The 121,896-nt window shown below is 42.2% G+C and overlaps 4 protein-coding genes and 2 pseudogenes across 8 annotated transcripts; 4 read left to right on the top strand and 2 right to left on the bottom strand.

The window, feature by feature from the left end:
- Positions 1 to 455: 455 nt before the first annotated feature.
- NPM2 (nucleophosmin/nucleoplasmin 2) lies at positions 456 to 12,168 on the bottom strand. The gene is made up of 8 exons (XM_012739239.3): positions 12,028 to 12,168; positions 11,777 to 11,862; positions 11,540 to 11,665; positions 3,723 to 3,816; positions 2,745 to 2,920; positions 2,483 to 2,517; positions 1,370 to 1,403; positions 456 to 1,255 (listed from the first exon to the last, which is right to left on the bottom strand). Exons 1-8 carry the CDS (start codon positions 12,083 to 12,085, stop codon positions 1,211 to 1,213), a joined length of 654 nt encoding a protein of 217 aa, XP_012594693.1. The 5' UTR covers positions 12,086 to 12,168; the 3' UTR covers positions 456 to 1,210.
- Positions 12,169 to 23,980: 11,812 nt separating this feature from the next.
- On the bottom strand, positions 23,981 to 107,754 carry XPO7 (exportin 7). 4 transcript variants are annotated; one of them, XM_075997361.1, is made up of 28 exons: positions 107,631 to 107,754; positions 62,713 to 62,859; positions 59,884 to 59,977; positions 59,174 to 59,340; positions 57,505 to 57,597; positions 55,037 to 55,141; positions 52,926 to 53,091; positions 52,062 to 52,135; positions 50,167 to 50,286; positions 48,426 to 48,572; positions 47,233 to 47,405; positions 44,837 to 45,030; positions 44,265 to 44,370; positions 41,743 to 41,878; positions 41,161 to 41,234; positions 39,938 to 40,018; positions 38,950 to 39,013; positions 38,477 to 38,585; positions 37,408 to 37,514; positions 35,151 to 35,239; positions 34,295 to 34,402; positions 31,356 to 31,438; positions 30,897 to 31,111; positions 30,549 to 30,687; positions 28,555 to 28,715; positions 27,215 to 27,313; positions 26,533 to 26,660; positions 23,981 to 25,559 (listed from the first exon to the last, which is right to left on the bottom strand). In XM_075997361.1, the coding sequence occupies exons 1-28, from the start codon at positions 107,646 to 107,648 to the stop codon at positions 25,466 to 25,468; spliced, it is 3,291 nt and encodes a 1,096-aa protein (XP_075853476.1). In that variant the 5' UTR covers positions 107,649 to 107,754; the 3' UTR covers positions 23,981 to 25,465. The 4 variants fall into 4 exon arrangements, with proteins under 4 accessions (XP_075853476.1, XP_012594684.1, XP_012594682.1 ...); XM_012739230.2 differs by having other exon boundaries at positions 57,532 to 57,597; XM_012739228.3 differs by lacking the exon at positions 107,631 to 107,754 and adding an exon at positions 63,409 to 64,610.
- LOC142864143 (myosin regulatory light polypeptide 9) lies at positions 70,945 to 71,872 on the top strand. Its single transcript, XM_075997362.1, has one exon. It carries the CDS (start codon positions 71,031 to 71,033, stop codon positions 71,547 to 71,549), a length of 519 nt encoding a protein of 172 aa, XP_075853477.1. The 5' UTR covers positions 70,945 to 71,030; the 3' UTR covers positions 71,550 to 71,872.
- LOC109729831 (large ribosomal subunit protein eL29-like) lies at positions 90,001 to 90,583 on the top strand (annotated as a pseudogene).
- On the top strand, positions 92,782 to 93,187 carry LOC109729832 (cytochrome c oxidase subunit NDUFA4 pseudogene; annotated as a pseudogene).
- A 5,458-nt stretch (positions 107,755 to 113,212) lies between the features above and the next one.
- DOK2 (docking protein 2) lies at positions 113,213 to 117,353 on the top strand. Of its 2 annotated transcripts, none has more exons than XM_075997159.1 (5): positions 113,213 to 113,370; positions 114,390 to 114,677; positions 114,875 to 114,962; positions 115,631 to 115,815; positions 116,281 to 117,353. In XM_075997159.1, exons 1-5 carry the CDS (start codon positions 113,368 to 113,370, stop codon positions 116,878 to 116,880), a joined length of 1,164 nt encoding a protein of 387 aa, XP_075853274.1. In that variant the 5' UTR covers positions 113,213 to 113,367; the 3' UTR covers positions 116,881 to 117,353. The 2 variants fall into 2 exon arrangements, with proteins under 2 accessions (XP_075853274.1, XP_012594685.2); XM_012739231.2 differs by having other exon boundaries at positions 113,213 to 113,441.
- Positions 117,354 to 121,896: the final 4,543 nt, after the last annotated feature.

The following is a 121,896-nucleotide window of genomic DNA, read 5'->3' as shown; positions in this document are numbered from 1 at the left end:
TCCCCCAGGAATTAGCCCGTTCTACTTCCTTCAAAGCACTTGATCACTTGGTCACTGAAGTCATGGCATTGGCTTCCGTGTTTCCACTAGACTGTAAGCGACTTGAGGGTGAGGAATTGGCAAAAATGCCACCCTGCCCTCTTCTGCCTCTGTCCCTGGCCTCGAGAAGCTACGGCTGAACAGGAAGCCAGAGCCAGGCCGACCTTCCCGTGCGTGTGCTCCGAGACCTCTGACCTCCTGGGATCCACGCCTGGGGGTGCCAGGCAGGGGCAAGGAAAGGCCCAGCACAGGCCCTGCATGTAGGATCCCAAGTGGGGGGCCATCTGTGTGTCTGCCTGCTTCAGGGACTGAGCCAAGGTCACCCACGGTGAACAGGGCTGCAAAGCCACCTGCTGGGGAGGGCAGGAGGCCAGAGCCACGCAGCGGGTCCTGCAGCCCCTTTCCCAGTCCTCGACTGGACCCACCCGACAGGTGACTGAGCCCTGTCTAGGGGGGCACGAGGGGCAGCACCTCTGCACACTCACCTTGTCTACCCCTCTGCGAAGGGCCCCCTTGAGGGTGCAGGACTCCGGACCCCGCCTGCCACAGACCTTTACACGCGTGAGGTCCGTGTGAGCAAGAGCCGGCCCCCACCAGAAGCAAGCTGGGCATGTGGGTGCCCCCAAGTTCCCAACAGACACGCCTCATGCTGGCCCCCTAGGCGAGGCCCTCCCTCGTGGCCCGGGCAGCGGAAGCCCTGAAGTTCTGGACCTGTGTGCCCGGCCCAGATGGAGTGTGGGTGGCAGGAAGACCCATGCCACGACACACAGCTCAGCACAGGGCCCGGATGCTTGGTCCCTCCCTCAAAGCTAGGGGCTGGGGTGCCAGGGGCAGGAGGAGGACACAGCAGCCTCAGGTGTCAGGGCTGGGGACACCTCGGGATCTGTGCCCAGGTGTGCTGGCTCATGGCCGCCCTCTGCTGGGCACTCGGGCTGGTGCAGCCGGCGGGGGGGCCAACCCAGGGACAAGGAGCAGCAAGCGTCCTGACAAAGCAAACTTTATTGTGGCCCTGAGGTTGGGCTCTTCTCCCCAAGGCCTCTTGTGCAACAGGGGAGTTGGGGTGAGAGGCTCTGCTGTCACCCCCACAACACCCCTGTCACATTCAGGCTCAGAAGGGAGGGGGGTGGGCGGAGGGACAGCTTTGCACCATGGTCTCACAGGCCCGGGCTCTTCATTTCTTAGACCCTGGCTTCTTGGGTTTGAGCGTGGGTTTGGCCTGCGGAGAGAAGGCAGGACTCCCCTGTCCCACTCTCTGCCCCTGCCTGGGCAGCCTCCCCGGACAAAGCTGCCCGCCTCCCCCAGGGGGGCCAGTCCTGGGATCCCCACTCACCTTCCTCATCGGGCTCTTGTCTCTGGCGCTGGGTCTGGAACAGGGTGGGGGCAGGGAGGGCCAGCTCAGCCGATGCCCACGAGTGACCCTCCCCGTGTCCACGCTGCGGAGCGGCCCCTGCCTGGTCCCCTGGCCACCTGACCCAGCTTTTCAAACAAGCTGGTTTTTCCCTTCTTAGGCTTCCGTCTTTTATTTCTCACCAATGTGTCTTTCATTATAAACGTAACATTAACCATATTGCACAAAATATAGCAAACGGATGAGAAAATAAATTACTTAGTATTCTTGACCTCCCCCCAGTGCGAGCATTTTGGTGTGCTTCCTTTCACGCTTGCTTTTTTTTGAACAAACTCCTTTTAAAAGTGTGAAATAAAACGATTAGCTATCCTGTCCTTTGAACCCTGTCAACACTTCCAGGTTGCTGTACCCTTCGCCAGAAATCTGTAACATCCCGCTGAGAAGACCTGGCGTGGTGACGCAACTGTTACATCAGTAGCTGTCTAGAATGCTGCCACTTTGTCGCTGTGACTTGAATAATGCCAAGATAAGTTTCTCAGTGCATATATGGTTCCCCTCATATTTTGGGCAGGGTTCTTTGGAAGGGGTTGCCCTAAGTGGAATGAGGTCACTGCTTTTCAAAAACCGCTGCCCACCACCGCCGCCCATCACTGCCGTGTCTGTGTGTCATGCACACGCACACACCAATAGCGCCATGTTCTTTTTTCTTTTCTTTTCTTTTTGAGACAGAGTCTCACTCTGTTGCCTGAGCTAGAGTGCCGTGGCATCAGCCTAGCTCACAGCAACCTCAAACTCCTGGGCTCAAGCGATCCTCCTGCCTCAGCCTCCCGAGTAGCTGGGACTACAGGCATGCACCACCATGCCCGGCTAATTTTTTTAATATATATTTTTAGTTGGCCAATTAATTTATTTCTATTTTTAGTGGAGACGGGGGTCTCACTTTTGCACAGGCTGGTTTCGAACTCCTGACCTTAAGCGATCCACCCGCCTTGGCCTCCCAGGATCACAGGCGTGAGCCACTGCGCCTGGTCCACACCACGTTCTTTCTAGCACTACATACCCCAGCTTAGGGATTGTGGCTAATTTGATAGTTACCTTGCTGCCTCTTCTTCCTTTTCCAGCTTTTTCTTCTAGGAACCAAAACCAAGCATATTAGGAGAGTTAGGGCAAGGCCAGGCCCAGAAGAAACTCCCGAGATTCACGAGGTCCTCAAGGCCGAGCGTGGGGCAGGCCGTGGTAGCTGTGGCGTGGCACGCCCTGCCGCTGCGCTTGGGAGGCTTGGGTACCCGGTGCCCCTCCCTCAGGTGCCGCTGCAGTGTTCCCACCTTGTCTCAAACAGCCACCTTCCTCTCCCCACCTTGGCAACGCTCATCTGCTTCTGGCTCGATGATGGCCTTTTGGCATGTTTGACAGGGGTGTCCTCCTCCACCGATATGTCTATGTCTTCATCCTCATCCTCTTCTTCCTCCTCCTCTTCCTCCTCCGCTTCTTCTTCCTCCGATTCTTCCTCGTCCCAGGTGAGGTCTGAAGTTTCTGTGACGGCGTGGGAAAGGGGACAGGGATGGAGCTTCTGAGCTCCAGGGTGGACGCCTGTCTCCCACCCCGCAATCTGCTCTGCTCCAAGGTGGCCCTGGAGGAATCCTCGTGTGGGGGGTGAAAGTGGTCGCCTACCTGCCCGTGGAAAGGGCCACACCCTTTGTGGAAGCCAGGGTGGGGTAGGGGGCCTGGGAACGCAGAGGGCAGGGGACTGTGCTGTCTGGGTCAGAGGAGGATCAGAGGCTGCAGGTGGGCAGAGTGGGGGAGGGGAAGGAGGCCCCCAAGACAGGCCGCTGAGGATTCAGACCTTATCCTAAGGGAAGTGGGACCTGCCAGGGGTTTTTAAACAGGATGAAAGAGGCACAACTGTACAGAGAAGGATCTAGAAGGGGTCAACATTAAGTCAAGCAGCTACGGTCCCTGTCACTACCATAGCTACGTACCACGGAGCAGTGATATCTTCCGCGCTCCCTACCGTAGGTATTAGATCAAGTGCTTTCCTCGAATGTCCCATTGGTTCCTCACGACTACTCTTTGAGTTGAACCCAAGCATAGTCCCACTCTTGCGGACAGGTGAGGGGCTGACACCCACAGGGGACATGGCACGGTGGCACAGAAGACTTGGGACCAAGACCCTTGCCCGTAGCCTTCCAAGCCAAGGTTACTGGCAATCACGTTTCCTTTGGGGACTTTCTCCAAGAATTCAAAGTCCGTCAAATGTTCGAGTACCTAGAATGTCCCTAGCCCTATGCTAGACACTTCACTCTCAGACCTCTCCTGTGTCTAAGCTTGGACTTACCATAACACTCCTGGCCGCTTAGGAACACGGGTCCTGAGCCAGCCCGGAGCTGAAAAGTGACTGGAGGAGAAAGCTCGAATCTCATCATGGTGACCTGCACGGGGAGGGAGATGGGGGCAGGAGAAAAGAAGACAGGGTGACTCAGGCCTGGCACCTGGCGGGACTGGCCTTGGGCAGAAATACTCAGAGTTTATCCCCCCGCCTGCAAACACACACCCTCAAGGGCTGTTCTCGGCCCCGTGCCCTTCTGCTGTGGTGGGATCTGTCCAAGGAGAGTGTGATCCTGACAACCTCATTCTCACCCAGATCACAGACGAGCTTCCAAGCTCAGGGGCAGCTGTTGGATGGAGAAGTCTGATTGCTATGGGCGGAACTGTGTCCCCCCAAACCCAAGTTCATGTGTTGAAGCCTCGACCCCCAATGTGATGGTGTTTGGAGGCGGGGCCTTTGGAGGCGACTAGGTCATGGGGGTGGCGTCCTCATGGTGGGAATTAGTGCCCTTATAAGAAGAGATGCTAGAGAGGCCCCCCCGACAGAGTGAGCACGGAGTGACTGTCTGCAAGCCAGGAAGAGAGCCCTCACCAGGAACTGACCATGCTGGCACCCTGACCTTGGACTTCCAGCTTCCAGAACTGTGAGGGAACAAACGTCTGTTGTTGAAGCCCCCCCAGCCTGTGGTATTTTGTTATAGCAACCCAAGCTGCCTGGGACACTGATCAGATAAGCAGAGGCAAAGTTGTATGCACAGAGCCCCATTTGTCTTATGAGTAATGTATGGATATACACGTGAATAAAGGCTGAAACATATTAAAGTGCTGACCCTAATTGTCAGCAGACAGTAAGGCATTTATTGTCTTTACGCTTTTCCAAACTTTCCAAATTTTCTAGAATAATGACAACAGCTTATATGTTTTGAGCTTCTACCACATGCCAGGCGTCATGTTAAGCATTTTACCTACTTTCTCTCCTTTAAATGCTCACGAGAAGCCCACGACAGAAGTACTGTTACAGAGGAGGAAACTGAGGCTCAGGGAGATTAACCTAGAGCTTCTTGTTCAGAGAGGAGGTGGAGTAGTGAAAGCTGAAACACCTGCAGCCGGAAACACCTAGAAATGCTGGACAGAACATAATTCAGTGTGTTTCACTGCATGGCTGAACAGCAGGATGGAAAGAAGAATTCTCATGCATTGGAGATGGGGAGAGGCACGTGGAGGAGCCGGCGCAGGGCACCTGGAGGGAGACGGGCCTGAGAACCGCCAGGGCCTTGGGCTCCTGTGAACAGGAGGCTCATGTGGACAGGAGGCAGGCCCTGGGCTCAAGAGGAGGATGGTGGTAAGGACCACTGCATGGAGGAGGCTTGGACCCTCAAGGGGCTGCACCCAGGGTGAATTGAGGATGGAGACTATAAACCCAAAACCACCCTCCCAAAAGACCCCCCCCCAAAACAAAACCCCAGGCCACCACTGAAGGAAGATAACAAGGAAGCGTAAATGGGAACAAAAGAAGTCTCTTGTGATACCCTGAAAACCCACAGCCATACCTCTCACCTATATGAGGTCTGAATTTACTCGGTGGGAACTGCCAAGCCAAGAAATTTCTATAAATTCCCAGGCTCATCCTATCCCTGGGGCAAATGGCTGAAGCAACCATGGAACTACTCTGATGGGACACTCCACAAACCCAGGCCAGACAGAATTCTTTCAGGACAAAACAGAACAAACTTGAAAACCTAAAGATGAGCTCACCGTATAAAATTACAAAACACATGTGGAACAATCCCGCTGGAGTCAGCAGAAAGAAACCAAAGGGCTGCAGACCAGCACAGCCAAGGGTTTAAGAGAACAACAACAGAAAAAACTATGAAATAAGTGTGATTCAAAGCAAAGAAATGCAAAACTAGGAATCAGAATCATAAGAATGACGGCCGGGCGCGGTGGCTCACGCCTGTAATACTAGCACTCTGGGAGGCTAAGGCTGGCGGATTGCTCGAGGTCAGGAGTTCAAAATCAGCCTGAGCAAGAGCGAGACCCCGTCTCTACAATAAATAGAAAGAAATTAATTGGTCAACTAATATATATATATATAGAAAAAAAAATTAGCTGGGCATGGTGGCGCATGCCTGTAGTCCCAGCTACTCAGGAGGCTGAGGCAGCAGGATTGCTTGAGCCCAGAAGTTTGAGGTTGCTGTGGGCTAGGCTGACGCCACGGCACTCACTCTAGCCTGGGCAACAAAGCGAGACTCTGTCTCAAAAAAAAAAAAAAAAAAAAAAGATAAGAATGAGACATTATGAAAAAGAAAAGCAAAATGTAGCTTTCTAGACATGAAAGATAGAAGCATTGAAATAAACTAACAAATAGTTTCAAAAGTAGAATAAACCAGCAGAGGCAATAATTAGTAAGATAAAATGATTCTGTGAAGAAATTACCCCGTAGGAGGCACAGAGAGATGGATTTTAAAAATTATGAAAGAGAGGCTAAGACGAGGACAGAACGATTAGGTCCAACATACACCTAATCAGAGAAGGGTCCAGAGGAAATGGAAGAGACTCAATATTGAAAGCAATAACCACCAAAAATTATCCAGAAGTGATCAAAGACATGGATTCTCATATTCAAGAAAACGAAGTCCCAGACAGGTAAAAATAAATCTACACCTGAACATACCATGGTAAAACTGTAGAAAACAAAAAGAGATTTTCTTAAAATAAACCATAGAGGAAAGACAGATTTCCCAAAAAAGGAATTATCAGACAGACTGAGGATTTCAATAGCAGTATTAGAAACCAGAGGAATTAGAAGAACCACTTGAGTTTTGAAGGAAACTCTCTACCTAGAATTATATACACCGCCAAACCATCATTAAGGAATGAGGGCAAAATGATGATATTTCCAGGAAAGGCCCAAATAAGTTTACTATTCCTAGACCTATTAAAGTATATTTCAAAAGGATGAAAACTAAATCAAGAAGGAAGAAATGCATAGAAGAAGCAATAGTGAGCAAACAAATTGGTAGACAAAGTAAACCAATTTAAGCATTAATTATAAAATAAAATAAGTACCAGTAATGTGTAGTGTTGGAGGTTTAAATAACATGTAAATTAAGAGGACAAGTAGACTAGCTCCTTAGATTGTTTGGGAGGAAATAAAACACTAATTTTAAACTTTGAATTATGCATGGCTGTTAAAAAATTAAGGATAACCAATAAAAATTAGAATTAGATTTTATAACTTTCAAACCAGTAGGAGAGAGGAAAAGAAACTTTAATCAATCTAAAAATATAGAAAAAGGAGAAAAAACAAACAAAAAAGCAAAGAAAGTAGAAGCACAAAGTACATGCCCCAAAGAAAATCCAATTTTTAATTTCTTTAAAATAAAGATTGTTAAAGCAAAAATAATAACAATGCAGTGTAGCATACATAGAAGTAAAAGTTATTACAACAATAGCACCAAAGATGGGAAGTGGGAAATGGAATTAGGCTATATAGTAAGATTCTTCTATCATACATGAAGTGTTATAATATTATTGGAAGGTGGACTGTTATAAATTAAAGATGTAAATTAAATTATGTTGTAAACCCTAGAACAATGACTAAAAAATAACAAAAAGATGAGCTATAGCTAAGAAGCCAATGGCAGAGATCAAAATTTAATCTTAAAAACAATTTAGTTAATTGAAAAGAAGGCCAGAAGAAAATTTAAAAAAAAATAGGGCAAATAGGAAAACAAATAGCAAGATGATAGACTTAAACTCAACCATGTTGATCATTAGATTAAATGTTAATGCTCTAAATACTCCAATTAAAAGACAGAGATTATCAGATTGGATAAAAAAGTAAGACTATCTATATGCTATCTAAAAGAAACCCATTTATATATAAAGATATAAAGAATAAAAGTAAAAGAATAGGGTTGGACACAGTGGCTCATGCTCATAATCCCAGTAACTCAGGAGGATGAGGCAGGAGGATCATTTCAGCCCAGGAATTTGAGAACAACCTAGGCAATATAATGAGACCGTGTCTCTAAAAGAAAAAAAAAAGAGAGACAGAAAATTAGCCAGGCCTGGAGGCACACATCTGTAGTCCCAGCTATTTGGGAGGCTGAGGTGGGAGGATTGCTTGTTGCGTGGAGTTTGAGGCTGCAGTAAGCTATGATTGTGCTACTGCACTCTAGCAGGGGTGACAGAGTGAAACCTTGTTTCTAAAAAAATCTTAAAATTTTAAGAAAAAGAATATCAAAAATATACCACACAGACACTAATCAAAAGAGACAGACTGACTATTAATCAGACAAAATAGACTTCAGAATATTTACCAGGGATGAAGAGGAACACTTCATAATGATAAAGGGATTAATTAATCAAGAGGCTCTAACAATCCTAGAGGCATATGCACCTAATAAGAGAGCTTCAAAATACATGAAGCAAAAGCTGACAATTGAAAGGAGCAATAGTCAAAGTCACAATTATTGTTGGAGATCGCAACATTCCTCTCTCAGTAATTAATAGATCCAGTAGGCAGAAGATGAGTGAAGATATGGAAGACTTGAACAAAACTGCTAACCAACTTGATATAACCGGCATTTATAGAACACTATTCCCAACAACAGGAGAACACACATTCTTTAAGTGCAATAAATGAAATAGTCACCAAGATAGAACATGTTCTGGGCCATGAAAAAACATCACAATACATTAAAAAAAACCCTTTTTTTTTGAGACAGGGTCTTGCTCTGTTGCCTAGGCTAGGGTGCAGTGGTACCATCATAGCTCACTGCAACCTCAAACTCCTGGCCCCAAGAGATCCTCCCACCTCAGCCTCCCAAAGGGCTGAGATTATAGGCATGAACCACTGTGCTCAGCACACAACACATTTTAGACTGAAATCCTATCAATTAAGTTCTCAGACCAAAATGGAATTAAACTAGAAATCAATTAATTTTAGAAAATCTCCAATGATGTGGAAGTTAAACACACGTACTTCTAAATCCTCCAGGGACTGAAGAAGGAAATGAGAAAATAATTTGAACTGAATGAAAATGAAAACAAAAACAGCACTTATCAAAATTTGTGAATTTCCTGGGTGGGGCAGGAACAGGAGATGCTGCTTGTGGTCAGTGAAGACATTTTTGATGATATGATGTTGGAACCAAGGTCAGACTGAACGGAACGGGAGGGCTAGCCATGGCAACATACAGGGGGAGAGTGTTCCCGGCATGGGGAGCAGTAAATGCAAAGACCACAAGGTGGGGGTACGTTTGAAGTTTAAGGTGCAGTCAGGGAGCCAATGTGGTGTGAGCAGGTGAGCAGGGTTAGGGAGGGGAGGTTGAGGTCATCAAAGTCGCTGAGGGGCCAGCACACAAGGGCTTTGAGGCAGCCAGTGAGGTGGGAAGCCACCACCTAAATGTTCCAGCTGAGAAGTAACATGATCTAACTTGTGTTTAAAAGGATCTTTCTGGAAGCTGTGTGCAGAACAGACCAGAGGCGGAGCAACTTTCTATAAAGGGCCAGAAGGTAATATTTTGGGTTTGCAAACCATATGGTGGTCTCCATCAAGGCTACTCAATGCTACTGTAGTCCAGGGAAGCAGTCACGGACAAGATATAAATGGATGAGTGTGGCTGTGTTCCAATAAAACTTTACTGACAAAAACAGGCAGCAGGCTAGACTTAGCCCTGTAGTATGCCTTCCCTGGAATAGACTATAGAGGACCCAGGGTGAAAGTAGCTGGGAGGCCCTGCAAGAAAATCGAGCAAAAGGCGACAGTGAACTGGACCAGGGTGTAGCAGGGGAGGTGGTGAGACCGTATGTTGTCAAGGCAGACCTGGTGGATCAGATATGGCTGTGAGAGCCATTCACTGGAAGAGGATCATGTGTGTGTGTGTGTGTGGGGGGGGGATTAGAGATAATAATCAAGTACTTGCATTAGACATATTGAGTTTAGGGCATCTATTAGATACCTGCTAAATACATTGAGTCAGATATAGGACCTAGAGCTCAAGAGGGAGGCTGGATTATCGGGAATAAGTTTGAATCTTCATTTATAGAGATAGCCTTTAAGACCATGAAAATCAGCCAGGCATGGTGGCTCACGCCTGTAATCCTAGCACTCTGGGAGGCTGAGGCAGGAGGACCATTTGAGCTCAGGAGTTCGAGACCAGCCTAAGCAAGAGCGAGACCCTGTCTCTACTAAAAAAAAAAAAAAAATAGAAAGAAATTAGTGGGACAACTAAAAATATATATAAAAAATTAGCCGGGTATGGTGGCGCATGCCTGTAGTCTCAGCTACTCTGGAGGCTGAGGCAGGAGGATCCCTTGAGCTTAAAAGTTTGAGGTTGCTGTGAGCTAGGCTGATGCCACGGCACTTGCCCAGGCAAAAGAGCAAGACTCAGTCTCAAAAAACAAACAAACAAAAAACCATGAAAATGGATGAAGTCTCCTAAGAAGCGTGTGGATAAAAAAGAAAATAGGTCTGAGGACAGTTTTATAGGTGGGTCTCCCAAACCTTCCAAGACAGCTAATCCTGCTCTTACACTCACCATTCCAGGAACAGACAGAGGGAAGACGCCATCTTCAGTTCCTGAGGCTAGCATGCCTCGACACCCAAATAAGATCCTTTATAGGGCAACCTCACTTCCAAGTATATAAGTTAAAAAAAAAAAAAGATCCTGAGACAACTTAACATGAAAGAAAAATAAAACTAGAAAAGACAAAACTTTCAATGTATTAGCAAAGCAAACCTAGAATTTATAATATGAAGTAGTTTTTTATCCCAGTAGTTTTTTATCCCAGCAGTTTAAAGATTATTCTATTAATATAATTTACCACATTAATGAATTAAAGAACAAACCCTGAATCATATGAACAGAAAAGCATTGATAAAATTTCACCCCCATTCATGATTAAAAAGAAAAAAAAAAGTTAAAGCACAGTAGGACTAGATGAAGACTTCCTTAACCTAACAAAGGGTATTTACCAAGCACTTCACACTTAATGGAGAACACATTAGAAACATTTCTTAGAAAAAAAAATCAGGAAGAAAATAAAGATGCCAACCACTATCACGTTTATCTCATGTTATATACTACAGATCTAGCGGGTGCAGGAGCGCAGATTTAAAAAATAAAAATAAAAATAGACACAAAAACTGACATTATTCACAATGATCATTTACATAGAAAACTCCAGATAAATGATTAGAAACAAGAGAATGTCTAGATGCACAACCAATATATAGATTAGTGCTGCTGTCTCTAGCAGTGAATAGTTTTTTTTTTTTTTTTTTTGAGATAGGATCTCACTCTGTTGCCCGGGGTAGAGTGCTATGGTGTCAGCCTAGCTCACAGCAACCTCAAACTCCTGGGCTCAAGCAATCCTCCTACCTCAGCCTCCCGAGTAGCTGGGACTACAGGCATGCGCCACCATGCCCGGCTAAGTTTTTCTATATATTTTAGTTGGCCAATTAATTTCTTTCTATTTTTAGTAGAGACGGGGGTCTCACTCTTGCTCAGGCTGGTCTCGAACTCCTGACCTTGAGCGATCCTTCCACCTGGGCCTCCCACAGTGCTAGGATTACAGGTGTGAGCCACCGCGGCCCCGCCTTTGTTAATAGTTTTAAAGTGTAATTATTCTTTGTAGAGAGGTTACTCAGCTTGCCCTGGGTCAGGCAGCTCCGGGAAGGGGCAGCAGTCACAGACGGCGTCGCACCCCAGCAGGGCCGTGCTGCTGGGAGGGGGGTGAGCGCACCCTGGTTTGTGTCCCACCCCCGCAGGCCCGACAGGGAGGCGCGCGCAGCACACGCCCGCGGGAGAGGCTCACCATGGGCAGGACGGAGGCCTGCAGCGAGGCGATGGTGACCGGCTGCGCCTTCTTGTCCTCCAGGTTGGAGAGCGGCAGGATCTCCACGCGGTTCAGCTCCTCCTTGGCTTTCTCCCCCAGGCAAATCTGCCAGGGGTCAAAACAGACAGAGGCACCTCATCACCTTGAAGGCAGGCGGGGGACCTGTTGTCCCCTGCCACCGGCTCCATCCTTCTCCCTCCTCCAGGGCGCACCCACCGCGTGAAGCCGCAGCTTGCAGTCGGGCTTGCCCTCCATCTGGGGCTTGAAGGTCCAAGTCCGCTTCTCCTGACTGAGCTCACAGCCTGCCGAGGGAGAGGAGAGGGGGAGGGAGCGGCGGCCGGGGCCCAGAGAGGCTGTCCGTACCGCCTCGCAGCCCTCCCCGCAGGGAGCGGCTCTCCCGCGCCCCCAGCTGCGGGATGAGGGGCCGCGCCGGGCTGCGCTGGGAAGGAGCCTGGGTCCCCACTCACCCCAGAGCACGGTCGTCACTGTCTTTTCGGCCGTGCTGCTGGTGCTGCTGAGATTCATGGCTCGGGCCGAGAAGCCGGTGACCGTGCAGCTGCAAGAAGGGCCCCTGCGGTGAGGCGAGGCCCTGGCCCCCTCCCCGGCCCAGCGCCCCAAGCCACGCCCGAGGACGGCGGGCACCGCAGGTGGCGAGGCCTCGCTGCGGCCCCGAGATCGCCTGCCACCCTCAAGGGCACGTGGTCGGCTCCTAGAGGCCAAGCACCAGCCGGCCCACCGGCCGGGAGAGCCCAGGGCTGTGCCCCTCCACGGGGGCGCGGAGAAAGGCGCTGTCCGTGCGGCCCAGCCTCACCGTCCCTGCTCCGCGCGGCCGGGTCACACCCTGGGCGCCCCTGGAGCGCAGCGCAGCCTCTTCCCCAGGGCAGAGGGCAGCTGCCTGCCGGGTGTTAAGAGGCCGGGGAAGGGGAAGGGGAAGGGGAGGTGTGCAATGGGCCTGGAAGCAGCCCCCTCTCCCCATCCCAGCTCCCATTCCTTCCTCTCGCCGGGAAGCGGAATCACCTGGCAGGCTTGAAGCGCGCATTACTGGGCCCCACGCCACTGTTTCCCCTTAAGTAGGTCTGGGTGGGGCCGAGAAAATTTGCATTTCTAACAAGGGCCCAGGTGAGGGCGGTGCAGCTGGTCCAGCACCCCACCAGAGAGCCCCTGGCGCGGCCCATAGGCTTCACGGCGCCCTCTCCGGTCCCCGCACCCAGCCCAGAGACTCCCCTTCGGGCTTGGAGCGCCCCTCCGGGCTCACTGCCCTCCTTGCGTCCCCCCTTCCCTCTTCCCTCAAGCGTGGACCTTCCCCGAGGCCCAGCCGGCCGGTGCTCTAGAGCCGGCTGCGTCTCCAGAGCGGGAGAGCCCTGTGTCCGGAGTGGCGAGTTTGCCCCCGGAGAGGAGCGGTGGACGCGCCACCGTGCGCGGCCCGCGACTTCACGAGGGCTCGCCTGGTAAGAGCAGCGGCGCCGGGCCACACACGGAGCACCTGAAAGTTTATTTGGGAGGGGCAGTGAAGAGGAGGGGCTTTCAGCTGACCCATCCTCGAGGTCTCTCTGTCTGGGAGTCACTCGTAACTGGGGAGCTCTCTCATGGCGTTTTTCCTTCCCAGTTTTAATTTGCTTTTAAACTTTGAAGGCATGTCGCGACTGTACCCCCTTGGTAATGACTTTATGACTTCAAAGGCAAGGATTGGTCTCTCCAGATGAGCTCCTAAGGGAAGGAGAGTAGCCTTCAGTTCAGAGGACAAGTGAGCAAGACTCTGCAGTCTTAAGTGTGTATTAAGCACCTGCTGTGTACCTGGTCCTAGATTGTGAGCTTAGTCTCTGTCCCTGAGAGACCAGGTAAAGCCAGGTGAGGCAGCAACATGGAGGGGCTTGGTCAGGGATGGAGGGCATGCATCTGACTGTGGGGAGGGGCCAGGATCTGGGGTGGCTTTAGAGCATCTCCATGATTTGAGCCAGTGGCAATGGTGATGTGGGACACAGTGTGGGTATGCACGGTGGAACAGCATGCAGTGGCTCAGAAGCGGATGCTCAGAGTGTGGGGATGGGACTGGGGGCTTCCCGATTTCACCTTGCCTCTCTACCAGGCTTCCTTCTTCCCTTTCTCTGTGATGATGGTGTTGATGATGAGAGGTCTCTCCTTGATGGCAGGGGTCCTGTTATTAGTGCTGTATTACAGATGAGGACACTGAGGCACAGAGGGGGAAGTGGTCTGCTCAAGGTCATAGAGGTAGCAGCTAATACTGCAGGGGAGCCTGCCATATCCCAGGCCCCATGGCCCGTGTCCTTAACTGCTGGCCCTGTGCTGCCTGCAGAGGTGCAGGCCTGGAGTGGAACCTGACCGCAGTCTGATCCAGCGCCCTGGCAGATGCTGAGAACCCTTGGGAAGCACCTCTCAACACCCACTTGCACACCCCTGGCACAGGGGCTCATTGCCACAGAGAGAGCAGAATCTTTTATCTTGGAAGCTGCAGTTGGCCTCCCAGTGAATTGGTCCAGGAGAGACTTGGGGGCATGACAGGGCCCCCAAGGCTCCCTGTCCTCAGCTAGGAAGTTCTGGTCTCCTTGGTTGTCCTTGAGCTCCTTGTTCCCAGCAGGGGGGTCTGCTAGAGGTGAAAGCCATATAGCCAAGTATGAGGCAAAAGTGAGCAAATGGTGGGCACAATGCATGCTACGCACAGACGTTCAGGTATTCACTCAACAGGCATCGATTCAGGCCTTGCAAGATGGCCAACCCTGGTCTGGGCTTGAGCTTCCAGCAGTGAATACAACACAGGCCCCTCAAGGGGCATCAGCTTCACAGGAGAGCAGTGCTCAAAGAAAACTGGCCTTCAGTGGCCTCACCTTGCTGTCCCATCAATAATCGCACTGATGTGAGGCTGCAGGTGGGGGTCACAGTGAAAGATGGATAAATGGAGGCAGAGGAGGGAGATCCACTGAGGTCAGGACCAAGAGCCAGGACGCTGGAGCTAGATGGTTTGGGTTCAAGTCTGGACTCTGCTTTGTGATTTCAAGTGTGCGAATTCACATCGCACTGCCTCAGTTTCTACATCTGCTAAATGGAGCAATAATACTGATATCTACCTCATTTCTTAAAGTTTTTTTTAGTGACATGTAATATACATATTTATGGGGTACACGTGATATTTTGATACATGCATACAATGTGCAATAATCAAATTAGGGTAGTTAGGATATCTAGCACCTGAAACATTCATCATTTCTTTGTGTTGGGAATACTCAATATTCAAGCAAACACTAATCTAGGTGTTGTCAAGGTATTTTGCAGATGTAATGATTAACATCTACAATTTGTTGATTTTTTTTTTTTTTTTTTATTTTTGAGACAGAGTCTCACTTTGTTGCCCAGGCTAGAGTGAGTGCCGTGGCGTCAGCCTGGCTCACAGCAACCTCAATCTCCGGGGCTCAGCGATCCTACTGCCTCAGCCTCCCGAGTAGCTGGGACTACAGGCATGCACCACCATGCCCGGCTAATTTTTTTTTTGTATATATATATTTTTTAGTTGGTCAATTAATTTATTTCTATTTTTGGTAGAGACGGGGTCTCGCTCAGGCTGGTTTCGAACTCCTGACCTTGAGCAATCCGCCCGCCTCGGCCTCCCAAAGTGCTAGGATTACAGGCGTGAGCCACCACGCCCGGCCTAATTTGTTGATTTTATGTAAAGGGAATTACCCTCAATAATGTGGGTGGGCCTGATCCAATCAGTTGAAAGGCTTTACGATCAGAATGGAGGTTTTCCTGAAGTTTTGCCTATGGACTGCAGCTTCAGCTCCTGCTCAAGAGCTTCCAGCCTGGATTTCAGACTTGCCTAGTCCGTCCTTATAATCACTAATCACATAAGCCAATTCCTTGCAATAAACTCCTGACTGATACACCTGTTGATGGACATTTGGATACTTCCTAATTTAAAAGGATTATGAATAAAAATGCTATGAACATTTGAGAGCAAGCCTTTGGGCATATGTTTTAATTTTTCTTGGGTAAATATCTAGGAGTGGAATTGCTGGATATATGGTAAACCTATGTTAAACTTTATATGAAACTGCAAAACTACTTTCCAAATTGCTATACCATTTTGCATTTGTACCTGTAATGTATAAGAATTCTAACTGTAAAAAAAAAAGAATTCTTTTTTTTTTTTTTTATTTTAACCAAACAAATCCACATGGAAAAAAAAAAAAGAATTCTAATTGCTCTACACCTTTATCAACACTTGACATTGTTAGTCTTTTTAATTTCAGCCATTCTAGTGGATGTATAGTAGCATTTCATTGTCGTTTTTATTTGTATTTTCTTGATGACAAGTGATGTTGAGTATCTTTTCAAGTGATTATTGGTCAATTGTATATCTTCTTTTGCAAAATGCCTGTTCAAGTATTTTGCCCATTTTAAAATTGGGCTATTCTTATTTTGGGCTATTACTGAGTTATATATATTCTTTATATATACTGGATACCTGTTTTGTGTCAAATATATGTATTCCAGAGATTTTTCACTCTTAACTACAGCTGGCTGGTTCATTTTTTTCCTTTTCCTTTTTTTGGTTTTGATTCATTTTTAAGTGTTGTCTTCTGAAGAGCAGAAAATTTAAATTTTGATGAAGCCCAATATTTTTTTTTTCTTGTATGGATGGCTCATACTTTTGATATGTTAAGATATCTTGGCTTAACATAAAGTTCATGAAAGTTTTTTTCTAAGTTCCTGTCTAGAATTTGTACTTTTACCTTTAGGTATGTTATACATTTTGAGTTAATTTTTGTGTATAGCATTAGGTAAGGATCAGAGATCCTCCTCCCTACCCCTACAATTGCATATGCAGTTCCTCTAGCACCACTTTTAGAAAAGACTATCTTTTCCCTATTGAATTACCTTGGCATCTTTGTTGAAAATCAATAACCATATATGTTGTCCTATTTCTAGGCATTTTTTTCCCCACTTATCTGTATGTCAGTCCTAGTGCCAGTACCACATATCTTGATTACTATAGCTTTATAGTAAATCTGAAATCAGGTAGCATGAGTCCTCCAACTCTATTTCAAAAATGCTTTGGCTATTCCAGATTCTTTTTTTTTTTTTTTTTGAGACAGAGTCTCGCTTTGTTGCCCAGGATAGACATGAGTGCCGTGGCGTCAGCCTAGCTCACAGCAACCTCAAACTCCTGGGATCAAGCAATCCTTCTGCCTCAGCCTCCCAAGTAGCTGGGACTACAGGCATACACCACCATGCCCAGCTAATTTTTTCTATATATATTAGTTAGCCAATTGATTTCTTTCTATTTATAGTAGAGACAGGGTCTCACTCTTGCTCAGGCTGGTTTGGAACTCCTGACCTCAAGCAATCCGCCTGCCTTGGCCTTCCAGAGTGCTAAGATAACAGGCGTGAGCCACCATGCCTGGCCATATTCCAGATTCTTTACATTTTCATATAAATGTGAGTCTCAGCTTGTCAGTTCCAAAAAAACCCACTTTGGGATTTTGTTGAATACAGAGATCAATTTGGGATAAGTGACATCACAGTTGTGAGTCATCCAATCCATGAACATGTTACAAACTATTTAGATCTTCTTTAATTTTCCTCAGCAATCTTTTATAGATTTTAGTGTACAGATATGGCACATCTCTTGCTAAACCTATTCCTATGTATTTCATCTTTTTGGATGCTACAATAAATTGTGTATATATATAAATGTTTTTTTTTTGAGACAGAGTCTCAATTTGTTGCCCAGGCTAGAGTGAGTGCCGTGGCGTCAGCCTAACTCACAGCAACCTCAAACTCCTAGGCTCAACTGATCCTACTGCCTCAGCCTCCCGAGTTGCTGGGACTACAGGCATGTGCTACCATGCCTGGCTAATTTTTTCTATATATTTTTAGTTGGCCAATTACTTTCTATTTTACTAGAGACAGGGTCTCGCTCTTGCTCAGGCTGGTTTCGAACTCCTGACCTTAAGCAATCTGCCCGCCTCTGCCTCCCAGAGTGCTAGGATTATAGGCATGAGTCACCGTGCCCGGCCAATAAATGGTATATATTTTAAAATTCCACCTCATAATTGTATACTGTTAGCACATAAAAATACAATTTTTTTGTATATTGACCTTGGATTCTGTGATTTTGCTAAATTCACTTATTAGTTACAATAGCTTTTTTGTATCTCAAATCATGACACCTGTGAATAAAGATAGATTTACTTCTTCCTTTCTGATCTGTGTGCCTTTTCTTTCTTTCTTGTGCCTTGTTGCCCTGGTTGGGACCTCTGGTACAATGTTGAATAGAAGTGTTGAGTGGGCATCCTTGCCTTGTTCTTGAGGGAAACCATAAGTCTTTCACCTTTAAGTATGCTGTTAGTGGTAGGCTTTTTGTAGATGTCCTTTATTAGATTAAGAATGTCTATGTTCCTAGTTTGCTGATTTTTAAAATCATGAATGGATATTTAATTTCATCATGTTTTTTATTTATAAATATATTGAGATCCATTAGTTATCCTTTACTTTGTTTACATGGTTGTATTTATTGATTTTTGAATGTTAAACCAACCTTGCATTCCTAGGGTCAGTCCCACTTGGTCATGTATTATTCTTTTTATATATTTTTGGATTTGACTTGCCTATATTTTGTTTAGGATTTTTGCATGTATGTTCATGAAAGATACTAGTCTAAAAGGGTTTCTTCTGTTTTTTTGTTTTTGTTTTTTTCCAGAGAAATGGATTCGCTTTTTTGTCCAGGCTGGAATAGTGGCTCCATCATAGCTCACTGCAGCCTCAAACTCCTGGGCTCAAGCAATCCTCCTACCTCAGCCTTCACAGTAGCTGGAACTACAGGCATATGCCACCACACCTGGCTATTATTTCTTCTTTTTATGTAGAGATGAGGTCTCAGCATGTTGCCCAGGCTGGTCTTGAACTCCTAACCTTAAGTGATCCTCCTGCTTGAGCCTCTGAAAGTGCTGGGATTAAAGGCATGAGCCACCACAGCTGGCCCGGTTTTTTAAATTTTATTTTTTAAAAATGTCTTTGGTTTTGGTATTTGGGAAATGCTTGTTTCATAAAATGAGTTGGGAAGTGTCCCCTTTCTATTATTTTCTGAGTTTTTGTATTATTTATTTTGTAGCAATAAGTTTTTGACATCTCCCAGGTGCTCTGCCTACAAGAGCAGGGATATTTCTTTGGGTGAGAGTTCCATTCAGGCTCACCCAGCACCCTCCTCCACGTAGGCCCCTGCGGCCCCATGCTTCCTCTTCCTCACTTGGCTGCTGCCCTGTTCTGAACCTGGGAATCCTACTGGAGTCCTCTTCACTCTCCAAATCCAACTTGTCACAAAGACCTGTTGCTCCCACCTGTCTTAGTCACTCTCAACTCTCCCTTCGGCCCTCTTCTTGGGTCATGTCCGCATTACCCACTAGCTGGTGGGTTAAACAAAGACTGATGACCAGGCTGCTCTGCCAAATGGCCTTTGGGAAAAGGTAGAGCCTTTGGGAAAAGGTAGAGCCTTTGGGAAAAGGTAGAGCCTTTGGATCCAATCCCAAGGTCCTGTGCCCCACTCTCATCCAGACACATTAGGGCCGCGATCTCCCTCCAGCCACACTATTTCTGCCACTGCTGTAGGAGTACAAGATGCTTCCTGCCTCGGTGTTTCTGCGCTGCGCGGTGTCCTTCCCTGCCTCCTTCCACTGGCCGTTCCTGCCAGCGCTGCGCCCGGCGCTCCCCTGCGCTCTCCCGGGGCGCACACCGTGCTGCGCGGGGACCATCCTGTCTGTCCGCCCGCGACGCCGAGGTCTTCGGAGCAGGGGCCGAGCCCCCAGCGTGCCTCTGGGATCACCGCTGCGGCTGCTGACCGTGAGGCCGCTGTGCGCGTGAACGCGAACCTTCACCAGCACAAGGCTCGGTGGGCTCCGAGGGCGGCAGAAGCCCCGATCCGGCCTTCCTAGGACGCCCTTCACCCAACCAACAGGCAGACCCTCACCCCTCCGACCGAGCCCCCCTAGGCCGCCCGCGCGGGGCCGAGTCCTGACTGCGCCTGCGCGGGGCGAAGGGCGAGCCCAGCGAGCGGGCCTCTGTGCGCAGACGCGACGGGCTGCGGCACCTCCTTCTGACGGAAGGGGCGCTCGGAACCACTTCCGGGGCCGCAGCGTGCTAGCAGCAACTGGCCCAGGAAGTTAGAAGGGGTCAGGTGTGGCTCTGTTCCCCTTTCCTTCGCTGGGTCCAGGTGGGAAGATGTCGGCGGTTTTTGCTTTCCCTTTCCGTAGAGGCCTATGGCTACAGTGTGGTTTAGCTCGCCCGAACCAGGCAGCCTGTCCCTGCAGGGGCTTCACCCAAATTAGTTCCAAAAGCTCTCGCCAGCCTCCACCCACCATCTAAACGACACATCATTTTCAGTGGTCCCATCTTGTAAGGAGCACATTTTGGTTGCTGGGACAGGTAGGGGTTGGGTTAGGAACACCCCAAAAGAACAGGCAGGTGGGCCCTAAGTCTCTCAGGCACAGGGACAGTAAAGGGGAGACTTCTAGAGAGGGATTTTGGATCTTGAAAAGGGCAGGTGAGCAAAGGGCATCTAAGTATAGAGGGAGAAGAGAGGGTTCTGCAGACCGGACAAGGCAGACGGCAATTGCATCTGTCTAGTTGAAGAGTTCTGCTGCAGTGTTCGTAGCTTGTTTGATAAAGCTTGTAACCTGATCTGCTTTGTGACACATGCCTCGGACTGCAAGGTGTTAAAGGGTGGGTAGCTAGTTTTCTGAATATGATAATGGCCAGCTATACTTAAAAGTGGTTTCATTTCCACTATCTTAGTTGGTACTCTCAACCATTTTCCAGACAGGTTAATTCGGCCTTGAAAGGATGCTTTACCTTCTTTATACAGTATGTCTCTAGGAGCTGGGGAGAGAAAGCTTGGGTTCTGACCTCGAGATTGCTGCTCTTATGTTCTCCCAGCCTTTTATTAGCTGCAGGGAGGACCAATCAAGACTCTGTAAATTGCCCCCCTGAGCTTTACATAAGTCCAAATCTACTGTCCCTTAGTCAGTTTATATCCTGTGAGTTTGTCTTGCAGTCCATGAAGGCAGATGCCCTGACTTGCTTAATCTGATTCCATAGCAGGGGTTAGGAGATTCCTCACTTGCCAGTTTTCATTCCTTTGCAACCTAAGAATGGGATGATTAGGGTCATACGGGTATGTTTAAGTGCGTAATGACTTGTCTTCATGGCTATTATGAAGAATTAAAAATATAACTTGTGTATCCTTTTGTAAGCATTGTTTCATATGTTGTGAAGTCAGTTTGAACTATGGAAGGATCTTACACAGAAGAGTGGAAATGAATTTACCATGCAAGTGACTTTCTGCTTTTCTTTTGATCTCCCTTTTCTGTTGCTGACCATTAAAAAAATATTTGGGGATGGGTGCTGTGGCTCACACCTGTATTTCCAGAACTTTGGGAGGCTGAGACAGGAGAATGGCTTGAGGCCAGGAGTTCAAAACCAGCCTAGGCAACATAGTGAGACCTTCTCTCTTAAAAAAACCCCAAAAACCTAAGCATGGTGGTGCACACCTGTAGTCCCCAGCTACTCAAGAGGCTGAGGCAGGAGGATTGCCTAAGTCCCGGAGTTTGAGGCTGCAGTGAGCTGTGATTGCACCTCTGCACTCCAGCCTGGGTGACAAAGCCAGACCTTGTCTCTAAAAGAAAAAAAAAAAAAAGAAAAAAAAGCCATTTGGCCCATAATAAATGCTGAGTATTTGACAAATGAATAGACTGTACTCATTTGCCTGAGGGCAGTCAGGCTGTCCTGAGAACCATAAGGCTTTTCTGAGGAAGGGGAATGATTTTCCAAACTTCATTTCATCCTCCACCCTGATGTTCTCATATCCCCATTGTGTCAGGTGATCCTTTAGTTGACCCACCATTCCTAAAGCACAAAGTGACTGACCGACCAGTAAATTTAGGGTATCAAATGTCAATGTGATGGACCCTCAAGATAAGCTACAGAAGCAAGAATCTACTTAGACATTATTTAGCATCTAATTGTTGCTTAATTATGGCTGTTGAATACATTTTTATTCTTTCAAACTTACTCTAAAAAATGTTTAAAGAACCAGGACTTTTCAGTAGTTATAATCTTTCCTCTCCTTTTTTGTTAGCATTTGACACTTCAGTAGCATTTAATTTCAGCTTAGGTTTGTAGACATACCCCAAAATCTATGGTGAGGACAGTGTGGGCTGGGGCAAATATGAAGTAAGGAGGTTGTTTGGCTTTCTAGATTTAGTTCCTATTACCCCATGACCATGGATATTTTCTATTTTTTTTTTTTTTTTTTTTGCTGTTCCTGACTTGGAAAGACACCATGGGTATTTGGGGAAAGTATTCTGTTTCTGCAGTTAGTTGAAATTTCATAGTGTACTAAAACATTTTTCCACTTTGGGGGGGGGGGTCCTTAACCACTTCGGTACCAGTGTTGACTATAGTCGACAGCCACAGATGAATGCGCACAGCTGAGCTTCGACTATAGTCAGTTGCCACAGATGAACACGAGTGTCGACTGTAGCCAACAGCCATGATATGAAGGCGCACAGCCAAGCGTCGACTTCAGTCGACAGAAAGCTTTTGCTTTTATTTCTGCAGTTGCAGTGTGTACGTTCAGCTAATAAGTTACTATGAATCTGTGACCTTTTAACAAGTCCTTAGTAGGAGTTATTATAGTTATTTTCCTAACGCTGCCTGTAAAGTAAAACAAGCTTTCAGTGCTTTAAAGCTTTCCTCATCGCACAAGAGCAAAACGGATTCGTCGTCAATGCACAGCACACACTATCGTGCCAACTATGAGTGCTGGTTGTGGGCAAGGTTTCGCGGCCGGTGAGCGCGGTACTAAAGTGGTTAATAAAGACTATGTTTTGGAAAATGAAAAACTTATTTTTTAGTAGGTTGTCACTTGTCTAGGAAATGGACATTTCTGTGGAAAGTCATATTTCTTAAAACTTAAAATCACAACTCTGGGCAAGATCCCTTTTTCCTCTGATTTACACTTTAGTGGGAATACCTTCTTTTGGGCTAAGCCAACAAAACAAATACATATACATAAAATATAATAATCTGTAGTAAAGGATTTAGGTGTCTTTTCAATGTAAAGTACAGTTTGTCAGTTTGTGTCAGAAACAATATCTAAAGACACTTGATTCAATGAATGTAGTGCCTAGAAAGAGCTAGAAACTCCCAAATAAACTCAGGTTTTGACTGACTAAAACTGTTGAATCATATGAGATTGCTAATTGATCATTTCTGGGGGGAAAAGGCTTTCTTTTTTTTTGGTGGGGGTGCCCCTATTTTAATTAGTCAAGGAGAGAGTAGCACCACTGTTTAAAGTTGGACAGGGCTGTGGAAGATTTTAACCACAGCACCTTGTCCTGACAACTGTGCTCAGGGCTGCACCAATGAAACCACCATCTTTGGTGAGTCTGTACGTTGTTTCTGTGGAAGGGAAGGCTCTGTGGTTTTGCTGATCAATCAGCATCTCAATATATTAATAGGTGGGGGAGAGAGGAACTCTCTTCAAGTACCTGTGAGAAAATTATTTTTGTCTCATTTACTACAGACTTAGAATTGTGGAGCATGTGCCAGGAGTGTTCTGCATATCAATGAAACCTGGTAATTTTATGTTTTTATTAGCCTTACAGATGGAACTTGGCTTAGAGGAATCAATTCCATTTGTCTTCTAGCCATTAGAATACAATTTTTTTTGCTTTGAAAGTTAACTTATTAGGTCCAAGGTTATGCCAGTTCCCAGAAAGCTAAAACAGCAGACAAAGGGAGCAGTACGTCTAGAGAAGCCACACAAGAGTGGCCCTCTGGGCCAGGAATCACGGGACGTTTGTCTGCATTAAGGCACACATACCTACATACCTAGCTGTATCTTAACACTTTCCACATTCCTGGCAATGGAGTTCCCTCATACTTAGCTACTACGTAGTACCTAAGTTAGAAGTAGTCCCTGTTAACTAGTATTCTTCATTTTACAAATCTGGCCCGTGATGTCTGCACAGTATTCCAGGGGATAACATTTGCCTTTGAACTTGTCAAGGTCTGATGAATGAAGCCCAGCCCATGTCAGAACATTAACGAAACTGGGCTTTCTTCAATTACTAGTCTGCTGGTAGCCATGTTACTACCTGGAAGCTAGTAAAGAGGTAGAGTGGCCTCACTTTTATAGCTGTGGACAACTTATGCTATATGTATCTCAACCCAACCGATCATACTTTTAAAAGAAATTGAGTCAGACTGAGTCCAATGAGATAAACAATTTTATCAGGTTTAGGGGCCCCTGTCATCCACTGGCTCTTAAGAATGCACGTTTCACATATCTTCATGTGTTTAGAGAGACATGGCCCTGGACACACACTAGACTGGATTGCTGAAACCAGGTCAGTAGAAACCATTGAAGTTTATTGGCGGTCACAATGCTTACACTGTATGCAGCAAACACCCTTACAAGTCTATCCGCAACCTGATCACGCAAGAAAGGATTCACCACACAGTCGCCAGAGGAGAAGGAAAAAAAATTAACAGGCTTGTTTCTGGGGGCAGAGGAGAGAAATAAAAATAAAACCTAATTGATGAGTGTCCCGTGGGCAAGAGCTGAACTAGAGATGTGTATAACTAGCAGCAACAGTTGTGGAAAAAGTACAAGGCAAATAGCTTTCTCCATTAATTTTCCTCTGTAGGTTAATTTTTTTAATATTCAAAACATTTATTATGGTTTTCATTTTATAAAAATGTATATTTTTAAAGGGGTGGGAGAATGTTAAATACTTCATGCTAGGTAGACCTTGTTATTAAGAACCCTCCACTGTAGTAACTTCCTCCAGTTCATACATTCATGAGTGCAGGGTACATATATAAATATCCACACGCACACAGCCACACACACTGCCTCGAGGGCTGGGGAAGACTAAAAGTTATTGGCCACACGCAGCTGGGCCTCTGGTGGACTCATCCAGATTGCGCAACAGGAGAGCAACTGGCTCATTTCCTTCTCTTTGGTCTCTGCAGAGACCAAGAACCCTACAACACATAGTTAAATCCAACTTTTAAAAGCAAGAGGCATCTGTCTGAGGATGAGGGTGAGCAAAGTAGGAAAAGGATGGAGATAAGAACACCAAACACTTTTAGCTGGAGTTACTTGTCACTGCAAGAGGCCAGGGACCTAGGGCAGTGTCTACAGTTATGGGGGAGGGTGGTGCTCTGGCATGGCTTAGAGTTCCTAATAACAAGGGTTAATACAGTAACAGGAAGTGATCATTTTGGGGTGAGGAAAGGGCAATAAGAAAAAATATACATTTGGGATTTTAACTTTTTTTTGCCTCTATACTGTGTCACTAAATATATCTCTGCACTCTCACACATCCTTGTCCAGTAAAGCTTCAGGCCACAGAATACACGTTTTCCTCACTCGCATACACAACCCCTCACATCAGCATTGGTGCACTAGACTCTGTAAAAATTTTTCAGTCACACTTTTTGTTTTTAAACTTGAGTCAATATAAACCTTGTTCAAAATGTTATGAAAAAATGTACATGTTTATACAAGGCAGGTTGTGGCAGGACACTGGGGGTTCTTCCCCCTTGGGTGGCCCCAGGAGGAGGGGGCTGGAGTCTCAGACAGTTTGTGTCTCTATCTCCTCCCACCACCCTTCCCACCCAGTCCCCAGGAACCAGCAGCGCCCTGCCCTCTAGTGAGTGCACTCACACCCCTATTCCCTGGGGAAGTAGCTAGTTGACTGTTGCCATTTTCCCCACACCCATGGAGGAAGGAGCCAGGATCAGCCAGGCCCTCCCGCTTGCAATTGTTCATCCCCCTGGGCCAAACCAAAGGGACGCTGCTCTGTACAGGTAGAGTCCAAGGAGGTGTCAGCTCATCATGTCATTGCTATTCACGCCATAAGTGGAATTCTTCATCGAGTCGTTGACTTCTCGACGGAATGCTGACAGGTTCTGGGTGAACCTGCAGAGAGGATGCATGTGGGTTGGGGGAGGAGGGCAGAAGGGAAAGGTTTTTGCCTAAAATGTTTTTTAGCAGGGAAGTAGCTACTGGGAAGCAAAACATATGAAATGATGGGTTCTCTTTCTAAGGTCAGTTAATCTTAGTCTTGAGACTCTAAGGGAAACTTGGCTTAGTTCTGCTCCCCCTTTCTACCTGGCAACGTCAGGGCAGGCCTAGAGATCTGGTCAAACCTGGGGCCCTGTGGTCCATGTTGGGCTCACCGCAGCACAAAAGAAATCTTACTAATGGGTGGCAAAGTAACCCTCATGAAGCAAGGGCAGTAAGAGAATGACGCTGTCTCATTTCTCAATGCCAAGAGACCAGTAGTATAGAGCTGTGCTGTCCAGTATGGTAGCCACCAACCACAGATAGCACTGAACCACAGCCAGTGTGCACTGACTGTGGAAACAAACTAATAAAGTTTAAAATACAGTTCCCCAGTTGTACCTTAATCAACTTTAAATTAAGATGCCTTATTTTAAATTAAAAAACCCAGATATTCAATTCAGTTATTGGACAACTTATAAAGTATTTTGGAATAAGCTGGATATGGGAATCTGCTTTGTCAACTGTAAATTTATGAAATCTAAATACAGATCAAGTGTTTCTGATGAAAATTTAACACATGAATTGAGACACACTGTTAAATGTAAAATACATAGGATTTTGAAGACTTTGTACAGCAAAAAGAATGTTAGAATTCTCAATTTTTAAATATTGATTATACATTGACATATTTTGGCTACACTGGGTTAAATAAAATATATTGATAACATCAATTTTGCCTGTTTTTTTCAACTTTTTAAAAATGTGGCTTGCTTTTCTATTGGACAGTGCTGTTCTACGTGGCCTCTAAACATGGGTACACTCTTGTTTCAATGACTTGAAAAATAACAGTCACCCACAGTTTCTTGGCAGGGCCCTCTAGACTCACCTGTCTCTGTTTTTCGTAAGAAGATTTCGTTCAATACCTTCCATCAGGTTTTCGAAACACAGGTGCATAGCCTGCTGCTTCTCTGGTGGCTGGCTGTTCACGATACTATTCCTTAGGTCAGAAAAATACTGTGGGGCAAGGAGTGAAATAGAAGGTAAGAGAATGGGGGAAAGGCAGATTAGCCCTCTGTCACTGCAGCGTTGAAGAATATTCTTTTCCCAGAAGGAATGGAATATCTACTAAAATTGGATACTTAAAAAAAAAATTCTGGTCTTGCAGGACCAAGAATTTTTAATTTATAAGTACTTTATGGGACCCTTCTTTTATAGGAATCTCAAGACTTGGTTTATGGTGGAGCTAGAATTAGAACTTAGGTCTTAAATGCTCTAATACTCAGGTACATTCTTTCCTGTTAAATGATTTCTCTTACTACCAAGAGGAAATCACTTCCTCAACCTTTATCTTTTGTCTCCCTGAACTGCCACATGTGCTGACGTCCAACAGTCAAGTGATTATATGATGTTCAAAGTATGTATAGGACATGCTCAGTAAATGGCCCATTTTCCCTGTTCTGCCATCCTGGGGTGTTTTTATGTGCATTTCTCATGGTACCTGGAAAGTGACAGCCAAGTGTATGCCTACCATTTCTTCTGGCTTCGCATCAGGGAGCTGGCTCTCCTACCTTTTCATTAAGTAGTATCAAGCCAAGTAGAGGTCGGGACATAGACCACTGGTTCCTACAGTCTTCAAAGATGATGATGTTCAGCACCGTGGACAGCATCTGAAAATGGAAAATCTCAGTTGGTGACCTAGTATATGGCTACCTGAGACAAAACAAAATGACTCCTCCAAAGAGAGGAATATATTAGGTTGAAGGCCTTTTTCTGTGTAGGGTAAACCAGACAAATATTTTGTGCAGGTTCATTTTAGTCTTCTATTTCAAGGTAAGCTTAAGATATTTCCTTTCCTGTTCTTTAAATTGGTTTGATAATTTCGTTTACAAATGGACCTTCCCAGTTCACCCAGACTTATAGGCGATGGGATGAGGTCAGGCAAACAAAATTAAAGTAGGCAAAATACCATGAACTATCACTTCCAGGTATTGTCCCAGAGGAGTAGATGTGATGGGGTTACAAATTATTTCACTGCTTCTTATAGAAAACAATGTGGGCAAAGGTGAGATTGGCTAAAATCTCAGTAGTTCTGCAGATCCCACTTCTTTACCTATTTTTATCTAATAATTCCACTTGGATTTTTGCAAATTGCTTCAAGTCTTATTTTTGTTGCATACAAATAAAATAAGGGCAAGCATATGGTCTGATATCTCTGTGGTCAGTTAATTTTTTCTGTCCTGCATTCTTGTTCCCATTTTGCAAGTGAGAAGATAAGCCGTAAGAAGGCTGGCTATTGCTAACTCATGTTCCATTTACGGCAATGAGTGAGCAAAGTAATTTTCACAGGAGGATAGTGCTCATGATATAGGCCCAGGGAAGAGGGGTTGGTGTCACATTCAGAACAACAATTCAGATCCTGATTTTTTCAAATTTTCTATATCTAATGATTACTTAGCAAACTCAAAATCCAGTGCAATTTTTTAGAGACATGAGGTCTCTCTCTCTGTTGCCCAGGCTAGAATGCGAGAGCACAGTCAGCTCGCTACAGCCTTAATTCCTGGGCTCAAGTTATCCTCCCACCTCAGCCTCCTAAGTAGCTTAGTAGGTCCACACCACCACGCGTGGCTAATTAAAAAAATTTTTAGAAATGGGGTCTTGCTGTGTTGTTCAGGCTAGTCTCAAATTCCTCGCCTCAAGCAATCCTCCTGCTTTGCCCTCCCAAAGTGCTGGAATTACAGGTATGTACCACTGTGCCTGGCTCCCACTGCAAGTTTAAGACAAACTTGATCTCAGCAGCATGAACCTGATGTTAGTCATGTTCATTATCTTGTGTGGCCTCCCCTCTCTTGCAGAGGTTCCTCCACTGTGGGGCACCCCATCACTGCCTCCTAACCTTCCACTTCCTCACCTGCTGGATCATCTCTGGATGCTGCTGCATAATATGCAGAAAGCGGTCACTCTCCTGATTCAGGGGTGTCGCCCTCTTCTTGGTGCTCCGAGATAGCTGCTTGAAGAGGTATGTCACAATGTGGTCCAGGCAGGAGCAGCAGCCTGTGCATACCATGGTGTCTGTAAGAAAGAGTGGCAGGGGTGGGATCGAGCAGGCACACTGAGCTGCCGATGGTGACCTGGGCAACATGGATTATCCTTAGCTGAAATCCCATAGAAGTACCTGGTCAGACTGGGAACTGTGGCCATTTCAGCCAAGGCCACTACTCAGAATGCTTCCAGTTCATCTCTTACCACCATTATACAATGAGGCCCAATTTCTAAGTTTGAAAGTGAGTATGCGTAATAAATGCAAAATAAATACAAAAAATAATACTGAAATTACTGGCTCAATGTGTTGTGGATGGATGTCCTCTGCTTCATAAAAATGAACAAATAGTTTACATTCAGCAAGTACTTCTTTTGTGCCAGACATTATGCTAAGTACTTTATAGATATTATCTCTAATTTATCCTCTTAAGAACTCCAGGAAGGAGGCATTCTGTTTTACACATGAAGAAACCAGAGTTTGGAGAGATTATGTGACTTGCCTAAAGATCACACTGCTAGTAATTGAAGAGTTGTGATTAGATCCAAGAAGTGTGAGACGTGAGCCTATGCTCTGCACTATCTGACAGATGTCAATAAACCCAGCTTAATATTGCCTATAAACACCTACAGTTGTTAGAACGGGGTGTGCTGTGTTATTTATCTCCAAAGCATCTCCGAGGGAGCCACAAATTTGTCTATGTGCATTTCACAAAGGGAACACAGCCGCACTGCCTGCACTGTTTCCTCTGCAAACACCAAGTGAGACAACAGCATCAAGGGATGCATATTCTTAAAAGAGTAAACCATTCTCTGATTCCTATGAGATTGACAGCGTATGCAAAAGTCCCTCTATTTTCAAGAAGACATAAAATAGCCTCCCAAAGCAAGGTGTGATACTGTGACTGGACTGATGGAAGTAAATGTGTGTTAGTGAAGTGTGGCCCAATTCACCAGTAGGTGGATCCAAACTGACTTTTGGAGTCTATGTGTATTTGCATTATGTCATGATTATTCTGCAATTGACTGAATCTTCTCTTTATGTTTTGCTCGACCGAATATGAAAATGTGTTTTATTGTCTGTACACGCATACCTATTAAGACTGCTAGAAGGTAACCTAGAAATAGAAAGGCTGACAGGAACCATATGAACTAGAATGAAAAATCTTAAGGCACTAGCTGTGAAAAATCTTCCCACAGCCTCCACTGCCTCAGGGTAGAGTTGAAATACTCTACCGAGGGGTATAATGGCACTCATGATTGTCACATTGGCTCCTGCTTATCTTGAGAGCCCAAGTTCACTTCTCTCTAACTCTTTTGTGCTTGTGTGCCAGCCATCTGGACTTCCTGGTTCCTTCTTGCCCACAGGTGCTAGTCTTTGCTGCCCCTGCTGCTAGGAACCCTCCCCTGCTAACCTAGGTAACAACCATCCAGATTTTAGGGTTACACTTTGAGGCCAAGTCTTCCAGCCAGTCTTCCTAGACCCCACGTCCTCAGTACCAGAGTTCAGGTATTCTTTCTGAGGGCTGTTGTAGCACTTGGTACTTACCCTTGTGGTAGTGTGCAAGTGCTAACCATGGTAAACAGGCAGTAGTCTGTTCATGTCTGTTTCATCTACTAGATAAAAAAGCTCCTTAAGGACGGAGACTCTGTGTTGTCAATTACTGTATCCTTAGTGCCCTGCACAGTGCCTGCTACTTAGGAGGAACAGTAAGGACTTGCTGGATAAGAAAGTACTATGAATTACGTATTCTGTTGTTAGTGCCAACTCCCCAGGCAGTAATGCTTTTGGACACTGGAGCAAGATTCTTCCCTTCTGTTAAGTGGTAAAAACCAACTAACCAACCAACCCATCCCGGTGCTTACCAAGTGCAGTAAGTCCTTCAGAAATGGAAGAGAGAATATACATGATGACATGAGGTTCCAGGCTTGCAATAAAGTTCATGTGGTCCTGGGTCAGGACTTCCAGTAGTGAATAATAAGACTGGCTGAGTTTGGGGTAATCCTGTGGGAGAGGAGGAGGAAGAAAATCAGTTTAGGCTTTGTGCCCACTTCAGTGTGAAGGGAGAGGATCTCAAATTGAGAAAACAAAAGAGTTATAGCGGAAAGGAGCTAGGTTATAGTTTCTCAAGAGAAACATTCAATCATGGTCTCAGGTGAAAAAAACTGAATGTGCTAAGGGGCAAGGTGCTGTCAACAGAGCTCCAGGCTTACCAGGAGGTCACTGTGGGGAATAGAGAGAAGCAGCTTGATGAAGGTCTGTAGGGCGTTGTCCAGGGCATCATCCCCATAGAGACGGAAGACTCCGAAATTGACGTAACTCCCACTGAGGGCAGCCTTCAGCATGGAGAAGCAGATAGAGATGCCCTTGAGCTTCAGGGCATAGACCTGATCCTTTGGGACCTCTCCTAGTGTCAGGATACGATTGCCTGAGTAGACACAATATATGTTTATTCAACCACATTGGAATCAACTCAGCCTTCCTATTCCAAAGGCATACAAAAGCCCGTGGTGACAGCTGGCACACTGATACACACATGTGAGGAACACAGCATGCCCAGGAAATGGTGTCCTGGCTGTCGCCAGGGCTAGCCAGAGATCCCCCACACTGCTTACAGTGTGGTGACTGAGCTGAAACTCACATCCAGGTGCATGACCCTCTGAAGCACTTACCATACATTGTTATCATCTTGCTGGTTTCTCGGAAAAGTAAAATGCCATTGGGAGAAGAGACATCAAACTGGAGTCGCTGGGATCTGAGCAGAGAGCACAGGAGAAGAAAAAGTCAGAGGTGTTTTCCTGGAAGACTGGGGTACGTCAGGCTCTCATCTGAGTACCTTGGGTGACTTTGCAATAAGATATGCAGATTGCCTATCATAATGTGAGAATAACCAAGTCACAGATATTTAACCCATACGATGTAGCTTATATCTTGAAGACCAACATGCTAGATTCAAGTTCTGCTGCTCAAATTGAAAACATTTAAAAGAAGCAAAAAAATTGTGGCAGCAGATAAAATTACTTTTAAAACTCGCAATTTTATTTGATTAAAGTATAGTTTCTACCAGTCACTTCTTCATACTACCTCACTGCCCTTCAGGCATTAGTCTATACCTACCTTTATGGTTTCGGTGGCAACTACTGGAGGGGTACAAGCATTGTTGCCACTTTATAAAAAGAGAAGATACAAAGGGACTTGGAAGGCTATAACAGAAGCCAGGCGGAGAAGGAAAAGATCTGTAAGAATCCTAGCTTTGAGCTCCTGACTCTGTTCATTAGACAAGAACTCCTCTTCTTTTGTCTGTTCTTTTAATGAGCTTCAGTGGACTCAAGCTAGTCAGGCCTCAAACCCAGGCATCTATCTTGATTCATTCCTTCCTCCCACATTGAGCCATCAAGATCTAGCTCTAAAATATGCCCTGATATCTGCCCACTTCCTATATGGTCTCCATGTTCCCACCCGTCCCCCTGCAGTCCCACTCTTCACATGGCAGCCTTTAAATAATGTAAATAGATCATTTTAATCCCTTGCTTAAAACACTGCAGCAGCTTTCCACTGCAATGAGAACAAGTGCCCACTTCTCACTGCTGCCGTGCCAAGGTTCTAGATGACCTGTCTGCCCACCGGTCCGACTCCCCGGCTCAGGCATCCTCCAGCCACAAGTCCCAGCTAGTGTAGCCTATCTCAGGACTCTTGCAGTTGCTTTTCTGTTTAGAACACCCCAATCTTTGCAGGACTACCAGAATCTTTCTTGTCATTCAGATCTCAGCTTAAATATTACCTTCTTTCAGAGGACTTCCCTGACCCTCCTTCAATTCTCCTTCTATTGCCTCGTGGTTTTATAGCACTTAATCACCGTCTGAAAGTATCTTCTGTGCTTGTTTTTGCCATCTGTCTTTCCCACCATTTGTAACACTGAAGAGGGCAGAGATTCTGCCTGGCACAGTAGCTAGGGAAGTGCTTGGCAAAGAGGAGATGCTCTCAAATATCTATTTTATAAATGAATAACTCTTGAATATAAGCCCCATAGGCGGTAACAGACTCATTAAATATTATCTACTCCCTAAGGTAGTTTTAAAAATTACCAATTCTCTCAGGAGTGCCATGAGAGATAGATGCACATGCCTGAAATTCTAACAAAGCTAAGGTGCTGTATTTTTTTCACTGTTCCTAAATTATTGGGTAAATCTAAAATTTGGTGTTTTGGAAATCTTTCTCACTTTTTATAAAAAAGTAACCTTTATTGATCCTGTTGTAATTTGGATCTTGGATGTCAAATTTACTTTTTGTAAGAATAGACATCTTGAAACTTTTTTGTTGTTGTTGAGACAAAGTTTCACTGTATTGCCCAGGCTAGAGTGCCCTGGCATCAGCCTAGCTCACAGCAACCTCAAACTCCTGGGCTCAAGTGATCCTCCTACCTCAGGCTTCCAAGTAGCTAGGATTATAGGTGTGAGCCACTGTGCCTGGCCTTGAATTGAAACTTTTTTTTATTTTTTCATTTTATTATTATTTTTTGAGACAGAGTCTCACTGTGCTGCTCAGGGTAGAGTGCTGTGGCGTCAGCCTAGCTCATAGCAACCTCAAACTCCTGGGCTTGAGTGATCCTCCTGCCTAAGCCTCCCAAGTAGCTAGGATTATAGGTGTGAGCTACTGTGCCTGGCCTTGAATTGAAACTCTTTTTATTCTTTTATTTTATTATTATTATTATTTTTTGAGACAGAGTCTCGCTTTGTTGCCCAGGCTAGATTGAGTGCTGTGGTGTCAGCCTAGCTCACAGCAACCTCAAACTCCTGGGCTCAAGCGATCCTCCTGCCTCAGCCTCCTGAGTAGCTGGGACTACAGGCATGCGCCACCATGCCCGGCTAATTTTTTTTTCTATATATATATTAGCTGGCCAATTAATTTCTTTCTATTTATAGTAGAGATGGGGTCTCGCTCTTGCTCAGGCTGATTTCGAATTCCTGACCTCGAGCAATCTGCCCGCCTCAGCCTCCCAGAGTGCTAGGATTATAGGCGTGAGCCACTGCGCCCGGCACATTATTTTTTGAGACAGAGTCTCACTGTGTTGCATGGGATAGAGTGCTGTGGTGTCAGCCTAGCTCACAGCAACCTCAAACTCCTGGGCTCAAGCAATCCTTCTGACTCAGCCTTCAGAGTAACTGGGACTACAGGCATGTGCCACCATACCTGGCTAATTTTTTCTATATATTTTTAGTTGGCCAACTAATTTCTTTCTATTTTTAGTAGAGATGGGGTCTCACTCTTGCTCAGGCTGGTTTCGAACTCCTGACCTTGAGTGATCCCGCCCACCTCTGCCTCCCGGAGTGCTAGGATTATGGGCTATAGGTGTGAGCCACCATGCCTGGCCTTGAAATTCTTTTTAAAGTGATTTATTTTCTTCAGTCAGCTATGGCTTTGTGGCTGGGAATACCCTTCTTTCAAACAAACAAAAACACACCCACATAAACCTTTAGAAATTTTCAAATTTTGATAGCCATGAACCTTATTATTTCCCACAATCTGCCTAAAGGACTAGATGAAGCAAATCCTCAGGGCTTTGTCAGATAAAAGGGCAGCTGTGCCCTGTGAAGGTTTGCCTCCTGCTTACCTGTTGTGAACTAATTCAGCCATCAGCTTGAGCACAGGTGTGGTACAGGCTGGATCGTGGTACCAGAGCTCAATTGCCCGTTGGAGAATTGGCATGTAGGATGGATATCTGTAAATGGGAAGCTAAGGAAGGATTTCTGAATCCAGAAAAGTACAGAATTTGAAAGTTTCTCAACACTAAGCACAAAACTGTCAAATTACAGTTCTCAAATTTCCTGTCTCTTCCTTCCATCTTAGAGTCTTTCTAACCAAAAGATGCTAAAGTGACTATGTGTCCTCTAACCTGTAAAAGGTACCTAATAATACATTTTAATTTACATACACCTTTCTTCTGAAGAGCACAATGTATTTCATATTGTTATTATCCCTTTACCAAACTTCTATGATATGACAGGGACCAGCTATTTCCTTTACATATCTTTCAGAGAAATAGAGGCACTTGAATTTAAAATGATCTGGACAAGGTAATGAAGTCAGTAAAGTTAGACTTCCTAATTCCTAAAAACTGTCATTTTTTGGTAGATTGAAATGTCTCTCTTTTCTAAGTGTAGCAACATCAACAGTTCCACAGTGGTATATAGTTCCATAGGTATTAATATCTGGGACCCAAAAGAAGAACTGGGAAACTACCTCATTCACGTTCTAATCTCAGACAACAACATGCCATCAGACCACTGTGGAATGGGACGCGTCAGACTATAGGACACGTGGCAGGCCTTTGTGGGTAACTCTCCATCTTCTTTGACTCATCACGCCTTCCCTCCCTCTCCTCCACCTCCCCTTTACGATCTCACCACCAATCAATCACACCCCAGGTAAGGCTTGCTGTGGTGTGCTCCTAGCTTGAGTTAGGATACATCCATTCAAAGAGCATCATGAAGCTGGTCTTGGCATTGAAGGCGAAAGCTATCCCTCTCAGGTCTCTCACCAGGCCAACTAGAGTTCGCTGTAGAAGGCAAAAATATATTAAAACAGAAGAAAAGCCAAACCTATAACCATCTCATGGGGATTTTACACATCTGTAATCAAATTCTTCCTCCCATAGTTCAACAAATACTCCTTCCCAAATATCCTGAATCAATCTCTTCCATGTTAATTAAAAATGGAACCTTTTGACTTGGAAAATTAGCTTTGGAAGCTTGTTATACTAAGAAAATAGGATGATTCCTGGCCCATTATGGCAAAAATTGAGGCCGACAAGCTCTTAAGATATTAAAGTAATACATCTGAAAATGCTCTGAGCACATCTGGGGGGCAAAAAAAAAAAAGGATGGAAAAGCAAAAAAGCTCATACAAGAAGATGTAGAAAAGTCACATATATCCTAATAGTCTATATCCTCAAGGAACTCAAATGCAAACCCTGCCAAGAGGAAGACAAAGGGGAAATCTACATGGTACCTGTCCGTCCTCCTGTTTGGGCTGTCAGGAAATAAGACTGACCTGTTGAATGTTGGAGCTATAAAGTATTGTGCTCTCATTTTACAGAAAAAGAGACTATGTCTTAAAAGGTCAAATAACTTGCCCACACTCATGCTACGAGGTGGCAGAAGGGCCCAGATTAGGATTCATACATAGCACTAAGACTCTAAATGCAATACTCTCTTTCTCAATAGAACTTTTACTTGGGGCCCTGAGCATTAAGACTGCTTTTAAAATGTAGCCGGGGGATATGGCAAAGATGTAGGTGATGGTTGTAGTCCATTGACAAGATGGTTCCTTTGGTTAATTTTACTTGCCTTATATGGGACTAATATTACGGAAAAATGTTTGGTTGATATTCACTGATTATCAAACTGGCATATGTCAAAAGCATACAAATTCACCCTAAGTCCTTGATATTGGTTGATATTCTAGCCCAAGTTACTGATATGTTCCACACTAACCCCAGCTTTGAATAGTACCCATCTCAGACCCCAACACACAAATATAAAGGGAAGAGAGTGGCGAACAAAGTGGTGTTGCTCTCTCACTACCCTGCTGATTTGCAGAGGGAAAACTAAGAGGCTTTCTAAAGATGAAAAGAACACTGGAATGTCAGGTAAAGCCTGGCATTTTTTCTGGTGATACCCCTGGCTATCTGTTGGTTCTACCATTCAGCCTCAGTAACCTTAGCAACATGGCAAAAAGTCCTACCAATATTAACATTCTGATGTCTATGGATTTGGCACAGAGATCTATAGGTCGGGAAAGCAGGAGTGTATAAAGTAAAAAAGATGAGGAAAGCAACAATCAAGACACTCAGGAGAGCTGAAAATCAAGAACTAAAAGTAACTTAAAATTCCACATATATGGACATTCGAATAGCCTTCTAAATGACTCATGTCAAAGAAGAAATCTCAATGGAAATGAGACACTATAAAGAACTGAATGATAATGAAGATGGTACATATTAAAACTTGTAGATTCTGAAGATGTTTCACAACAATGTAAAAATACTTAACATTATTAAACTGTACATGTAAAAATGGTTAAGATGGTAAAATTTTACGTGTCTTTTAGCCACAATTAAAAAAAAAACCCACACTTGTAGGCAATACCTAGAGGGACTTTTATAGTTTTAAATAATCATATTAGGGAAGAAGAAGAGCTGAACAGTTAAGAAGTTAGAATAATGACTCCAAAGAAAATATATGAAAGCAAAGATAAGAGTAGAAAAGAATAAAATAGAAAACAAATTAAAAATAGCTAAAAACAAGGCCAAAAAATGTTTTCTTTTTCGCAAAGACTATAAAACTGATAAATCTCTGGCAGGGACTGATCTAGAAAGAGATTGAAAGCATTAATAAGCAGTATTAAAAATGAAAGGGGCCATAATTAAAGATATAACAGATTAAAAATGCAATAAGAAAACCATAAACAACTTTGTTAATTCATTTGAAAACTTAGACCAAAAAAAAAAAATCCTAAGAACTGCTTAAAAATATACTTTAATATAAAAATAAGAGTTTATGTGTTTCTTCAATTTCAAAATCCCTGGGATCCAAGAGAGTAAGTAGAAAGCTAAAGCAGCCAATAGTTTATGGGCTCAATATTGTCTGGTGTGCTAGCTGATCTCAGCTCTATCAGGGACTACCCTAAATCAACAGCTGATCAATCAGCGGGTAAAGGACTCACCTTTGCCTCTTGCTCATTGAAACTATTAGTGCTAAACATCTGGGCCACAGCCTCAAACGCTGCTGTGAGTGGTAGCATGAACTGCTCGTACTGATCTTCATCCTCTCCTGTAAGGAAAACAACCCAGGCTGTGACCCCAACACCAAGAATTCAAAGCTGTGTATACACAAGAGATAAGGGGGGATGAAAGATGAGCAGACCCAAAGGTAATTCAAAGGGTGGGGGGTCCCTTTATCATCCCAACAGGTTTTAGTAGCAATTTAAGAATAAAATGTGTATACAGAAAGAGAATTTTAAAACTAGAAAATGACAGAAACCATCTGGTCTGAGAATGTCCTAAGTTTTCTGATGTTGAGCTGCAGTATCAGTGATTCAAGATGCTCTGTTATTTACTTATTTTGCCTTAGTGAGAATTAGAGTCAGTCCAGAAAGGACCATGCATGGCTGGTGTCTGAGAACCACACGAGACTCAAAACTTGAAAGAAGTGCTTGTGGAGGGTTTAGTCACACTTTCCTTTTTTTAAAAGTAATCTTTGATGAACTTAGAAAGGTTTTTATAATGTCATTTTAGTATGATTAAATATAAGTAGCTCAAAATGAGAATGATACCATTGAGCTTTCATTATTAGTTGATCTAAAACTGCAAATATCAACACTATTGCTACGAAGCAGATTAAGCCCTTCTGATTCATATGTGCTAGAGAAATGGATAATAAAAAGTTTGTGTGGACTGTCTAAAGTGGGTTTGCACCTCAGTGTGGGGGAGAAGTTATCTGGCCAACAAGATGCATTTAGGAATCTCAATGACTAATTCCCTTATTTTACAGATAAGGAACATAAAGCCACTGCACACTGGAAGAAACTTCAGGGGCATGCTGTTATTCTCTTCCAGTTACAGGGACCATGACAGCATGATCTGTTCTCAGTGAAATCAGACTGTTATTTCAGATGATTTTGTTACTGTTGAAACAACAGAAAAGACTTCCTTCGCATCTAGTTTTCTGTCCTCAAATCAAAATTTAAAACAGTGCCAGACTACTTCATGAGCCTCTAGGATTTATTGCAGTACCTAAATCCACCATGAGGAGACGCCCAAGTGCTGTGTAGAACGTAGTCCGACACCGCATGTCTGTCAAGTTGGACTGATTGTTAATACCCAAAAATGAAAAGTGCTCGCTCTATTGAAAAAAAGAAAACAAGTTAAAAAGGTAAAAACATGGTTAGAGGGAGTAATTCGAGAATTACTGAGCCTTTTCAAGCTAATGGCTATATGGTCATTCCTAAGGATCTGAAGGGTGTTTTGTTTTGCTTACTGTTGTTGCCTGCTACTAATTTACTGCAGTGTGAATAGTAGTAGGTGACTTCACCATAACGCAGATCATCGGGAACAGCTCTGATGACAGTAAGTGTGTCATCAGCTGACTCCCATCTTTGCTGTAGCAGGACCCGGAACCCCAATTTAAACCTCTCCTTTATGTGTGGAGAAAGTGTATGTGTGAGTGATGGGAGACAGGGCCAGGAAGAGGGGCTAGCGTCACTCACCGTGTGATTGTTCAGCATGAACTGTACCGCACTAAGCTTCACCAACTTCCTTACGCTACTGTACGTAAAGACGAAGAAGGTCAAGGAAAGTGTGAAGCAAACCAAGGATCTTTAAGGCAGATGGAAACCATCCAGGATAAGGTACAGTTTACTAGAATATCTGAATTTTCTAAACCACCTGAGTATACCACTGCCAAATAGGAACAAATGTGTTCTCTTCCAAGCAATATTTAACTGATCAGTTAGAAAACTCCTATCTGTAAGAAAATAGATAAAACCCAGAAGTTTCCCCAAAGAATCATGAATATCCTAGAGTAGCTTTTCTCAGCAGGAGTCCCAAGGGAGAATTAAGCCTTAAAGCTCTGCCTACAGCATCTATTGGGTATAATGAATGAACTTCTTTACTAATTAGAATGGTACAAGGCTATGATGATCTTTGGGAGAACTGAGAAAAAAGTCACACCAATAATTTTATAGGGTTGACTCTTTCTGCGGACCCCTGGTTGTGAAAAGCTGTCCTAGAGCAATTCAAACTTTGTAGCAGACCTAGTGTTAAGTCAAGAGGAAGTATAACCACGACTTCTATTATAAAGCTTAGAATCAGGATGTTTCTACCAATCAGCTAGCTGATAGGACAGTCAACCCAAGAGGACAGTCAACCCAAGAGGGACTTTGTTATCACTAAGATACTACAACCATGACCACACAGAGTGTGTACCTAGGAGATGCATCTATTATGTATTGCTGGACCTTAGGAATAGCCAGGGATAAATGTGTAAATTATTAGGACAGCGTCTGATCTCATTTTTGAAGTCTGAAATTATTCCTGGATTCTTCCTGGGCATAGCCTTTGACTCCTAGGAAAATGGAAGATATCTGAGTACACACTAAAGCTAAATTAAAGTAGAAATAGCAGGAGGCTATGATTCCTAGACTGTGGCCTGCCATAGTTTCTGCTGTGCACAGAAGCCAGCTTAGAAAAGGATATCCAATGGAGAGATCATTGAGAAGCTGTAGTGTCTTGGAGGTGATTGGTTCACAACGGCCCCAGTACTTCAAGTTGGTGATACTGGAGGACAAAAACAAAAAAAAAAGCAAGAGACTCTTTTGATTTGCCTGGTTTTCTTGAGGGCGAGGAGAAGAAGAAAGTCATTCATCAAAAGTCACCACACATCTGCACCACTAATTCACAGACATCACGACCACAAAAAAGAAAAAAAAATGGGTAGGAAATCTCCGTACTTACATTTGGTTGACTAGAAAAATTATCCTTCAGATAATCTTCACTACTTGGTTCCAAAGCTACACTGGCCCATACCCAGGCCCTTGGAATTCTGGGGCACTCCAGGGCTGATTTCTGCAGCAAGGGTAAGAGATTTCTGCGGCAGTGATAACATGCAGACGTATGCAATTCTGCACCTGCACCATCCACTGTCAGCTGCAGAATTCTAGTAGCCCTTGCTTCTGGATTCTTGGCTGGAGAGTCCTTTAGACCCCCTTTGCTCTTTCCATCTTAATTAACCAGCTCATGGATATGAGTGTTTAGGGTTGGGATAGTTGGAAGAAGGCAAAATGTCCTTTTGCACACAGCCCTGGGTAATGTATTTGGCTCTTAAGAGTGTGCTTTGATAAATTAAGCTCCTAAAAAGAGGAAAATGTAACCTAAGGGGTATAACTTAAAAAAAAAAAAAGGGCCAATTAGGACTCCAACTTTGAAGACAGTTTAAATGGCACTAAGATGTTGGAGACGCAAGAGTCTCAAAGGGTGTGATGCTTCCTGGGAGGGATAAGCACCTTTTAAAGTGGGGCTCTCCTCCTGGGGGACAGAACTAGTGGAAATCAGCACCAAAAAGAGAATGACTGCTCCAGGCATCCCTGGCATGGCAGTCAAGTGTGAGAGGCTAAGCCCCAATTGCTGGGGAGGGAGGTCCATTTTGCTAATGCCAGAACAGGGTTTCACCTGTCATTACAGAGGCTAAAGAGAAGGTTCTGTAAGAATAAAATTAAATCCTTGCCTGTACAAGCCTGGAATGCTCTGGGGCCGGGCCATATCTCTAAGCACAGCTTGTCACACACTCAAATGCACAATTTTCTGACGCAAACGATCGATGCTGGAATACCAAGGCACTGGCAGCACAATGCCAAGATCACATTTTACAGTTGCAATAGGATTGCAAGGGACTCTTGCTGATGGCAAGCTGAAACACTTACATTTTTCCTATGAAGACGCTTAGGACCATGGTCTCATCATTCAAGCCCAGAACTTCTGAGAGTCGGCGGTACAGCTGGTATTAAGCAAGAGAAAGTAACCAGGAAATATGAATTAGAACAATCATATCCCTGTACTATTTTTATCCACAATCGGGGATAAGATGTGGGAAGAAAATGGACAACAATCCTGGGGAAGGCTTTACTGAAGGGATGAGCTAGTTTCTAAGTATTACTAAACATTGAATAGATGTTGAGCTATCCTACTGGTCCTCTTCAAGATTGAGATGATAAAATGACTGCCCAAACCTTCTGCTGTTCTGAATATTAATTCATGTACTAAGAATTGCCAATTTGGGGGAGAACAACATTTTGACTATTTGTTAAACAAATGGAGCACTAGAGAAATTGACCCAATTCTTTGACAAGTCTGCCAGAATTCTACAGATTAAGAGAAAACATTTGGACTATCCCAACACCTAAAATCTGGAGGCTATGTGAACTATCATCAACTATTTCCCTCAATCACAGCAACCCCACAAGTGAGAAGTGAGAGCTAAATGGAGCCATCTGAGAGTCTGTTACCTTAGAGGACTTCTGCACCTGGTCCCCAATGTAGATCTTACGGAATTGCTCAAAAAAGCTCAGCATGGCCAATTCTAGCTTCTCGTTACCGGCCTGCGCCAAGCGAGAATCTGTCAGGTTCATTAGCTGGAGCACCCTAGAGGAAGAGGAGCAATGATTCTCTCAACAGCAGGACATCTGGATTACTCTTAGACAATCCAAGGACCCCGAAATAGTTGCATATGCCTGTTCTCCTTACCCATCCGATCTGAAAGGCATGCTCTGCAGGTTCTAAACTCTGGTGAGGGAACAAAATTCTCCTTGCTCCACAACAGAAACCACAGCTGAGGACTGAATGGTTACATGTTTATCCACTGAGACTATAGACTGAACTCATAGTCAGAACTATGTCAGAACTATAGTCAGAACTCATAATCAGCTTTAAAAAATGCTGGCATGAGGGGTAATGGTCTTCCCTGAAACTTCTGGGAGACCTCGGGTACAGGAATTTTCTATATCCCAGTTTGTCTATTAATATATAAATGCGTGAGACTGGGCTAGATCAATAGTTGTCAATCTTTTTTCTCACAGAGCCATGAAAAGAATGGAGATGCGTAAAGGATGATGTTCACATGCAGGTGAGACTTCCAGAAACAAACAGCAGATACACTACCTGTGACTTCACCCCTGTTCCCTCTATCCTTCTCCCCAAAAGAAAGCATACTGGCATGCAAGTTAGTGAATGCTGAATAAGCATGATGTTGTGAGTCACTTGACATTTTGATAGTGTGAGAATAGGTAACAAACTATTTGTGATATATCATGAGTAAATGAGACTTGATCACTATATTATTACATTCAAGCTGACAACCAGTAAGCAAGACATTGCCCAAACTAAGTTTATATTATGACACATGCAGTGTCACACCAGGCTGCAGAATCAGAAAGGTATTAGATTTCACGCTTATTACAGTTTTGTTCAACTCTTCAAAAAATGCAAGTGGGACAATGCCATGGAAATTTCTGTCAGGATTAAGGCTCCCAAGGCAAATGGGCAAATGATGAACAAAATGGTGGCGGAAAGAGACAGATGGGGATTTTCGAAACAGGAGAATTACAGACTGAGGTGTTTGGAAACCAATAACGCCTAAGGCATCATGTTAAAACATATTTAATTCTAAGGAGAGCATTTCAAAGTTTAGAACCTTTTAAGGTAGTGGCTCTCAGTAAGGTTGCAAAACCATTTTTATAATAATACTAAAACATTTTTTGCCTTTGTCACCTGCATTCTCATATGAGGGTATGCAGGTTTCCCAGAGGCTACAAGATGTGATATCACAACAGAATGAATGCAGAAGCAAACATAAGAATCCAGCTAACTTCTATTATGCCAGACATTAAAGAGACTTATAAAACAGTAAAACAATGTCACTCATTAATTTTCTTGGAAAATAGTTATTTTTCATAAAAATGTATTATTTATGTTAACATGAAATGGGCTTGCTATTATTTTAAAATAAATATATATTATTAAAGAAATCAGGCCGGACGCAGCGGCTCACGCCTGTAATCCTAGCACTCTGGGAGGCCGAGGTGGTCAGGAGTTCGAAACCAGCCTGAGCAAGAGCAAGACCTGGTCTCTACTAAAAATAGAAAGAAATTAATTGGCCAACTAAAAATATATAGAAAAAATTAACCGGGCATGGTGGTGCATGCCTGTAGTCCCAACTACTTGGGAGGCTGAGGCAGGAGGATCGCTTGAGCCCAGGAGTTTGAGGTTGCTGTGAGCTAGGCTGACATCATGGCACTCTAGCTCGGGCAACAGAGTGAGACTGTCTCAAAAAAAAAAAAAAAAAAAAAAAAAAAAGAAATTAAACACTCTTTGAAGTCCTCAATACTTTTTAAGAGAGTAAAGTAGTATAGTAGTCCTAAGATCAAAAGGTTTGAGAACCTCTATTTCAGAGTACTAAAAAATCCTGCCTTTTTATTTCTGTTAGGTAAATTTTTAGAAATCACTAATTATGTTTCATTTCTCCCCCCTTCAACTTAGAAAGATAAATTTTCAATAAGCTTTGATGCTCACTTAAACGGTTTTAATAAAATGAGAATTCCACAGATAAATCCTGTAGGTGGACAAGTTTATGGCCAAGAGATTTGAAAGGCTACAGAAACTCTGTAAGTCCATCTTCGGCGATCTCTGAAGAACTACAGTTTCCTATTACACTTCTTTTGGTATGGTAAAAGCAGTCCACATTTCACTAACTTTGAGATGTTGTCCTTAAACAAAACTAACAGCTACTCTCCAATTTAGTTTTCCTAATTCTGTACCCATCATTTCCTTGCTGAATTATTGCCAAAATGTTTTTTTAGTAAGGATCATAGGCAGTTCTTACTGCACTTATAAAAGACTTGAAGGCTTCGTTTTCATGGGCAGTTTCCCAAGACTGTGTTCTGTAAACGGGGAGAAAAGCATTAAGAGGACCCAAACAGGGCGGGAGGGTGGTCAGAGAAGCAGAACGGAGAGCTACTGGGGGAGCACTTACCGACAGACAAGCTCACCATCCATAGCGTCCTGCTCATCAGTGCTTGCAAAAGAAACTCTGCCACCAATTACTGCTCCGATAATGTAAACCAGCCACGTCAGCCTTCCTGCAGCAGGAGAAAGACCCATCAGTGTCACCTCCAGTGATAATTTTGTGAACACATTCCTCACTATGAACTTCCTTAATCCTAGGAACACTATGGTAAAGCCATAAAGTCTAACTTTTTTTTTTTTTTTTATGGAGGATAGCTACCATTCTGCTCTGGTAAAAGTGATGCCAAGGGGGAAATTCATTAGATAATCAATGTTCCTATGTCAGACAAGGCCATTATTTTTTGATTGCAGTATTTCTTTAGAGTTAAAAACACATTTTGCAGATAGGATTTCAGTTCCTCTTCTCTAGTCCCCTGTGGCATTTATTCATTCATAAATATTCTTTTGTGTATGTAGAGGTAACTGATGATGAAAGAAGCCTTCTCTGGAGGGGACAAGCAGGAAAGGGGTAGCAATGTGAGAAGGAGTCTGACAACATCGCTTCCCAGGTCTAGAGTTCCCTGTCCGCTGCACACTCACCCTCCTGCACTGCAATGTCCATCGGGCTTGCACTGGCACTCTGGAGCAGCTCCTGGTAGGACTGGGCTGACTGGTCAAACAACTGCACAAGGAGCGCACACGTCTTCTCGTACTCACAACGCCCAATGGTAGACAGCTGGTCCAACTGCTGCTGGACCAGACCTGTATCCTCCAGCGGGTCTTCCAGGCCATCTCTGCTCCCAAGAGAAGAAGAAAAGCAGCTCTCTTAAAATATGCCTATTGATTTCAGTGTTGATGTAGCATAGCAACTCCATTTCTTCTTAATTTAGCTACCATTTCCAGTGGTAGAGGCCCATATCACGCCCCAACACTGCTTTTTCCCAAGGAAGAATATTAAGTCAGAAGGCAGATGTCTGTGCCCTCGAATCAGTTTGTGTCCTGAGGTATATTCTGCTTGGTGGCATCAAATCTTCCAATGTGAATGCCCTTCCCTTAACATCTGTCTGCCTTGAACCTCACAGTCCTATGCTTCTCATCTCTCTGAGCTCTTAGCTCTAAATCTTTCACGTTTTTGACTGTAGTAAACTTTGAGACTATAAGTACACAGTCCTCTGTGTGAGGCCAGATGTGTTTGGAATTCAGAAGTTTCCAGATTTGAGGAAGGCGATATGATGCTTCCACCATGTAATGTAAAACACTCGATGGGCTTTGTGGCATATCAAACTCAGTATTCCTGTAGCAAAATGTATGAATATTATGAAATATCATACCGAGTAGGATTAAAAAAAAAACAAACTCTATAAATGGTCTCATATCAATCAGCTCATGTCAAATTTTGCCACCAAGTGAATTTTGGTGCAAAACCAATGAGAAAATATAGTTTTCACATCCTGGATTTCAGAATTGCAGAGGAGATGTTGCAGATCTGTACCAGGTCTTGCCTTATCACTGGCTCCGAGATTGTAACGCCTTGTCCAATGATGACCTTTCCTTACTGGTACATCACAGTATGACAATGCCAACAGCAGGATTCTACCTCCACTACTACAACCAGCAGCTGACTGTGTGCTTACCACGTGCTACACACTGTGCCAGGTCATACTAATTTAATCCTTGTAAGAACCTTGTGAGATAGGCCTATTATTATATTTTACAAATAAGGAAAATGAGAAACCTTCTTAAGAGCAGGCAGCAATTAACTGGCTATCTGGGTTCAGAGCCCACACACTCAACCATTCCCCCAACAAACCCTCACTGAAGACAGGAACAGAAGTTCTGCAGCTGACAGAACAATACTTTCTAGTGAACTACACAAATACTCAGGTTTTGAAATAATTCAAGTCCTAAATAGTTAAGACTACAGTTCATGACAGTTAAATGCATTTAACTCAGAGCAAATTAAGAATGTGATTTTAGAAAGATCTCAGATCCTCAAAGTCCAAATAAATTCCCGAGAAACAAAAAGCCAATGAAAAACTATACAAGAAAGGCCCCTAAACAAAGATAACTTGATTTAATACAGGTCACTTTGAAAGGGCCTGACATTCTTTGGCTACAGGTTTCTGGTCCAGTTAATAGGGTAACAGAAACCATGTTAATGTAATGCAATCAATAATCATTTGCCTAGAATTCTTATGAGTTCTAGTAAGCTCTGAAATTAGAGTTGATAACTAGATTGTGTAATCTTAACCCACTTACTTCTTTGGGAGTTCACATTAAGTACCTATAACTTATACATTATAATTCTTATCTTCTACATCCTATAAATGTTTTTTTTTTGTTGTTGTTGTTGTTTTTTGTTTTTTTTTTGAGACAGAGTCTTATTCTGTTGCCCTGGCTAGAGTGACATGCCATCAGCCTAGCTCATAGCAACCTCAAACTCCTGGGCTCGGGTGATCCTTCTGCCTTAGTCTCCCGAGTAGCTGGGACTATAGGCATGTACCACCATGCCCGGCTAATTTTTTCTATATATTTTTAGTTGGCAAATTAATTTCTTTCTATTTTTAGTAGAGACCGGGTCTTGCTCTTGCTCAGGCTGGTTTCGTACTCCTGACCCTGAGCGATCCTCCCGCCTCGGCCTCCCAGAGTGCTAGGATTACAGGCATGAGCCACTGTGCCCAGCCTACATCCTATAAATGTTTCTCACATTTAAAGACTATCAGTGGCAAGGACAAACATTACACAGATGTACTTTGTATTCAAAGATACTGCTATGGATGGCAAAAGTGGACATGAATAGGAAGGTAAAGAGGTAAGACCATTCTGTCAGACTTTATGCTCTCATCATGCTACTCTGCTGACATGGAAAAAGAACCACTACTAGTGTTAGCTCCAATAAGACCCCTATCAAACCCCTACCTGGGTGTTTGATCTCTAGGAAGTCTGACAGCAGGCTGCTAGCAGGGAAATGAGGGATGCTGCCTGAGTTTCCTTACCTCAGTATGATGTGCACAGATTCCAACCGGGATGTGATGTAGGCTTTGGTGACCTCAGGAGTGTAAGTTTCCAGCATGTGGGGCTCTGTGGCTTTGACATATGGCACAGACGCTGCCAACCGCTGCCATAGGCTCAGAAGATAGTGCACACTATTTGGGGCAAATTCCCAGTGCTAAGGAAAACCAAAAGAGCAGAAGGCATATTTTTCATTTCTGTACACGAGTTCCATACCACTTGACACAAAGGATAAAGACTTCTTTTAAAAAAAAGAGAATAGATTTTTATGGGCTTTGTTCTGTGTATAACTAGTTTAATGTGTTTATCAGTATTTCAGAGATTAAGCATCTAACAAGAAGAGCTGTTCTACGCTGGTTGTGTAAACTTCACAAGGAGAGCCTTATGTAAATGATCCTCAAGCATTAGTATGCATGAGAGTCACCTGGAGAACCTGTTAGACACAGAGGCCAAGGCTCTACCCTGAACCTAGTGAACCAGAAATTACAGAGGTAAGACCCAAGCACCTATATTTTTTAATCAAGCTTCTAGATGATTCTGATGAAATCCACCGTCCTGTATTACATGACTAAAAAAAGAGAGGGCACTACCTCTTTTGTCTAGTTTCCTATTCCAACCTTGCCTTTGGGGGCTGATTAGGAGGGAATTCTCTCTGCCTTAAATCTAAATGTTATCCTTGTAATTATCACTTGTTCCTCGGACCACACTCCCTGCACTTTTGTTAGTGTAAATGATAGGCTGCAGGGTTATCCTATGCTTACAGTCACCTCTGCCAAGAGAGAAGGGAATATTCTTCTTTTTTTTTTTAGAGATAGCGTCTTGCTCTGTCACCTGGACTAGAGTGCAGTGGCATCATCATAACTATAACCTCAAACTCCTGGGCTCAATCCATTCTCCTGCCTCAGCCTCCCAAGTAGCTGGACTATAGATGCACACCACCACACCTGGCTAATTTTTCTATTTTTAGTAGAGACGGGGTTTTGCTCTTATTCAGCCTTGTCTCAAACTCCTGACCTCAAGATATCCTCCTACCTCGGGCTGCCAGAGTGCTAGGATTATAGGCATGAGCCACCACACCTATCCCTCAAAAAGGAATATTCTTATAAAGTTAAAACCAATGACCAAGAGAATAGATTGCAATGTTTAGGAAGAAAACCGTAAGCCATCAGAGACAAACCTGTAGGCTGGTCACTGTGAAGTTAGCTATCAATCGGATGACCTCAGGGTAGTTTTCCACCTTTACCAATTCTCCTAGTTGATAGTTACTCTTTAACCGGGCCAGTAGTCTGCAGAACTCATGGTAATTGTTTGGGTCTGATAAGCTCTGACAACAGCACAGGAGAAAAACAAAATGTAAAATGTGATTCACCATACTTCAAGAATGACATATATCTGGGATGGCATGGGGAATGAGAGGAATCTATTTTTTAATTTCTCAGCTACAGGTTATAATTCAGAATAATATACCTGTATAATGTTTAAAAAGTCACTTTTATAAGGAATAGTCACATTTATTATTTCTTCTGTTCATAATAATTAAGACGTTGAGATGGGATTATTAGCCTCAAGTGACAGAATTTGTAACAGAAGCCCAGAAGGAGCCCAGAAGGTTGTAAAGCTGACTATGGCTGAAATGGGCACAACGTAGAGCTGTGACTGGCCTGTTTGCTTCTCACAAAGGAAATCTAATGAAATTTTCATTTTCACAGCTGTCAAACTGATCATTAAGCACAACTAACCTACAGTGGCAAAGTTATATTAAACACAAATGTTTCATATATTTACATCATTAATATAATAATTTATCCATATATTATATTGATAGGTTTATACATTTTAGTATATACTTACATCAAATATTATTTACATATTATACTGGTATACTAATTTATGTTTCCTTATGTATGACTTCCTCTATTAGCATATAAGGGCACAGACTATTTTTTTCACCACTGTATACCCTGGCACACACTAGATGCTCAGTACAGTTTGTTGAATGAATAAATGAATTTTTTTTTTTTTTTTGAGACAGAGTCTCACTTTGTTGTCCAGGCTAGAGTGAGTGCCGTGGCGTCAGCCTAGCTCACAGCAACCTCAAACTCCTGGGCTCAAGCGATCCTCCTGCCTCAGCCTCCCGAGTAGCTGGGACTACAGGCATGCGCCACCATGCCCGGCTATTTTTTTTTTTATATATATATCAGTTGGCCAATTAATTTCTTTCTATTTATAGTAGAGACGGGGTCTCGCTCTTGCTCAGGCTGGTTTTGAACTCCTGACTTTGAGCAATCCGCCCGCCTCGGCCTCCCAAGAGCTAGGATTACAGGCGTGAGCCACAGCGCCCGGCCAATAAATGAATTTTTTAAAAAAGGGAAAGAACTGAGTAAATTCAAAGACAAACTGCTTTTATGATTTTTTCCCTAGTGTAGAGATGTGACACTTTGAAAAAAGGTATATGTTGGCTAAATCTTTGGGACTGAAAAAGAAAAAAAGGGCGATTGAGTTATAGAATGAATATTTGAGAGAGAAATATCTACCTTCCCACCTAAGAGTAGCCCTATACACTTAGGTTACTAATATACATTTAAAAAAGTAAACAAAAGTAAAAAACAAACTTTAGATTCTTCAGCTCTTAGGGGAAAATGACTAGCTCCATCCTAATTTATTTTCCTTTATCAAAGTGATCCCTGTTTCTCACAACTCTTGCATTTCTGAAGCTAGAGGATACAAGCTCCTCTTTTGGGCAAATATTCTCACAATTTGCCTACAAATACAGATTTACATATATCGTCTGAAGAATAGCAGAACAAATTGTTTTCTGGGTTCTCTGCAAAGTGTGGCCTCTAGATGGAATTTCTTCTGACTTATAATGGCTAGGTATATACTAATTGAGTATGTATATAAATTCTCAAAAAGCTTACCTGTGGATTTTCCAGTATTCGTTTAACACCATCGACAAGGTGGGAGAGAAACTTGGCCCTCTCTGCATTGTTGAACAGGGACCTTCTGACTGAGGCAATCTGCACCAGGCAGGATAATACCTGAAAGCAGGGCACAACCCAACACAACTGATTAAAAAGATGGCACAGCTATTTTCAAAAGAAAGAAAGAAAAGAAAGAAAAGGAAGAAAAGGAAGGAAGGAAGGGAAAAGAAAGAAATAAAGAAAGAAAAGGAAAGAAAAGGAAAGAAAAGGAAAGAAAAGGAAAGAAAAGGAAAGAAAGGAAGAAAGGAAGAAAGGAAGAAAGGAAGAAAGGAAGAAAGGAAGAAAGGAAGAAAGGAAGAAAGGAAGAAAGGAAGAAAGGAAGAAAGGAAGAAAGGAAGAAAGGAAGAAAGAAAGAAAGAAAGAAAGAAAGAAAGAAAGAAAGAAAGAAAGAAGCATTAGAGCCAAGCTGATCACAGCAACTAGTTAAACTCACAGTTCGGAAATTCCCTTAGGTATTACTCTTTGACCACTTCAATGGCTTCTTTGATTCTTCCTAAGGTATGTACTTAAGGGTTGAAAGTAACAAGTACTTTATACTTTAAATAAAGCTGGAGGTTTAGGGGTTTTTTGGTTTGTTTAATTAAGGCCTTTTGACTAATCAGGCTTTGCTATGTATTGCTATAATGGCATAACCATATTATATCTATGCCCTGAAAGAAACAGCTTTCACACTGAAAACATTTTCCCCTTTCCCCCACTGTGCTAGATATTTATATTCTCGGTTTGCTTCTCCAGATCTACTTTCTATCCTTCTCCACTCTGCTGTTCCCTGGAAGGCTGACCTCTGTCCAGGACAACAGCCAAGCTCCCTTGCCCTCTGGTTTACAGTTGGCTTCAAACAATGGAAAGTACCAGCAGATCAGAGGGCAGATCTCCCCAGTCTCCAGCTGGTTGTGGGGTGCCAGAGCTTTGCTCCTGATGGCTGTACCTCTTCTGCTCCTGATGGTTGTACCCCTTAGCCACAGCTTCGGGGTTTCCTTCACTTGCCCTCTGAGGCTCCCCATTGCCACCCTCAGAGGTGTGCATCACCACTCCTGTGGGAGTCCCTTAATTTTGCTGACACCTTTGCAAACAGTCCTTTCATTAATTACCCCTCTTAACTACATTACCTTTTCCTGTAGTAACCTTAATGATACACAAGACAATACTCAATTCATGTTTCTACTAAAGCAAAGGTCTACATTAATTTGGAAAAGTCCTACAATGGCCAGGAAAGTAATTTACTGTAGAAACTCTATGAAAACGCTCATTACTTTACTGTGTTTTCTTTATACATGTTGTATATAACAGTATTTTAGATCAACAATCTGGAATACTGGACCAATAGTATTTTAGAACCCGTATGAATTTTGAGATTCGAGGTTAATTATTGCTTGAAAGGAGAAATACACCATTCCTGAAGGCTTTCAAATGTTATTCAGGGTAAGTATGCAAATTAGCCTTCCTACTACAGCTTGCATTTATCACTAATGTATGCCTGAGGGATTTTCTCAGTCAGGACAATCTTAATGGTTCCACTAGACAGTATTAGGTGAATCCTCACACTGTAGCCTGTGGCGATTTGAGGCATGGTATAAAATCAGATATAAGATGAGACTAAAAGAGCTTGATCATTTGTAGGAATTGGCCATCAGACAGGAATAATTTAAAAATAATTAGACTTTATTGCTAGAACCTTTAGGCTACAAGCTTAATCTCAAAAGGCTAGATAACTAAACCTAGTATTTTTATGCTTTACTTCTATGATTTTAAAAAACAAATGAACATAAGCTCATTCACCATTTCTACTTTATAGAAATAGGTTTGCTTTAGAAACTGTGGTCCTGACTTACCAAAGGTGAAAATGAAGGAGGGATGGAATGATACAGATCAAAAAACAGCTGCAGAGTTGAAGAATCTAAGAATGCTGGGGGGGGGGGAGATAAAAGACACAACTTTATTATGTATGCATATTGCTATTGGCATACTTCTGGCACTATATATATATATATTAGAGAACATGTTCTTCTGCTTACTTATGTGACAGAATATTTATTTCCTTAGAAAGTAATAAGCTAATAGGGGCTTTTTGGTTTTCCTTTTTTTTAAAGTACTAGTTTTAGCTCCTCTAAAAAACAGATTCATTCTTTTGATTCTCAATCTAAGCACCTCTGTCCATAGCAAGAATTTAAAATTTTATCCTTTTGGAACACAAAAACAAACATAAGTACAAATTCTTTTGCTTCATTTTGTTTTTAAAGATAGATATTACCCTAAATAAACAGAATCAGAAGTCTCTAGGTGATAATACAAGAAGGTGAAATATATACTGCAGTCCTCAACCCAAGCTTTGGCCCATTACTGGTCCATGGCCTGTTAGCAGATGGGCAAAGCATCAGCACCTGAGCTCTGCACCAGGGCCCCCGCCTCCCTGCCATTCCCAGTCCTCAGAAAAATTATCTTCCATGAAACTAGTCCTTGGTGCCAAAAACATTGGGGCCCTCTTTGTTAATCAATAATGTAAAGAGTTCTCCCATGTTGGGGGATATAGAAGATTCCTCTAACAACCTTGCCCCCACATTATAAAGATAGACATTAAAATTCTAAATTGTCTCTCAGAAGAAACAAGGGATTGCCAGGGCTTCTTTAGATCATCCCTCCTATGGACATTGTAGAGTTGAGTGGCAGACTGTGTTAAGTGGTACATGTTCTGTTACCTGATCTCCAGCTGGTGGGAATCTGTACTGTACACAGGTCATCTGAGGACTCATCAGTAGAAGTGCCGATGAAATCAAAATTTAGGCAGTTGTGAGTGAGTTTGAGCAGTTGCATGAGCAAGCCATGCTGACTTTCATCATTCAAGTTTAGATTCTTTCCTGAAGCCTGTAAAAATTACCACATAATGAGCCCCAAACAATCACTCCTCTCTTCCTAGCCTGCTCCCAGACTCATGAAAATGCTGTTAAGTCAGAAAAGGAGGGCTCTACTTCAGCACAGTAAAACGCCCCCCATTAAAGATGCTACAGCGTCTAAGGTGACTTCAGCCACCTTACTGTTATTATAAAAATACTTAGCTCCTTATTTACCGTTAAAACATGCATACTATAAAAATATGAAGCTGGTATTTAAAGAGAGCCCCCTTTTAACACTTATTCTTCACATGTGGTAGACATCGTGGCCCCAGGGAATTCTGAAGCACTAAGGATGTGTGGTTATTTCACTGGCATGAGAGATCCGAGTTATTTCTAGACAGGGCTAGGATTAAACTCTGGAGGGAATTCTGAGGGAGTTTTACACCCTGCCCTACATTCCTTCCTCTTTTTAACAGCACCATGACCAAAAATCTTTCAAACCAGAATTAAAACAAAATCATCACTGAATTCTATTTATTCATCTGCAGTGACCCTGCAGACTATAGCTAAATACTGGTCCACAGCTACTGTGGCTTTTTAGATTCCAAGGGCAGACCAGCTGAGCCTCAGTGCTGGCTAAATATTTGTTCCTGATATCAGTATCAATTAAGAAGAGTCAATCCTCAGTTTTCTCAAAAGGTTTCCTTTCCAGGGGCACGAGAGCTTTTGGCAGGCCGGTTGCCTGATCTGAGGATTGTTTGGGAATTCTGAGGTAAACTAAGTAATTTTTTTTGAGACAGAGTCTCACTGTGTTGCCCAGGCTAGAGTGTCGTGGTGTCAGCCTAGCTCACAGCAACCTCAAACTTCTGGGCTCAAGCAATCCTCCTGCCTCAGCCTCTCAAATAGCCGGGACTACAGGCATGTGCCACCAAGCCCGACTAATTTTTTCTATATATATTAGATGGCCAATTAATTTCTTTCTATTTATAGTAGAGATGGGGCCTCACTCTTGCTCAGGCTGGTTTCGAACTCCTGCCCTCAAGCAATCCGCCTGCCTCGGCCTCCCAGAGTGCTAGGATTACAGACCTGAGCCACCACACCTGGCCTAAACTAAGTAATTAAGGAAAAATGGATGTCATTAACTGGGACAACAGAAAGAATCCAAACTTGGCTTCTAAAACTACAATTGGGAAGTATTGTAAAAAGAGGACAAAAACCCCAAAATGAGCAAAAAGCCAGAGGCTAATTCCATTTAGCTTTCAATAGGGAAATAGCACTCAAACTCGGATATAAATGTGTAGAGCTCTTAGGTTAACATTTCTTTCTTAGTTTAACTCTGTCAATAAATGAATTGAAACACCAACTTTCTATTTTAAAACAAGTAATTTCCTTATGTGATACTGTCTACCCCTTCGGGTTATTAAATCTAAATGGATGTTAAAAATTCAAAATCTACTTTTCCTTACAGATGTTGCTTGTTTATTTGCTGCTTTTAACTCAGCAGGGGACAGAGAAGCCTGTCTAGTTTTTGTATGCTAACAATGTAGTCTAGTCTAAACCTGCTTTCAGAGCACTAAGAATCCAAACACCATAAAACTAACATGCTTTCATTCTGTATAGAAAGATTTTATGTGATTAAAAAAAACCAACAAAACACCAAGCAACAAAATTTCAAACTCTGTAGTAAACTAGGTTCCTTTAAGATGGGAGCATGGGATAAATGCTCACTTATTGCTCTTTACCTAGGGGAATAGATCTGAAATAGGGAAATTTCAATCCTTCTCTAACTTCAGTGGTCAATCCGGTAAGTTTCTCCAATACCTCTGTGGAGTGTATTATGTGAGAGACAATGACGATAAAACAGATGTATAAATTCCCATGGGGTTAATTAGTTAGGAGCTGACATTTACCGAGTTCCTACCCATTACCATCCTTTTAAAAGAAACTGGAAAGCATGACCCAAACTACATTCTCACCTGTTTTAGTAAATTGCAGGAAAGTGTGAAGATATCAAATAATGATGAATCTCGAAAAGAAGAGGCTATTTTTCTGTGCTTGGTTAAAGGGTGAGTGGTGTCTGCCTGTGCAGAAAAAGAATAAACCAATACAAAGAATTAATTGTAAAAAACCAATTTTTCATCATGTAGCCTTCACATAAACTAGAAAGATTTCCAATAAAAGCAATATCAATACATTGCTTTCATAAATACATTTTAAACATTTACATTATTGTGAAGCCATATCTAGTAAAGGGCTGCAGAGGACAGTAGGCTGCTAACAGCTAGCTAGGATGTTACTTCTCTCTAGCTTATGGAGGAAAAGCAAGAGCAGGGATGAGTACCTTAACTGCAAATCCTTATTTTCCTCTGTACTCAGGGAGGTAAAACTTAACAAATTGTTGGCAGACATTGCTAATAATTGCTGTCATGTCATTTTGTGGCTTAGTTTCAAAAACAGAATAATAAGACTTGGATTTTGGTAATAATAATAAAAAAAAAACTTAAAAAACATCCCCTCAAAGCTGAAGTTACTGGAGAATTTCCCAAAACACTCATGAACCAACAGCCATGAACTTAAGATAAATGACAGTAACCTGCAATATTTTTCTCCTTCTCTAACCTATTTCAACATATAGTCTATACCAGGGAAGTGAAAACTTAATTTAAATGGTGGCATCAGTCCCTCACTCACCTCTCTGTTATTGTCTTTTCAGCCAAATATAAATGTTTTTGTGGCCAAGTACTAAATCTTTTATTTCTTTAGTATGCCCCATATTCCTAACATATAGTAGGCACTCAACATGTGGAATAAATGAATATCAACATTGCCAAGGGTATTTTTAGTTTAACCACTTATTGAAAGCTCTTATTGAAAGCTCAGCTCTCTCTTATGTATGTATCATCAGTTCATCCAGGAGGAGGCTCATTTTGTTTTTGCCACACCAAAGAATAGTGCAGCAAAATTTCTGATCTGATTTCTGTCTTCCTTGATTTTATTTCTAAATTCAAATAAGAATAGTGACAGAAATATACTTTTTGATTTGAATCTAACAATCAAAAAACAATGGAAAATTAAAGTGACTTAGAGGTTCAAAATATTCTGATTCTAGCTTCAGTGTCACCATGTTATCAGGTATGTCTTACATAATAAAGGTATTTCTAGATTATAAATTGTATATAATGTTATATTGAGCATAATAGAGACAATGCTAGCACATTAAGTATGTTACACATAATTTCATCATTTTCTAAGAAAGACAAGTAAAATCTTGAAAATGGTCTTTTTAAAAAAAATACCAACATTGATGTAGTTTGTGAGGACAAACTTGAAAGGGGATAACATTAAGCCTACAATCTCCGTGCTTAGTTAATGCATGCACTCTCGTATTGCAAAGGTAATAGTGGTTAAACAGTAAGTTAGTTAAAAACACAGGCTCTAGAATAAGATTGTCTGGGTTCGAATTCAGATGCTGTTGCTTACTAACTGGGAAACCACAGGCAAATTAATCTTTATGTGCCTCAGTTTCCTTATCCAGAAATAAGGTAACCACAGCATATACCTAATTGGACTGTTATAAGCAGCAGTGGCACACAGAAATCACTCGGAAGTGTAAACAATTATTACTGTGATAATTACTGATCACAATGGGGACTGCGTGTGACAGAGAACACAATGTGGACTCCAGATTTTAATAGGCTATAAGCTAATACATTCAAAATAGCACCCGTTCACAGTTAAAATTCCTCAGGGTTAATAAAAATGTCTGCATAATTATGAGCAATAGCCACAGTAATGCTAATGTAATTAATATGCTGACACAGGTGAGATGTTACAACTAATATTAATACTGGCCTGTCAATAAATATAAAATTTTAGTGGGATACAAAAGCAAATGACTGAAAAAATAATAGCCAGAAGAAAGCCACTGGTATTTCCTCTGTAGCATTCTGTGACATCAATGACTACAAAATTAATTGGTATTTAGCAGAATGGTTCATCCATTCTGAAAAGATTACAGCAAAATATTTAATAGTAGTACATGGGAACTGATTTTTAAATGATTGTAACACATATTAATGCACACAGGAGCACAAAGGGCACACAAATGATGATGGTTCCACTTTTATAATCCTTTTTTGGAGTTATTCTCTTTCATTAGCAGGGTAGTATTTCACTATGGTTTTGACTTAGGAACATCACTCTCATCTCTAAAATGAACATTAATATCAATAAGGAAAGCTGAGATGGGAGGAAAAAATATTCTGGAGACAGAAGGGGACCAGGACAAAAAGTGAAGTAGGTTGCACTTACAGAGGAAAACCCAATCGAACTATTTTGTTTCAAAAGGGCATTAATCACTTACCGCAAAAGCACACAACTGCCAAAAAAGATCATCCTACACACAGCAGAAAACACCAATACTAAGAAAAAATATTGCACTTACTTCAATGAGGAAGGCTGTAGCACTTACTTGATTAATTTCATTGGTTAGCTGAGATAAAATTGTGACACCAATGATGCAGTATTCAACACTATCCTGGAAAAAAAAAAGTAAGGTAGAAAGAATTGACATTTGCAATGCACTCATACGTTTGAATAACAGATTCCTGTGTCACTAATAAAACCATCTAGACAAGGCAGTAAGGAATTATAGCTTAAAACTGTTGCTCTGCCGGAAATAAAACCTAAGTGCCATTAAGGAAAACTGATAAATCTGACTTCATCAACATTTAAAACTTTTATATTTAAAAAATTCCCATAAGCATTATAGCATACACATTCTAAAAAGATAAACTTCAAAACACACTCATAAGGCAAATGACAAATGAGTAACACAATTTACAGAGACTATATACAATAGTAAGAAGGCAAAGAATCCAAGAAAAAATGCGTGTAAGATATAAATAGGAAGTTCATAGAAAAACAAATATAAGCAGTAAACACATGGACATTTGTCCAGTCTCACTCATAACCCAAACAATGAGTTACCAATTCTTTTTACTTGTTAAATTGGAAAAATAATAAAGTTTAGCTTCCAGGGCTGAGGTATAGGAAAGCAGGCACTCTTACAAAGTGCTGGTGGAAGTAATAAATTAGGTACAGCCATGCATTGCTTAATAATGGGGATATGTTCTGAGGAATGCATGGTTAGGCGATTTCATCGTTGTGTGAACATCACAGAGTGCACTTACACAAACCTAGATGGTACAGCCTACTACACATCTAGGCTATGTGGTATGGCCTTTTATTCCTAGGCTACAAACCTATACAGTACATTACCATATTCAATACTACAGGCAACTGTTTAACACAATGGTAAGTGTTTGTGTATCTAAACATTGAAAAGTGAGGTGTTGTACTATGATGGCTATATCACTAGGTGACAGGAATTTTTCAGCTCCATTATAATCCTGCAGGTCCACTGCCACATATGTAGTCTGTCATTGGCCAAAACATCATTGTGCAGCGTATGGCCATATAACATTTTTTATGGTAATTTGGAAAAAAAACCCCACACACATCCTTTTGATTGAATAATTCCAAGCATAGGAATTCACCCTACAAACACACTCAAAATATCACAAAAAAATTAGCCAGGTGTGGTGATGCATGCCTTTAGTCCCAACTACTCCAGAGGCTGAGGTAGGAGGACTGCTTGAACCCAGGAATTTGAGGTTACAGTGAACTATGATAGCACCAGTACACTCTACCTGGAATGACAGACTGCGACCCTGTGTCACAAACACACACACACACACACACACACACACACACACACACACACACACACACAGTACAGGGATATTCACTTAAATATTTATTTAACAGCCAAAATATAGAAACAAAGTAAACACCCATCTACAAAAGATTAATTAAATTATGGTGTTTTAGCTTGGAATAGTATGTAGGCATTCAGAAGAACGAGGCAGGGTTTGTTTGTGCTGACATGCAAATACTCCCAAGGCACATTAAGGATAAAAATGACGCAGAAGAGAATACATCAAATAATTCTATTTTGTATAATTTTCAAAAACCAGATAAGCATTTAAGTATATATGTATGTATGTATGTTGCTTCTCCCATGCCTATTACATCAGATATATATGTCATACCTGTAAAAACCTCGTGACATCTGTGATTGCATTTCTGAAGACATAGTCATCCTTCTGACAGTCAAACCAGCCCAGTTTTGTGATTCTGGCATATAACTGAATAAGTGCTTGTGTCACGAAAGTAGCCAGCTTTGGCCGAGTGGCAAGGTAGTTAAGCACATAGTTCCCTATAAAGCAAAAACAATCCACATAATAGAAAGCTCTGCCAGAGAGAGATATATATCTTTAAACATGCTAAATGGCCAAGAAATGGTAAATGTAGACTATTTTTACCCTAAGCTCTCTTAATTCCTGAAGTGGGACTTCAAATTTAAGATTATTAGTAGGCTTTCTAATTCAGAATTTTATACTGTCACACTGAAGAATTTGAAGTATAGCTGCCTTGAATTTACCCCTACATAGCTAAATAATGTGGTCTACCGAGAATTCAAAATCCTTACCAATGTTTTACTTAGTTACTAGTGGCAGTAAAGACTGTATGAAAGTAATCTGACAACAAAAGGGACCATTTAGGATTTATTTAGAAGTAATTGTATTGGGTCTTCTTCACTTTCATAAGCCCTAAATTCTGGAAAAAACCTGGATTCTAGAGATTCTGTATGATTAGCAATGTCAGCATACTATCAAACAAGCACACAAAGTTAACTATTACCAGCACACCATTAATTAAACTAATTTCTTCAAGACAGAACAGTAAATTCTCTACTTACGAATATCTATTCGTTGTTCCAATGGTAGGGGATTGTTTGTGCGTGATACAAGCTTGGTAAGGCATGTAGCTGCCAGTAACTGGGAGTAAGATGACTGTGAAAAGAGGGAGAAAAAGGACTTAAGATTATATTGGGTAAGTTAGTCACAGGGTTTTTTACTTGGAGATCTGTGCTCAGATTCAAGAAGAGGCATTCAGTTTTTCTATATCTGATCCTCTGGATTTTGGAAGGTCTGTAACTCTGAGGAAAAATGAGCCCCACATAGGATAATGCTTATTTAGCTGACTTCAGCCACGAGTAAGGGGCACTGAATCCAATGTGGGTATCTGCTTTACTCTGAGGGACGGACCCTGGAGGGCATCTTTTCAGATCCTTAGAACAAAAATCTCTTCTCTCATTTAATCCAAGAAATCTCCTTCTTTCAATATCTGTTAAAATGGTGTTTCAAAACGTTTCACCTCAAAATATTTCTATAGTATGGTATAAGAAAGAAAAAAAAGACAAGTATTAGAGGGAACCACCGCACTATGCTGTATAGTTAGCCCCCAAGTTAGATCTTCCCATCAGCACAGCTATCAATAAGCTATAGAGCTGAGGAATGAAGTGAACTTCATAACAATTATTTGTGAAAAAGAAAAAGTATGCCCTAAGCAATGGAATGGCATCATCGCATTCTCAAATGTCGCTTTTAATGAATTTTAACCTTATGGAGAATCAAAGCATTCCATTTGATCATAATATATAAGAAGGAACCATGTAAGAATTCCTCCATGTGGCTATACTGTATAATGTCATGTAACAAGAACAGACTAAGAACCATTAAAAATAATTTATTCAAGGGACAAGGATAATTTTCCATGAAAGCAAAAGTTCTTAACACAGTAGGCTATTCATTTATGTTAGTATTACATAATACTACCAGGTATAAAAATTTAAGATTTAGTAAAAAAATCTATAAAAGTGACTTTGACAAGTCAAAGTCTTTTTGTTCAACACACCTGAACATGGCTTAGACTGATTCCTTAGAGCAGATGTGTCAAACTATTAATATGCAAGAGAGGCTACTATAATTATAGTATGTAATATATAACTGTACCTACATACTACATAATGTGTAAGTAGTTTAATTTCAATAAATCTACCAAATCACTAAGAAGTCAATAGAGAGATTAAAAAGTAGGGATCCCCCATAATTAAGTGCTTTTAGTATTGCACCAATCCAATTTTCTTCCAGCCTGCTGACTGTCAATGAGGAGGAGCTGGAGCTCAGTGTCAGAGACTTTACTATGGGGTCCCAGCAGGAGTCAGCTGAATAGTTAGCTGTGCTTCTCCCATAGGACAAGTGTCAGTGGATTAATCCAAAGACCAAGTGATTTAAAAGAAATTAGCAAAAAATTAGACCACTACACAATCTCTGATCATGACCTTGTATCATTCAGGCAGCTGAAAAAAGAATTAGATCCCTCAGCTACCAAGGGGTAATTTCAGCCAACTATAATTTGTTCTATTTATTGCATAAACAATATTATAATAGTAATGAAAATTCAAAAATGAAGTCATCTAGCATTCTACCCTCTCAACAAATTAACTGCTTCATTTTTTCATATTTCATTGCAGTCCTAAGGATACTTTTTCTAAAGTAAAAAAAATTTTTTTTTTTGAGACAGAGTCTCACATAGCAACAACCTAGCTCATAGCAACCTCAAACTCCTGGGCTTAGGCGATCCTTCTGCTTCAGCCTCCTGAGTAGCTGGGACTACAGGCACATGTCACCATGCCCTGCTAATTTTTTCTATATATATTTTTAGTTTGCCAATTAATTTCTTTCTATTTTTAGTAGATGGGAGTCTTGCTCTTGCTCAGGCTGGTTTTGAACTCCTGACCTTGAGCAATCCTCCCGCCGTGGCATCCCAGAGTGCTAGGATTACAGGCATGAGCCACCACACCTGGGCTCAAAAGTAAATTTTTATTAACCAATTCTTTAGGGATACACTGTTGTTCAGGATATAATACTGTATTATAACTTCTTCATAATAATAATGACTAACATTTGTACTTTTTTTAGTGTCGTCCCTTTCATCTGTGAAACAAGATAAATACATGCCTGGAAAGTTGTTTGAACATTAGGAAAAATAGGAGGACGACTCTGATTATGGCACTGCTTTACTGAAACAAGGCTGGTACTTGTGCTAAGGTCTAGCTGGGATTCTGACTCTCTTGGTGCCCTTTCATGGTACCCTGAGGGGATCTTACTCTTCCTTAAACTTCCATCTCAGCAAAAATAGTAATTTTATCAAATTATGTCTCATTAGAAGCATTATTTTATCACTGTAATGCCATCATTAAGCTGGAGGTGGTTCTAATTTCATTTTAAATCCTACACCTTGTAATTTTTATTGTCAAGGTCATTTTTTCCTGGACTTGTAAGGCACTAAACAGCAGCTATGGCAGGGAGGAGGAACAACACCAAGAATGAGGATCTTGCACACTGATAAGGACTTTGGATACAAAAGGTCATTCATATACAGCCCTGTCTTCTTCTGAAAAGGACAGGAGGTGGCGCTTAAGTGTAAACACACAAAACAAGTTCCAGAAATTTGATTCAAGATGAGAAATGGAAGGACTATGTTCAAAGATTTTCCCTGATGAGGCTATATGGGCTTTCTTGCCTGCCTGGCAGGTATGGTGCTTTTCAAAAGTGAAATTAAGAAGTTAGGGACACCTACAAGAATCAGAGAACAGAACTAGCCCAATCCATCCCTAAAGTTAGAACAGAACACCATTTCCTAAGCCTCTAGTATCCTTTAGAATTTTTTAAATCTTACGTACACTTCCTCTTTCGAGGAGTAGCTGGCACTTGCTCAGGCAATCAGGGCTGTTGGTAAATTCAACCAAGGCTTTCTCTGCCTGGAGTCGAGTGGTTGTATCTGTTGTTTCATACAGCTGTTTGCACAGATTTTCTAGTTGGGCCAGGCTCTGAAAAAGATCAGTCAGGAAAGAAATCAGTCCAGCCTACTATATATGCAAGGAACTGTGCTCGAAATTACTGGACAAAGATAAATAATAATCAGTGAAGAGAGAATTGTTTCTCAACTCTGAGGGGAACCTGGGTAGTCTTTATCTAACAATAATCATTTGTAGCTCTCTTCATTTGATGCTTTAGAAGACAAAATGATAGATGATTAAAATATCTATATGCTTTTTCAGTCTTTTCCTTGGAGACAAATCACAAATAATGTATTTTTCCCCCTTGCAAATGGCCATCCTCCTAAGCTTTTCCAAAAAGGCTTTCAAATAAAAATTCAGAATTTACTTATTTCTGCCATCATTTTAAAAGTATTAAATACTACAGCAATTGCTACTAAATGTAGGCACTTAAACACATGATGTGCCACACATATCTTTATATAGTTTAAAATAGCTTCCTTTCAAGTAGTAGTTATTAGCTTACAATGATATATATGTATAAAGATGGTCACCTCTACGAGAAAATCTATGAGAAAGCTTCAGAATATACGTACGCACCTTCCTCCCTGGATCCCTCATGTCTAAAGTTCAGCACGCTCTTCAGTTGTACTTTAAACTCTTGCTTCGGTTTCAAATTTAAAGGGTCAAAATAAATTCAACCCTAGCATATGCTCACTCACAGATAAGACAAGGGAAACACCCCCAAGCAAATCCTTCTCTCCAAACCTTGAACCAGTTCCAGGGAGATAGGGAGGGGTATGAGTGTGTCCTTTGGTCAAAAAAGCCAAAGGGATGCAAAGCTACTTTTACTCAGTGTGGTATTTAAAGGAAGAGAGAAGGAACTAGTTAAGAATACACTTAACTATCACCTTTCACTGTCGGAATAGGAGAGTAAACATCTGTTAGGCTTTAAAGGAATGGTTTGGACTTTAAGAAGAAATTGGAGGCTATTTTCACCAGTAGCAAGCAAGATTTGGTTTAAACAGTTTGAGGGATCCTATGATTAGAAATGACAATTCTGACAAGAACAAAAATAATAATTAAACAAACCAACCTGTGTAAATTGCCTAAAATATATCATACAGCCAGTCTGCCTAAGGCTTTTCATTATTACTTTATTTCATTATGCTGTGACTTTATAAATCACAGCTTCCACACTAAGCAGGAAAGCCCTTTGGGTAGGATTCCTATTTTACTCAACCTGATTAATAAATCTCCAACATTAAACTAAAGGAAACAAGAAAAAAACAAATACTGACACTCTAAGATCCTAAGTCTCACTCCAGAGAGCCCCCAAAAGGACAAAAACAACCCTGCCCTCAAAACAAAACAGGCAACCCCCACTTCAAAACACCTTAGGGCTAGATCAGGCTTGTTTCACTTGTTTCTGACTTCTAGGGTCCCACTCACTGCCTCCTTCAATCCAAGCATAGAGAAAACTGTAGCTGCAAAGTCAGATCTCAAACAGTGAAGCTCTACAAGCAGTGCCTGATTGTTTCATACGGCTTATAAACACAAGAAATAGAAGATAAGGCCTATTACATATATTCCATGAAATACATGTAAAAGTCATTTTTATGCTTGGCAGTACTGTCTCAAGACCCTATTGACACTGAATCAGTTTAATTATAAACCCCACATTCCTAATCATGGGATTAAATCTCCTTCACAAGGTTTTGTTTGTGAAGTCTGGTTTTCCTCTCCTATAAAATGATTCACTTAAAAGAAAAGGAACAAATTATTTTTAAAAATAGGTAACACAGAAGACATCACCAGCAGGGCACTGTAACTAAAATAAAAAGCCAGCTATAAACTCTGGGACCAGGTATGAGGAAGCAGGAGCTGTCTCATAACCTCTGCAACCATCACACATTTTGAGCTTTCCAACTTTCTTAACAGACACCCCCTAAACAGTTCTGCTGCTTAAAGGATAATGACGCTCAACAAAGTCTGATCAATCAGTTCCCATAGCTCCCCCACTGCAACTCTTGTTTATGTTTATTACAACAAAGCTGTTCACATGACAATGGCTAAGCATCTGTCACAGGTAGTTCCTTACTGCTAACAACCTAAATGCAGGTTATGGTGGGCTTTTTTTTTATTGCTGTTGTTTTGTTTTGATTTGCTTTAATTTAGCAGACAAAACATACTGCAGGGTAAGTCTGGTAAATGAGTTCTCAGCTTAGGAAACAAGACTATTTAAAAAACAAAGAAGTAATCTGACCATTTACACAAACAATTTGAAGAACTACAACTCCATTTCTTTGTTGCCAGAAGAAGAAATGGGAAACAATTTTGTTTTCCCAAATAATTAGTGGAAACATCTAAAAAACACAGGGTCATTTTATTTGGGTTGCCCATATTACCCATGGAAGGAGAGACTTGAGTGAGACGTTTACATTTATGCCCTTTTGGGTGTTAGTGTTTCCAAAGCAAATCTAATGGTTAGGTTATTCAGAATCACCATTTTTTTGGGACCTAGCATGAAATAATTTATCCTACACAATTATTTGATTAGCTATTAAAACCAGTACTTCACACTTAGGGTGGCAAACAACATGTTACAGCATTCTCCTCATTTGCGTTATAAAACTGATGTTCAACGCTTTCCTATTCCCCAGTTCTTATTAAGGACATCTATTATGTGATGCCACTTTGGTCACAGACAAGCCTCCAGAGAAGAATGTCTATTTTCTGTTCCTGAGATTGCCAAATCTATAATCCACAGAGAAAACTTCCACCTGGTCTTGCTGGAACAGAGAAGCACATTTGGGGAAATAACTATAAAACTGGAAGGTGATCTTCAACTAGCTAAGTACTGTTTTAGAACAAGAAATTCAAGATGATTAACTCCCAAACCTAAAACCAGACTGATTTCAACAACCATAATCACTATGAAGGTATTAAAAGAATGTATCTACTTTAATATTTAGCAACATTATTTTATACAGTCTTTTCAACTTGGATAAAGAAAATGCAGCTTGGTTATTCTCATTTCAATATAAGGTACGATTTGTTGAGACTACAGACCTCAGAATATAATGATTTACCTGACAAGTTGCCTCTAGATTATAAGAAAATGAAGATTTTGTTTCTATATTAGATGTTATACTACTCCACAAAGTAGAATACATTGGAATTTGCTTTAATTTGTATAATATTACTTTTTAAATAGCCTAATGGTACATACTTTTTAAATTAGCCTTGCTGCTTTAAAAAAAAAAAATATATATATATATATATATACACACACACACACACACACACACACACTTGGAGATTTCCGATCAGAGACTAGCATACAGGCTTTTAGGAAGGACTCGATGACAATCCCTGTAACTTGGAGTGCTGAACTAGAAACAATAACAACCCTCGGAGGATCAGTCATATCTGCAGGTCTTAACCTGACTGCCACCCAACCATCTGAAATGAGCAGAAGCTACCATATTACAAAGTGTAGATGCAATCCTGAGAAGTTCTAATGAAGACAGAGTAGATTTAATAATTTTATAGCTGAATATTCATAATTAGGATGCCTTAATAAAAAATAAAAAAATCTGCTGGAAAATCAAGCCATGTTCAACTTCTTCATGAACCCCATTAATTCAGATTCCTTTGTTGGAAATATCATGTTAAGTAAATTAAAAGATGCATACTGAAACTTGCCAGAAAAATGAACCATTTTAAGGACCTAGAAAGTTAATACAATTGACATACCAATTACATTTTGTTTTTTAAAATCTATTCCATAAGGAATTTTTACTGTCGATAATGAGAATTGTATATAATAAAAAAAACTCTTAAAAATTCAGGAATAATTGTCATCAGGTTACAAAAGTAAGTGGCAAAACAGAATGCAGAGTATATTATTATCATGATTTGCGATATATGTTAGCAAATTTATAAGAGAAAATCTGGATGAATACTAACTAAACAATTATCCCTAACAGGAGAGTTTCAATTTCTATGTTATATATTTCTGTATCTTTTGAATTTTTGACCACAACCATAGATTACACTACTCTGTAAGCAGGAAAAAAATCTCAACCATACAGATAAATATTTTTTAAAAGGGCAATTTAAGCTACATTCTTTTTCTAAGTTAACTCTTGTAATAAGTTAACATTTTACTAATTAATAGCTGATTCTGTTACCAATCAGAACTCATAAAACCAAAAATGCAAAAAGCTATTCCAAAGACTAATTAAAAAAAAATGTCTGTGTTTATTACTAGTTCTATTTTGTTCTTTCTTACCAATATTGGTAGTTTAAATGGCTTGAAAAGAACCCTCAAGGTTTCCTCTTGTTTATAAAGTTAATCTGGAAGGCAATGTGAATGGGCCACAGTCATCTTGATTTTACACATGTATCAGATCAACTCTCAGAAGTTATTTACTGTGGTGGAGTCAATGGAGGAAACTAGCTAGTTCTTTCAACAAGAATGTTTATAAATGCAAACTATTTATTTTTAAAAGTTAGTTTAAGAAAAAAGTTTACAAAGCCAGTGCAAAATACTTATATGTACCTTACAAGAAAAATATCCAAATGGCCAATAAACAGATGAAAAGATGTGCAATATCAATAATCATTAGGAAATGTAAATTCAAACCATGCTAGAATGACTAAAAAGAAAAAGCCAAGATCAAGTGCTGATTAGGATGTGCAACAGCTGGAACTCATATGCTGCCAGTGGAGTCTGAAATGATTCAAATACGTTGGAAAACTGGTAGTATCTATTAAAGTTAAACATATGGCTACACTATGACCCAGACATTCTACTCCTAGGTATATACTTAATAAAGATGTGTACTAAGTTCACCTACTCCCACCCAAAAAAAGTACATGAAAATTTATGGCAGCACTAAATGTAGTAGTTCCCAAATGGAAAGCCAAGTGCCCATCAATAGTAATATGGAGAAATGTTTCATTTCTTAATCTGTGTGCTGGTTATCCAGGCATGTCTACTTTGTGAAAATTCATTGAGTTTGTGTTTCTATAATTTATAATTTGTATATTTTTATTTTTTGAGTATTTTTCTATATGAATGGATGTCACAGTTCTCTTCAAATTCTCCAGGTATTTATCTATTACTTTCTTTTTTATTCTTTGTTTTTTTTTTTTGACACAGAGTCTCACTCTGATGCCCAGGCTAGAGTGCCATGGCATCAGCCTAGCTCACAGCAACCTCAGACTCCTGGGCTCAAGTGATCCTTCTGCCTCAGCCTCCTGAGTCGCTAGGATTACAGGCATGCACCACCATGCCCGGCTAACTTTTCCTATATATTTTAGTTGGCCAATTAATTTCTTTCTATTTTTAGTAGAGACGGGGTCTCGCTCTTGTTCAGGCTGGTTTCGAACTCCTGACCTTGAGTGATTCTCCTGCCTTAGCCTCCAAGAGTGCTAGGATTACAGGCATGAGCCACCGTGCCCGGCCTTATCTATTACTTTCTGATACTAATGAAGAAGAAGTTCACCAATAACTTATAGCTGCACTTTAGATTTAGAATGCTTTAGTTTTACATCACTTCATGCTTTTAGCACCATGACTCTCATTAGCTTCTCAGGGAAAGCACTAAGGTTTTTTTCGGATGCATCTGGGGACAGTCTATTCCTGACAGTACTAAGAGAATGAGTAACACCGTTTGGATGCGGATGCTGTGTAATGTCTACAGCCATAAAACAAGATAAAATACATATTTTCAGCAAGTGATAATGCTACGTCAGAACCTTGCATGCCTGAGATAAGGGTGGCAAGTCTGCTAACACATGAGACTGCAAAATTCTACATTTCACTTCAAAATACTAATCAATTCTAACATGGAACAAACACTAATATGTGGCCAAAACATATGTAAACAAATTTTTTCATAAAGTAAACAGCCAGACTGTGTCTGGTCACTTAATGGTTTAGTGACTATTGAAGTATGACTAGTGACTATTGACTATTCACGTAACCTGTCACTAGAAACTGGTTTGGTTCCTTCCCATGGTCACTACTGGTACAGAGGAATGAAACCCATAGCGTAAGAGGAATCCTATAAAGCAGAAGTTTCAATGTGGCACCTGAAGCCGGTCCATGGACATTTTTGTTTTCTGTCTTACAGTGTGGTTTTAAAGTTTGGCAGTTGCCAATATTTCACAATAATATCTGGTTTTCCAGCTTCCTATGAAAAATTAGAGGCTCTGAAAATGCCAGACCTGCATTCTGAAGTGCTACTGGTCAGATGAAACCAAGGGAGTGCTTCCCAGGGTAGGCTATCTCCAGCTAACCCTGGCTACTCTGCAGACAGTGGTGTCTCCCCCTGCTCTCTGGCAACTTTGTCTCCTATTGTGGTTCACTCCAGGATGTCAAACTTAAAAAGTAATAAGCACAACTGGACAAGAGATCTTGGCATAACTGAGTACTAACTCTGCCAAATTGTTTAAAACAATCTTTTGAGTACAAGGGGCTACATCAAACTTAGAGAAAAGAGACAGATTGAGAATTAAACAATTTGGATACTGGTCTTAACAACTGTGTGATTTTGGGCAAGTTAATGTCCAGGAGGATCAGTTTTCTCATGTTTAAAGTAAGTGGACTTTATTATGTAATTTTTAATTCTATAAATCAGAATTAAAAGTAAACAAAGTTAAAATGATCATGAAAACAAGAGTCAGGACAATTTTTTCTTTAAAGTGAGAATTACACTTAAAAATAAATCACATAATACTCACATCCCTGTCACAAAGCATAGGACCTTTGCCCCCAAACAATTTCAGTGACTTGGCGGCAGGAACAAGGGTTCTTTTGGAGTTGAGGTCCAACAGAGTAATGTTTAAGATTTTAGGTGACAGACAAATCCCTATCTCCTCCATCTACTGTGGGAGTATGAATAAGTTACTCAAATCACCCAAAAGTTATTCCTTCTTTTAAATAGAAATAACACCTACTTCACAAGGTGGTAAAAGTCAATGAAGTAATATATGTAAACTGCTAATTACTGAGTTTACTGCTGGCTATTATGGATTACACTGGCCACTAAAGAAAGCTCTGGAGAACAGCAGCATTTATACATGCTTGCATATACACATACAAAATCTGCACCGTTTCTCCTAAAGGGATTATAAATGCTCTCCCGTGGAGGGCCTGGATATATAATTGATCCTCATTATTTGTATATTCTGTTTTGAGAGTTCACCTACTTACTAAAATATATTTTAATACCCAAATCAACATTCACTCATGCTGCTTTCATGGCCATTCATGGACACGCACAGAGTAGTGAAAACTTTAAGTAACCTGATTCACACATTCCCAGCTGTGGGTGAACACTGTGAAACTCTAACTTCTTGTTTCAGCTCTTACACTGTAAACAAGCGTAAGGTCCTTTTTGCGTTTTATCTAATGCCATGTTTTTTGGAGTTTTGCGCTTTTTGTTGGTGATTCCAGTGCTTACAATGGCACAGCACTGAAATGCTGTCAGTGCTCCTAATGGCAAGAAGGCTGTGAGGTGCCTTATGGAGAAATTGTCTTAGATAAGCATCATTCAGGCATGAGTTAGAGTGCATTTGACCATAAGGTTAATAAGTCAATGATACATATTAAATAAAGTGTCTTTAAACAGAAAGACAAATAAAACAAGGTTATGTATTGATTTTGATGAACATGTGACCAGAGGTTGGCAGGAACCTAACCCTGTATTTCCGCTAGGAGCAATGGGTTAGTATTTGCTAATTCATTGTACTTGGTGACTTTTTAGAACATAATTGCAAGGAATAATAAGGATCAGTTGTATTTCTGGTGACACTGGGTGGTAGAAACATAACTATATTTACTGCTGTCGTTTAAAGACATTTGTTCAAATGGAGGTATTTATTAATCTATATAACTTCCACATTAATGTCTATCGTTGTCTCAAATTCTTGCACAGTTGTCTCAAACATTTGCTTAAATTGCCATTTATATTAATTATGTATGTATTGGGATTTAATGAGCACTAATGTACACACTGGATGGAAATGGCAAGAGTGTGTCTGGTACGCAGTAGGAGCTTCATAAAAATGTCTTAACATTTGGATAAGTCTAAGTCTTAAAAAGCTTCTAGAGGGGGAGTAGAAGGGTGGTGAAAGCGGCAGCAAAGGGATCACAATACGATACATTGCTTGTATTCTTGTGGCTGTGCAGGGATTTAACCGCCGCCATGTCTAGTAAAAGGGCAAAGACCAAGACCACCAAGAAGCGCCCTCAGCGCGCAACATCCAATGTATTTGCCATGTTTGACCAGTCACAGATTCAGGAGTTCAAAGAGGCCTTCAACATGATTGATCAGAACAGAGATGGCTTCATTGACAAGGAAGATTTGCATGATATGCTTGCCTCACTAGGGAAAAATCCAACGGATGAGTACCTGGATACCATGATGAATGAGGCTCCAGGCCCCATCAATTTCACTATGTTCCTCACCATGTTTGGTGAGAAGTTAAATGGCACAGACCCAGAGGATGTCATCAGAAATGCTTTTGCTTGCTTTGATGAAGAAGCAACTGGCACCATTCAGGAAGATTACCTGAGAGAGCTGCTGACAACCATGGGAGATCGGTTTACAGATGAGGAAGTGGATGAGCTGTACAGAGAAGCCCCCATTGACAAAAAGGGGAATTTCAATTACATCGAGTTCACCCGCATCCTTAAACATGGAGCCAAAGACAAAGATGACTGAAAAGAACTTCAGATCCCAGCCAAACGTTCCTTGTTGCCACTTTGGGTATTTCTGAGATTTTCTCTTAGAGCCTATTGCATGCCCTTAGCTTTACAGCTTTTGCTTTTCCTGTTGTATTTATTCTCAGCCATTTTGGGCATATGTATCTTTATAATCAGACTGGAAATGGGACTTTTTATCATTTTCAGAATAGAAAATACGGTAATTTAACTTACCAGCTCCTATACCCCAAATAACTGCAGTCTACAGAGTCAATATATTTTTTCAGAGAAAGTTATTCACTCAATTTTTTCTGAACTATAATTAAACTTTACAATAAAATACTTGTTTAAACTTCAAAAAAAAAAAAAAAAAAAAAAGATTCTAGAGGAACTTTGGGTTAAAATGGCAGATTGACCACACACCTAATTTTATTCCCTCCCCAAACCTAACCAAAACAACACTAAAGGTCCAACCTGAGAAAGCTGATTAAAACAAAACAAAATACCCACATACAAAACTAAAGGGATTTAAAAACAAACCAAAAAAAACCCCCAAACCACATAATCCCACAAGGATCAGAGACAACAGCAACAAAAATTGGGAATCCAAAAAAAAAAAAAAAAATCAATGGTAACTGACTTAAATGACCTCAAAAAGCCAAATCTCTTGCCAGCAGTAAGAAAAGCTACAAATCAGCCTAATTTACATGCTCAGATGTCAAGGTGCAGCGGGGTGGCCCAAACAAGGAGAGGAAATTTTTGATAAGTCAGATTCCCAAATATCTTTCCTTACTTAGCCTCTGAATGACTGTCCATCTCTCTGGACTGGGTAGACAACAAGCCAATCAAAAGCACATTGGAGGATACGGGCACTAACTATATAACAAACAGGTCGATGAAGTGGCTACATGCACTGAAAGCTGCACTGGTTCCACCCAAAAATGTCAGCATACTCTTTAGGCAGGAGTTTGGAAGATTTTCCCCTGAGAACCTTATCAGTCTCAAAGGAAACAGCAGAAAATACACTGACTTTGGGGTTATCAAACCCATGGCACACCCAATTACTCTACAGTGATGCCTTAAGCAGGCTAGCCTCATCCACACTCAGAGCTGCCAATCAGCTCGGTATCTTCTTAATGTTGATCATAAGCAAATAATGAGGATTATCAGAAATCTGTAGAAAGCATTTAACATGGAAGATAGAGAGCAAAACAAGCATACAAAAAGCACTCTGGAACAAACAGAAACTATACAGGGAGAAGGAAACTTAGAAAGAAGAAAACTTGGAAAAAAAAGGTGGAAAAAAGTGAAAAAATACCATAATGCTCATCTAAGAGATAAGAAATATATATTGTTGGCCGGGCGCTGTGGCTCACGCCTGTAATCCTAGCACTCTGGGAGGCCGAGGCGGGCGGATTGCTCAAGGTCAGGAGTTCAAAACCAGCCTGAGCGAGACCCCTTCTCTACCATAAAAATAGAAAGAAATTAATTGGCCAACTAATATATATATATGAAATCAGCCGGGCATGGTGGCTTGTGCCTGTAGTCCCAGCTACTCGGGAGGCTGAGGCAGGAGGATAGCTTGAGCCCAGGAGTTTGAGGTTGCTGTGAGCTAGGCTGACGCCACGGCACTCACTCTAGCCTAGGCAAGAAAGCGAGACTCTGTCTCAAAAAAAAAAAAAAAAAAAAAAAAGAAATATATATTGCAACTGTAGAATAAACATGATGCTCTAAAAAAAAAAGAGACATTCAAAGAACATAAAAAGATCTTAGTGGAGGCTAATTGATGGGTACACATGGGCACAAAGAGATTATTAAAGATCACAGGAAATTAGAAGGGGGAGGTTGGGCGTGGTGTCTCACACCTGTAATCCTAACACTCTGGGAGGCCACGGCAGGAGGACTGCTTGAGGTTAGGAGTTCGAGACCAGCTGAGTAAGAGCGAGACCCCATCTCTACTAAAAAATAGAAAAAAAGTTAGCTGGGCAACTAAACATAGAAAGAATTAGCAGCACATGGTGGCCTGTAGTCCCAGCTACTGGGGAGGCTGAGGCAGGAGGATCACTTGAGCCTAGGAGTTTGAGGTTGCTGTGAGCTAGGCTGATGCCATGGCACTCTAGTTCCTGCAAGACTCTGTCTCAAAAAAATGAAAAGAAAAAAAGGGGAAGGGAGGGGTAAAAAACCTACCTATCAGGTATGATGAACACTATTCAGGCGATGAGCACACTAAAAGCACCGACTTAAGCATTATAAAAGATATCCATCTACCCAAAACATTTGTAATTCCTTAATATTTTGAAAAAAAGCAAAATATTAAAGATCATAACTTTGCTAAAAAAAAGAGATCTTACTTAGAATATAAAAATATAGCAGAGATAACCATCTATCAGAAGGATGGAAAATAAAGTTAAAATGTCACAGAAGCAGAGCAAAAGGACCAAGATGAAAAATATGAGAGCAAAGTTAAGAAAATCAGGGGCCCAGGTATAACATCCAATTAATAGGAGTTCCAGAAAGAGAGAAAAGAGAATGGTGAAGGAGAGGAAATTATCAACAAAATAATTCAAGAAAACATCCTAGAACTGAAGAATGTAAGTTGTCAAACAAAAAGGTCCACTGAATGCCCAGCATACTGAAGAAAGTCAACCCATGCCCAAGGCACATCACTATGAAATCTTGGAGACCCAAAGACAAAAAGAAGATTCTCTAAGCTGCTAGAGAAAGAGACGCACACATACAAAACAAAACAACAGCTAAAACATAAATGATCAGGAATCAGACAGTTCTGGACATCCAAAAGCAACACTGGAAACAAGAAACTGGCAGAAGAATTCCTGCAAAATTCTGAGGGGAAATGGTCTTCGACATAAAAGGCTATACTCAAAGAAGTAATCAAGTGCAAGGAGGGCAGAACAAAGCTATTTTGGGCAATGTAAGGTCACAAAATCCTTCCTCCCATGCTCCCCTTTTTAAGGAGTTACTAAAGAACATTCTTCACCCTAAAATAACAATCAAATGAATCCCATAAAAAGGTAAGCATGGAATGAAGGACATGGGAAATCCAACCCAGAAGAGGGATAGCAAGAAAAATCCCTGGGCCAGGCACAGTGGCACTTGCCTGTAATCCCAGCTACTCAAGAGGCTGAGGCGGGAGGAGTTCTGGGCTGTAGTATGCTATGGCAATCAGGTGTCCATACTAAGTCTGGCATCAGTATGGTGACCTCCAGGCAGTGGGGTACCACCAGGTTGCTGCCTAAGTAGGGTGAACTGGCCCAGGTCAGTGATGGAGCAGGTGAAAACGGTGATGATCAGTTGTGGACTTGTGTCTGTGAATAGCCACTGCACTCCAGTCTTGGGAACATAGCAAGACCTGGTCTCTTAAAAATAAAGAAAATTTTTAAAAGAAGAAAAAGAAAAGAAAAGAAAATCCCTAGGAGGACGGTGAAGGGAGATCCCAGGACAACTGTGAGCTGGCTATCGAGAACGACCAGGCCTTATTTAAGCAGAGTGGCTCAAGGGACAAATCACGTTCACGAGGTAGGTCATCACCAAGATCCTTGCCACCACTGCCCTCTTAACTTGTGGACAGGTCAAAGCTGAAGTTTGGTTTATAAAAAAAGCCCTGAACTAACAATTCACTCTCGTTTAACATTCCAAAGACAAAGGCAGTTGTGTAAACTTAAAGGCTGGCTATGAAATTGGTATTACATGGCATGGTTACTTACAGCATTTAAAAGCCACAATAAGCTGTAGTCATTAAAAAAAACTGTACCTTGTAATTTACAAATGGAGTTCTAATAAGGAAAAAACAAACCAACAAAAAAGAACATATATACACTTGGCTTTTGCCACCTTCGCTTCCTTCTTTATAAAAAAGAAGGTTGTTTGTCTCTCAAATGCCTTTTATAGAACTTGTTTCTGCCATGCTGATGGTATTAAAAGACCAAAACAATGTACACCACTGTGAAATGGTTGAGTAAGAAAGTAGATTATGTAGGCTAGGCAGATCACCTGATGAAAGGAGGCCAACACTCAGCTATTTGGGGACCCAAATTTGCAGTTTGAAACTATCACAAACGTAAATAAACTTTCCTGCTCTATTACCAGTTTCCTGAAAACTGCATTTTTATAAGTAGGTCTACACTGGGAGAATAATCTTATAATTGTTCAATACTCCTGTTAAGAGTGTTAACCAATGTCTCTAGCATTTTAAGTCGATGTGACAACTGTCTTGATAGATCAGATTTTTTTGCCTTACAGACTTAATAGGGATTTTTACCATATAGCAAGCATGATCAAATAAATGGCTTTTTTTTTTTTTTTTCCTGAGACAGAGTCTCACTCTGTTGCCCGGGCTAGAGTGCCATGGCATTAGCCTAGCTGACAGCAATCTCAAACTCCTGAGTTCAAGCAATCCTTCTGCCTCAGCCTTCTGAGTAGCTGGGATTACAGGCATGTGCCACCATGCCCGGCTAATTTTTCCTATATGCTTTTAGCTGTACAGCTAATTTCTCTTCTACTTTTAGTAGAGATGGGGTCTTGCTCTTGCTCAGGCTGGTCTTGAACTCCTGAGATCAAACGATCCGCCCACCTCGGCCTCCCAGAGTGCTAGGATTACAGGTCTGAGCCACTGCACCAGGTCCAAACAAATGACTTTTAAAGTCCAGAAACTGGTAGCCTTTTGGTTAGTTATTAAAGGAGACAAAATGTGAGAGTTATATAAACTTTTACTTCATTTGGTCCTGGTTTCCAATAGCTATTTGCTTTTGAGTTTTTTATTATGTAATCTGCACTGCAGAGAGATACTGTTGGGCCATGCACATTTATTATTTTAGATTTATGTTCTTAATATCAAATTTGGCACAACATTCAAATTTCAGACTATTGGGGATATTTTGTGCAGAATCCTATTAAAATAGTAAAAGCTCCATTTAAACATTGAATTACATATAATAGAGCAATGGAAGTGATCAAATACACAATCACACCAATTCTCTAAGGCTACAAATCACCAAGTTCACGATGACTAGATAAAATGGATTTTAGATTCAAGCAATTATACTTAGGTTTATTATTCAGCTAGCCAAATACATACCAACTGGCATGGAGAATAGGCAAGGACCTTCAGCAATCTTTGAGTTTCCTCCCTTCTTTCTACGTTACTAGTTCCAGGATTGATAGATTCTGCATTTACAAACAGAATCTAAATTGCTTAAGAGAGAGACTAGCTACGTACTGGGAGAAAATCTTCACAAAAGTCTGATTCCAAAATATAGAAAGAACTCTTAAAACAATAAGAAAACAACCTAATTAAAAAATAGGCAAAAGATCTGAACAAACACCTCACCAAAGATATAAAGATGGCAAATACGCATATGAAAAAATGGTTAATTTGCAGGAAATTGCAAATTAAAACAACAATGAGATACTTTTACACACCTATTAGAATGATAAAATCCAAAACATTGACAACACCAGATGCTGGCAAAGATGTGGAACAACAGGAACTGTTGGTGAGAATGAAAAATGGTAGTCACTTTACAAGACAGTTTGGCAGTTTCTTACAAAACTAACTACACTCTTACCATATGATCCAGCAATAGCACTCCCTGGTATTTACCCCAAAGACTTGAAAACTTATGTCTACACAAAAACCTATACACAAATGTTTACAGCAGCTTTATTCAAAATTGCCAAAACTTGGCCACAAAAAGACATGGAGGAACTTAAATGCACATTGCTAAGTGAAAGAAGCCAATCTGAAGCCTACATAATATATAGCTCCAACTACATTGATGATACTCTGGAAAAGGCAAAACCATAGAGACAGGAGAAAGAGCAGTGGTTTTGGGGGCAAAGGGTGGTTGGCAGAGGGAAGGATGGATAAGAGATGTTTATTCAGTGAAACTATTCTGTATGATACTGTAATAGGGGATAAATGTCATATACCTTTGTCAAAGCCCATAGAATGTACACCACCAAGAATGGACTTTACTTGTTAATAATGTACCAATATTGGATCACCAAACGTTAATACGCCACACCAATGCAAAAGTTATTAATAGGGAAATTGTGTGTGTTGGGGGCGTAGAGAATAAGGGGGTATGTGGGGACTCACTGTACTTTCTGCTCATTCTTCTATAAATCTAAAACTGTTTGGGAAAAAAAGTCTAGCAAAAACAAATATAATTTGCCAGTTTAAAAAGTCCTATTCTTTCTTACACAATTTTAATCTTCATAATATGTGGTTTACTAAACAATGTTCTATACTAAAACATGACATTTTCCATCTTAGGTTTCAGCCCCTATCCTTACCTTTAGGCCACTTGACAGGGCAATAGAATGGTTAAAATTCTCTAATTGAATAGATAAGCATTAGAACACTGTCATCCACAGTCAAATATTATGTAACTGAGAGTGGCTCTCTTCAGATTGAAATTAGAATCCATATTGTACATATTTGGTATAAAATATTCTTCTGCTAGAGGATCTATATAGGAAAGTTCTTCAATAGTTAGATTTATAAAGTCATTTCAAAGTAATGTTCACATTTAAAAACCTACTGTTATTTTTCTAAATTATCCCCTACCACCCACCCAAAAACATGTCTACATGGGAAAAGTCAGCAAAATATACCTTAGTTTGCCATATGAGTCTTCTGTTTTATATAGTATATCTGGTGTTCTGCCCTCTTTTCAATTTCTGAACACAACTCTGATGCATTTCAATTGAAAACATTTTCTCTGTAAGTTCCTGCAGCTTAATCATGCTTTTTAAGAAAGTAAAAGGCAAATATAAATTTCACATGAATTAATTTAAGGAAAGCCTACTGAAACAGAAATAGGAAAATATGTATGTACTATATATACTTAATTCATAGAACACTTTCTTATATTAACAATCTGTTGCAAGATACTGCTATTTAAATTTATCCAAGAAAGTCCATGTAACATTTGCAGACTAATAAAGATAACTTGAAACTAACCTGACAATCTAGCAGCTGAAGTGAAAACAACAGTAATATTCCCCAAAACAGACATCATGCAACCTAAATGGCTCAACATAACTTCACCAACGCTCATTTGATGGGGAGAACAATTTACTCTTCTCTTTAGGGAACAAAAATTAGCTCCTATAGTTGAAGAACATGAAATATTCCTTCAACGAACAGAACTAATGCTAATTAAATCTTCAGGCAAATGTTTCTTTGGAAATGTCCTTAAAAGCTTATGAAACACACGAGATTAAAGAAATGACAACTAAGGAGATGATATAACTTCAGATCCATTCAGCCCAGCTAGATAACTAAAATATTTTAGGGTATGGCTGTGTGTTAAGTCAAAAACAAACTCACTTAATAAGTAGGCTAATTTTTCTAAAATCTCAAACCAACCAAAAGAAAACCCATTTCCCAATAGGAATGACCTTAAAATACATTTTGGGGCTGGCATGGTGCCTATAATCTATCCTAGCACTGTGGGAGGCTGAGGCAAGAAGATCACTTGAGCTCTGGAGTTCGAGACCAGCCTAAGCAAGAGTAAGACTCCATCTCTACAAAAAAATTACCACAATTAGCCGGGCATGGCGGGACACACCTGTAGTCCCAGCTACTTGGGAGGCTGAAGCAGGAGGATCACTTGAGTCCAAGAGTTTGAAGTTGCTGTGAGTTATGATGACACCAGTACACTCTCTATCTGGGGCAACAGAGTGAGACTCTGTCTCAAAAAAAAATAAAATAAAATAAAATAAAAAAAAATACACATATACACACTGAAACTTGTATCTCTGTTCCTACTTTGGTAATTAGGTTTAAAGCAAAGTACTTATAACTATCTACATTTTCTTTAGAAATGTAAGACTTCTCAAACTTCAAAAAACTAAATAATCTATCTGCAAGTCTCTACCAAAAACAATCAAGTAAAGTTCAGAAGTGAACAATCAGTAAAGTTCAGAAGTGAACAATAAATGAAAGTTAGAGACTAGAAGACTGTGAGGTAGAGTGTTTTTTAAAAAACCACTGCCATGAGCATGTCTGAGCTTTCCTGACTCCTGGCAAAGAATCAGAGCAGCCTGTGCAATATACTTTAGTCCGCAATACCTCAGTCATTATGGGGGGCGGGGGGGGGGGGAGAAAGGAAGGAAGCACTTGGCCTTTAACACTACAGTTGATGGTACCTTTTCTACCACATTGATCTTTAAAAAAATATTCCCCATCACATTGCTTTTAACTAATTCTCAAATGGTAAACCTTTCTGTAACTACTTTGGCACAATTAATGCATAAAATACCTCCTATCTGAGTGGCAATAATAGAAGTATCACATATAGTAAGAATCTAAGAGTTACTTGTCAGTGTCACGCTATCAATATGTAGACTTTCAGATAAAGGCAGCTATGTGGGCAATTATCTCTAGGTAGGCAATAAGCAAATGATGTCTGGGTCAGTCTTTTGACTGCTGCCAGAAAAACTACTGAATCCCAAAGAGCAATAGTCGCTTAAGCCAGGAAGACTTGTGCTATAGTAGGAAGAAAAGTCATTTATAAATGTGGAAATTAAACCTCACAGGGTGAGAATAAACTAACTTTGCCTACAATGTTCATTTCTGGAACTACTGTGTCAGTTTATGAAATTTTCTGCGAAGGTTAATAGTAAAATAGAAAACTAGAAGCAGGATATCATTTGAACAGAGAGATTAGCAAACATTTAGGTAATTAGTTTGACTTGGAAACTAATGTGATCTGTTCTCATCTCAGGACCCCTAATGCGCTATTCCTGCTGGAAGCCCAAAGGCCTAGGGAAGTGTTTCCTGGTAAAAACTCAAATAACTATACATGAGTCCACACATACTTCTTAGGGTACTTACTGGCTTTTCAAAGGATCCTTGGAGGAGCCAAATGGTTTCTTTGAAATAGTCCCACATTTACTTCTAGTCTGAGAATATGTTGTTACTAAAGCCTGTGACGCCTTCTGGTGTGTAAAATATTAAATGAATTCAGGAAGATTCAGGCACAGACACTTTTGATAGGGTGTTGAATTCTGGCCTACTAATACTTGTTTATCTGGAGAAGAGTGAATAAAAAAAAATAAAACTAGAAAAGCTCAACTCCACATCTTGTATTAGGTTGAACCACATGAAAATGTCAAATATCTAGTCATTTTTGACTTGTAAAAATGGCAATTTTATGTGGGTCAGTCTAGTATATAAATGTAACATTTAAAAACTCCTTTAGAGTACAGTCATGCATTACTTAATGACAGGAATACATTCTGAGAAATGCGACATTAGGCAATTTCATTGTGCAAACATCAGAGCGTACCTACCCAAACCTAGATGGTATATCTATTACACACCCAGGTTATAAACCTGTACGGCATGTTACTGTACTGAATACTATAGGCAATGGTAACACAGTGAGAAGTGTGTGTATCTAAACATACCCAAACACAGAAAAGGTAAGTGTTGCACTGAGGGCCACATCACTAAGTGACAGGAATTTTTCAGCTCCATTATAGTTTTATGTGACCACTGTCATACATGTGGTCCATCGTTGATTGAAATGTCATTATTCAGCACATGATTTGCACTTTGAAATCTGTATTTTGCTTCTAATTAAGGGCTAGGTTTCACTTTTAGGTAAATATGTGAGAGTAGGACCTATTATCAATTTGGAAAATAATCTGACTTCAAATCTACCTATTCTAAATCAACTCTCCATTATTCTTCATTAAGAACCCTCTGGTCTCTATGGCTTTCAAATCCATCATGCTCATTCTTCTGGGCTTTGAGGGCCTGCTTACCACTCTAGTTCTTTGCTTCTTGTTCATTTCTACAAAAGTGCCATGTGTGCTTGAGAATGTCTATCAACCTGTCCCCATGTCCCGACCTGTTAACTTGTGTTCAAATCTCCTATATCGTTATTATTCTGGCTCCTGGCCTATCAATGACTAAAATTTTTAACTATAATACTGGGTTTGTGGTTTTGTCCTATATATAATTTTATCAGTTTTTACTTTATATATTCTGAAGCTACGTCATGAGGTAGATACAAATTTAGGAGTTGAACCTTTTGTTATTTAGTGACTCTTCCGATCCCTAAAAGCCTTTGTTGGTTATGTGTTGTCTCTCCTCCCATTTTGTGGATTGCTTTTTCATTCATACAGTGTCTTTTGATGAACATAAGATCTCAATTTTAATAAAGCCTGACTTATTATTATTTTCCTCTATGATTTGCTTGCTCTTTGCTTGCACTTTGCTTGCTCTGTTTAGGAATCTTTCTCTATCATAAAATCATAAATATATTCTTTTATAGTATCTTTAAAAGCTTTGTTTCTTTTACTCCCATCTTTACATCTAAAAGCCTATTGATAATGTGTATGATATGTGTGTACGATGGTGGGTAAAGTTTTATTTCTTCTATATAATTGTTTTCAATTCACTCAAATTGACTTTTAACTTTGAAGTTACTTAATATTTGTGATTCTGATATACCTTAGACTCCTTTCTTCCTTTGTGCTGTATGTACCCTACTTTTTTCTGCTTTTTGACTTTTTGTTTTTAAAAAAAATTTGTTTGCTTATTTGATTTCCAGTTTTCTCCCCAATACTAGTTACCACATAGCCTTTAAAAGTCCAAAGTTAGGCAATCTTTTCCCCCACCTGAATAACATGGCTTTAGAGCAGAACTCTTACCAGTTGTCTCCTGTGTTACACTGTAACTGGCCATGATTTTGGTTGTGCCTTTTTAGCCCTAAAAATCAGACATTACTATTATTTCATACACTGGTTGTTTAGATTTACCTATGTTTACCAATTTTTTGCTTACCTTTATTTCTCATATAGCCAAACACCTCTATGATAATGCCTTTTAGAGTATATCCTTTACGGATGTTCCTTAAGGAAGGATGTGTTGGTGGTAAACTTAGTTTTTGTTTACCTAAAAATGACTTAGAGTGCCTTCATTCTTGAAAGATAATTTTGTTGGGTATACACAACGTTAGGTCAACATTTTTCTCTTTTGGCTTCCCAGTTGTTGTTGAGATGTTGCTCTCGGCCTGTCCCTTCTCTGCAGATGATGTTTTCTTTCTGTTTTTAATAGCACATCTTTGTCTTTATGGTTTGTGGCTTTACTGCAATGTGTGTAGGTATGATTTTTAAAACTATATCTTGTTTTGAATATGCGGAGCTCCTTTAACTTAGATTCATGCTTTTTCAGTTCTAGGAAATTCTCAGCTATATTCTTCAAATATTTGTTTCTCCTTCTCTTTCTAGGTATGTCAGATAACTTACTCTCCCATGTCTTAACCTCTCATACTTTTCATGCTCTTGGTCATCCTATGCTATATTCTGAACAGTGTCTTAAGATCTTCTAGACCTCTCTCTTCTGTGCTGCGTTTAATATGTCATCTATTCACTTAGTTTAAAATTTCAATTATATTTTTAACATATTCTATTTCTTTTTCAAATATGCCTCATTGTTTTTGATAGTCACTTTTGCTTGTTTTTTCCTTTAAAGATCATTTTGTTGAACATTTCAGACATAATTTATCTTTTCAGTTTTTATCTGATGATTTTCCAATACCTGAAGTCAGTATCTGATGTGTGTGCATGGGAGGATGGCATAATCTAAACCCGCTGCTTAGAGTTTGTGCTGAATTTCATTTATGGTGGCTTTTTCTGAGCATGCATCTGTGTGTGGGGGGTATTCTTTGTTTATAAGCTCAAATTGATTGACATAAATCTATGGAAATCCTGAGCACCTACGTACATTTTCCTGTTTCTGCTCAGTGGCTGGAGTGGCTAACAACTCCAGTTTCTTTCTGGGGTCCTGGATTAACGTGAAAGTCTCAGCTTCAGCTTTCTCAGCTTGCCAGCAGCATAGGCGTTTCATTTTGGTATCTGACCCAGCACAGGGACCTGTGACTTCACCATTCCACCTCGCACTCCAGTTTGAGCAGGTTCATTTAAAATAATTAATGGAGGACATTAAGGAAACTTTCCCTTATTTCTTTCTTACAAGCCTGTCAATGCATTAAAAAGGAGGCTTAATCAAATTTAAACAGGTTCTACTTTTATTATAGTAACAAGGTACTCCAGAAAAGTTAGTTTGCCATACAATAGAAAATGGAACTCTTCCTACTCAATTTTGCTCCCAAGGGATTTTCCTAATTTTTCTGAGTAAGGCCGACTGTGTATTTAAAAGGATTTATTTTATATTTTCCTAAGCATTTCTGGGCATTGTATAGAAGAATTTTCAGAAACTGTACCTGCCATACTGCTAATAATTTCAGAAGTCCTCTTTCCCCTTCCCCCAAACACGTTGTTAAACTAGATATTTCCCATTTTATACCTATGTAATTTTTCCATACCTATTTGTGGGATCTTGCATTAATGTGTATGAAATTTTATCTTGTCAGATTTGGATAACTGTTTCAGTCTAGTAAGATTTTTCTAGCTTTTATCAAACAATCCACCCCTTCACCCTGTCTATGACCAGCATGTTAAACTTCTATTCCAGTAATTGTTTATATGAGTTTCCTTTGGTATTAAAGAATAATTCCTTTGAGATTAAACCATTTAAAATTAAGGATAGGATATATGTTAGGTATTTTTTTAATTTCTGAGGTCATGCTGGAACATATAACTCAGGAGGTATTCAATAAACATATACTGAATGAATGTCCTTCTCTAAGTTACTGACAAAAATATTATTTATCAATAAAAATACAAGATAAGTCTATGATCAGTCTTGGGGGCCAAAAGAGAGACCTTATTCCTAGCTGTCAATGATCCACCAATTACCACTCTTGGGTCTGGCCATTCAACTAGTTACTCAATGACTCAACAAATACTTGAGATTATATGAATTTTTACATTTTAGCCAATTACCTAGTATCCATGAGAGTCTGAGAAATTTTATCAAATGCTTTGCTGAAATCCAGATACATTTTGTCCATAGCATTTCTGTTTTCTATTAAAATTACTGGCTTGTCTTAATTCTTTTCATGAAGCCTTTCTGAACATTCAGACCATTCTGAATTCAGACCATTCTCTAGCATACCTTTGAACTCACCAAGACAGATTTTTACACTTTAACCATATGCTGCTTTTTTCTCTTTCACTTTTTTTTTCTTTTTCAGACAGGGTCTCACTCTGTTGCTCAGATGGAGTGCTTTGGCGTCATGACAGCAACCTCAGACTACTGGGCTCAAGTAATCCTCCTGTCTCAGCCTCCCAAGTAGCTGGGACTACAGGTGTGAGCCACCAAGCCTGGCTAGCTTTTCTATTTTTTTTTTTTTTGTGTGTGTGTGTGTGGAGATGGGGTCTCGCTCTTGCTCAAGCTGGTCTCAAACTCCTGGCTTCAAGTGATCCTCCCACCTTGGCCTTCCAGAGTGCTAGGTCTATAGGCGTGAGCCACTGTACCGGCTTATCTTTGACTCTTTAATGAGAGTTTAAAACTTATCTTCCCATGATATTCAACTGCTGAGCACAGAGCAAGCAGCCAATAAATAAATGCCTTTTTTTTTTTTTTTTTTTTTTTAAAAGAGACAGAGTCTTGTTCAATAACCCAGGCTGGAGTACAGTGGCCCAGTCATAGCTCACTGTAACCTTGAACTCCTGGGCTCAAGTGATCCTCTCACCTCACTCAACCTCTCAAGTAGCTGGGATTACAGGTGCATGCCATTACTCCCAGGTAATTTTTAAAACGTTTTGTAGAAACAGGGCCTCACTATGTTACCCAGGCTGGTCTCAAACTCTTGACTTCAGGCATGGCTCCTGCCTTGGCTTCCCTAATTGCTGGGAGTACAGGGGCAAGCCACATGCCCAGCAATAACTGCTTTTTTACAGTAGGATATCTTTTAAATCTGTAAGATATTTGGGGAGAAAATGAGAACTCTCATCTGAACCTTATCTTTACTAGCGGGAAAATGGGAGAAAAGAAAATAAGGAATGCTATATGTGTTAAATAAAATTGCTCACCCTTAAATACTATCAAAATCTGCTTTCATACCCTTAAATCTTATTTCTTTAAACAAACTGCACCAACAAACATTTGTGAGAAAAATGTATTCAGTTACAGCAATCCAAAGAATAAAACGGCCTATATATCTTTCAGATGATGTGAAAGAGTATTTTGAAAGAGATTGTCAATCACCATAGCACCCTCACACTATAGTCCTAAATATTTTATTTAATTGATGACACTCAAAATGAACTGCCATAAAATATCAGGTTCTTAATTCTTGACAAGCCAGGGAAAGCCATATTGTGTGCCAATTCCTTAAAAACACAAGAAGTTATTTTCACATCTTTCTCAAAAGAATACACAAAATGAGTGCCGAGTATAACAGCCAATGAGACTATACAAAGTTCTTTAGTTCAGTGGCTCTCAAGATACGGTCCATGCAACTCTGAAGGTTACTGAAACTCGGGAGCTTAATGCAAAATTTATATCTTCTTTATAAATTACTCCAAGACCTTTGAAGATTTCCATGTACCCATGTAACATTTCTATTTGTAAAAACTGAATATCAATTTGAACATAGTAGCTGCTTAATAAATATACAGTTTTTATAAAAGAGGAACAAAGATGCCAAGAACCAGGCACTGATTTCCCTGTTGATCCAGGGTATGTCAATTTCTGCTTGACCCTCTATAGCTAAACAAAGTTACAGTCAGTAACTTCTGGTGATTTTAGCAAGCCTTTTAGTATTTATTAAACTCAAAAAAGAAATACCTTCCCTGTGCTGGCAACTGGCAGGCTGTAATAGACGGGGACATTGCAGTGACAGGAGCAGTGATGGTAACAGAAGGAAATAGCTTTGAGCTACTTCAGAATCCTAGGGAACTAGACAAGCACAGTTTGAAAAGTATACTAAACTCAGCTCCTGTGGAGTCTGCTAGCAAAACATCAATTAGAAGTCCTTCCTACTATATGAGTACTAAGAGGTTTAATCTTCTTGGTAGTGGAGAGATCAAAAGTGCTTCGGCATGAAATGTAACAGATGAAGATGTTTTAAAAAGTGAACAAGTAGTTTAGTGATGAAACTCAAGTGTGTTCTGGAAATACATTTAATAAAATAAACCCAAATAAGACTGATTCATTCATTTACCAATATGAATTTGTATATGCTCTAGGGTGGTAATTTATAATCTACCAGTGATTATGTAAATTATAGATGTTACTCTAAAGGCTGATGGCAGAGTAAGTTTTTATTTTGCTGAGACTGGTAGTGCAATAGCAAGGCACTTACATAGGCAGTGAATAGCTTAGTTAACCACTCAACAATGTTTACCTCTCAACTAGCATTTCACCCTCAAAACCACCCTACTGCAAGTAGACAGTATTCCTCTCTTTTTCAAATGGGAAAAAACATTAAAAAAATACAAAGAAAAAAACCCAGGAAAATTCTGCCTACAGAGCAGTGAGCGTTTTACATTGGCCATTAATAGGATTACATGAATAAAAAAAATTCCAGTTTGGGAACTGCTACGTTAAAGTAAAAGCATTTTTAAACAAAAGAACTTATAAGAGTCTTCAGTGTGCTAATGTACATCATGAATTTCTAAGAGAAAGATACAATATATAGTTTCCCAGCTAATACCAAATAATCCTTTTTTGTGTGGATCAGATGATGAACCAAGGAATCATGAAATACTGCAGAAATGCTGCTTTTGTGGCCTCACAAAATTTGAAGATCCATAAAAGTTTGGACATTAATCTTTAGAGACTACCTTTAAAATATGTGTTATTTAACCCTTACAGTAACATTGGTGAAAACAGGCATTACACATTCTTTACAGGGCAAAAATCTAGTGACCTGGGTGTTGTGCAAGATTGCAGACTCTGAGACTCAAATTGCTTTTGTGAAACAAAAGGGCAAAACTTGCCCTGTTGACTATATATCATATGGACATAAAGATAGGCCAGATGGAAGGAATAATTATCAGTGATCTCCAAATAGCTATTGATAAGAATTACTCAGGGGTGTTGATCTTAAAAAAATAGAAATCAAATTGCCACAGTCAAACTTCTGATACTAGGCTGAGGTGGGGTTGCAGGTGATTCTAACACAAGTAGGGATAGCAGACAGAGGGAGGAGACTGAGGCTCACTTCCAACAGGATGAAATGAGAGGGCAGAGACGCCTGCAGCTGCCATCACAGAAGGGCTTCAAGGAACAGTAAGACACATCTAATCTTGAAGTCCCAAAAAGTAAAAAATTAAAAAAAAAAAAAGAAAGAAAAGAAACAGTAAGACATGGACCACAACTATAAGAATTTGATATCTTTTGGATCTTTAGTGCATATAACAGGATTTTATAACTGGAATAGTTCCGATTTCGGTTAGAATTCCTACTCCTTAACTTACTAGCTGTGATAAAATTGAGTGCCTCAGGTTCCTCATCAATAAAATGGAAGTAATAATAGTACATACCTGATTGTGTTGTCAAGAGGTTTAAATTAGATGATATATACAAAATACTTAGCAAAATGCCCAGTATGTGAGGGGAGCTTATTAAATACTGTCGTTATTGTTCTTCCCCGCCAATCTTTCCAGCAGTAGAAGTAAAACTGTTAGGGGGAAAGGGTCCTATAAAGTTGTTTTGGAGAGAAACACTCCACAAAAAAGTTTTAGAAAAGAAAGCCATTAGCCAGGGGTTGTGGCATGTGCCTGTAGTCCCAGCTACCTGGGAGGCTGAGGTGGGAGGATCGCTTGAGCCCAGGAGTTTGAGGTTGCTGTGAGCTAGGCGGACACCAAGGCACTCTACTCAGTGCAACAGAGTGAGGCTTTGTCTTAAAAAAAAAAAAAAAAAAAAAAAAAGCAAGCACCAAGGAGGGACAGAATAGATAGTGGCAACTACCAAAAATGAGGAAAGCAGACTGAGTCCCTGGGACTTGCAGAAATGAGAGAGTGAGAGAAAGAGAGCTTGCCTCATACCTACCCCTTATGTGGACTGTGCACCAGCACAAGAGGGGCTGTGGATTTAATTAGCAGGAAGACCCAACACCAAGTTACATATAAGATACCATTTTACATATAAGAAAATGAAAGCTATGAAGGTTAAAGTTATTTGCCCAAGGTCACACCACTATTATAAGGATTAAAATTTAGGTCTTGCTTAAAACAAACAAACAAACAAGCAAACAAACAAACAAACCAAATTCCTCTTAAATCCTTCTATGAGAAAGAAGCAAAAGGCCAAGATAGTCAGTGAAAACAAATGTACACACCAAATATATGAGGTAGGACTATCTGTATTTAATGGAAAAGAGGGAGTACTGGAAAGATCCCTGAATTTGAAGCTTAAGACTAGAGTTTTAATCCTAACTCTCCCTTGTATAATTTTGGGCATAAAGTCCAAACTAGTTTAATTTCCAATTAATTTCTAGGTTTGTTCACCTGGAAGAAGCTTACACCTTGATATAAAAATCAAAAGAACTAAGGCACCTGGTTCCAGCAATACGGCAAACTAGTTATCTTCAAACCTTCCTGCCACAAACATGTAGAGCTACTATTTAAATAACACAAAAATCCTTTCAGATGCATGGCCACCCTAACTGAAGAGCACAGGAAATCAACTAGGGAACTGACACTAGAGTAGTTAGACAGGAAAGCTAACCTGTGAATGTCCTGATGTAGATGGGGAGTGTTAGGTTTTTGTCTTGGTAATCTTGGGGCTTGTGTTTTGACATCTTTGCAAAGATGAGATGCTTTGGGCCTGCATGAGATAAGGAGCCAGAACCATGACCCTAGGGATTCTCAATTTATATAAGAAAAGAAAGTATCTCAATACAAGGGTAGACTAAACATATAATAATGATATTAAAAGTTTTAAAATTTGCCCATCAGTATAAGAAGATAATAAGACTTGCCTGTCTTGATCTGAATTCTGGGTAAAGGAAAAATAAAAATCTCCTGAGATTTTGTAAGTAAGGACTAGTGTCACACTTTGGTTCAGGAAACTGCAGATCAAGAAACGTTAGTTATATTAATATAAATTGCCATTGGGCCAACAACAATTTGGTGCTAAGGCAAATTAAATGCAAAACCTCTCTGGATGAGGGCACCTCCAATCCAGGTCACACAAGGTTCCCATGGATAAATCTCTACTGCGGTTTAGCTCATAACCTAAGACTTCAAGAAACTGGATAATATGAAAGAGATAAGTATAAATGTTAAGGTAATCAAAACATTAAGAGAACAAGGCACTATGATAATAGGACAGGCAGATTTGAATAAAGATAAAACTCTGAAAAATGCAAAATATAAGCCAATGAAACAAAAGCTCCAATAGATAGGTTAAAAAGCTGAATAATCACAGTTGAAGAATCAGTTAGTGAAATGAAAAATAAATATATAAAGGCTGTGGAAATTATCCAGAAAAGAGAAATAAAGATATGAAATACGAGGTTAAGACATACAGGAGAGCTCTTCTAGTCCTGGGCTTAGCCGCGGGTTATGGTGTAGACATGGCCACCTCCAAAAACCACACCACACACAACCAGTCACGAAAAGTGGCACAGAAATGGCATCAAGAAACCCCAATCACAAAGATACGAATTGGAGAGTGGGTGGACCCCAAATTCCTGAGGAACATGTGCTTCGCCAAGAAGCACAAAAAGAAGGGCCTGAAGAAAGATGCAGGCCAACAACGCCAAGGCCATGAGTGCACGTGCTGAAGCTGTCAAGGCCCTTGTAAAGCCCAAGGAGGTTAAGGCTAAGATCCCAAGGGGCATGAGCCTCAAGCTCAGTCGACTTGCCTACATTGCCCACCCTAAGCTTAGGAAGCGTGCTCGTGTGCACATTGCCAAGGGTCTCAGGCTCTGCTGGCCAAAGGCCAAAGATCAAACCAAGGCCCAGTCCACAGCTTCAGTCACAGCACCAGCTTCAGTTCCAGCTCATGCTCAGGATCCCAAAGGTGCCCAGGCCCCCACAAAGGCTCCAGAGTAGAAGTCTCTGTTTGTCAACATGAAGACAGAAGGACTGGTGTGACCCCTGGGCTGCTGTCTACATGGGGCTGGGGTCCTCCTGTACTATTTGTACAAATAAACCTGAGGCAGGAAAAAAAAAAAAAAAGACATACAGGAGACATCAAGAGGATCCAACGTGTCTAAAAAGGCTTCTAGGAGAGGACACAGAATGAAAAAGGCAATATTCAGATAATTGTCCAGAATTCTCAATTTTAGTAAATGTAACATATATCACACAGGCTTAATATAAAAACCACCCTACCCTAGAGACTTTGTAGTATCATGTAAAATAAAGAGAGAAGATCTTAAGTAGGGTAACCACATAATGCATTTTTCAAACGGGGACACTTTTTTCTGAGACAAATGCTAAACCAGACAAGACTCCCAAGCAAGAGGAGTACATTGGGACTGTTCCAGACTGTATGTCCCAGTCAAGACATATAGTCATTCTACTAAAGAAAAAAGAGTGACAGCAGACTTGCTGAGAACAAAAGACAGAGAAGATAAAGGAATACGCTCTTCAACAGGTGAGAGAAAATGACAGTATTTTCCATATTTCTATATCTGGCTACACCATCTTTCAAAAGTGAGAGCTAAATAAAAACAGTTTCAGATAAAAGGAGACTGAGTTTATCATTCTAAGATCCTTGCTGAGATGCACATATATGAGAAAGAAGGAAATTCATTCCAAAAGGATAGTACAGAGATTAAAGAAATAACAATGACACGAACAGTAACCACGTCAATTAATTAGAAAACTTTGATAAAGTAAAAATAATTTTAGAAAGTTACAACTTATCACAAATAACTTGAGAGAAAAGGAAACCTGAAAAGATTTACTGCCCTAGCTCCAAAAATATCATGCTAGATGGTTTTATGATGAATGCTACCATACATTTAAGTACTAATACCAATCTTATTAAAACTGTTCCACAAAGGAATAAAAGAAAAAAAGAAAAGAAGAGAAAAAAAAGAAAGGTCCTCACCTGAATCTGAGGCTAGATTCTAGGCCAATTTTCACTCATGAACAGTTAAAATCCTAAATAAAATATTAGCAATTCCAATCTAATGCAATGAACTTGACAAGCTGATTCTATTATGGAAAGAGAGTAAGGGCCACGAATAATGGAGAGCATTTTGAAGAACAAGGTTAGGAGAACTTGCCTTATCAGATACCAAAACTTATAAAGTTATAGCAATTAAGACCACATGAAACAAGCACTGGCAAAGAGAAGATCAATGGAACAAAGAGCACCGAAAAACTGACTCACACACTTAGGGAAACCTGTTATAGTGACATAGTGATACACTATATATAGATTTGGTGATACAGATCAGGAGAGAAAGGCTGATGGACTATATACAATTAACAGTGTTGAGAAAATTCATGTAGGAAAAAGTAAAATTAGATTCTCTAATCAAAAATGAATTTTAGTAAAGATGAAAGTATGATAAAATGTAAGTCTTTACAAAGAAATAGCAACATATTCAGAATAGCATTATTTGACGAAAGAACATTAAATATTCTTAAACAGCTTGGTTTACTATGAATACTAGAATAAATGTTCCAGCAAGATGGAATTAAAATTACCAGGTTACATACATGTAACATAACAAGGTGTATTACACACATGCATATATGATGTATACATAATATAGCAAAACACAACTTTAAATGTATATATAACTAGTATAGATAGTCCTTAGAGATAAATTATCTTGGAAAAAGGGTATTTTATTCAAAACAGTCTTCATTTATTAATTAATGCAAATGTCCTTATTTTAGTGATTTGTGAAAACACGGTCTGAATGCCTGTAAAATAATCCATTAGTTCTTTCTAATCTCTTTAGTCTCATCTCTTCCTTGGCTCACTGAGCTTCAGCCAGGATGGTTTTCATCCTGTTCCTGCAGAGAAGAGGTCTTTCTCACCTCTGGGCCTTTAAACATGTCATTTCTTTTTGTATAGTACACTGTCCCCTTCCCTCCCTTAATACTCCTACCCAAAAGTAAAAATAAGAAATCAGTTCTCTCTCTCCAAATATTTCATTACAATCTTTCCCTTCATAGCACTCCTTACAATTTGTAAATATATATTTATTGGTATAATTTCTTAAATATCTGAAAGCACTATGAAAGCAAGGACCATGCCTATTTTATTTTCTACTTTATTTCCAGTATGCAGTACAGTGTTTGCCTCATAAAAGTGAAATATACAATTAAAAAAAACAAAAAAACCAAAAAACCGAAGGGTCCTTCAGACCCGAGGCCCTGCCGCAAACATGCTTCACCAGATCCTCGGTCAGGCCAAGAAACATCGAGCTCGATCCCCCTCTTCGTATTTATTGGAACTGGCGGTACTGGAGCAGCACTGTATGTCTTGTGTCTGGCATTGTTCAATCCAGATGTTAGTTGGGACAGAAAGAATAACCCAGAACCCTGGAACAAGCTGGGTCCCAATGATCAATACAAGTTCTACTCAGTGAATGTGGATTATAGCAAACTGAAGAAAGAAGGTCCAGACTTCTAAACCAAATGTTTCACTATAAAGCTGCTTAGAATGAAGGTCTTCCAGAAGCCATCCGCACAATTTTTCACTTAACTAGGAAATGTTTCTCCTCTAAATGCATGAAATCATGTCGATGTATTGTGTTGAGGATTACACTGATTAATAAATACCTGAAACTTGATATGTGTCACTCTTTAATGCTGAAAAAATGCTTTGAACTTCAGGGTATAGGAAATAAACTATTAAAATTTAAGGGGGAAAAAAAAACACCTATTTTCTTGTCCTAACCTTCCTTAAGCATGTTTATTTGTATTTTTTCTTTCCTTATGCTAACTACATAACAAAATTAATATTTTAATGGTTAGAAAAGTTAAAATTCATACATTATCTCTAAAAAACAATAATATACTGTTAGCTACCCTCCTAAAAAAGGGCATATGTTAATTGGCTTAAAAATGCTTTCTTAAAACACCCACATAAATAAAATATAATATAATATGTGAAGGAAGCTACTGTTGTACATGATTAGAATAGCCCTGTCTCTGTTTAAAAGCAAGGGTCAGGGTCATATTCCAATGTTAATCAAACTTGTATATATAATCAGGGAACTAATGGTATACGTAACTCTGAAGCTTAAAATTAGAGGAATTTTCAAACTGTAGCACATAAAACATCAAGTAACAGTAAGAATAACATTGTAAAATCCAGCAAAAGGAGAAAAAAATTTCAATTATTTTCTAAAACCTTAGAATGAGATGTATACCTATTATCCTGGCAGTAAAGTACCACAGCACACCACATGCCAATACTTTCTTGTCCTATAGAAACATACCTTTAATTCTGTAACAGAGGTCAATGTGAATATTAAATATATATTACAGTCAACTTTCCTTGAATATTCCCATTTTGTGTATTTTTTATACCTATATACCATAGGTATAAACTATGAACAGCGGTAATGTTTATTAGACTAGCTGCTAGTGCAGGGGTCCTAAAACTTTTTAAACAAGGGGCCAGTTCACTGTCCCTCAGACCGCTGGAGCGCGGTTGGAGAGTACGGTATACATTCCACATGTGAGCACTGTGGGCCCGGGATGAGTCAGATGCTAAGCAGGATAGGCAGCGCCAAAACACCCGTCCAGCCGGGCGGCATGTGGCCTGCGGAACGTAGTTTGAGGACGCCTGTGCTAGTGTATTAAGACTTAGCATCTCCTCTGGCCTATTGATGTACAGTCTAACTATTGACATATACATTTAAAAGTTAGGAAGAATGAAAGAGATAAGAAATATAGGCATAAAGGAAGAAGAGAGAGAGTTTTCACTGGCATAAAAATTCAGAAGAAAGCTTCTCAGCTCTCCTTATCTCTATTCCCACGAGAAAACTCCAAACACTGTATGTATGTACTCCTTTAGAAGACTCAACAAGAAAGAAGCATACAAAATTCAAAACAGAACATTAAAGAGAAAAAAAATAAAAGCAATCACAATACTTAATCTTGGAACCCTGAACTTTGATTAGGAGATGCAAAGAATTCAGAGGACCGTATTTACCCTCTGGGAAAAAAAAGCAAAAAGAGGACTAAGTAAATGTTTCTTAAGAAGTTTTGACATACATGCTCCACATGTTGCTGGTTTTCTCATGCTCTGGAATGCTAAATCATTTTTCCCCTAACAGTTTTGTAAAATATCAATTTGCTTTTCAAGTTTACACTACTGTATGATCAATGGAAAAAGCTTTCTAGGAATTCATCAAGCCAGCAATTAAGGAAGACTAGGCTAGGCAAGCTGCGAAATACAAGATTTAGAAGAATCTTCTAATAAAAGATTTAAAAAAAGAAGTCTTTTCTGGAGATCCCTGAAGCAATAGTTGATAGAAGATAAAGAAAAACAAATCTGGTTTTCTAAAAGTAAAATGGGATGGAGACAAAATAGACCAAGGGCAAATAAAGAAGAATTAGTAGAAACCACTAAGAGGTTTTTGGTGGCCTGAGCAGTCAACACTGTATAGCTTATGCAAACTTCTGAGAATATGACCTCTTCTTTATAGCATTAAAAATGCATGCTAATTTCATTGCTGATTGTCAAAAGCATTTTATTCTCACCACTGGTGACAGAATCTGAGATTGTTCTAATAAACAAAGTAGAATAAAATACCGGAGGTTTCACTCAAGCCTTGCAGTTGCTGTAAATTAATAAGATAGGTACATGCTGTGAGCAGCTAACATTTTACATATTTATAGCATCTGAAGGTGACTGAAATGGGTTTTCACTATGAAAATGTGAGTTCTAAATCAACTAGATAACAGATAAACAATTGCCTATTGGACATCTCTGCTCAAATGTATACAAGTACCTCAAACTGTATATTTAAGACTGATCTTCCTCTTTCTCAATATCCTCTTTCTCTCCACTTAGCTGCCCAGAAATGTGGCAGCCTGCCCTCTTACTTTATACATTCAACTGTCAACCAAGCACTAACCTTGTGTAACTTCCTTAATATCAATTTCCCATTCTCCATCCTTAGGATGATTACCTTAGTTCAAGCCCCAGTTATTTCTAACGTAGACTAACGCTTCATCTCCTACTTGGTCCGCATCCCATCAATTTCCTATGCCACTGCCACAAAAATTATCCTGTCACTTCTACTTAAAAACCTTCAACTACACACCTGTAGTACAAATTCCTTATTATGATAGAATATAATAGGCTCTTCATGTCCTGGTCCCTTCCTACCACTACAATCTCATTTCTCATTGCTCCTATTTCCTATACAGAAGCCGTATTTACTTTCATTTCCCCAGAATGTTCTGAGAACAGGTATAGATTTGCTTATGGTACTATTTTTGCCTAGTGTGTTCTCATCAACCTGGAGAACACCAGGTCTTTTTAGATCTGGCTTAATCATCCACCACCTTAGAAGCCTTTCCTGGCTCTCCAAGGGAGGACTGACACTTGTGTCTCATTTTGTTCTATGCACACACGTTTCACATCACTGGTAACACTTCTATAACCCTTACTGGAAATACATTTCCAGCTATTAAGGTCCTAGAGCAAAGATGCTGTACTTTATTCACATTTATATTCCCACTGCCTAACAATATGGCACACAGTATGTCATCAAAAAACACCAGTCGAATGAAGGAATGCTTACTGATATGTGTATTTAGTTGTCACTTCTCCTCTCACTAAATGACCAGGAGGATAATACTATTCTAAATAATACCATTCTGTTAAACATCAAACAGGTGATACATTTTGGGCGTGTATGAGAGACATCAGGTCAATTAGAGAATGTGACAAAAACTATGCTTGAAACCAGAAATGGCAGATGTTGTTTTAAAATGTACCTGTCTGGAAGCTTCTAAAATACCCATTCATTATACATTTCCTCCACTTTCTCAGAGTCAGCTGGTGCATTTAGATTCCTACCTCAACAAAACGTTTATTTCTAGGATGGATCAGGAAGATATTGATACGAGTAATGAATCACCAAACACTTATAAACAACTCTATTTATGTTAAGAACAAAATAATTGTTAATAATGTTTATTGACCTCCACTTCACTGTTTAGAATCAGTATGATTGTCCCTTAAAGTAGAATCACACAAAATGGTTTTCAGCAAGGAAATTCAATCGTCAAATAGGCTAGCTATCTCAGCCAGTTTAACTCAGAATATTTCTGGATTATTTTCAAAGCTAATGCTATCATTACAAAAAACTTTACGGTAAATAGTATTTTAAAATTAGAAGCTGAAGGGAACCAGGATGTCTAGTATATCAGTACTTAGCACCAGAAATAAATGATTTATTTCATGGTTTAATTATCTTCCTAAATATTCTCCATATTACCTGTAAAATGGTTACAAATACATAGGAATTTTAGGTTTGGTTTTGCAAAGTGCTTTGGGAAAGAATACATTAGAACTGTTTTTCTCCTTAAAACACTACTTCCTATCAGTCAAATTCTGAATTTCTTTTATGAGTTAACCGTTTCCTCTCACCAGGTGGTCAGGAGAACAAACATATTATAGGTTAAAAGTGTGAACAGAAGTAATCTTTAAATTATTTAGTATACCCTTTTGCATTCATACATGCCTGGGAGGATGAGATCTAGCTTATTTTTATTGGCATCCAGGAAAGCAATTCTATAACCTACGTTCCACTTTTGCTTCTAATCCCTTTAGTTTAGTGACAAGTGCTTCTTAACCTAGAGTAGCACTGTCCAACAGAAATTTCCATGATAATGGAAATATTTTCTATCCACATTGTGCAATAAATATGGTAGCCACTACCCACATGTAGCTATTGAGCATTTGTAATGTGGTTAGTGTGACTTAAAAACTTAATTTTTTCCCCTAGACATCTTTACTTGAAGGACTGACAAACTTATTTTTAAATTAAATTAAAATTAAAGAGCAACATGTGGCCAGTGGTTACCATTTTGGACAGTGCAGTAGAGATCCTAGAATGCCAAGGCTAACAAAATGTAAAGTAATTTTGGAGTTTGATATGGCTCCAGTCAAACTGGGCTTAGGTTAGAAGTACACTAGGTTAGCACCTCCCCACCCAAAGGTCAGGCAATAGGTTTAAAGGGACACATCAACAACAAAGATAAACCAGGAGCCTGCAAACTTTTTCTGTGAAGGGTCAGAAACAAAATATTAGGTTTTGAGGGTCATTAGTCCAAAAAGTCTCTCAAAACTATACAACTCTGCCCCTGTAGTACAAAAATAGCCATAGAGGATACCTACATGAATGTATGTGGCTGTGTTCCAACAAATATTGATAAACAGTGAAATCAGAATTTTATGTAATTATCATGTGTCACAGAAAATTATTCTCTTTTAGATTTTTTTCAACTGTTTAAAATATAAAAACTATTCTCAGTTTGCAGCCCATACAAAAATAGGCTGTGAGGCTACCCAAACCACCAGCCTAGTTTGCAAACCTGAGATATATGAAAGGTCAGTAAGCACAAGAAAAGATGGTAACCATCATTAATCATGAATGAAATGCAAGTAAAAACATAGTAAGAACCCACTCGAATGGCAAAAGAATGCCAATACCAATTGTTGGTAAAAATGTGGGGCAACTGGAGCACTGCTGGTGGGACAATAAAATGGTCCAATGACTTTGGAAGACTGACAGTTTCTTTAAAAAGTTAACAACACATACATCATAGGACTCAGCCATTCTATTACTAGGTACTTAAAAGAAATGAAAACATACATCCATAAAAAGACTTGTATATGAATATTCACAGCCCCTTTATTCACAATGACTAAAAACTGGGAACAACCCAAAAACCTCCCAAGGAGTGAATGGATACATCAAATATGATATATTCATATAGTTGAATACTTCTCAGCAATAAAAAGTAACCAACTACTGATACTATACAACAACTTGAAGGAATCTCAAAATCACTGTGCTGAATAGAAGTCAGAAAACAAGAGTACCCAGTTAAGTCCAATATATCAAATTCCAGAAAATGCAAACTATTATTTATCAGGACAGAAATCAGATCAGGGTTGCCCAGGGCTGAGGGGTTAAGGAGAGATAGACTGCAAAGAGTTAGGAGGAAATGTTCTGTATTCTGATCCTTGTGAAGGAGTTGTAGGTGGATATATTTGTGAATCTGTACACTTTAAATGGATATGGTTTATTGTCACATAAAATTTACTTACAAAAGATTTGATTCCTCTGGCATCAGATTTAGCCAATAGCAATCTTTATCAATTCAAATATCCACTTTTATGAGTGCTATTTATATTTGAGGTGATGGGTAAGGGAGGGATAGGTAACAAATCAGTTTTAAAGTCTCACAATACTAATGTTGATGGGAAATGTGCCTCTGGGACCTCCAGGGAACATTAACCGTAACTCAAATCAAAGAGTTTCGATGAACAGGTTTTAGGAATTCTGTGAATTGAAAACTTGCCTATTCACAACATTCTGATCTCCTTATTTGTAATCTGGCTTTTAAATTAGACTAAAATGTAGAATTCCAAGAATTAGTAAATTATCCTTTACAGGAGAACAAATTTTCATTTGTAATACCTTTATAATTATGTCCTTATTTTATTATTTTAATTTTTTTAGAGATGGGATCTTGCTATGTTGCCCAGGCTTAACTCAAATTGGGCTCAAGCAATCCTCCTGCCTCAGCCTCCCAAGTAGCTGGGACTACAGGAGAGTGCCTCTGCATCTGGATTGTCCATATTTTAAATATGCACTGTTGCTTGGGTTCAATTTGTCTAAAAATAATTTAATATTGGCTTTATGAAGGTTTGAAGAAAGTTACTCAATACTGGGACATTATCAGCTCAAAATATTAAGAGTAAAGAAAACAAGGTTCTGTTTTCCAATAAGATTTATCTAATCTTTGAAATTCTTAGTTATGTTTGAGTTGTTTTTGACAAGACCTTATAGGGATTCCTTCGATGGGTCAAGGACAAGCTGAACATAAAAATGTCACTTACTAACACAAAACATTACATTCTAAATATGCCGTGGCTATATATTAGGCAATATATATTTAATATATATTAAGGATCATTTTAAAAATATATATGTGTGTGTATGTGTATATCTATACACACAGGATGAATTGTTTTCAACTAAGTATAAGATATGTGAAATTGTGAAATACCCACCTGGCTTCCCCAGATTCTTTTCAGAGCTGACTATATGTTACAGGTTCCTAGAGCCAAATTAAATTTCATGATTGACTTATTAGACAGTGTCTTTTTGGAAGAGAGGAATAAAGCAACACAAATCAGGAGTCAGTGGAGGTGAATGAGGTTAAAAAACTAAGCTTGGAAATTATTTTTGTCAAACTCATGACACATGCTTTCAAAACCTTGCAAACAATTCTAAATAGAATTGGAAAAAATCCTAAGAAAAGCCATCTTTTCCCTTTTCTAGCCTTAAATATACCCCTTTTAACCATACAATTGACTCAAATTTTAGGGCAAATGTCTAGTATAATTCTCAATTCTTTCTCAGACTGCACGGTTCAAATATCATAAATTTTTTTTTTTTGAGACAGAGTCTCACTTTGTTGCCTGGCTAGAGTGCCGTGGCATCAGCCTAGCTCACGGTAACCTCAAACTCCTGGGCTCAAGCAATCCTTCTGCCTCAGCCTCCCGAGTAGCTGGGACTACAGGCATGCGCCACCATGCCCGGCTAATTTTTTCCCATATATTTTTAGTTGGCCAATTAATTTCTTTCTATTTTTAGTAGAGACGGAGTCTCAGTCTTGCTCAGGCTGGTTTTGAACTCCTGACCTTGAGCGATCCGCCCGCCTCAGCCTCTCAGAGTGCTAGGATTATAGGTGAGAGCCACCGCACCCGGCCCAAATATCATAATTTCTTATCATACAAAGTACAAATGTGATCAGCATTTGTGTCCAACACAAGTTCATATATTTACAAGTTAAAAGGCCAACACAGCTATAAGATTATAACTTCCTGAAGTGTAGTACAAAGGATATTTTAATAATCTGTTTTCAGGGGAAACTTGTTTTCCAGGAGGAAACTGTTTTCATAGGCAAACATTTTGATTGTTTTTCATCTAATGTTTTTCTAAAAGAGGTTTAAACCCAGGAATTTGAGGTGAGAATCATTTCTCAGTCTACCAGCATCAATGTCTGACTAAAAATGTCAATTTCTTGCCCCATAAGAAATGTGCATGGCTTACTGTCCAACTAAGAGATTCTTTATTTATTTGTTTGTTTTCTGGTTGAGATGGGGTCTTGCTATATTGCCCAGGCTGGTCTTGAACTCCTGGCCTCAAGAGATCCTCCTGTCTTAGCTTCCCAAAGAGCTGGGATTACAGGAATAATCCCCCACCTGGTCCCTCTTCACTTACTGTTTGGAGGATAACAAAGCTCAGTTTGTGAGAAGTGCTATAGATTGTGAGAAGTGCTACAGTGCTACTAGATCCTAAAGAAAAAAACTCTGGGAGTTTTTAGAAATTAGAGGGGTGGAATATAGGAAGATATACCTAAGACAAGTAAAATGGAAGTATTAGTATGAGCATGAATCCATTTAGAAATTTTATAAGTATGTACATATGAATTGAGAACATGGTGGTACATTTGGGAAAGAATGGTAAGAATGACAATTGAAAATTCCATCCAGAATGCTGAAAGTAAAAGGGATTTTGCAGATCATCTAACCCAGGCTAGAGACCAAATGAGTTTCCCAGTTAAATGGCATACTACATATAAAAGGCTTAACCACTAGCTCTTGGGAGGCCGAGGCGGGCGGATTGCTCAAGGTCAGGAGTTCAAAACCAGCCTGAGCGAGACCCCGTCTCTACTATAAATAGAAAGAAATTAATTGGCCAACTGATATATATATAAAAAATTAGCCGGGCATGGTGGCGCATGCCTGTAGTCCCAGCTACTCGGGAGGCTGAGGCAGAAGGATCACTCGAGGCCCAGGAGTTTGAGGTTGCTGTGAGCTAGGCTGACGCCACGGCACTCACTCTAGCCCGGGCAACAAAGTGAGACTCTGTCTCAAAAAAAAAAAAAAAAAAAAAAAATAAAAGGCTTAACATGGTCCCTGGCAGATGCTCGATAAATGCTGGTTTCCCCCTTTCCTCATGCCCAATCAAGGTTTCACACTAGTAAGTTTTACAATAACCAGCACCAGAAACATCACCTAAATCTTCCAACAGTTAGTTCTCCAGTCTTCCGGGGTTACCAGGTCTTTTAAACAGCTTATTTTGTGGAAAATTCCATCACTATTATCTCTGTAATACCCATTTTATAAAGTTGCTTGAGGATTAAATAAGATTATGTAGAGTGGCAAGCACCTAAAAGTCCAATTAATGCCAGCATGAAGTGTCCAATCCTGCCTTCTCTCAAACACATCCTTTCCATTTTATGGCAGTAGGGGTATGTGCGTGTCCTTGTGTGTGTGAACACACATGGGTGAAGGGGTGAGGAGTTGTGGACACAAATACCAGAAATATTTAGGACCCAGTTCTTTACAATTCCCCTCCTTCCCCCAGGATTCTTGCATCCTTGGTACCAACTTCATTCCACTGAGAATTCCCTGCTCCTGAGTCACTATAAATATGAATGAATATATTTCTCAGATGTACTCAAGTAGGGGAAAAAGGTAATGGGGCAGTAACTGCACCCCTAATTCAGGAACATGTTGACAAAACCAGTCTCATTACAAATTCAAAGCTCAGTAACCCAGGCTTCTTATGATCTCCCCAATTCAACGTAAGGCCCTTGAAAGTCGGATACCACATCTGGTACTTCCTTCCATGTGTCTGCATAGCAAAAAACATAGGACTGTAGTAAATGCTTGATGGTCACTATTAATCATCCTCAAGAATTTAACTCAGTATTTAAAAATTCAGTTTGCATGTACTGTGGCCCTGAACTAGCTTTCCAAACAGGTCAAAAGAGAAACACTTGTAAATCAGTTTCTCAATAAAGTGTTGTGACTATTTTCATCTAAAAAGGAACATAGCTTCAAACTCTAGTTTTAAGGTTCATGAAAGGCTTGAAATTGTAAGCAAAATTTTGTGTAGGTACGTACTCTCCCCCCACCGCAGCTGAAGAGCAGTAACATAGCTTCCATCACATTCTACAATAAATACATATCCCACCCCAGCTGTTCACTGCTCTATACTGCTTCTCCCCCCAGCTCTGAAGTTAAAACTCTCAAGTTACTCAGCTTGAATTCTAAAGGCATAATTAAAAATAAAATGGCAGGACATTAGTTACTGGGGGGCAGGCATAAGTAGTTGTTGAGGGGGCACCAGGGGGACTTTTGGGGTACTGATAATAATAATTTGACTTGGGGCTAGCTAGAGGAGTGTTCACTTTGTGACAATTCATCAAGCTAAACACTTATGATTTCTGCAGCTGTCTACAGGTATATAATATTTCAATAAGGACGTTTTGTTTAGTTTTGCAGAGACAGGGTCTTGCTCTGTCAGCCAGGCTGAAGTGGGTGGCATAGCTCACTGCAGCCTCAAACTCCTGGGCTTAAGTGATCCTTCCACTTCAGCCTCTTGTGAGTAGTGTGTGGTAGGTAGTGTGTGCCACCATGCCTAGCTAATTTTTATATTTACTTTTTTTGTAGAAATGGGGTCTCACCATATTGCCCAGGCTGATGGTACTGAACTCCTGGCCTCAAAAGATCCTCCTGCCCTGGCCTCCCACAACACTGGGATTATAGGAATGAGTCACTGTGCCTTAAATAAAAAGTTTGTGAAACAAAATAACAAAGATGGGTCACTTATACAGAGCAGACATAATTATAGAATGTAAAGAAGTCCTTAAAAATGATGCACTAGGAAAGGTCCGTGTGGTAAGAACTGAAGCCTCTGGACAACAGCCAGTAAGGAACCAAGGCCCTTAGTCCACTGGCCTGCAAGCAATGGAGGGCCTGCCAAGGACCACACAAAACAACTTGAAAGAAGATTCTCCATCGTCAGGCAAACCTTGAGACTAACTGCAGCCCCAGGTGACAGACAGCCTGACTTCAAATAAGAGACCATGAATCAGAACCATCTAGTTCAGCACTCCCAGATTTCTGCCCCTGAGAAAACCTGTGAGATAACAAATGTTTGGTGTTTGGAAAAAAAGATGCAATTTCAAAATACAATCTTCCTGACACACACTGAAAGGAGCAAAGTAGCCTCAACAGTTTTACCTACAAAGAGAGATTAGCTTATTGGTCTAAATTGGCAACTTTCCCTCCTCGAAGGCCGTGGTACAGTATTTCTTTCAAAACCCAACTAAGAAAAAAGAAAATACAGCTGGTGATTATGAACATCAATTTCTGGGTCAAATGAAAGCTAACTTCTCTGTAAGATACAGAACAGCGATCTTCTTGATGCTGCTTTCTACTATTCCCATCTAAATTAGAGATTATTCCATCACAGCACTGTATTTTGTGTTTTACTGGGTTTTGAATACCACTTGCGTATGTATACATCAAGGCTTCAGAGTTAACGAGTAAATATATTCTCTCAAAATACAGACATATTATTTGTACAAATTCACAAAAGAGGGGTGGGTGAGAGGATATAGCTATTCCAGTATCACCCAACACAGATGTCTTGAAATAATGTATTCACTCTTGTATCTATGTTTGTGCTTCTGAAGCTCTGCCCAAAGACAGCACCAGAATTTGACACTTCAGCAGTCTGGCTCCAGTGTCTTTCTCATTCTGCATCCTCTGCAGTGGCCAGCACAGCAAGGGCCTTGCACACATCACGCATTCTGGTATTAGTTTAACTAGAAAATAGTTACAAGTTACTGTTTTTTTCCATTTAAAATTCTCAAAAGTTGTATAGAACTCCCTTCTCAAAATGGACTAGCCACAGCACCTATCATTTCCGTGCATATTTTTAAAAGCTGAAAAGACAACTATCATTTTTGCTATACTGAGGCTAAATTTTACATCCTGTTAAATTTTAACCTGCCAGTTGTAATGATTCTTCACAACTCCTTAGAGTTACAATGGCAGTCAATATTTAATTACTGTGCCTGGAATTTAAAACAAACTATGACTACTTTGAAAATAGTACTCTGTTCTTACATAGTCGTAATGCAGCTAAGATTTGGGGTAAGACCCAACATAACTACATAACAAATCCAACAAAACCCCAGACTTATTCTTTATATTATTATATACTCCATATACCTATATATTAAATAGCATATTCAATATATATTAATTATTTTATATTCTTTCCTTTTCTTCTCAAGCTCCTTAACACCAGCTAACATCAGATTCTTAATCTTTTTCTTTACCACTGTTCACTTAGCGTTTGTCTTCATCTCTTTGCAATTACCAGCCAGCAAAGGAAGATACTGACTCCTCACCAGCTTCATTTAACTTTACACATTTAAAATACAGGGAAAGAAGGGCAACTGAAGATCATTAAATACAAATAAGTTTGATTTCCCCCACCCAGGCAATCCTTTCTAACCACCAGGTGGGAGTTAGATAAGGTCATCTAAGAGGATGAGTCAGAAACCTATCACATCAGGAGTAGCTGAAGGCCCCTCTTGTAAAGACACTTGATTATGATGTCAACAGAGCTAAAACACAAAACAAATATTATAAATTTTCTATTACTAAAGTTTTATGGCACTTAGGATCCTCCATAAAACACACATCCTTAGAAGAGAGATGCCTAAGATTTCAGCCGGAGAGAACCTGAGAATCATATGACACTTGCTTAGCCTCAATTATGAAAAAACTGCTCACCCTTGTGGTTCAGAAAAGCACTAGATATAATGACTCAACTATTTAGTTCCATAGATGCAACTCCCAAATAATCACTGTCTTGAAAGTGTAATATATTCCTTTATAAACTTCATGTCTGAAGAGTGTTATGAGAAAAATATTCTCCCTTCAATGCACTACAGACTGGTCTTTAATGAATCTTGTCATTTATTTATTTACTCACTCTACCTGGGGGAGGGTGTATTTTTTTTCCATAGGAAGATTTCCTGTCACAATAAAGTACCACTTTAAAGTCTGTGAGAATCCAATAGTACTCAAACTTAGTGCTCTAACAAAGAGAAGCAATATGCTGCATTCTCTCTAAACGGAAAAAATTCACACACTTATCTTGTTGATATAAAGACCACTTAGCACTAATTTAGAGTAAATTGCAGCCCTTAAAAGTAAATAAAAAGTAAAAATTAAACATCAGCCAGCATGCCTCCCTTTGTTTTGAAAAGTTAATAAGTTCTTACTTTGGTAGTTTTATTTTTGAGTGGCTAGGAGAAAACATCTTACTAAAAATTACATCTTCTTTTGAGCACAAAAATGCTATGAAGATTGCTTTGATGCATCTTGACTTTCAAATAGTTAGGAATGACAATCTTTTTGCTTCAAAAATGTGGGAGAGATCACATTAAGAGATATTTCTTTACAGGAAATAGAACAACATAGATTCATAAAAGTACTAACTTCCTCTGCATTCCAAAGCACAGACCAGAAAAGCTATCTATTCAAAGCATGTTCTGGAATGTTCAGGGACACTTTTCCCCTGGTAAATAAAAGCACTAGGCCCAAACTCGAAAGACTTTGGTCCACCTGGGCTTACTTTAAGCAAATCTCATTATCAGACTTGTGCTTTGGCTCTGTTCCTTTAGGTGACAGTAGTTAATTCCTGCCTAACTGCCCTTTTAAGATACAAGAATTTTTAAAAATCACAGAAAATCTTTCAATTTAGAAATCACTGTTATAAAAGTCAAGGTGCTACACTATTATCACCTTGTATCAAGTACTGATACTTCTGAATTAGGCTCAGATACTGGCTTTAACACACAAATCCTGTGGTTTTTCCATCTGTGGTTACGTTTCTTGCTATAATTCTGTCCTGGTAAGTTGTCCTGCACACTCCAAAGATCTATCTTACTGACCCCTTGCCTGAAAAATCGAGTCTTTTATTTAGTCCCTTCCTTCTCAATTAAAGAAAGAGGCTGAAGTCACACCACTCCAGCTTCTTGTACACATATCAGGAATGAGATCATTCTTTTTACTTGAGGAATGATGCTACATAGTATGCAAAATAAAGGCGACACTCCTTGCTCTCTAATCTTTACTTCCCACAACACAAAACCTGTGAGATTGTTACCTAGAAAATCTGAAGGTCCCTGACCACCGATTTGTGTCAGTAACTGTCATAAAAACATCAGATCTAAAGCATAGAGAGGAAAAACTTTATCTAGTTTGCAAGAAATAACCCTGCACTCCTCCAGGTACGATGGGGTTTGGTATGGGCTGTCCTCCTTCTAGGGCCTGTAATGTGTCTTTGAGGAAAAGTGGCCTGGCCCCCAAAACACACCCGGGGCAGCCCCTGAGCTGGATGGAGACCCTCCCGAGCAACGTCTGCACCCAACCCCGCGTCTCTCATTTCAGACACACCCCCCTCCACCCCGCGTTTCACAGGAGGTGTGGGCGCTCAACTCCTTCACTGTGGATAGGGGGACGCGAGGGGAGGCAGGCCGGGGCCTGAGCACCCATTTTGAAGGACTGGGGAGCTCGGCCCTCGGGGCTGTGCGGTCCGGAGTGCGAGAGCGGAGGGCGCATCCGCCGGAGGGGGAAGGAGTCCGGAGGGGGGGTCTCTCGTATTCGGGGGCGTGAGAGGAAGGCGGCGGGAAAGACTCCGGAGAGCGAGGTGTATCAGTGCGAGGCTTTCTTTTTGTTATTTGCTGAGGGATGGCGGGTGTGATGGGGGAGTCGCCCTCAGGACAGAGTCGGCAAGGGGGTCGCAGTCCCTTCCCCGGCGGGAGGCGGCGGGTCACCGAGGACTTGGCGGAGGCCTCCCTCCGGCGCGGAGACAGTGGAAGCGAGGCGGGCTGAGCGCGCCGGGGCGCCGAAGGCTGCCCCTCAAGCCCCGCGCGCGAGGCGTGGGACCGGGTGGGAGGGGTTGGAGGAGGCCCCCGGCCCGGGAGGCGGGAAAGGCCCCAGAGCTCCGGGACGGGCGGCGGCTCCGGAGCCCCGGGTGGTGGCGGCGCGGGCCTGGCGAGCCCCGAGCCGGCCCGCGCCCTGTGGGCCGCGTGCGCCCCCCACTCCACTCCCCACTCTCCGCGGCCGCCCCCTCCCCCCCGCGGCTCCTCTCACCTGCACATGATCCGCCATTTTGCTCCATTCATGCTCCTCTCCGGCCCCCCCTCCCCCCCAGCGCGCACCTCGGCCGGGGCCGCTGCCGCCGCCGCCGCCGTCGTCGCTGCGCCTGCGCGCTGGGGGCCCGTCGCGCTACGCTCGTGGCGTAGCGCCGCTCGGCTGCGCAGGCCCCGGCGGCCCCGGCCGCGGTTGGAGAATGCGCAGCACCGCTGGGACGGCGTAGAGGCGCGGGCAACGTCAGCTGCCCGGAGACGCCGGGTGGGAGGAAGGAGCGGGCCGGGGGAGCGCGGAGGAGGGGCAGCTGGGGGAACAAAGCTTTGTTTACATGGTTTTTAAAGGGGCCGCGCTCGCTCCGGCGGGCGGCATTGGCGTGGGAGTTGGCGCTGCCTTCCTCGGGTTTGTGTGGTGCGGGCTCCTGGATGGGGCGGTGTCTGTCCCCGCCCGGAACCCCTGCACCCCCTGCCTTCCTCTCTTCCCGAGTGTCTTTCCCCTGCTTGCCCCTGGACACCCCCACCCCGCTGCGCCGCTGTGGTGACACCGGACCCGGGAGGGGTTTTGCTATGCGCCCACTGCCTGTAACCACCCGCCTAGGATGCCTGCAGGATTCTTTACTTTCCTTGGCCCTGTTCTCAGCGGGGGTCGAATCTGTGTGTGTGTCTTCCTAGCTTAACGGACCAGGGCCATTGCTTTCTGATCTGGGGTTTCACCAGGAACCCCAATAGTGATCTCCTTGTTTTCGTTTATGTCCTTTTCTTCTGGATAAACATTCATGGAAATAGCCGCCAAATAGTGGTGATGATCAAAATATACGGAAGACACAGTTCTGTTTTCCCAAACAGATTGTTGTCTTAACCAGTCCTCTAGGTTGCCTCCTGAGAGGTGTCAGATGCTGGGAGAGGTGGTAGTGCTGGTGGTTAGGACACCTGGGCTCAATCTGAGTGGGAAAGCCATCCCTCTGGGTCACATGAGGTCGGTCGCTACATGCGGAGGCCAATTCCAGTCTTTGCCACTAGGAATTATCTTTATTAGATAATGCCAAGTCCTGTTTTCCACTAGATTCCTCCTCTCTGGCTTCCATTCAAGGCCCCCAGTCTAGATATTGGCTGAATTCTGACGGCAATGATTGTTTCAAGTGAAGTTTGTATTTACTGGGGGGGTACAACATGTGATGCAAATTATGCAAATTACACACCCTTTCTGTTGTGTTTATAGTGGACTGGCACTCAGTGTTCATTTCTACTTTCATCCTCCTAATGTGTCTTCCTGATCTGCAGAGGTAGGACACCTAAAAACTACATTACCCAGACTTCTTTGGAGCTAGGGTTCTGTATGCAAGGTAGGCTGTGCCAATTAGATTGACTCAGAGAAGATTTCGGAGGCAGAAGTGTGGTAGAACTTTTGACTGTTCCTTCTGACCAGCCTAGCCCTTGATATGTTGGACTGATTTTGGTTGTTTTTTTTTTTTTTTTTGCAGTAACCTTCCAGTGTCCAACCATTAGTTCTGAGGGTATAAAGAGGCAGAGTAGTGGGTTCAGGGGCTTCCTGAGCTTGCATTGTGCAGTGGTATATTTATTCTCGGAGTCACAATCACAATGGCAGTCTTTGGATTCCCTACTTGACTGGGTAGAGGTAACAGTTTCCTGGTGGGCCAGGCCCCAATCTCTGTCTCCTCTGCGCCCCCCCCACATTTGTTTATTCCTTTGTCTTCCCCTTCTCAGTAAATGATACCACCATTCATCTTGTTGCTCCAAATAAACACCCAGTTGTTATCTTTACTCCTTACATCTTATCAGTCCCCCACATCCAATCCACGTACAAGTCCCATAGAATCTATATCTAATATAGACTGAAATCTGGCCACCCTGCTCATCTCCACTGCTAACACCCTGGTCTAATCCACCATCACATTTTTCCTGTGCTCCGTTAATAGATTCTGAACTAGTTTCTCTGCTTCCTGTCTTGTCCCTTGGTAATCCACATCCCATAGATCTGCAGGACATTTCTTTAAAATTATAACTCAGATACCTTACACCCCCACTTAAAATCCTTCAGTGCCCTCCCATTGCACTGAGAATCCAAATATTTGCTGTGTCCCAAGAGGTCACATGAGCTGACCTCGTCTCTATCCTGCCTCCTCTTGCTCATAGTGCATTGGTCATTCCTGCCTTCTTGCAATTCCTGGTGTCCAGGGTGCTCCTGCCTCAGGGCCTTTGCTCTTGTAGTAACTTCTGCCTGGAATATTTTCCCCTCAAATCTTTAAATAGCTGGTTTCCTCTTGTCATTGACTTCTCTGTTCAGTGGTCACCTCCTCCCAGAGGCTTTTCTCACCACCCTATTGAATGAACTTCTAGTCTCATTCTAGGACTTGTGTGGGGCTCATATGAGAGCATAAGGCATTTTAGTGTTATATCAATGTCAAGTTTGAAGTTTGTATTTACTGGGGGGTATAACGTGATGCAAATGAAGCCAATCACACGCCCTTTCTGTTGTGGATATAGTGGACTGGCACTCGGTGTTCATTCATGTTCATTATGTTATGTTATGTCGCAGGCTCTTCCTCTCAGAAGGTTTCCAGAACTGGGTTCTTTCTTTTCTTAGTCCTGAGAAAAGTGATATACTTAATGGAGAAGGGGAGGGGGAGGATACAAATGGAACTCAAGAGACTGGTGCTGTCTTCCTTCCCCCTACAGTCAGAAACCCCTCAGGGTCAGGGAGGCAAGCATGGGATATTTCAGAATCTCTGCTCACTTCTTTGTTCAGTCCTTCCTCCTCCTGAGGCCCCCATCAGCTCCTTGCCCATCTTGTGCCTACCTTCCTGTCTCGTGTTCCTGGGCAGCTATTCTCACCTATATATCATTTTGGGTCACCTGATTCTCAGGCCTGCCCAAGGAGTCAGACACAGTCTCACCTGCTTCTTCCTCTGTTGCTCCCAAAGACAAGCTCACAAGCCCTTTTGTGTTAGGATTTGTGTTGCTAATCACTGCAGAAGAATAGTAACCAAAAGTTGCAAAGTTTGTGTAGGTGTAGTCTCTGGCAACTCTTGCTGAGAGAAACCATTGTCAAGGAAAGGATCCTGGTGGCTTATATTGAGGCAGAAGTGGGATTTGTGGTGCCCCTTTTTCCAATGAAAGCACAGAGAAGCCAAGAGGCACCCCCAACCGCCCCCCCCACCTGTATATAAACCACCGGTATCCTTTCTCCACCCATCATTGGTGCCTGGGGATCCTAAGGACCTCCAGTGCTCTGCTCCTCTGCTGTGTCACGGAGCAGTGTCTCTGGCCCCTGCTCACAGGGCTCCCCTGTGGCTAGGCAGCTGGTACTGGGGTTAGTGCTTCCACTTCAGGTTCCCATAAATCCTGCTAGGGCAAGTTGAAGGGGCCTTGAAGGACTTAAGGGTGTTGGTCTTGGTACACTCTTGCTATCCTATCTTCTGTAGACTAGGGCTACAGGAGGAGAACTTCTCCCACTTCTGATAAGGGATGAGATGGGGGTGGGGGGTCTGGATTGCCTGGGGTTCAGGCCTCCAGGTTTAAACAGTTTTCAAGTAATCTGGTAAGCTCGGGTGCCCCCGTGTGGTTCCTAGTGGAATGTGCCCAGTCTGCCTTCAGGGGGAAGGCGATCTGAGTAGTGGTGGGAACTATTGCCTAGCTAACTCAAAGTGCTGTCTGGCCCACCCAGCAGCAGCGGCAGCATCTCAGGGCGCACTCCAGACCTACTTGATTGAAATCTGCACTTTTGACAAGATCCGCACATTACAGTTTGAAAGGCACTGCTCTGGCAGTGAGTGGACCTAGGACCTAGGACGGTCCACAAGCTAAAGGCCATGCAAGTGCCCAGGCATACTTGGCTCTCCTTAGGGACTAGAGAGACAGAAGAGGCCATATCCCATTTCTATACCCCAAACCACTTCCCAAAGTGTGCTTTTCCCACAACAACATTCTTGGTACTCCCTTGGGCTTTGGAGCAACCTGTTCAAAGCCAGGCAGCAGGGCTGAGGGCCGTGAGCTTGAAGTGACTCAGCCAGCTACTCCCAGGGCTCATGACATTAATCTTTTCAAGCTGTTTTGATCCAGCACATGGCATGTGCAGCAGACGGCCTTAGCTGTGCACGGCTCTGCTCTCCTTACCAGGGCAACTGAACCCCTATGGTAGAGGAAATGGGCCCTTTAATATAAGTGCCCATTATGGGATGAACCTCAAGAGTGTTGGTCTAATTCTTAGTTTTCCCCAACATGTCTACACTGTGCCTCCATCCAGATTACCTCTCTAAGCCGTCTGGTTCTAAGTTAAATTTCTCCAAGGAGCCTGGATGTCCCCAAAGCAACGTATCTTTTGTGGAGTTGGGATTCCACTAAGCAAAATGGTGAATTAAAGACCAGGAGCCCTGGGCATTACTTCTTCCTCTGCTGGCCGCCAGGCTCTGTGCCCACAGGCAAGTTGGAAACAGGTGTGTTCATACCTGCCCTGCCTTTGCCAAGGAATAGTGTGGCTGGTGAAAGTGTGTGCCTGCAAGCTTTGCTAACGATGAAGCATTTTTGTTTCAGTAACTATGAAGCATTTAAAATATATATATTAACACATTGCCACACTAGAAAAAACATTTTTTTCCTTGGGGCCACAGTTTTTTATTAGGATAATAGAATAAAAACTTCAAAAGCAAAATGATCCTAATTTAATGAAAAATTTGTTATTTTTTATTGTTTTCTGTGCGTTAGTTATATGCAACTTGAAAAATAGTTCATGCGGTGGCTCCCAAGGTAAAGAGAGGTGTGAGTTACATATGCTTCACCAGGCCCCAGGCTCAAAACCAGCGTGAGTTAAATACAACTCACATGGCAGTTCATGTATTAAAGTGATTGCATTTGTAACTTGAGCTAATCTCCAGATGAAACCCAAGTCTTTCTAATGCTCAGGAAGGCTGGAAAGAAGGGAAAATCCAACAGTTTAGATGTACTTGGGGAGTAAATCCCTTCTCCAGAAGGGATGTTCATGGTTCTAGAATCTTCACAGCGGTGGTGTAAGCATATGTTGTTGTCAGCAGGCAGGGAGTGCTCCCAGGTAGTGGAACAGTTGCGTGTGTGTGTGTGTGAGAGAGAGTGTGAGAGAGATAAAGTGGTATTGGGTAGTGTGCACATGTGTCTCTGTGTGCAGCACTGTGTGTGGTTCAGCTATTAGAGTTGAGAAACCTGGGTTCCAATTTGGTGGCCTTTGATAAGTTCCTCAGGCAGATCTTTCTGAGCTCCTGTTTCCTCATTTTTGAGTTTAGTGTGTTGGGTGGTTGTCCCTTCCAGCTGTCTTGCTCAGCATCCAGCCTAGGGGGGCAGGGAGGGGACTTCTGCTAGTGGCTTTACTGTGCAGTTTGCTTTCTGAGTCTCTTCCTCCCTGTGGGGCAGCCACTCTTTGCTGGTGCCTGCCCATGCTGGCTTCTGCACCTGACTCGCTGCTAGTTGCAGAGGTGGCATTTGGCTTTCTGGAAATTGTCTCTAACTCACTGGAAATGCAGGAAGCTTGAACATGAAACTCACTCAGCAAAAAAAAAAAAAAAAAAAAAAAAAGCGCACACACAAGAACAAGAAACCACAGGGCCTATCAGTCTGTCGTCATCGAGCAAACTAGAATAGTGCAGAAAACTCTAGGCAGAGAGGAAATGAACTTGAGAGAAGGGGAACACACAGCAGAGAAGAGAGGAAAGAGGGCGGGAGTGGAAGGACAGAACTGAAGCTGGGGCAGCGAGATGGTGAGAGGATGGGCGAGGAGGCGGTGAAGCACGGCTGCCTGTACCTGCAGCAGCAGCAGACGTTTGGAAAGGTGGGAGCCACCAGGCTGGGGCTGCTGGGAACCCTTGGGGGTGGAGTGGGAGTTGGGTGTTCCAGAACCCTGATAGGGCCCACCAAGTTAGAGACCTCGGGAGGGCTCTTTCCTTACCAGATGTTGCCTCCCAAACCAGGCCCCAAACTGGGCTGTTTATGGATGGCTGTTTGCCCTGGAGGCAGGGGGAGGGTACTGACTTAACCTCTTGCCTCTGTCTGGCGCTCTTGCTCTGTTGACTTCTTCTCATGGGGACAACTGGAAGGGAAGAGAAGGGGAGGAACAGCTGGGGGTACAATTTGGGATGACAGTGGAGGTTGGAGTGCATTTGGCTGGTGCGAAGCTTGGGGCAGGGGCCTCTGGGAGCCAGGACCCCAGCCTGTCCATCATCCTCCTTCCCTGGCCTCCTTAGATGAGGAAGTTCTCTTCCCTCAGCAGACCTGCACGGGGAGGAACCACTCTCTCTCTTTTTTGTGGCCCAGCCTGTCACGCAGTGAGGCAGAAAGGTGCAGGAGGGTGGAGAGAAGGTCTTGGAGACAGGGCCCCTGCGGGACTTCACACAGACCAAGGATGAGGTCTCCAGCCTGGGCCCCACGATGCCCTCCTCCCCTCTTCCTCTGGGCTTCAGTGACTCACCGGCTTTTCTCCTCTAGACTAGTGTCGCTTGGGTTGGGCCTGCTTGGCCGCCTTGCAGCCTGCACCTGTGGGGATCGTTACTGTGCTGTGTCGTGCCCTAGGCAATCTCTCTTTTCTTGCTTACAGCTCTCTTTCATGGTTGCTTTGCAGCTGATCTCCACTTTCTAATTCCTACGGTCCCTGTCATCCTCTCCACCTCCGTGGGTCTCCTGTCCATCCCTCTCCCCCAGCTCCTCTTTGCCCTTTTGCTCACAATTGCTCCCTCTCGGGGTGTCCCTCCTGGCACCCTGCCACCCATGCTTCGGGGCTCAGAAATGGCGCCGGTTCGGGGCCGTGCTGTACGGAGGGTCGGGCTGTGCCCTGGCCCGGCTGGAGCTCCAGGAGAGCCCGGAGAAGCCGCCACGCCGGGGAGGAGAGGCTGCACGGAGGGTTATCCGCCTCAGTGACTGCCTGCGGGTGGCCAAGCCTGATGGGGAGGCCAGCAGTCCCCGGGACACCAGTGCCTTCTTCGTGGAGACCAAGGAGCGCCTGTACCTGCTGGCGGCCCCCACTGCAGAGCGTGGTGACTGGATACAGGCCATCTGCCTGCTGGCCTTCCCCGTGAGTCATCCGGGGCTGCAGAAAGGGCACGGGGGCATGCAAGGTGGGGGTATTAGATACTTCCTGTGGGCAGGGGTTAGGAGTCAAGGCCAGGATGTGGCAGGGCCAGCAGGCTGGGTGTGCCCTGAGAGAAGGCCTGGACCTGGGGTGGGCCCTGGGATTGGGGATGGTGGTGAGACTTGGGGCCTCCTCTCCAGGGGCAGAGGAAGGAGCTGTCGGGGCCAGAGGGGAGGGGCAGCCAGCCCTGCATGGAGGAGAATGAACTGTACAGCAGCGCAGCCTCAGGTGAGGACCCGGGGCTGCGCTATGCTCCCTGGGGCGCTGTCCCCAGGGCGAGGTTGGGAGGAGGTGTCAGGCCTGGGTCTTCCTGCCTTGTGGTTGCCCCCAGCCAGGGCCAGCCCCTTCTCAGCCTCTCCCCCTCACTTCCGGGTGTGGCCCGAGGCTGAGGCTGGGGAGCCTGGCCTGCCTTGTGCATTGCCCTCTGTTCACCCCCTGTTGCCCAGGCCCTGCTGGTGGGAGAGGTGAGGAGCTGGCAGACAGAGGAGAAGCTGTCCCCAGCCTTCCACCTAAGCTCAACCCACAGGGGACACGACGGAGGGCAGGGTCAGGCTTCACCCGAAGCTGTGGCAGTAGGGATTGGGGTGGCCTCTATGAGGTGAGAGGTGGGGTGGAGAAGACAGGCTGTGGCTCTGGTGACGGCAGCAGGAAGGATGTGGGCATGAGTTTGGTGGATGTGGCCAGGGCATGGTACCCACCTGGGTAGGGGGCGGAGATACCTGGCATTTTGGGGAGTGTGACCCGGCAGGGAGCAGCTTGGCCTTCAAGATGCAGGCTGGGGGCCATGCACATGGATAATACTTTTTCTAGAAACCTTCTGGCACTCTCATTTAGAACTGGGCAGCATGAGGCAGGCCAGCTGTTTCCCATTAACTGCCTTCTCCTCTCCTCCCCAGTGGTCCCCTGCAAGGAATTTGCGGTGATCATTAGACCTACCGAAGCCAGTGAGAGGTGCCACCTCCGGGGATCCTATACCCTGCGCACTGGGGAGGGTGCCCTGGAGCTGTGTGGCGGCCCCGAGCCAGGCTCCCGGCTGTACGAGTGGCCCTACCGGTTTCTGCGGCGCTTCGGGAGGGACAAGGTGAGGGGCTGTTGCATGGGGCAGGCCAAGAGGAAGGAAGAGCTGTGAGCAAAGAGAGGTGGTCAGTGAGGGCAGAGTGGGCAGGCGAGGGAAGAAGAAAGGAAGGGGATGGCAGAGAAGCAGGGGAGGAAGAGGAGAGGCCAAGGGGAGGCACATGTGTGGGAGGGGAGAGTGATGAGGTGCTGCAGGTGGGAGAGCAGGAAGGAGAATGAGCAGAGGTGGAGAGGTGAGAGGGGTGAATGGTGGCTGAACTGATGCCAAGCTGCGAACTTGAACCAGTAGAAGGGAGCATGAGCAGGGGAGAGAGGGAAGTCTTTGCTTGGAAGGAAAAACCACGGAGGGAGAAGTCTTGGACAGTTCCTGGTGCAGGAAAGTGAGGGGCTGAGGGCCTGTGGTTGGAGTGGGGCCCAGGGAAAGCAACCCAGACTGTGGCCCTGCCAGTAACCCCCTTTCGCCCCGGCGCAGGTAACCTTTTCCTTCGAGGCAGGCCGGCGCTGCGTCTCTGGAGAAGGTAACTTTGAGTTTGAAACCCGGCAAGGCAATGAGATCTTCTTGGCCCTGGAACAGGCCATCTCTGCCCAGAAGAACGCCACCCCTTCTGGGCCCCAGCCCCAGCCAGCCACAATGCCCGCCACGCTGCCCAGGCCCCACGACCCTCTGCCGCCTCCTTCGCCCACCACACTGGCGCCTGCCCTGCAGCCTCCGGGCCCAGAGGGAGAGTATGCGGTGCCCTTCGATGCAGTGGCCCGGTCCCTGGGGAAGAGCTTCAGGGGCATCCTGGTAGGCCCTCCCCAGATCCCGGCCGACCCTCTGTACGACAGCATCGAGGAGCACCCACCCCCCCAACACGACCACATCTACGATGAGCCGGAGGGAGTGGCTGCTCTGTCCCTGTATGACAGCCCGCAGGCACCCGGGCATAAGGCGAGGAGGAGGCAGGCCACAGCCGAAGGGGACCCTAGTGGCCTCCAGCACGTCCACCCTGCCAGGAAGGATTTCTCTCTCTCTGGCGGGCAGCCAGGAACCGAGTATGACAATGTTATACTTAAGAAAGGCCCAAAGTGACACAGATGCGGGCCGCACTGAAGTGTACACTGGGGAGGAGGAGATGGCCACCTCCCCTTCTGTCTTCTGTGGGTGACTTCTCTTGGCTGCTGCATCAGAAGAACCTCCTCTGCTCCTTCCTGGGCCTGCCATAGTGTGGTGCAGTCTGATGGGTCGTCCCTCCCAGGGCCTGCTGGGTGAGTCACCACCTGAAGCAGGAAGAACGCTCTGGAGAGACCCACCCTCCTCCTACTCCTTTCCCACTTCCTTCTCTTTCTTTCCCCGGCCTTAGAGGGAAGCTGGGGCATTTAGGGCAGAGAACAAAAGGATGTCAGCAAATTGCCCTGGTTCCTTGGCTTGTGCAGGCCTCCTGCCTGCTCTTGTCCCCTTCAGGGGGCCACTCTGGCTCCAGGCACCCAGGAGATGGCTGCAGCTTTCTGCAGGTTTCAGATTTCTCTGTAACACTTTAAACACATTAAAGTGTTTCTGAAACATTTTCATGTGGCCTGAGTGCTGTGGGGGTGTGGATGGGACAGTCACACCATCCTGGGATGAGGGCTCCAATTGACCCCTGATCACTTCCTCTGCCAGCTGCAAGGTCCTCCCTGGGCCTTGGCTGGGTCCCCAGCATCTGTTCGAAGAGGTGGAGACCTGTGGAAGTCAGGGTGCCCGGGGAAAGGTATTCAAGCTTGTCTGCTCTTTGCTAGGATAAGGTCAATGCCAGAAAAATGGCGGGGGTGGGGAGTGGGGGAAGCTGGACTGCAAGAAAGGACAGAACTTTGTTTTTTTTTTATACTCTGGGCACTAGGAATGGGGCTCACCTGCTGGGTTGTCCTGGGCCAGCCCTTCCTTGCCCTGGGATTTTTTTTTTCCCCGCTTTTTGTCTGTAAAAGGAGGGGGTTGTACCATGTGGGTCCTGAGAACCTTTCCAGCTCGGTGATTCCCCATCAGCCCCACGGCCCCTAGATCCTGGCATATCCCATTTCCCCACAGGTCAGGCTCTGTCCTTGTGGCCTCTCCCCATCAAAACCCGCTTTCCTGGAAGGAAAGCTGTCAGCCCGGCAGGCCAATGCAGCACTGTTTGCGTGAGGCTACAGACTGCACACAGCCGGGAACAGGATGGGACAAGGCACAGGTGTCTGTCACAAGATGGGGGTGTAAGTGCCGCAAGAGGCCAAACAGAGCTCTGAGCTTCAGAGAGACAATTTGTTGGGAGCCCAAGAAAGGCTTCATTTTTCCCCCATGTGTTAAGTTCAAGATTAGAAAGGCTTCATATTGCAGGTGGCATTTAAGATGGACCTTTGTGAGTGGGAAGGAATTCAGTGGAGACTAAGGGGGTGTGAAGGAGCATCCTGGGTAGAAGCCAGAGGCAGAAACCACGGAGGAGGTGCAGATGTGTTCAGGACAGAGTTCCGCACTCAGAGTGGAGAGAACATGCAAGAATCTCATTGGGAATGCAGATTGCGACCCTGTTTTGGGGGAATTTGTACCTCATCGGAGGGGAAGAAGGAACAGTGATGGCTTTTGAACAGGGAGTCCCATAAGAGCTGAGCTTTGGGGCAGTAATCCCAATAGCCCCGGAGAAGATGGACTTGGGGTGGGATGGGTAGGTTGGGGCCAAATTCAAAGGCAGAAATTCAGAAAAGACAGGATGCAAAGATGTCATAGAGGTGCCACCTGCAGATCTCGAGTCATATTGGGTGTGGAACACAGAGAAAGAGGGTTTCTAGAAAGGCTCTCAGGTTTTGAGGACATGATGAGCTTGGTTTCTGGAGGGTCCAGGTGAGGAAGGCTGGGATCCCTGCGGCCAGAGGAGCACTGCAGAAGCCGGACAGAGAAGCTAGAGCGTAGGAGGGAGTGAGATGTAGACGTTGGGGTTGACGCCAGCGTCTCAGGTGTGCCTTGACCTAAGTTTTGTCTCACACGGTGGCTTTGCCCCTCTTGGAAGGAACTTGAGCAGTGGGTGAGCGAGCAGGCTGGAGGGAGCAGCCGAGGGCGCTCCTCCCCTGGCTCTCTCGTCCTTGCCAAAGGGCTGCTCCTGCTGGCATGGTCCATTCCCAGCTGAGGACGCCTCGGAGGCAGGAAGGCCCGATGCCTCCAAGGATTTCAGTCCCCTCAGCAGGCCTGGGGTGGGAGGCGCGGCACGCTTCGATTCCCTCGGGCCGCACCAGACGTGGCCGTCCTGGCTCTGCCCAGCAGGGGGCAGTGCGAGCCTGTGGAAAGGGCCGCCGGGGGCTTGGCGGCCGCCGGGCTTGGGGGCTTGGCCTGAAGGAAGGAGGAACTGGACTACTTTAAGGGCGTGGGGATAGTTTGAGGATTCTGCCTGTCAGAGCTTGTCCCTTCAGACCCTCCGAACCCCGCTCTCAGCCGTGCGGAGGCTGCCTGCCAGAGGCGCGGGTCCGAGGCGGGACGTTTCCCCGGGTGTCCCCGCCCCGCCTTCCAGGGCCCGGGACTTCCGCATTCTTCCCTTCTGCCGCCCGCGCCTCAGAAGGGGAAGTGGTGGCTTGGGGCCCTCGGGAAAGGTGGGGTGGGGGCCGGTGCGACTGGGAAGTAGGACGTCTGGGGAGGTTGGGGGGGTAATGAGAGTTCTCAGGACAGCTGTTGAGGAGTTGTTGAGCTGTCAGCGCCACCACAGACGCTGCTGTCACCCGCGATGTGCCCACCACTCCTTCGCTCCACAAGTGCCACTCGGGGTGGCTCCTATGGACCAGCCCCGCCCAGGAGCTGGGGAGCAACACAGACGTCCCCACCCTCAGGGAGCCCACAGTGCCATGTTTGCTGAATGGATTCCCGAAGGGGCTCAACGACCTCAAACAGACGCGTAGAGGTGAAGCCCTCCTTGGAGTGTTTCTGTGCCACCCAGGCTGTCCAGGGGCAAATTCCTAGGTAAGGAGACAGACCGTCCTCGGAAGGCACAGGGCAATGTAAGATGGAGCGACAGGTCCACCAAGAAAGGGTCTCTTAGCTCCAGGGCCTGCTGCCTGGCACCTGTTGATACCAAGAGAAGCTTCCCTATGACCTGGTCTCGTTTGCTAATTATTATTGCGGAGGTGACACCCGGGCAGCTAAGAATGACATCACACCCAGCAGAGATGTTCACGCAGATTCATAGACAGCAGGCGTGCACACACAAGCACACTACTTCACCCTTCCTGTTTCTTTTCTTCTCTGTCTCTCTTGCCACCGCCACCCCTTGGAATTTCTTTTTCCTGAGTGTATGAGTGGTGTGTGGGTGGGGTGGGGCTGGGGTCCACCGTGTATGCCTGTGACAGTGGCGGTGGCCAGGCCCTCCGGTGAGTTCCCACCCTGGAGCTTCAGAATCTGCAAAGGCCAAGCTTGCTGGGGCCTCCCCCCACCCCCTATCTCCCAGGCGCCTCCCTGATAGCTCCACTCAAGCTGTTGCTGCCACCACTTTTCAGCTGTGATGCTAACCAGCCTCCCGTCTCCTGCCTCTTGGGCGCTGATTCAATTAGCCAAGGTGCCCACCTCCTGCAAGGGCCATTTATAAAACCGACCGGGCAGCTGGAGACTTCAGGCAGGGTGGGGCTGGGATGCTGGGGGGGGGAGGCCAGTGAGCTGGAAGGAGGAGTCGGAGGGATGAGAGGAGCTGGGAGAGGGGATCTGATCCAATTAGGTGTCAGGCTGGCGTCCCCATGGCAGGGGCTGTCCATCACTGCCCGGCTCCACTCCCAGGCAGATCCCATGCTGGCCAGCGCAGAGTGGAGTCCATTGCTCCCTGGGGTCTGGCCAGACCCGCCTCCGTCCTCCTTGCCCCTCCTGCCCCCATTTCTGGAGCCCTCTTGGCAGTAGCTCCTGGATCCCTGGGCCAGAGGCTGGTGGGGGCCGCAGGGGTTGGCTGGGGGAGTGCTGGGTTCTGCTGGATTTGTGGGGGAGCTGGGGTGCCAGTGCTGGGCGAAGTAATTCTGAGATTGGCACCCAGGGCAGGGTCAGCCTTGTGCATCCAGGTGTCTGATCAGAATAGCGTGGGTGGGGTTAGGGTGAGAGGTATTTGCAAGGCGCACCAGCATTTAGGATGAAAAGAGCGTTCTTGAGCTTGCATGGCATGACCTTGTTTGCAAACTGCTTCGGGGGCAGTTGAGTGTCCACAATTAGGCACACAGATTGTAGCCTGGCTGCTTGGATCCAAAATCAGGTTCTGCTACTTGCTGTGTCTTTGGGTATGTGCCTCTGTTTCTACATGTGTAAAAGGAAGATGATGGGCTGGGTGGGGTGGCTCATGCCTGTAATCCTAGCACTCTGGAAGGCCAGGAGTTTGAGGTTGCTGTGAGCTGGGCTGATGCCAAGGCACTTTGACCAGGGCAACAGATGGAGACTCTGTCTTAAAAAAAAGGCAGATGATGATAACATGTCTCAGAGGCTTGGAGGGGAAGACGAAATGAGTGAATAAATGCCCAGCTCTGAGAACAGTGCCTGACACACACAGAGCTCTGGTGTTACTCGTAGTCTCATTTTACTTCCAACAGCTCTGCCAGGAGTGCTGGGTGAGACATCCCCATTTTACCAACAAGGCAAGGGAGGAGTGGAGAGCAGAGCTCCTTCTTGTCTTTGGAGGGTGAACTTAGGCTTTGTGGAGGTGGAAGAACTGAGTTGGGAAGGAAGAAAAGCAGAAGGGCGTTGCAGGAGAGGGGAAGAGGGCCACATCAATGGCCCTTTAGCCACTGGACATGGAGTTCTCTTACCTGGGGTGAATTTGCATACCTGGAAAAGGCGATGCTCGAGTGCCCCATTATGCCCAGGAATGGGCGAGCTTGGACAGGAAGCTGCTTTGTGGGCTAGAAGACCTTTGGCTTGAGGCGAGGCTGGAAAACAGGCAGCTGCAGGGGCATCTCCTCCCTTATCTGAGCTGCCGCATCCACTCTCGGCCTGGCAGTGGGCACTGCAGGGCATGGAGGCAAGCTCCTTGCTGGGTAGGAGCACCTGGTCCAATTGGCACGGCTTGCCCCTGCGGCCACTGCCTGGCCTCCTGCAAGAGGAGCTCTGGGAATACAAACGGTTCTAAGAGGAAGAAGCTGGGAA

Source organism: Microcebus murinus, chromosome 24, assembly GCF_040939455.1.
Source record: "Microcebus murinus isolate Inina chromosome 24, M.murinus_Inina_mat1.0, whole genome shotgun sequence".
In the NCBI taxonomy this organism is placed as follows: Eukaryota; Metazoa; Chordata; class Mammalia; order Primates; family Cheirogaleidae; genus Microcebus; species Microcebus murinus.
Note: the sequence above shows the minus strand (reverse complement) of the source record. Positions and strands in the feature narration are given on the sequence as shown.

What these genes read in the sequence shown, in the direction of transcription:
- NPM2 (XM_012739239.3), bottom strand. Translation starts at nt 12,085, where the DNA reads ATGAATCTCAGCAGCACCAGCAGCACGGCCGAAAAGACAGTGACGACC. An exon ending in AGTGACGACCGTGCTCTGGG is followed by an intron (nt 11,863 to 12,027) that starts GTGAGTGGGGAC and finishes CTCCCTCGGCAG; the next exon opens with GCTGTGAGCTCAGTCAGGAG. An exon ending in AAGGAAGAAGAGGCAGCAAG is followed by an intron (nt 1,404 to 2,482) that starts GTAACTATCAAA and finishes ACCCTGTTCCAG; the next exon opens with ACCCAGCGCCAGAGACAAGA.
- XPO7 (XM_012739228.3), bottom strand. Translation starts at nt 63,429, where the DNA reads ATGAGGGATCCAGGGAGGAAG. An exon ending in TCTGTGCACATCATACTGAG is followed by an intron (nt 45,031 to 47,232) that starts GTAAGGAAACTC and finishes TCTTGGGAGCAG; the next exon opens with AGATGGCCTGGAAGACCCGC. An exon ending in TGATACTACTTAATGAAAAG is followed by an intron (nt 26,661 to 27,214) that starts GTAGGAGAGCCA and finishes CTTGCCCCACAG; the next exon opens with TATTTTTCTGACCTAAGGAA.
- LOC142864143 (XM_075997362.1), top strand. Translation starts at nt 71,031, where the DNA reads ATGTCTAGTAAAAGGGCAAAGACCAAGACCACCAAGAAGCGCCCTCAG.
- DOK2 (XM_012739231.2), top strand. Translation starts at nt 113,379, where the DNA reads ATGGGCGAGGAGGCGGTGAAGCACGGCTGCCTGTACCTGCAGCAGCAG. An exon ending in TCTGCCTGCTGGCCTTCCCC is followed by an intron (nt 114,678 to 114,874) that starts GTGAGTCATCCG and finishes CCTCCTCTCCAG; the next exon opens with GGGCAGAGGAAGGAGCTGTC. An exon ending in GTACAGCAGCGCAGCCTCAG is followed by an intron (nt 114,963 to 115,630) that starts GTGAGGACCCGG and finishes TCTCCTCCCCAG; the next exon opens with TGGTCCCCTGCAAGGAATTT.